Consider the following 144179-nt stretch of genomic DNA (forward strand, 5'->3'; position numbering starts at 1 on the left):
TTGTCACCGAAATTTTGAATACCGGTGGTATACGATAGACGTGTGTAATAATTTGCAGTAGTCCTCTGCCGGATTCAATCGGTTGTTACTACATGTGGATTACGGGACAATGAACGATAGTGAAATGGCTTGCGTCAGTAACCATTTGAAACGTGATCCTTTATCGCTGTTGCTCGTATAACTCTCGAGCTCGGTCGAATGTTGCTCGTGCAACTGTCGAATTGGGACTGACGCTTGTGCGTGTTCCCGTGAGCAAATTATATAGTAACCCCAACAACAATGGCAGTAATTAATTTTGTTAATAAAAATGATATTTTAATTTATTCTTGTATCAACAACCTGGAAACTTGTGAACCATAGTCTCGGTTCATAAATTAATATCAATATTCTAAAACTTACATGAAGTGGTAACGTATATGGAAGAGACCCCGTGTGTTGAGGCGTGGGGTCATAGAACCCCCGATGGAGGCGCGAGAGTCTTCGTGTAGTGAGAACGCGGGGTCACAAAACCCCCGGTGGAGGCGCCAGGGACCACGTGTGGTGGATCGTGGGGTCACAGAGCCCCCGGTGCCGGTGCAAAAGACCCTGTGGTGTGAGGAAGTGGGGTCATAGTCTATATATAAGAATAGACCGTCTATTCTTCTATCTCGTCTGTGATCGAATGCAGCAGTACGCAGAGGAGATATAAAGACAATAGACTGCGCGGCCCGCTTATGCGTGCATTGTAATTGTAGGGATGAAGTGAGACCGAAGTGGAGCACGGACGACCGTTCTTAAAACACTTAAAATGAAAACAATTTTGTTAACATAAATGCAAGTGTTCACTTTGTTAGAGTACAAAAGTCACAAAAAATGTATGACATTTGTCATCCAAGTGTAAGTGAAATCGTATACATATGAAACAACTAACTTCTGATAATAAATAACAAATTATTTCAGTATTATCATATTGGAAAATTAGGTTGCACTGATCCTGTAAAAATAAGTACCACGTTTCATGTTTATATTGAACTATGTGAAGGTAAGTTAAATATTGTGAGAAGACAATTTAATAGAATTTGCAATATGACAAATATTATTTATAATTAGCGAGACGATACTGGGATGTCAATTACAAGTACAATGAAAGATTGGATGTACTATACTTGGAAGTTAAAAGAAAAAAGAATTCGGAGGCAGAAATCTACATACCGTGGCCAACATTATACAACATATCCTTGAACAAAATAGAAGAAATACAAGAAGGTTTGAACAGTGATAGGTAAAGGCAAAAATTATTTAGATAATTTAAGACATAAAGTCCACTTTATTGTTTATAAATGAATATGCTTGTACTGTAACAGGATCACATTTGCTTTTAAATCAGAAGATAGTACCAGTATTATTTACAAAGTAAGTAAAGGGTTACTAAAACCTATGTCCCCAGAAGTTACTAAATTGATGAAGGAGAAAGAGGAGAAAAAGTCAGAATTGGAAAAAGAAATTAGAAAGAACACTTCAAACTTATATGAATTGGCGAAATCTTTAAATTCTGAAGATAGTAATAAAGATACAGAAACTGATGTAAGTAAAACAAATGAAGAGACAAAAGAACAATAAGAAAACTCTTGTTTTGTATATACCTAAGCATCCCTCAATAAAGGGCCTAACTGAATAAAAACATATTGACAATACTGTATTATGCTTTTTTCATAATAAGTTCGATTTATTAAACATAATCAGCTCCTCTTTGATAATATCCATTATTCATTACTGTTCAGATGTAGCTTCTCATACATCACTTGATAATTTCAATTTTTAATTCTTCAAGGTTCTGGAAAAATTAAACACAGAATAATTGTACATTGCTTTTAGATATTTATTACTCAAAGTAAGTATTGCTTATATGTATGAAGTATTGTAAATTTGGGAAGTACTGCTAAAAGTTACTTAACTAATCAGAGTGATATGTATTAAGCTGCCACTGCAAATGTATACATTAAATAAATTATTTCTTAATGATATTCTGTAGGCATCCTTTACCTAGGGATATTAACTGTTCACATGATTTAGTAAACGCTACGAGGCACATGCTGTTTCATTACTATCAAATAAAGATAAATATAGTGAACATTTTACCTATGGTTAGAACTTACGTGTTCTACATTATTTCCTATTTATATAAAAATAAGTAACGAAAGTATATTCTATGAAGGTTTCTACGTTTGAGTGTTAAAAATATATCTATCTACAAAAAAATGTACGACACTTCTATTATATGTATGTATATACATTCAATTATGTACTATGTTTCAAACGTTTTTTTTTCACTTCTTAAAATTGCAGTATACCAGAAGAATTTCAATCTTATAAAAAGCTACATGTATACGTGATGTTAATACAGTATCTTTTTTAGTCATGAGTGTATACAATATGTTTTAGATGTAATAATGTAGTATACAATTAACACGTTGACAAGAAAATATTTTTTTCTACAGAATATTTCGTTTTTATAAACACATGGATTTTGGCAGTTAAACGTGTGAAAGTAATGTAACTTGTTATCTATACACTATAAAAATAAATGTTTTTTTAACTTTTCAGATGTTTTGTTATACTTTAAGAATTTATTAATGCATTGTAATTTAATGATTTCAAGAATCCCAATGTTACATATTTTCTTGTCCATTACATAACGAGATGTCGTTACACAGATTTTAACGCCCTTTTACGTTATAACTAAAGTTATATTATAGTTACTTAGCTAAATTGGAGAACCTATACAGGAGAATTGTAAAAAACAGGCACATTATAAGTAATGTGTTACATGAGCACCTCTACATAAGTAGGCTTCCTCTTCAACATACATGGTCTCGGTAGAAAATAGTTACCAAACGATTATTAATTTGTTGATGCATTAAGGCAACTAGAATTCGAGGTATACCCGAAATTATCACAAACGGCTTTCTGTTTTATATTTTTAAATACTGTCCTCTTTTTTTCCTTCAAATCATATTTTCAAGTTTGTCTGAAGATTATTGTAAGAAAGTTCCAAATGAAACCCTTTTATATTAGTATCACAGCACTACCATTTATAAACATTGTGATCAATTGTTTATCCTTTTTCATAAATTGTTTAGATAAATGTTTTTCATTAAAATGCAAGTCAAATTTACATGAAGACCATTTATCTGTTTCAGGGAGCTTCATTTAAAAAATTCTTTGTTATAACCAATTAAAAAATGTTTGACATAGAAGATGATATGAGAAATAAATTTGATGAGTTAATAAAATGAATTGAGAGTTAGAGAAAGATTGTACCTCTTCAACATTAATTTCTTTATTGTATTACTAGTGACATTTTTAGAAGTTGATTAAAGCAGTGAAACTGCTTCAGATAAATTTATATGGTGCAGAAGAGTTCTAAAAGGAATTAAAATGATATTAGTACAAAACTCTTTCAGTAACTAAGATGTAACGCATATATTTGTGATGATTGTACAAGGTAGTTGTAATTGTCCACAAAACCAGAGTACAAAAAGAAACGTAAGTAAGGGAATTGTAGAGTGATGTTTATAATAAAAGGTGAATATGAGTGCGAACAATGTGCTACTACGAGATTGTGTTACCCTTGTGATATAAAGTTGTAATAACATATCAAGCTGAACTATTGTACTTATGGATCTTATAGATTATTACTAGTCGACGTTTGGTTACATATTTACAATGTATAGTACTAGAATACCCACAAGTATTCTATCACATATTGGAAACGCGGAAATATGTAACTAAATGATGGAGTACAATTAACAAGTAGGTTAAATAGAGATCAAACCTTTAGAAACCTGTTTGTTACAAGCACTTAAGTTGAAGTTGTCAAGTTTTTTTGGGTTTACTATAAAAGAATGATTTTAACTGCTGATTGCGTTGATAAGGTAGGTATACGTGATTGATATATTGTAATAATATTTAAAGTGCCCGATGCTAACTGCAATTACCATGATTAACGCAAGTGCCGTCTCTTTTATTCAATTCCCTATCACATGAGCCTGAGCAAATATAATTACATTTTGATTTATTTACTGCACTCTATGAATGATATTATGCTTATACAGTTAATATCCTTTTACGATACACGGAGAATATAAACCTGGAGTAGCTGAAAAATGGTTATTACACATAAAGGTGATAAGTGTACGACGAAAAATTGTAAAATAATACTTGGATCTACAAGTAAATAATTTCAGACAATTGATCAGCATTTAGAATTGTGATTATGAGATCTGATAAACATTCTATGAAGCGATAGAAATCTTTATAAATTTAGGTACCAAACGGCAATAGCTTCGTATCAAAATATGATCATGTTACAAAAGTACATGTATAATTTATGTTTCATTTTCTGTCATTCAGTTGATAAATTGTGAATATTATTTTCAAACATTTCAAATGACTACAACTATTACCTTACATTGTATATTGAAATTAATCGGTAATCGTGATAAATGTAAATCTGAAAATGTATAACTATGAGTTAAAAGCCTGAAATTCATATATTAATTAAAAACCTGAGATTCAACGGTAGAACATACTTCTTTTTTTTTTAATTCTCTATGTCCGATTATACCATGACACTAAAAAATAAAACATCTGTACAATACATAACATTATGAAGTGTGGAACACACTATTCTGACAATTAAACAAATAGATATATAATTACCGGTATTATTAATTGCGATGCGATTGCCCCTAAAATGATCTCTGAAAAGATAATAATAGAACGCTAGACGATTTTGCGTATCAAATTTAACAAAAAAGACGATCAACATTATCATTATGGCTAGCACCAGTCAGCCATATACGTAAAATCTTTAAACAGACTTTGTTCTAAATCGTTAAGTGGTCTAGGATCTTTAGGCGGCGTTAACTGGGGCTTCTCCGATGTGAATTCTTCATCAAAATTACTGACATCTTCCACCGAATGCTGGAATGGAAATGCAAACGCAATGCACCAATCCGTACATATGTTTTTTTGTCAAATCATTATGAAAAAGAGATAATACATCACACTTACAATTACGGGAACAAACGGTGGTTTCACGCGTCTCAAGAGTAAATCATCCCAAACTATATGCCTAAAGAATGCTTGTTTTTTAACATCTTCAGCATCTCTCTCGCTACTACCCAATCTTCTATCGGGATTTTTCCTTAGCAACTGTAGCGAATGAAACAGAAAATATTTATTATATCGCTAGCAGTAGGAGATGAACTATTAACCTAATAACAAAGAGTCAATGCACTTACCCTTCGCATTATTGCTATTGCTTCCAAAGAAACAAACCGTGGATAACGAACTTCGTCGTTTACAATAGAGTCAAATACTTCTTCTTCATCGTCACCAGGGAATGGCGACTAGAAAAAACATACAGGAATTAGCCCCAATAAACGATCCTGAATGGTTACAGTTACAACTGAGCTTACCTCGCCAACTAGCATTTCAAATATTAATACACCAAGGCCCCACCAATCTACAGCTCTGGTATACGAGGTTTCAGTGAGAACTTCAGGTGCCAAGAATTCTGGTGTCCCACAGAAAGTTCCTGTTCTATCGCCATAACCCATTCCCTCTTTACACAAACCGAAATCTGCGATCTTCACATAACCCTCTGTATCCAATAACAAATTGTCTAGTTTCAAATCTCTGAAAGATTAAACGGTACATTGATCTCTGTATGCGCGGCTGCGAAAATATTGTATGTATGCGCACATAAAATTCATCAGAACGTACCTGTAAATGATTCGGCTTTCATGCAAATATTGCAATCCTAAAACAACGCAAGCTGAATAAAAAACTGCTCTCGGCTCTCCAAAGACATCTGCATGTATATGCATCATGAGGTCTCCCCCAGCTGCATACTCCATCACAAAACACACGTGTGCCTACGAGGAAGAAAACATTTTTTTATTTTTCGAAGTTTCAAATGTGGTACGCGCTCCCAGTGCAACCGATGTAATTTGTACCTCAGTTTGGAAACAGGCAAACAGGTTCACTAGGAAGGGATGGCGCGTAGCATTGGCCACTTCAAATATTCTCTTCTCTGAAAGTAGCGACTCCACTTCATCTCTTGCTATGATATCTCCTTTCTTCAGCGCTTTAATCGCAAAGTATTCGCCTGTGTTTCTGTATTGCGACAGAATTACTTTTCCAAAATGACCACGGCCGAGAACCGAAAGTAGTCTAAAGTTGTCTATGTTCATTCCAGTTAGCTGCGAGTGTCTTCTAGATTCATAGGCACTGTCTCTGTATTGAGTAGGCTTAGAGGGTATTTCATACACGACCTACAATTGTTAAACGATTCATCTTAGAACGACATATTTACCACACAACCGTAATAAAAACATACACATTAATCACTATAGATTAATAATTGGTAGTACTGCTCCAGACATGTTAACACAGTTTTATAAATTGTAAAATGTAAGGTACTAAGACTAAGGTTTTAACACAATGCACATGTTTATTAGTAGTCTACGGCTGCTTATGCACATAAAATTGTCATGAAATCTGAAATTAAACAGGTATTTAATTCTTCCGTATAGGGTTTATTGAATTGAATGTGTAAAGTCTGCAATGTGAAGTATTAGTATATTATACACACAACAGTTATGTATTATATTTCATTAATATAAAAGTGTTCTTAGTAATTGTTAAAGAAGTACCTATAACTATAGTATCATAATATATTTCTTGTATTGTATGAAGCAAAGGTAAATGGAGCACTAAAAAGGAATCACATACACAAATACAGTGTTAAAAGCTTTTGTACAAAATGCAGACATAGGTACATGCAAAACTTTCAATGGCATGCTCTCTGCGAACGATTTGTTCACACACATAAATTAAACCAAAGCGATTTTATATTGAATACGTCAGTAAGATAGGAATAGAATTAGAAAAACAATAAAGCTGCGTGTAAACGAGGAATGTACCTCATCTTCAGGAAACTCGACGACAGGTTGGGGCGAGGGTGTGCGTGGAGAGGGTGGTGCAATCAGCACGGGACGAGGCTCTGTAACAAGAGGCCTCAAGTTTGCGGCCTGAGGGCCCCCCTTTTCCTCGTTGTGCAGGAAATCAAACTCCCTTAATGCACTCTGCAACTACATTACTATATGCTTAACTCTGGGAACTATCTTAAATCGCTAATTTTTTTTTAATGGTAACGTAACAAATTCCAAACGATAAGTATCATAAACATAGTACTTTAGCGACGTACGTTTTTAGAATACATATTAATGACTAAGAAATTCAACTATCAAAGGGAGTTTGTTGTGATTTTGCCAAAGGAGTACTGCACATTGCACCCACCAATGTACTCGATTACATTGGTGCTAAACTTTGCGGGAACGGCTAATGCATGAAAGCTAGCATATAAAACAAAATTAAACATTGTGAAAAAATATGAATAAGTATATAAAATGTAAATAAAAATTTATACGCTAGAAGCATCTAACAGTTTTTTGTGCTTTATGCTTCAGTGCTATAGCATTCTGTTTTCGTGTATAAAAATATTATATTCATTGTATTCTTAAAGCAGCATGTGTAAAAAAAATTATAAATACTGGTATACCTTGCACAGGTGAAAGTATATAATATACGCTAACATGCCTTGTAAAGATATATATTACTATGTACAAACGTTAGGAAGTATACGAAGTGAACTGAATACATTGTATGCACGTGTTCTACATGGTTTTACCCATAACCAGTGTACCAAACCCTGAACCTTTCAAATAACAGAAAATACTAGGAAACTTTCGCATACTTTAATAAAATAATAAATTCTTAATATACACTACATCTTGGTCCAAATATACTTTTTTCTATCTAATCGTTTTAACGGTGATTATAAATTCTTTGAAGGTGAAAAATATAAGAAAACTAATATGTATTTGTCGTGACTTACTTCTTGATCTAGTTTCGGTGGCGGTGGTGGAGCTGGCATTGAGGGTTTCTTAGTGATTGTAGGTGGAGGTGGTGGAGGATGTTCCGGAGGACGTGGCAATGTAGGACTACTGCTCGAAGCTGATAATCCTAAAGGCCTTGCTCCTCCCAAACCTCCTTTATCCGGATCAGGCAATTCTCCAGGTGTTTCGGATTTATCTTCCAGTGACGTATCAAAAACTAGCTGCAACGGTTGTGGTCCTAAAGGAGCAAAATAGTATCATTACGCCTTCTAACAATCCATCGATAATGTAACAGTTAATGTATACTAACCTGACGGCGGACTTTCCGAGTTTCTCGTATTGTGTAACGAAGGGGCTGATCGTTTCAAAAGTCTACCCCAAGTAGCTACGTTAATGTTCATCTGATTGGCTCGCGGGAAGTTCTTCACTTGTTGCTTAAAAATTTTGCGCTGACGTTGCAGTTTAGGCTTTCTCGAAATCATAGGGTTCAGGAATTTAATCTCGGCAAAAAGAAGACCCTGCGGCTCTAACTGAAGAGCCATTCCGTGTCTCACGTCATCGATAAATTCTTCTAAACGTAGAAACTTTACAGCGCAAAGAGATCTCCAATCCTTCCAGTAAATGCCTATCTCAAGCTCCCTTGATTTGTCTAGTTCGATGGAAAACCTAAAGAGAAATGCTACATTTCTACTATCTGATACATTCAAGGACGCTCTATCGTACGACAGAGTATAATCACGTACCTGTGACAGAACTATATATGTATTAAAAATTGTACCTTTGATCCCAAGCCTGCTGAGAACACGGTCGCCAACTAGTCTGTGCTACCGTTTGGTTGTCCAGTTTAATAACCGCCATAATATCATCTGCAACAAACGCAACCATCAGTACTCAGGTATTATTGCAACAACGAAAAATTCCTGCAAGTAACACTTACTACTTGTTTCGTCTTTAACGCTGTACGATTTGCTCGAACTACGTCCAGTGACACCTTTCACAAAACTACGCAAATCTGGACTCGCTGGGTGCTCTCTTCTGGTACGTCCAGGCACTTCTTCTGCCAAGTCTTGACACCCCATCAGCCTCACCTAAAATTAGAACCATGTATCTGTAGTGGATGCACAATTACAAACAAACTCATTAAAATTTCACGGTAACTGTTCTCACCTCTAACTGTCCAGTAACAGCTGCGCATCTTGATACAGAAGCAGGCACAGTGGCTCTGCCCTCCAGAGGACCACGAAACGGTTGCAAGGAAGTGTATGTCACAGGGACAGGACTGGCTGACTGCACGCTAGCCAATTCCCTCTTCAATTGAGCAGCGGTACCACTGTCGGGTGGTAACTCTTGCCTTCTAAGTTCAAGGGATAATCTCAATAGGTCCAGCTTTCTACTCGATTCTGCGAGACTCGCCTGAGCCTGAAGTAATTCAAAAGGGGGGATACAGAAACGATACTTAAAAAAAAAATAAGAGTAGACAGAAAGGACACGCGCAATAAACTGGCATTACTAATGTAATCAATATTTATTAACAACATGAACAGCATAGATAGTCATGTATACCGATAGGCTTACATAAATGCTCGATACCCAGCAGAATGTTTTGGCGATTATTTGTAACAGTCATAAATACAAAAAGGACTATGAGTATGGAATATCATATAGTAATCAATAAATATAATTTAAGCACACGCGTTATATGTAACACAATCTTACATTACACGATTTCCGTTTGAAACCGGAAGTTCTAGTATATAATTTAAAAAAAAAAGCGATGGAAATACATCAGCGAGACATTAAATTCTCACGAGTTACAGTTCTGCGGGACCGGACAAATGATTTTCCATTCGTTCTACAACCGGAAGCCCGTCCATCGCGCGAACTCGCTTATGGAACTCGAATGTTCCCGCGAGTTCAGCTCTTCGAAGTGTCTCCTGCAATGTTCGCAGGAGCAAGAAGGATTCTTGGAGGGACCAATATGGTGGCCAGGCTTCCGGAAAGCGTTCACCACCGTACCGAATACAGAGGCCTTTATACTATGATCGGTTCTTTCGCCTTTAGGAGTCGTGAAAGGTGAGGTGACCCTGGAAGATACTTTCGACGGATGTGGGGAAGGGCTTTTGGAGCCGAACGGTCCTATCTGATCGCGTAGACTATGAGGCTGTGGAATAGAGTCGCTTCTGGTCGTCGATTCCGACCGATCGGTCTGCGAATACTTAATAGGTTCATTCTTTGTCGCGACGACAGTCGTATCTTTCTCAGCGGCCTTCCCTTTACCGTTCCGTTTAATGGTCGATTTTTTCTTAACGATCCTCTGGCTGTCCTCGCTGGAGACGAAACTCCAGCCAACCGTGCCACTCTCGTCTGTGTCCTCCCCGCTATCGGCGGATGACCATCCAACCTCGTGCTTCTCTAGATACTCCTTCATCTTTCGATTCTGTAACAAATATTTCCGCTCGATTTGTGGCGATCGCCAGTTCTTGTTCCTCTCCCCCGACTTCGCCCAAATTTCCTCCATTCGACGGATTCTCTCGCGCTCGCTGGAACTGGCGTACTCGAAGCTGTCGCACGGGGTCAGGTCCGATCTGGAAACCAACGATTCGATGTCGGAGAACGTATCCTTGCAGGATGTCGCCGCGGCGGAATCATAATCGAATGGCATCCCGGCGTTTGAGGACGCTGCTGACCACGGTACAGAGTCCAGATCCCTGAGGGCGCTGTAAGAGCTAAACTGGGAGGGATACAACGAGCTCATCACGTCGTCGCTATCGTAACCCTTCGAGCTGGCGATGGATGGCATCCTCATTGGCGCGTGTTTGAAGCTGTCGCATCGTCTTTCCGTGGCCCGTTTCAGAAACGCTTTGTCGTCCTGGAATCCTCTCGGCAGAACATCCTCCGGCGCCAGGTTATGGGTCACTCTCACGTTTGGATCCTCGAACACGGTCAACGGTGTGTCGCACTCGTTCTCGGTCGACGTGTCGGAGTTTTCGTCGTCGTCTGTCCCGGTACAGTAGACATCTATATGTACCGTACGCGACTTCCGTTTCGCGCTGTCGTCTTTCGTCGATGAGTCAGACCTCTCCGATTCCGCTGAGGGACCGATGCTTGTGGTCTCGGACGCTGGGGTGGGCGATTCGCTCTCTGGCTAAAAGGAAATCGAGAGTGAAATACGACCGTGATATTCTTTGGTATATAGAAAGAGACATTGGAGAGGACGAATGTTTTGGGGTGTGGACTTCTAGAGGTAAGAGGATTAGGCTGTTCTCCACTAGGGTACAACGATATCCCCATTTTTCCTTGCTTCATGTGACTTAAGATCGAACTTCGAACTCTCTGTATTATTGATATTAACAGGAACATAATACTTTTATCTCTGATGTCTTGGAAAGTACAAAGGATTCAACGACCAGAAGGTTGCAGGAACAAGATAAAATCGCTCCACACGAACGCAACTCACCTTCTTCTTCTTCTGCTCGTCAAACGAACGTACACCAGTGGCCGCTTTCCTCCGAACTCTGCTCTTGCTGACAATCGTCGACGATGATTCCCGCGACTCGATATCCGTGGTCTGCGAGGCGGCGTCCTTGCTGACGGTGGTCGTCTTGCTGCTGACTTTATCCTTGCTGCAAAAGTGCGTGGTGAACGCGCTGGACGTGGTGTTCTCGTCCGTGCAATCCTCGCATACTTCCGGCACGGTGCTGAACTGATGCCTGGCGAACACGTGCTGGCTCGAATGGTGGCGCCAGGAGTGATCGTACGTGTGTTTGGTGGATTCGCTGGTCGCCAGTTTGCTCGAGGTCTCTTTTCGCAGGTTGTCGGTCACGTCGACGGCGGACAGAACGATGCTGCAGGTGCTTTTGCATCGACGGTTGTACTGTTGGGCTGGACGACGCGAGGGTAGACTCGAGTAGGACTGCGGCGAGTATTGTTCGCTGTTGTAGCCCGAGTCGGAAACACCTCTGCCACGTGACGACAATGATTCATCGTTTCCAGACGATCCTGATCGCGGTATCGTGTAGAATCCTGGGCTCGGTCGGGGTGGCGGTGTCGAAGTGAACAGAATGTTGCCACGTTGAAAACCGAACGAACCGGAGGACGCGGATGGGATCGACTGGGCGGAGGTAGACGTCGAAATCGTCGGCGATGACGATTGATTGGTGCTCAAACGGTACACCATACGAACACCGCCGGAATCGGTGACGGTGGACGACACAGCCACAGGTGGAGCTTCTTCAGATCCCGAGGTTGTCGGCGTGCTATGACGAATCGTAACTTCCGCACGCACCAGCCACGGCGGCGGCGGTCGCGTGTTGCTCGGCTGTTCGCCCTCACGTCTGTACATTTCGTCCGCCCCTGGTGCTTCTTCTTCAGTCGCCTCCAGGCTGTTATCCACCGCAAAACATCGTCGAGGCGACCGTTTAATCGGTTACGCGGCAAGAACACGCGCGACGACCGTTTCGTTACGTTCGCTGCGAATACAACCCGACGAACTCCCGTGGATACCTTGCACATCGATTCGATGTCGATGGATTCGAGGGGAGTGGAACGGTTTGTAACCCTTCTGGCTTGTTATTTCTTGGCAGATGTTGGCAATATTTTTTCTTTAAGTGATAGTAGGTAGACACGAGTGAATAATAAAGGAGGTTAGTATCTTGAGGCTCTTCGAGTTATTGGTAGCAATTTTCGAACTTTGGATGATCTTTAGACAATACGTTTGGTATATGGACTGTATAATTTCCCGATTAGATTTTAGTTTTTGTGGATACTTCAAGAAGCTTTACTTTCGATTGCTTGGTCGCGTATAGCGAATTTCAAGTCGTCATAGTTCGACTTTGAAAGAAATGGAACCCACGAAGTTATTTGTCTTTTTTTACTTCTTATCCCCCTGTGTCTGAGAGGTGTAACATGTGTGGAAATATTATATTTGTCACGAGTGTTTCACAACTTACAATTCTTCAAGGAAAAAATGGCAACTTGTGGATATCTTGTACGATGGAATCATTGTAGCGATTCGTCACGTTGATTTCTTTATAGAAATCCTTCTCATTATTCTTATCAATATTCTACAGTCGTGTACTATTTTTAAAGGCTACCTTCGCAAGATCGTCAAATATATTCGTATATATATTTCGTCATGGAAAAAACGACGAGTACGATATATTCTTGCGTCAGTTTTCACACCGATCGTGTCTACCTGTGAAATGGAATCCACCATTGGTGATTCGCCTGTTTCACTTTTCTTATCCCTCAATGTACGACACCGAGGAAGTTCTATCTCGAGATATTGATTATAACAGAACTATTCTGTAATTTCGTAGGATATCTCGTAGATTTACGTCACACACAGTTCGTTCACACAAGAACACCGTGAGTACATTGCCGACCAATTTTCGGTGCAATATCGACAGCACATAAATCGACGTCTTATCCCTCGATGTTTTCGGCAATTTTCAACCTCCATCCGAACATCGTGCAATATTCAACCGTGGAACATTATTTTCAGAATGTATTTCACAAATCCGTACGTACGTTACACCAGTTCTTCGCGGAAAGATCGCGGCGATTCAGCGATACTGCGCCTCCACACGGTCTATTTTCAGAACGGGACGGCCACCAACGGTACACACCGGGACCGTTTTCGTGGATCGTTCTCTGTCGTTTCGACATTACGTATCGAAATTGTAAAACAATCTTCGGACACGCGACACCGTTGTTGTAGAAAACGAACCGTGAATCCTTCCACTCCGACCGGCACTCGATCCGTACTTTGACACCGGCCACGGAAAAGTTGCGCGTCTAAGCGTCGAGCGAACCGATTCCACGCTGCTCATAATATTTACGTTCAATTCCGCTTGCACCAGCAAATTTTCGAGGTTCAGGTCAAGCCGTTTTCCCCCCTCCTGGTTAGGTTACAAACCGGTACGTATCGAGCCGCGGGGTGTATAATTAGAGCGACCGTAAATTTGGAGCAACACCCCGCCGTACCGAATATACCTGGAACCAGATGACACTCTTGATCCCTGCGTCTTGATACGTCAGCGTCAACCACCCAATCCCGCTCTGTACTCGTTAAATACTATGTCCTCGTGGGCCACCAGTCTAAATTAAATGCACGTTGCCGAAGAAATCGTGTTCTACATCCTCACGTATATGTACGATCCCCTATTTCCGTCAGAGGGTATCCAACGAGGTCCCCTAACGTCTCTGGATAGGCTCCAAACTAAAAATTGGAGGATCTTTTCCTGTATAGATTCCAAACTCAACCTCGAGATTCTAGCCGCAAGATATTCCAAATTGAAGATCGAAGGATTCTTGCCTGCAGATACTCCAAACTCAAGATCAAAGAATTCTTGCCTCGACAGCCTTTGGCCACTTCGAGTGTACACAGGTATTCCTCTCTCGATCTGTCGTCGACTTGGTTCGAGGTGACGAGTCAGTCTTCGTGGTATGTTGGGGTCGAGTGGAGGCCTCTGGCCCGGATTCAGGAGGTCAGCCTTGATTGGGGGACTTGATCAGGTCATAGTTCCAGGTGAATTTATCCACGGGCTGGGCCGACGACACTCGGTCCAGGTGTCTCGTCCGATCGGGGCACACACGCGTATCCCGTGATCTCTGCCCGTGGTTGATTGGCGCACATGTCGTTGGTTTATCGCGCGTTGCTCACGACTGGGTCGCGGCAGCTCGCCCGCCCCGAGAGGTGGTAACTAAGCGCGACCCGAAAAGGCGTCATAGACGAGAGTGACGAGACGGGGTAGCGGGGATTAGGCGGCGCTATTTCGGGACCGGTGTATAGGGCTGGAAGTTCGTGTCGAATTTTTCTGTATACGAATATTCGAATACTTCAGTTGTTCAATTTTTTACGAATATGATTCGAATATCGGAGCATCCGAATACCATTCGAATATCGAAATATCCGAATACCATTCGAATAGTATATAAACTTAAAGAACTTGATTTACAATTCACATTATACCATTCAAATGCATACTAAAAATATCTAAATACATACTCGATCACTGTACAATATATTCGAATAATCTCAGTCCTAATTTGAATATGGTCCTCAAGTCGGTCTCGACTCCGTGGATCCAAGGTGTTGAAATTAAGTAACGATCGACTATGTACTCTAAAGGTACGTTTTCAGAACGTTTAATACACTTCATTAAGTATCTATGGTCTCCATTGTTAAATGGTTAGCTACTAGAGGCGACTGTGGTCCTCAAGTAGCCTATCGAAGTTTCTTATACCGATCAGTGTAGCAGCAATTCTTGATGTCTTTAATCCTAACCAATAACCAACAGTAGAAATCTCATCATTTAAACGTACTATGATCGTTTCCCTCACTATCGCCAAAACACATTGCACACGACATATCTATGCTTTCCCGCCATATGTCTGCAAGGAATTCTGTTCCTCTCGGTATACACAATAAGTAACAGTGAACCAAGTGACTATAAATCATCAGGGTCGATTATGTTTCCTTCTATCTTTTCAAGCATTTTAAAACTTCCACCGCGGAGGATGCACGCGATAAAGGAATGATTTTCCGCGACCAGAGCGAATCGTATATTATTAGAGCCTCTAAATGAGATTTCATAGACAGAAAACGTCAACGGCGAATATTCTGTCCATGAAAGGCTCGCCGGCTGAATAGATTGTCCAATAATATCGCGGAAATAATACACGCGTTTGTTAATGGCACGTCGATGGTAGAGGGCCTTTTGACGTCGTGTATCCGATCAGCGGGACGGGACAAAAGCTTTTCATTATCGAAACGTCATCCCTCGAACGCGTCCAATATCGTCACGCGTGTTAAACAGGAAATGATACGTACCTCCGTTAAGGCCTTCTTATCAGCGACTTTGGCACTCTGCAGAAGACGTATAACGTTCTTCGCCCCTTCCACCACCGCGGCTTCGATTCGTAAACGGTGTCGCAGCTCCTCCACCCTCTCCTCTAACGCTAGCTCCAGGCTGGGCTCGTACTTATCTGCAATCACATAATTCGACATCGTTATTCGTGGTATTTGTAACGTCACCTTTTCGCATATCGATCTTTCCACTGTGAGAAGAAAAAAAGGAACGGTCTCGCTTGGTCCAAGAATCTGATTTTATCGAACCTGTTTATAAATATTGCAGTGGGTCTAAACGGTGAGAGCACTTAGGCAAATTCGAATTTTTTTCTGATAGTGGAAGAGAAGAACGAGTCTAGTACTGGACTGGACCCGAAGTGGAGCAAATCTGGCGGTCACCAGTGTCAGCTAGACATTCTGAACACACTTTTGTAGAGACGAGAAATAAATGAAAATTTCTGTCTAGAATCTATATTATTAGATGAAGTTTAATAAATGAAAGTTTCTTTCAGTCCCTATATCTTTCTCTCAGTTTTTCTATTCGAAAAAAAAAAAAAAGGAAACCACAAAACACCAACTTAGATTCGAGAGGTATTACTGTTGTATAAATCCAATATCAGGCAGAATGTAATCAAATTATTTTATTAAACACTAATGTCGTTTTCTATTGCATTCTATCCATCGAAATATGCTATAAACAATCGTTAACGCTGTGTTCGCAGTATACTAATCGAAAAAAATCTTACAAAGGAACGTTGGCTCATGATTGTCCGAGCACGTTCTCGCAAAAAGCGATCGAAAGCACATAGAGACGCGTGTGGGAGGATCTGACCGGGAACGACGATGCACCAGAGGACGACTGTGATCTGTTTGATGTCGAGACCGATGGCGGGATTGATTTTACGTCACGCGAGACTGACGGTGTCCTCTGAATCGTGGCTTGGTTAATACAGGCACATTCGCCCCTTTTCGAATACACGTCTCGCGGCTGGATCGAACGGCGATGAAAAGGATAATGGTGGATTTTCGAGGCGGAAGGCGCGTGATCGATAGTCCACAGAGTCTGCATACCTGCACGGGACGAGTCTCGTGACTTAATAAACGATGCACTATAATTAGACCGGACAGATCGAAGAGGAATTCTGGTGAACTCGATTCGAGAGAATTCAATTTGCAATATTTCAGTCATTGAACAGGTGAATTCTGAAGTACGAATACTTTGGCAGAAGTTATCGAAAATGTTCGGCTCGAGAAATAATTCGTCGAATGAAGATATTGACTGTTTCTTCTTTTTTTAAACCCTTTAACGTCCAGTGTTACAGCGGTGCAATTACTCATTTTAAAGTGTGTCAAATTCTGTGAAAAATTACATGTTCCATTCAAAAATAGAAAAAGATAAAAATGAAAAAAGGGCCTGTTTAATATTGATATTTTCGACTTACAATTAATTAAATATAAGTTTGAAATAATTATTTAAGGGCCTGGGCGTTAAAGGGTTAATGTAACATACGAACAATAAGCTCTGGATATGTTTTCGATACATTAACACGTGTACTACCAAGCAAGTGAAAAATGAAATGTCGATACATTCTCGTAACGATAATTAAAATGTTACATAATAATAAATTTCCTCAGATCTTTTGCAATTTGTATCACGATACAAAAGTGGAGATATTACCTAATTTATAAATTTTTAAGTTCGTCGTGTTTATCGTCCGATTGAAATAGATATGCGTTTATCGTCGGTAATTCTAGTGTTAAATACGAAAATAACCTCGGTACGATTGAAAATTATCTTCCAAGAATATACCGAGAGCTCGAATCACGACAATTATTTTGCACGTGGTTTCGAATAAAATACCGTACACCAAAGTCTCGGGCATCCCTATTAACATCGATTACTTTGAGACATTGATACTGGGCGCAACGACGGCCATAGATATCCCCAGCGAACACAAGATCCGTGCGGGTGCAATGTAATTATTTAGTCCCAAGGTGTGTACACCTTATCGGCCCCCGATAACGTTCAACTGGCCTCATTAGACGAAAATTATTAACGCATAACGAGTTACTGAGTATGTACCGCGAACGAAAATCCTCTCCGCCGTTCTACGAACGTCCTTCGTAACTTCCACCGAATTACTATCACATTTCATGGACAGGCTCGGGAATATAATTTCAGCGGTCAGCATCGTGTGCAACGTACACGAATATGTACGTGTGTTACGGTATGAATCACAATGTGTGAGAAGAAAATATCGACACGATCGGTGGGCGACGAAGAAGAAGGTGGATTTTAATTGCGAATAATTACGTTCTCCAGGTGACTAATTACTTATTCATTCCACGAACAGTTTCTGCAATTGCTCGAGTGTTTTGTGTGATCCATTTTTCACTTTTCATGCCCCCACCCCTGGATTCTAAGAGTCAGCCTTCGTTCATAGATAATCGTGGTTAACCCTTTACTGGTGCAACAATGATTTTAAAATCTGAGTCAAATTTATTTTACTGATGTGAAGTAGTTCTCCACGTTTTCTGTTGAGAAATTCGAGTATTCCCTCCAGAAATACATTAAAAAGGGGGGTGGGGAAATGAAAAAGATAATAGGTTTGTTTAATATCGATATGTTTGACTTTGAAATAACAAAATATAACATAAATATCAGTGTCATAATTTTGAAAGAACAATTTAAAGGGCTGGGTGTTAAAGGGTTAATATTGGGAAACTAAGATTTTCGTGAAGGGAGAACTTACGAAGAATGACGACGATTGGGACCAGAGTGAGTTTGGACGGAACGGAGGAAGAATATTATTGAAGATGTCACTAAATGAATTTTTAAACAAACATTGAATGAAACACAGTAATGAGCAATTGGAATGGCCCAGAGTATCACTGGTTCAGTCGCGGTTATCTCGACCTTACGGTACCACGTTCACCCTCCTCACTGAACTCAGATAAATGCAATTCAATGCAATATGATTAGTCTTCACTAGATTACTGATTGTATACATTTATGCATTTACAGTAAATACAAGCAATCTGAAATATTAGGTTGGTGCAAAGCTCCTCTTTACATCGAAAATACAGGGGTTCCATTTCTACTAACAGATGTAGCATATCAGACTAACAAATACTCTAGCGAGAATTACTCAAATTGTCTTATCTCCTTGTACCTCAGTTTTCTGTGAAATTGACATGAAAATCTGCATAAAGCTTCTCAACCAAATGCTCACCCAACAGCACACCGACCTCTGAACATTTACCCGTGGATTATCATGAACGGTAGATTTCACCGACAACAAAAGGTTGTGAGAGAGATCCGTACCTTTATTGCTAGTTGTCTCGCCATTCGGCGGTGGTGCGTCCCCACGTTGCTGCTGCTGACGCGCCTGACGCACCTTCATTATCCGCATACGTAGGAACTCGATTTTCGCGCGGGAATCGTCGAGCATCTGCTGAGCTTCCTGCAGCAGCTTCTTATCCCTGCCGCTCGTCAAACTCTGGATCATGTTCTCCGCCCCTTGTTTCACCTTGAACAACCGACAGAAAGAATATTATTCATGCGACAAATAAATATACGTTCAATACACGGCCATTTAATTCGGCTGACTTTTCCGTTCACGCAAATTACATTATTTCGTGATTAAATCTCCGTTATATTGGTCATTCTGGTCTGTTGTACTATTCCCCATTGTATTACTTCCCATTTGAATTCCTACTAAATGTCACTGACACGAACAGAAAGTTCTTGGGTAGGACACACAGTGGTCAAGACTCTGTTAAAATACCAAGAATAACGATTTGCACAAACTTGTCGGAAGATCGTTCGATGGTTATTCGAGGTTCACCTTTTTCAAGCAAAATTTCGGCATTTTCACTGTTTTCCTGACGAGGACCGTTAGGAGACTACCCGTATTCTAAAACATTGTAAGTATTCACCAGCTCGATAACTAAACCTATTACGGGGCTGGAACGGATCGCGTAATATGTCGTAAAGATACGATTTCGCCGTGGCGTGGATCACCGCTGGGAGGATTGGAAATTTCGTTGACATTGGCGGACCGCCAAAACCGCCAATCCTGTCATACTTGGGATCGATAGTTCGAGAGACGTCGATTTTTCCATCAGGATATCGGGTCGAGTGTGATACATTAATCATCGGTATCGATGGAAATTTACTGATTAATTGTAATTGTTTGAGAATTAATAGAGAATTTTACAAAAATTAATACAATTTCATTGTTCGAATTTTTTGCTTTACTCCAGTCCCTTTTAATTAGCCCATAAAAATCTATTTCTGCATAAACATCGACGGTCACACCGTAGCATTCGGTGCAACGAAGAAGAAGAAACGAGGAAACTTAAAAGAAGAATTAGTATTCTCATTAAATTCAATTCGGCCGTATAGATCCTGCGAACGAACGCATAAAAGCAAGTTCAAAGCTCGGCGCGTACTCCGATTAGTTTAAATCATCGTGTGACGAAATGGGACGCTATCTTTAGTTGGAGACGAGCAAAAATGCCGACGATTCACTGCTGACTCACGTATATAGCGAGAAACCGAGGAGAACTGTTATACCGCGTCTCCCCCACCGGGGTAATCAGTTGCGAATTGCAGACCGATTGTTACAGCGTATTCCGCGCGATCGTCATTACTCGTATCATTATACACAGCCACACACCGTATTGGGCACGATATCGAGCGAAATAATAACGAATCCTTCCACCATTTATGCATAAACAATATAACCATAATTACTCTCGGACAAGATAATATAACAGAACAAGACAACGATCGCGATTTCTACGACTTAAAAAAAGATAAGGTTGCAGACTTATTCTACGTCGAAGCACGATAATCAGCGTTTACTAGTTAACGCTCATCCGTCTCTAAGTTTCCCAATTTAATTTGGCCCCCGGACAGAATGGTGAAAAATTAATATACGGAAGTGATAAATAGCGAAATTTGGAAATTCTTTGAAATAGAATCGACGGAGCATCAGCTAAATTTACCTACACAAAACGGAATAACATAGTTTCTTAGAAGGATGAGGGTTAACATATATTTGTTCAAATAAATTCGAACAAGATAGTTCTTGCACTATGTTATGTTCGTTTTTTTTTTCATCGTTACTTTACTTGTTCTTAACAAACGACGTTCTACCTTGAGTTCGATATTGAGCTGCTTCTCCAAGGACAAAAGACGAAGATCCGTGAATAGACCCTCCTGACTCGGCGACGACGGCCCCATTGGTGACAGAGGCGTGTCTGAAACGAAAATAGGCGTTGAAAATAAAAAGCCGCTTCTTGATACGATCCAGCGTGGGCTCCGATCGAAAAAGTACAACTTTCCATCGGAAAAATATCCCCGATTTCTTATTCGATTACGAAACAACAAGAGTGATGGAAAATTGGCAAGTGAACTTTAAAAGATTATTTTCCAGATGTTTGTGATTTTACAAAATTCAGGGGCTACGTATCACTCTCATCGTATACGAACAAGGAACTTGTACTTTTACATTGCAATATTTTTCACATAGAATTTGCATTTTACAATATTTATACATTATGAACATAATATTAATTCAACATCTCTGTCATTTAAAAATATAGTTTTACACATGGGAAATTAACATTAATTTTTAAGTACCTAGTATATGCAAGTACATACATGTATTTTTTTGTTTCTATGTAAATTGAAGTTTCGGTTTAATAATAAAATTGTTTGTACATAACGTTTTTATGAAGTTAAATAAATAAAGTGGCAGTATTAGAGACACTGTCAGTAATTGGGTCATTTACCCTAGCTCTGTTTAGATCCCTACTCGGTCCAATCAGTCGTGGGCGTTATAGTTCGTATAAGCGCGTCTCAGGTGTCCAACATGTGAAATCGTAAAGTGCTCGAGTCTCACTTCCTGTAACCCACTGGGAGAGAGAGATATCTCTCAGAGCTGGGGCCCCGCCGAAGACTCCCACGTGTTTAATCCGCCGCCAGGTACGATGCTCGCGTATACCACAGCAAACAAAAACGCTGACTCCACTCTTTGTTTCCGCGCGCGAGCACCGTTACCCGCGAATTTTCCCATCGTCTCTCTTTTCGCCGGACTCGGTGAACACACATCAACGGTCTGCTACGATAGAGTCCCACACTCCTCGCGGTGACTGTGAAACGCGAACTTACGAGGCTGTCGTTGCGCAATCGTTGCGTCGATTCACGTCAAAATCGAGAAATCGACCTATTTAAACCCCCTCGTGTTCCCATAGCTTGGTGTAGCTGGTGATTGATTGATGAACACATACAGGTAATCACTTAACTCGTGTGTACATGCGTCTGTGAGATATTGTGGGTCATGATTGACCCATCTGCGGGACACTGGTCCCCATATCCGACCGATGGTCAAGGAGAAACCTTTTAATTTTGTTTACTGAGAGAATTTTCACTGCCAACGAATACGTAATATTATCGATCGATTAGACTTATATTTAATATATTCACCCCTGAGTCGGTATATCGATACACAATTCAGATGTATCGCCTTCACTAGACCACAGGTGAAAATTACATAAACGTGCCACGTAGAGAAGTGAAGAAAATAGCCTCCACGTTTTCACACACAATTTCAAGAAACAAACCGCCGTCGGAAAAAGATTGAGAAACACTGATGTAATATGTCTGATGTGCGTGAACAGAAAGTTAGTGGAAATTGGGACCACGATGAACGTGTTAATTATTTGCTTTTGTTATTGTAGAGCACTTGGTATATATTGTTATTCTTAATTAATATATTTGATATTTCCGATATTCCCAAGACTATACTGTGCACAATACGAATGTTGAACATCTACGCTAAATGTCTCGAAAAAATCGGAAGGGGAGGGGCTGCAGATGAAACCGCGATTAAGACTGATCAACGTTCGTAAATTCTGCCTTCGAAGCGTACGATTTAACGTTCGTCTTTTATGGCGTAATTAAGCGGGCGTAAATTAAGGCGGTGCGTTATAAAATCACGGTATCGTTTGATTTGCATAAAAAGGCAACGCCGGCGTTACAATATATAAATCGCGAACGGGCGAATAAATTGAATCGATTTATTGCCGAGCGCGTCGCCGTGGATTTATATTGATGTTTCAGGTTTTTATCGTACAGGGCGATTCAGGTTCGAGGATAAACGATAAACAGAGATCGGTCCACTTGAATACCGAAACTTTAAACATTATCGTACACCGCATCGGTGGATCCACTAGAACACAATAGCGTTTCCACCAAGGAGACACCGAATTTACCGTAACGCTTACGTCTCCAAGAATTCGAATCGTTCGCAATCATGTTCACAGTTTTAAATCACCCTATACATAAATAAAGAGACCGTTCTCGATCGAGCTCGAACCGACTACCAAGCCGTCTATTTGCATAAACAACCAACGGGAGAGAAAAGTAGACCGCGGAGCTCGCGGGAACCTTCTGAAAACCCGAGTGTCGGAGTTATAAGTACGGCTTCCGGGCGGGCCGGAACACCGAACAATTACAGTAATCAATTCCACTTACGTAATTATATCGGCGGCGTGTTTGCGAAACAAGCTTATACGGCTCCTGTCCTGATACAGACCTGGCACCGCCCAGAAACGGTTTTCCCTTCGTGTCTTTTTCTTTTCGCCTTCATTTCGAGCGTTGGATACCCGGGATACGAGTGTCCGGCGCTTGGCGTACACACGGATTTCCTCTGCATCGACGCACAAACGAACGTTTGATCCCATCGCTCACGCGGTCATGAAAATCTCTCGTGAGACTCAAAAGTCGGGGATTTGACAAATCACAAGTTGACGTCTTACGATTCGGAAGTTGGCGTTTCGTGGCTTAAAGTTGCCGACCCGTGGATCAAAAGTGTACGTCTAGCGGCTCAGAAGTTGGTACCCCGTGGATCAAACGTCGAGATCTCGCGACTCAGATGTTCTGGGGTTTAAAAGTCAGGGTACCTTGACTCAACAGTTGATGTTCTGTGACTCAAAAGTCGACGTCTCATGATTCGGAAGTTCGTGATCCGCGTCTCAAAAGCTGGAGTGTAAAAGTGAGGGTACCGTGGCCCAACAGTTGGCGTTCTGTGACTCAAAAGTAGACGTCTCGCGACTCGGAAGTTCGTGCTTCGCGACTCAAAAGTTGGCGTTCTGAGGCCTAAAGGTCGGCGTCCTGTGACTCAAAGGTCAACGTTTCACGGCTCAAAAACGTGGACGTCTCACGGCTCAAAAGTCAGCGTTCCGCGAACCAAAAGTCGTCGTTCACGACCGAGCGCCGGCCGAAGGTTCCACGGCGTCGAACAATAGTCGAAAGCGCGTGAATTTCCCAGTTTCACGCGCGAGCTGACGAAATAACGTTTGCGGCGAACGGACCGTGAACGTCTCGAAGAAACACGATTTATCATTGGGAACCTAAGGATTTATCCAGCCGCGCGGAAAACAACGGTAATGACGAGTGCGCGCGCGCCCCCGATCGTCGCCGCCCGACAAAGAGTCGCGTGAACGTGGCCCTGCAAGCGGAGAGAGAGAGAAACTTGCGCGCACAACGCACTTGCACAGGACACACACAAACACGTTCTATCGGCGTTGCACACACGCGGTCCGCGGCTGGCATGTCCGAATAAGGCGAGCGAGACACGGAGCGGGACAGAGAGGAAAACAGGAGAGGATATCGGGCATGGGAATGCATACGGGATGAAACCGCGTCTCGGGGATCGACTTCGGCTTCGGAGCTCCGAGGCGGGTCTCCGAGTTGCAGCGCGGACAGGTTCTCCAGGAAACGAGGAAAAAGAACAACGGAAGGAAGAGCCGGTTGGCGAACGGAAAAGGGTAATGACGTTCAAGTAAAAGGGAAGTAAATAAGAAGAGGACAATGAGGAGGATATCGCCTGCGGCTGAGCAGTCCGCGGTAGCCATTAAGGGGCAATAGCCTTCGATAGAACGGCGCCACTTCGATTCCTTTGTGTGTTATTTTTACGAATCCGAGAAGATCTGCTCTCACCATCGAGGCTTCCATTCGCGGAAAGTGTAGCTTTTCGGTTTTTCGTTTTTTTTTGTAACTAATCGACCGACGGGTAGATCGCAACCCATACCTATTGGAAGATCTTCAGATGTCTTTAGACTAGTTCTACAAAGTACTGAATAAACAATATTTATTTCAAACTTAGATTCTTAAATTCTTTGGTAGCGCCTCAACAAAAATAAGGTAAATTTCATTAAGAGTCACCGATTGAATCACGTAATGAAGACCAAGATGCAAACAATATCTAAGGGGGAATCAGACAAAAAGGAATATCCCCGAATCCAGCCATAGAGGGAACCAACCATTCGCGAAAGGAGAATCAGGACGCCCGACCGCGAGTACACAATGGCGGCCCATGGGGAACCCGCGAAACCATGTCATTAGCGCAGCACCAGAACACGTGCTCCATTATATTCCGTTTTCTGCGAGCCTAGGGGCGGCGACAAAGGCTTTCCTTGTTTCCACCAGCCTGCGAAACTCTCCCTTCTGCTTCCGTTTTTTCTCCTGCCCCCGTCGGCGCGGATCCGCTCGCGCGCGAAACAATGAATGAATTATCGGTGCACGCGCTTTCGAAAAAGAAACACAACGGAGCCTTTTCCTTTGACCACCGACTCGTTATCTTCATCATCGGTCCGACGATCCACGAGTGCAACGCACGCAACCACCATCCCCCCATGTCGAAGTCCCTTCGAGTGTGGATAATTTCCTCGGATCGCGTGAAACTTCGTGCTCAAAGCACACGGAAGATACAGTTCTTCTCGGGTGATGCAGACACGATGCTTCCTCTGCGCCCTGTTGGCGATGAATATTCACGTTTGAGACCCTTGGAAGTTGATCACTTGTTCTTACGGGGTTCTGCATTTCAATAGCTTTAGGATAATGTAGCGTTCCATTATGTAATTATTGCTTTATCATTGACTCTTCTGCGTTGCAGTTCGTTCAGTTTTAATTGTACCGGTTCTCATTTATTTTTCATGTTTATATCCTTTCGAATAGTTTGCATTACTTACACACGTGCGCGCACCCCTCTTTGTCGCCTTCTGCACTCAATAATTGGTCGGAAGACGTTTACTATCTAACGAGCTTACGAGGGAAATCCCGTATACTATTGGCTCTCGATAATTTCCCGTTCCTATGACTGCTCGACTCTAGAATCTCAAACACAGGTAATTATCGCTAGTCTACTATATTTACATACTAATTCCTAGTCTTGTATAGAACGAATTCACATAACAAGGCAATTTTTCCGACCCTAAAACTGTTATACAGAAATTACCTGTCTCCCCCCGTCTTTTGTAGCTGGAACACAATGAGTTGGGTAACGTTTACGTCAATTAATAATCGATTCCATCGCGAAATCTGACCGAGATTAGAGGAACGGGGCTGGCGTGTCTGTAACGCAGGTAACCGAACCTCTTCCCGGCCACGTTAATTATTTTAATCAGTCCCGTAATAAGGATGTTGCAGGGCGCACACGCTCGATCCCCCCCGTTCACGACGCCCAGGCAACAATTACTTCTTACGTGTATTTAATGCAACGTTGGTCGGAAGTCTAGCCCTCCCGGTTCCGCTCCGTGGAACTCGTGTCTGTGTGAATCGCGCAGCGGACACACACACACGGATAAAATCCATGAATGGACGAGGGAAAATCCATAAGAGTCGCCGCCGCGTGTTCGCGCGTGCAACAGGCTCGAACCGTGATCGCGGCCTACGAAGATTAGAATTTTTAATTCGCCAGGAATACGATCCTTCACGGCCTCTGTGAATCCTTTAATTGCCCGTGCGGACGCGCTCATTAATCTCCGACGTTTTAATATTGTTTTACGTACGGGTAACTGTGAATCGTTTCTTTATGTACAGGGTGATCTGAAACGGTACGAGGTACACTCGTAAGTATGAGACGACAATGCCCTCTTCTATTCGTAAGCCCTACAAGGGAACATACCGAACCCACACATGCCGATTTTAATGATACTTATATGGGAGATAGTTCTTCTGACAAATATTTGACACGTGTTTCTTTTATCGGCCATGATAAGGGGTGATAACAGACCCTAAAGTTGAGGGGTGACAATATAGTTTTTGAAATATCTCGGAAACTGGACGGAAAAAAAAAATACGTGTCAAATATTTTGCGGAGACCTGTCTCCCATCTAAGTTTCATGAAAATCGGCGGATGCAGGTTCGGTATTTTCCCTTGTAAGTTCACTGGGTATGAAATAAATTTCTTATTTAACGAAGATCAGGCTTTCATTACCTCTAATACAAGTATTTCCTACTGAATTATTGATTTATCTTTGATGGTATTTATTTATATTGTGTAGACTGGTTTGTAAACATGGGAAACAAACGGGGATATACTTCCTGTATTAACAGCTATATCGATATGATTATTCTATTGTGGTCTGCGAATTTGGATTCACTATAAGTTTGTAGTCTGGATATCAGTAAATCGCGTTTTCCTTTTTAGTTTCAAATTTATTCTTGTCCACTGCTATAAACAGAATTCCAAAGAATAGAGAATTAGAATTAAGAAGAATATTTTGTTCTCTGATTTCGGTTTTTAATGTATCCTCAGTACTTCTATATTCCATAATACTAAATATATATACATATATACAAATTCTGTAGTGCATATTTAGTTACATGACACTATCGAAACCCAGAATTTTTGAATTTCAGACTATTCGTAGTACCCACTTCATGTTATCGATACGACCAGGCCTACTTCTCTCGAACTACTCGAAACATATCTTTAATATATCTACAAAATTTGTCACACTGATCAGTACAATCATCGAATACATTACACCTTACATTATCATCTCGTACATTTCCCCCCTGAACCGCACCGTGCAAAGTAACTGCGAACATTCAGCCACACGTTGTACCATATTAAATTATTGCCCAGCATCGACCGAGCAAAATCGCACAAGACCGGTTTTTTTTCATGAAAAACCGTCGTCGTTTAACAGCTTCCCGATCGTGGATCTACTAAAATTCAATGCAGGTCGTCGATTAACCAATACAAATCGGTAACGCAATCGCCTCCCGCGACCAGTAACGATTCCCCATCGATAAGCTCGCGATTACTGGAAAATGCGGTCCGATCGTACGAGATACGTGCCACCTGGTTGGCCAGGTGAGCCGAGAAAAGCGTGGCGTAAAACAATTTCTTCAACGGTCAGTGATAAGGTTGATGGAACGGTTGGTGAGACCGTATCGGAGTCGAATCTGTAACCGATTTTCTCTCATTGGACCAACCTGTGGGCGTCAGACCGAGCGCAGAAGCGGCACACACGTTTACCGAGGAGAGACTTTTCTAATTCCGTGACTCAGACCTTATCGATCACCGATTTTTATTGTCCCGGGCACGATGACGACAACGAGCATACCAGGAATATACGGGAACCTTTAAATCACTGCCTTGCCGCGAGGATATAAATCGTTTGTGGAAAGAAAAGACGATTTCGAAATCGGATTGGATCGCGGGGGACGTGAAGGATTTTCCGATGAAACGACTCCAGTGAAAGGTGAAAATCGCGTGTGCGTGGATGCAAGGGCTATTTTCGCATCATGTTTTAATAGCTGGTCTGTCATCGTTATTCCCATAGTATCGTGTTCATCTTTCGTGCATTACTATCTCCTCCCTTTGTATTCGTTGTGAAGAGACACCAGGTACAAGTAGAGAACCGTAGCCTCTGTTGTTTATAATAGCGTTACGTGAACCAGACGGCGTGATTATACAGGGGGGAATTATTGTACCTCATGACAGACCGTGTGCAACTCTAACAAATACACCGCTCGTAACAATTAGAGGATCTATATGAACAGTTTATTTCGAAACTTGGTGCAACTACGAGTATACGTTCCTTGTTCGCTTATCTGTAATTTATTTCTAATTGTTCGTAACCATAGCAAAAGAAATTTTTTGTGGAATAATTGAAAATTAGTGAAACAAGGAACGAACGAAAAAAAATTTCTTACACCTACTACGGAGTGTCTTAGTAAAAGTATAATATTTAGTATATTGTATATGTTTCATTTTATTTTATTCCATAAAAGTATATTATTTATCTTTACTTTCATGCATGTGGGACTTCTTAGCACTTTCGCTTAGACTGTTTGAAGAATCACGACCAAATAATCATATTCAACATTAACATACGAAACATAATAAACAAAAGAGTTTAAATTAAGAATGTTTTAACACCACCGAATAAAAACGGAACTGAGCTTCATTCAAAAATTATTTCAAATGTATAAATACAGTGTTTTTAATTCATAGAAATACAGTTAACACTCCGTAAAACGAACATTATCTGTAATTGAGTCACCTATCCTATGCTTAGTGTCATAAAAATGATTAAACCGATAAAGATGTCAACTCGTCAAAACCTATACATCTTTTGCCTAATTGCCGTGGCAGGACCGCCCACAATAACGATCCTCTAATGACAACAGCAAGACCTTTAATTACAGCGCCAAGAACAGATTATTAATTCAAATCGAAATTACAGTCCTCGCGAGAAAAGTGTTCTTCAGGGCAGTTACTTCACCGAAAGAGTAAAAAAAAAAACGATTATATAACATCGTTCATGGCGCGCGCGCGCGCGCGCGAGTAAGCACGATACGAAAATAGGACGATGTTACGCGGGTGAACGGAAACGTGTACGCGAGCGAACGCGCGTAAAACGCTTGTCCATGTGTGCAATAAACGTTCGCGCCGATCTCGGTTTACGGGCCACCCGGTGAAAGGATAACACAAGAGACCGCGTGTGTGTTCCCCACGGAGGGAAGGTTTCCCGCGACAAAATTTCGCTCCGTGGATCGGAACGGGATGTATTTCGCGTGCGATCATTGATAAAGAAACTTGGATCCTACCCCGAATATTCCGATTTTTTTAAAACTCCGCAGGTTTGTAGGGGACCTCGATAGAAGCATCGAACAATTTTTCGTTTTTACTAATATTCGATTCTGGGGGGTGAAACCACCCCTTAAAGGTTAACGTGTCTGTTCCTATATATCTTGGAAACTATAGTAGATATAAAAAAACTGTCACAGCGAAAATTTAATGGGTTCTTACGCTCTATAAAAGTGTGCAATGATATTGTTAAAAATTTATTTGTTTGTTTATTTATTTATTTAAAAAATAAACTTTGCCCAATTTCATTGCATGGTTGTATAGAGTATAAGAATTCCTTAAATTTTCATTTCAACAGTTCTTTAATATCTACTATAGTTTTCAAAATATATAGGAAAATAGGGAAGAACATATTAACATTTAAGGGGTGGTTTCACCCTGAAGTACCGAATTTCAGGATAAACGAAAAATTGCCCGATGCTTCTATCGAGGTCTCCCACGAATCTGCGGAGTTTAAAGAAAATCGGAATTTTCAGGGTACCGCAATTCCCGATGAGAGATCGTCAGGCCTCAACGGTGAGTAACGCGCCGCCAGCAACGTGATTCGCGATCGAAAACACGGGGAATTATGTAACGCGGTTGCGTTTATCTGGAAGCAGTCCGGCCACTTAAACGAACGCCCCGTACGGAACGATAACGCGGGGGAAAGAAAGGGGCCGTACGCGATCGACGGTAATAAAGTATCGTTTAAAGTTTTACCGGATCGTCGTCGTTTCGCGCGCTGATACCGGTATTTCTCGATTTTAATCTGGGGGGAACAAGGATTTGCACGCAGGGCCCGGGACTCGCAGGCCGCGTGCCGGTTCGAAATTTACGACGTTACGGCGATTTGGTCGCGAACGGTGTTATCAGTACTCTGTGACAATCGCTTTGCTCGTTACAAATTGGAATTTGTGTTTAGATTGGGCTTGAACGGACCTTGCTCGATACAAATTGGAATTTGTGTTTAGATTGGGTTTGAACGGACCTTGCTCGCCATATTTCCGTGACTTGTGACTCTATTCAGTGGAACTACGATTACGGATCATTTGGTGGACTGTGTCTTTCCAATCGCTAGAAAAGTCTTTGACTTTTGAAAATATAGAGACACTTTTACAAACTAGTCGTCGTCGTATTGTTCATCTCCGAGACGATTGGTCAGTGAAGTTAAGGGCTAAACTTCTAAAATTTTAAATCCTCGCGATCTATCACGAGGTCCCTCAGCATGGAATCGCAAGATCGCGCGCCAGGACCAAGTTAGAGGAAGCAGGTAGCCCCCTCCGAAGAAGGACGGACGGAGGATGGGGTCTCGATACACCTCGACAGCGTGGAATGCGAAAGCGTGGGTTCGGTTCGGGCTGAAACGCGATCTCGATCCGTGTCGGAGCAGCCTGGGCCGCAAGGGCCCCCGGGGCTAAATGAGCGCGAGCGCAACGGTACTGGGCCCCTCGTTCGACTATTCTCTTGGTACAAACGCGCTCTTGATCGTGTATTATGGACGCGTGTTGTGGTACGTGGATCGAGCGTTTTCACTGTTCCCTCGCGGTGGAACAACGCGTATTACACGCACGTACTACAGCTCTCGGGGGAACTGGAAAGTGAACCTTGTGCGCAGGCCCCCCTCGTGGGACGGCGTTCGTTATTCGTTGACTCTCTGTGTCCCGACAACAGGAGGGAATCTACTTTCTCCCTGGATCCCGTGTTACGATCCTATCCGCCGATGCGTTGATTCTAAATCGACCGAAGTTCTTGGTAACGATGAGAAAATAGGGGACGAGACCGTGGACAGATCGAATTGATTGGTAAATTAAGGACACTTCTCTCGATCTGGTAAATGGAAGAGAGGATGGAAGCTGCAACACGGTTTAATACGACGTTCAATGGTATTTTTTGCTGATGGATTTTTCGATCTAGGTCTGATATCTGATTCGAAGTACAGAAGGACGGAACAAAGGGCGCTGGATGGGTACGTTGAATTGGATGACTGATCAGGGACACGTGAAACGGGGAATAAAAGAGAAACCATCGTAAAGTTTATAGTTTCCATTATAGATGTTCAGATTAACACAACCCCTTGATACAAGAACATCGAACCGCGATCAAACACATTTCTGCACGCATACGAATAACGGACTTCGATTCAATTCCTGGACCGTTCTTTTTTCTTCTGGTTTGGTTATCGAGTTATAAAACTGACCACTGTACCTTCCACCAACGCTTCAGCGCGTCCCTTACAAATCAAAAGAAAAAAACTATATAGCCAGAAGTATCTACACTAATTCGACGCACACCCTCCCCCGCGTCTCGTGCTCCAGATTTACGTACCGGCCCCGCCTGGCGAACGAGGATCGCCGCTCTCGGCCCGTTTATGAGACGTTTAATAATAATCGCAGAAGGGTGCACACACGATTTCGCTCTACATACGAACAAGACATTATTATCGTTTTAAATAGACGCTCGGATTCGCGCTCCGCCACCTGACCCACATTCCGACCACCGTACCATATGATACAACATACGTTTTTCCGTTCCCGTGGTTAACGAGTCGACCAAGCCAGGTTACGGAAAATTAAACGCTATCGAGTCGTCGTATGCAAATGTCCGCCGAACTGCTCTGTGCAACCAGAAGAGTTTCGATATTCGAACCGATTCGTCCCACCCCCAAAGGATCAGCAATGTGTTCCTCGTTGGCGGTGGTCGCATTGTTAACTGGGTTGAATGGCGCGCAAAACCGTCGGGCTAGGTTGAATGAGGTGGCCCGAAGGCAGGTTAACCAGTCCCCCTCGAGAGAATGCACGATGACTGACTTAACTGGAGTGGATAGAGCGCGTCTGGGTCCACGGGTATAAATAGACGCTACCACTTACCCGTCAATTCAAAGGGAACATAAGACTGTAAGCTTCTAGTCGCGAGCGAATAACGCGGCTCAAAGCCTCCGGCAGGTCACGAAGCGGCACCGATAGCGAACCGCCACCATCCAGTGGCGTAACTAGTCTCTCAAGGTCGACGGAACGGGAGAGACACAGGCGAGTTTCCGATGGCAGTCAACCAGTGAATTGATGTAACGACTGTACAGACGCTGGGAGATTAGACTTATAGATTTAGCAGCTGATTTTTAATGACACGAACCGTTTTACGTTGGATTGAAGGCTGAATGTGACGGGGTCTCGTTAAGTGCGCGCTGCTACTGCGAGAGATTTCTCTTTAGTGTACATTCGTTATTTAAGATAGATACTTGGGAAGGATAATCGTAAGTCTAAGGGGAAAGACGACCTATTCGTTTATCCGGAATTACCTTTTCCAATTTTCCCTGATTATTGTGATATTTACTGCGAAAATAAAGGAGTTTCGTTAGGTATGGAGAAATTTGATGGTAGAGGAGTTAAGCAGGCGATTCATTTGGAGGAAGGGTAGTGAGATATTATGCAGGGACTTTATGAGGTCGATCACGTGAGGAACCGGACCGCCATTGTTAATGCGACAGAATCTACCCCTACGATCTAGAAACAGTAGACGGTTTTACGCTTATCAAAAGAATCACCAGTTCGTGCTACGATCTCTAAATTTACGAGAATTGCTGCTCGAGTAATTACACTTAGCCCCCCTATGATCCGATTGTATTCCTTTCTGAGCAGTCTTTCGTAACAAAACAGGTTTCATGAATTAACGTTCAAGCATTAACGTGTTACTTGGCGAACGTGAGTTAACTCGTCATTTTTGCCTGACTAGACGCAATAAATCTTGTACATACAGACGAGAGTTCAAAGTCCCGCAGCAAGAAGACTAAGAGAAAGAACGTCACAGTTTATAGTTACATTCTACACTTGCACGCCTCGGTATGTATGTACATATCCGCGCAATAGGCTGATCCTAACAGTTCCGAGAATCGACTTGAGTCATCAGATCGCGATGTTAGATAAACCGATCGCGAGAAATCGAAATTCTACGCCCCTGGGCTGCCCAGAGTGCCATGAACTCCGATTACGAGGATCGGAGTTAATCATTCCTAATTTATGCCCAGTAACTGCACAGCTAGCCGCGCTTGAAACGGAGAGGGAGGGGGGCAGGCCCCGCCGAGTTGCCTGGAAATGCCATTAGAGCACCGTTTCCGGATGACAATGTTCCGTTGACTGGAAACGCGTGTCCCCGTGCAACCGCCTAAGTGTACAAAATGACGTTTCCAATGCGTTCGTCGTCGCTAGAACGCCAGACACCCGAACGATTTATATATTTACATGTACAATCGAGCACGGTGATTCAGTGCAGGGATTTTTCGGAGACGCTGACGGCCCTCAAGCCACTAATCCAAGAAGGGCAGAGTTAATGGCCTAATTAACCCCGACCGATACTGGGTCAAACGATTTTTTTATTGCTTTAAAGCGATAGAAACTTATTTGTGATGAAGGCTATGCTTTAGAAAGCCTCTCAACGAGACGAGTAATATCGTGAGCTATGTAAATGGACCCTAATCCGGGGAAGAAGGGTCTTCTGTTCGAATCGACTCGATATATGAGCCATTCACAGGCCAAGATTGGTGCTTAACTTTTCATATATATTATTTATTATATATCTCGCAAATGAATTCAGGGAAAGACGAACAAGACAAATTAACAACACGAGATCAGTACACTAAACCGAGGCGAGGGGCTTTCTCTAATCCGTGAGACGAACTACACACGAGAATCCTGAAGATGAATTTTCTACAAGAATTTACTAAATTTCTCTCGAAGTTAAACAACTGTAATTCTTATAAAGATTGCACGGAATCAGTGCAATAATCCAAGGTGAGAGGCTATCCCTAATCCGTGGAGGTGTGTACCGAAGGATTTACGGCGGCGCGTTCTCCAAGAAATTATACCCTAGTAATCGAAACACCCCGAGGCGGGGAGGAATATACAGCGCACGCCAGAAGCATAAACGATTTTTCAACTGGCAGTTTATCAAAGCCACGCATCGGTGAATCGTCGACGGGGACGATCGTTCAGGCACACCGTGTGCGTTCGTTCGTTGCCTTCATAGGCTGGGGACATGCTCGATTTGCCAGGGTCCCTATGGCGGGGACACACGAAGCCGGTGGTGTGTAACCTCGCATGCACGGCCGCCGGAGCTTTATAAACCGAAGACATCGTCGTCTCGACGGCTCGTTAGCGGGTGGAGTTATTAAGTGGTCGCTCGTTAACGACACAGGGCGGTCGTTAGCCGTGGGTAGGAACGGAACGTAGACCGGAACGTACTCTCGACCATTACTCGGACGTTATCGATAAGTTGCCCGTGAATAGGCAGAAACATTAATGGATATGTCGAAATGGAGGGTGGTGGGGGGCAACGGTCGACTTCACGAGGGAAGGTAAAAAGAAAAATAATAAATTGGCGGTGGAACTAGATCGAGCTACTTCACAGTAGTCCAGAATAAAAACTTAGCAGTTCATACAATAGGTATACAGCTCGGGGAGTTAAAAATATTGGAACTTATAAACTTTACTCGAATAGAAGTAAATCAACATATTTTTACCAATTTTATATTTGGTTTTTTACCAATTATGCGTTCCCAACATCTTCGTGAAAATTTGTACTTTTAGAGAATTTTGTCTATTGTTTTTTACTGAGATTAGCAATACTCCCGTGGTTAATAATAAATTAATATGAGTTTCTTGGGAGGTTAAAGAAATTTGTTTAACCACTTGAACTGCTGAATTTTGATTCTGGACCATTGTGTACCCCGGAGAGCACTTACGTAATTAACACGATCTAATGGTAAATTAAATCAGTTACACACAGCTCTACCCGAGGTGACAATAATTCTTCAGGAAACATAAACAGTTAAGGCATACACCTCGCCAACAGAAACAATAACACGAATTATCGTTATTTCCCCTAGCGGAAGCAGAGTTTGCTCGTGAGGGTACATCGATCTCCCGATTTCGCGCGATCGCTGAAAGAATCCTTGAACTCGTTTAACGGTCAAACGTGGTCCTCGGTCAGGGCACGGTCACAAGCATAGTATAATTGATCGGTACGAAAGTGTCTAACACCGCGGCGGCTACGGCGGCATTACATAAAACCCGTTCAGGCAGGAGGAGGGGGGCAACAAGTGTGTACGTGTGTATATGTAATGTGTGTACGTATGTGTCTGGTCTTATCCTCTCGGTCAATGGCATGCAGCGTTAACGCGACTACAAAGATGGTATCTCTCTGTCGGCCGTGCGACTTCTCGCCTCCTTACCTTGACCGTTCGAGTGATTTTGCTGGGGCGACTGGGGCTGGCCCTGCGTCAATATAATTTGACTCTCGAGCTGCTGAAGCTCCGCCTGGAGCTCGTTCAGCTTGCTGTTCGCCTTTTTCACGATCGTCGCCACGTCCGAGAGCGCTTTACGATCGGTCGCGACTTCCCTCAGCTTCTCGGCGCCTGCCTTTATTTTCAACTCCTGCAACACAGAGTGAACAACGGGTTCGGTTCGTTTTCACGGCTGCAAATAGTTTTCTCTACTAGCTACTAACCGTTCCCTCCCCACCCCCAACACCACCCACCCAGCGTGTTTTATTCGGCCACCGGTCGAATCTGCATATACACGCGCGTCCTTCAAGCATGGCCGCTTGGATGATCCATTTACAGGCTACTGGAAGTGTTTTTCTCTTTCAGATTCCAGGAAAGAAATTGCTTGGAAAATTGGTTCGTCAGTTTGGTCATTTACGTTGAATAAGGGGGGGGGGGGGAATTCTTGAAGGGGGAATACGGGAACGATTTAACCCTTTAACGCCGAGTGTTACAACGGTACAATTCTGTCGCCAGATGATAAATAACTTTTGTTAGCAGAGATCCGTAGTTTCCCTGATGTGAAGTAGATCTTCACGTTTTTAGAAATTCAAGTATTCCTTCGAAAAATAAATGCAAGGAAAAAAATGAAAAAAAAAAAAAAATAGGTTTGTTTAATATCGATATTTTCGACTTCAAAATAATGATACGATATATACGATCCACCAATCAGACCTTTTTGTCCATTGTCTCATCAATGTATCATAAAAACGGAAGAGGAATCGTTTTCGCCAGTCATCGAGAACGAATGTGTATTTACGTACCTGCGTCGACTGGCCCGAATCAGAAGCGGAATCTCGCTTCACGGAATTTCAGACGCAACACAATTATTATCACATCGGATCTATCGATCGTTTAAGCGCGTCCGTCTCGCCATACGTCGTGAACCACTCCTCTCTCCCGAGGCAAATGAGACGTAAAATTATACCAACGCTCCTCTCTCTTTCTCTCTGCCTATCCTTTACGTCCTATATTATCCTCTATTAGATTTGCCATAACTTCTCCCCGCGAAATCACACCTGACGGGGGCCCCACGGTTGCACCTTCTAATCACGGCTGCGAAGCCGTGAATAATATTTGCGGGCTACGTTTAATGAAACGATGACCTGCTTCGGGGACTGTTTCGTCTACAATATATTTTTCGAGGCGGTTCGTTACTTCTGGTACACCGTCTGATATACCTGGTGATCTAGATGGAGGATCCAAGAGTTCGAGAATACTGACTCGAGTCATAAATACAGGGTGAGAAAAAATAAATGCGTTGAAATTTGAAATGTCCAGGATGCAAAATTTTGTCAATGTATTTCAGTTGTTATTTTTTTTTATTGATTAGTCCATACTTTAATCTTCATTAGAGCCTAACTTCTAGGGTTTCAATCCTGTGTCATCTGTTTTTAACGAGATTTCGAACAAACGTGCTCAGATTATTGCATTCTATAATGCCGGAAGGCGTCAGGGCAGAATGGCCTTTATACCAGAGTAGGGCATTATTTAGAAAAAAAAAATTATGTAAATAACGATTCGAATAAAAGATACTTTATCTTTATTTGACAGTTTGAATATAAAATTTGTTTATCTCTTATTCGTTATTTGAAATTTTTGTTTAGATGAAAATTTTGCTCTCGAAATTTTTTCCTCGAACGAGAGGAAAGGAAAGGGGAACCTGGAACTTGTTTCTACGCTAATAATATCTGGGACCACCCTCGAGACTTTCTGTCTACACATCAATCGCGTATCCTTCACTTCGTTTCTGGCATTGTGATACCCGAAAATTATTAGATATACCAATAAGTAACCCATTATTTCTTATCAATAAACTGATAGTACGATTTAATACAATTTTCTACCCCTTTCTTCTTTCAAACTGCCGATGGACATTGAAGAACCAGGAGAAATATCACTGAAACAGCCATAAGCTTCTGATCCGTTCGAAAATAAGTATTGCATCTGACGAAATATCAGACGTTCATTTGCCAAAGTGATCCAGTCCACAAAAATGATCAAAGAAATTTCATGTTAAACATACAAAGTTAAGGACGAATCAAGTGTTCCGGTAACAATAAACAACTTCAAAAGGTGGAGTTAGTCACTTTGACCTCAGAACGGCTCATACAGTGGATTACTTACCGGTACGTCTAATATTAAAAAAAAAAACGATTAAAATTATCATTTCGCGCAAGGGGTGAAATTTAAATACTTCTGACAGCTTAATCAATTTTCACAGCCTACCAATCACCAGATCAAATCAATGAACCGTAAGGTTAGCCTCGGGAGGCCAAGCTTTATCTCATTTCGGCAAGGGTTCTAACGAGTTTTCTTTTCCTCCCTCGGAAATGACCATAAATTCTGTCCTGGATCCATTAGTCACGTGGATCGTGTCGCTGTTGGTTTTCAACGGGCACGCCACGGATCTACGGTGGTCTGTGACACATAGCTGGGGTATATTGGATTCCACCTCCGTCTTTTCCGTCCACGAAAGAGGATAGGACACACTGTGAAGCACAAGAGGACACGAAGGAAACGAGGGGAGGGTTGTTCCTTCCTTCTCTCCTCCCTCCGGTTCGTTTCTTTCGTACGCTCGCGAGGGATCGTGTACTGGTGCGATCGGTGCTACCGTGTATATAAGATGGCTCGACGAAACAGAGAGAAAGAGTAGGAGAGAGAAAAAAGGAGAGCTTCGGAGAAGAGGCGTACGGCTGAGAAGGATAAGCGAAACTCGACATACCTTGCGTATTTCTCGGCGTATGTGCTCCCGGAGCTCGTCGAGACGAGCCGGCAAGGGCACCTGGTCACTGCCAGCCACTCCATACTTGCTCGACAGTTCGTAAAGAACCGGGTGCCTGATGTAATCGCCCTGAAACAGATCCCGAATTCGATTATTCGACGCCAATTTCGGCTCGACTTTATCCCTGCGAAGTGTACATAAAGCTTCTGATAATAATAACCGGACTGCTGATTTTTGTACGTATTTATAGGTTTTATTAAGGGGTTACACACATTTGATCTGTTAAATAAGAGAGGGAATTAGAAAATTCTTCTGTGTATGCAAAATTATTGTTTATTAAAAATCTTCTCATGTTATTTCCTTAGATTGGTTCAGTAGTCGTTTAAATATTTCTGGTACCCATTTTGAAGACAGCATTTCGAGCAAAACGCTTTTAAATGGCAGCCATTTGCTTCTGTTTATATACATAATACCTAAATTTTTCAGAAATTACTAAGGGAATAACATACGATAAGATATATATTATTTTTGTACAAGATACCAGAAAGATACAGTGAGAGGATTAAAAGTAACGTATATGTTTCGAAACTGCATTTGAACAGCTCAACCTGAAACCTCCTCTAATTTTGAAACCCTCGAATGAAAATATACAAAGCATTGTTCATTTTTCTTTTGTCACTGAACAACAGAATTAGAACTTCTGCAATAAAAAAAAACGGTAAAAAAAAAAGCAAATGATCGAACACATCGGAAATCGTTCCCTGACCAACTATATGTACCAATCAATTACACGGTCACACCCTCTATAACAACCGGTGACATTTAAATGAACTGTTAATGGGTTCGAACCACCCCCAGTAAATTCTTAATCCGTGTCATCGTCCCACGCATTCGACACTATTTCCAACCGCGGCGGCCGGTCGAAATTAGCATCGACGTTTGCATTTTTCCGCGAACCACGGGGAAGAACCGATACCTTGTAAATTTGCGAAGGAAAACACACCGGTGAACGTGGCAGCGGTAGCTAGCGCGCCGCCGGAAATTGTCTGGCGCGTAGCACGGATGTACACACAGACACACACAAACACAGACACCAGGGTCGCGTCTCCTACACGTTTCGCAGGCAACAATTGTGTAAAATATATATAAAAAAAACTTTCCGAGTTACACGGTTTTAAATGTGTACATAAAAAAAATTAAATAGAAAATAAAATATGTACAAAAGAATGCACTAAAAAGTAAAATAATTTTTACTATTTAGTATACTTTTTTGTATGTCTGTTTTTATTTTCTATGTCATTTTTTTTATATACATATTTAAAACCGTGCGACTTAAAAGGCTTTTTTTTATATAAATTTTATTTTACACTTTTTAGTGTTTTGCGGTTTTGTAACAAATGTTTCGTGAGATATGTATTGAAACGAATGCGTTGACAACATTATTATTACCGGCAAAAATAGATTTCTTGGGTTCAGAAATTATAATTTTATTTAATCTATCGACTCAAATTTCTGAAATATTGTTCGGTAAATCGATGAAAATCGGTTCGGTAGAAGTGGGTCAAAAATTGATTTCAAGATTTGACGAAGACAAACAGAGGACCCAACCTAAATAAAACCGTGTAATAATAATTAAAGAAAACTCTGCAGAAAATATTGATATTTTAGAACGTTCCACTGAGGGTATCGTCTCGCTGCACACTTTTTATCAGGGCTAGTAATACCGTTAATCGATCGATATTTCGAATCGTTCTCGCTCCTAGTTAACCTTGATAAAAAATTATGCGATCAATTAAGATCGGACGATCGGTTACCTTAATCATCCCACCTTTTATTGTGACTTATATCCTGTAAATACTGAATTTTTAACCCTTAATGGGATTCAACTGCATATTAATTATCCAGGGTCGTTTAGTGTGGAAATATCGAGCTCCCTTAACACACGGAGCGATTGCAGACCTTTTGGGCGGCAGCATATATAGGAAATTAAGTTTCATTCGAGGCATATACGGTGACTTTTATATCTACATTAATATATTTAACTCGAATGAAATTTAATTTCGTGTGTACACTAACGAACAAGGTACTCGAATTATTTTGAAACGAATACAGACTTTCGCAAAAAACAATAGACTACCTATTAATCCACCTACTGTTTTCGATAGTATGCATGAATCGAACGATATCATTCTGACCGAAAAAGGAAAGCGTTTTCAAGCACATTCCCTTCGTTCTTTTTAATGTTAATTATGATTAAGTTTAATTCTATTATAATACGTTCTATCCGTTACAATAAATTATTATTATTATAACATACCACGCACGGTGAAATGCAGGTCCACACACGCCTGGGTTTGCAGCCCGTGATGGCGGGCAAGTGACCACACGATTTCGACTTCTTTTTCATCTGGTGCACCGAAATAAACGACATTGTTCAACTTCGCGGCACGACGATGTTATAAATAACAACCACGGAATTCCAACTTTATCCCTCCGTTCCTTACCGGTTACCGGGGGCACAAGAATTTACATTTTCCAGCGCGAAAATCCGACCACCATTCCCATTGGCATCGAAATCACCGCCGATAACGAACCCGCGCAATTTGCGTTCCCTCGTAAATCGATCGTTTCACTAATTTAAGAACAATCACATGGACGTCTCGATCGCTCGTTGGAATCGTTGGATCGAAACGAACGAGCGCGATTCAGATCCAACTAGTGTATCCTTCAGCACTTCGATAGAATATGGCGTTCTAGTGATGGAACCAAGTTCAATATTGCGTACCCGAATATTAAATAATCTATCCAAGATTTATTTCACTTCGTTCAATTAATACAGGTAAAAAAACGAATGAGGTAAATCAACCGGTAATTAACTGCACACCAATAAATGACCATTAGGTAAGAAATGTACAAAACAAACGATATCGAATTTGTTCGAATCATTCGAACAATCTTTAATACTAACTGCACAGATTACTGAATGCAATAACAACCCAATGATAAGTACATCAATGAATACGACACTATCACCATTTAAATTTAGCTCACTACAATATTTAATTTGTAGCTCATACAAGCCTATGCAATAGCAACTCGATCGTTAATGACTACATTTATCTAATTCGTGGAATTCGAATTACATGCAGTCGTTAAGGTTCGATAACGCCCGCGATCGTACTCGGTGCTCATCACTAGGGCGCCGTTCCTCGACCACCTGTTGCAGCAAAACTACGATTTTACGAATGCTTTTTATCCTCCCAATGATATCCACGAATGCACACCACTGCTTTTCTTTCTCAACTGTGCCACCTTTTTTTTATCGACACTTGTTGAACATCCATAGAACGACTAGATTCTAATTATATGTATACGCGGTACACGCGTCACTCGAATTCGACCATTCATGCAAGACTGAAAACGGCTTCGCCGATGCTCTTTATCTCTTATCGCGAGCTACGATAACAACGACTCTCAACGACTTCCTTCAGGTGAGAAAGCTTCACCTTTGGGTGAATTCCAACGATTATTCAGATCGATGAATATAGCAGCGCCGCGGAGCTGTTAATTATTACCGGTTGGAACTTGGAAATGCTGTTATATAAGTGGCATGAATCATTGGCACGACGTGTACGGAACAACAGTGCAGTGATTCGCGCGACTGATACGTAAATACACGATGCTTATAAGTAGATCGTCGATCCTTAACAACGATTGATACGTTAGCCATGGATGGTGGTCATCGATGACTAATACATCCAGCTCTCTGGTTGTACGCCTTATCGATCACAGGTGAACAATCATCTATTTCTATTTGGATCGATAAACATGAAGAACTTTCGAAAATATTCATATTTATGAATTAACGAATTTCTTCACCTTCGATATTGCAGTAAACATTGTGACCGATCTGAGAAAATGTTCATTCCTGTATCATTTTAATCATGGTTATGACGAAATACTAATGAGTTATTTTGACTGCTTTGATAGTTCCTGGTATTAATTGTACAATAATCCAATGGGTGATCGGAAAGTCAGGTGAAATACACTTGATATTATCGAAATTAATTTGTCTTATATTCTTACTTTCCTGAACAACCTCTATAAAAATTCGATTCTTCCCTTGCGATAACGGTGTTAAGTCCCATTCCCATGAAAACCACTAATCTTCTATTCGTCAGTTCCAATATCAAAGTCAAGGCGTTATAATATCCTCATGAATTAGTCAACAGTCGTCTGGTCGTTAAACGGTCTTGTGTAACACGTGCAAACCGTTAAATATCACGAAGCAAGGAAAATGCATATTTCAGAAATGAGTGTGATCCTTCGAGGCACACCTCGGAAGAGAAAGTACGTAGCTACGTATTTTTTTTATCCTTTAAAACCGTCAATTTTCCAAATTCTTCGTCTCCCCGAAACTCAATATCCCATTCACCCACCGTTCCGAATACCTCGGCAAAATCCGTGCCGCTCGGTATAATTATCGTTATTTTCCTTGGCAGAGAGTTGCATATGGGCCCGCGTCTGTGCTTCGGAACAACCGTTCACCCGAAAAACCGATCGACCCAGGCTCCTCCATATCCTAAGGTATCGCATATACATACACACCCAAGAACGTCGCTGCGTCGGGCGTAGAAGTTTTCGTAACAGGCAATAAAACGTCCCCCTTGTGGTGGGTGGAACGATTTAAAGAAGCAACGAACCCCGAGCGAACGCGTGCACGCCCGATCTCCATGATCGTGTGTGTAAATACGTCCATGTGTGCGCGTGCGTTTGACATACTGACGCATAAGCTATTTCCATGCATTCCGTAATATGTGTGCCACGCATAACAATCCGGAGAGGTCAACACTCGTTACATTACTATTAAACAAAGCCATCGAAATTCCCCATGGGCCGGAAGTGTTCCGTGGTCCCGGTCGATAATGTCGGGTGTTACCGTCGAGTCATTCAAACGACCTTTTTTTCTTTATACATACTTCCAATGCAAAATGGATCGGTAGGACTGCGAGCAGTTCTGCAAAGTCACATTTTTTATTGGTCGATTTAGAAGACCCGTGTTCGCTTTTATTAAGAACAAACTTTCGTGAAATATATTTTTGTAATATCGCGATAGTTACGGAAAGCACGAGGCAATTGAATGGACTCTATCGCGTGACTGTATATTACAGTATAAAAGGTTACGTTCGTTGTTAAAACACGCGATCTTCTAATGACGTACTCCCGTTTCATTTGCACGAACGGGATACCGTCGATGGAAACTTTACGCTCCCCAAAAACCTCTAATCATAGGAGCCCGACTATGGCCGTTATGATTAATCGCCGTAAGAAAATAGAACTTGGGATTAGTAGCGCGCTGTGCGCGCGCGGGGGGGCCACCAGACGACGTGGTACAATTTTATTTTTGGGTTACGCACAGTGCAAAGCATCCGCTGGCGAATTGCGAAAGTCTCCGCGCGTGTATGTCCCTCTCCACGAAGTCGGGACAATCAGGCGCGGTACGATGACGATCGTGGAACTGCGCTAACCAGCGGTATCCGTCGAAATTTTTACTTCGGATCGAAAACTTGAAACGTCTGTTTCAAGGCTTTGCTAAATATACAAACTTGTACAAACGTTATTTGAATCGCTACTCGGCTACGGAATATGTGTCCATGATTGTAAATGTACTGTTCAGATACCGAAGGATTTTTTAATGACGTCGGTCACCGGTGACCATCTGTGGCAATTAACGCGATCCGTGAACAGAGCCATTTTGTGTGTCATATTATCGTGTGACGGTAAATACGTCAGAATCTATTGGAAATCAGACACAAAAATTATACCTCTAGTATTTAATGAATATGAAATAATGGAAATGGCCCGAAACCTCGACTGATAAACGATTTTTTTCTGTTTAAACATGAAAGTATAAGATATAAACCGGTGATCATCGATGCATTGATGTAATCGCAGCGATGCGTTAACTTTTAAAGTCTGGACGAATCTCGTCAAAGACGAAGAGAGGAACTCCTTGAATCCACCAAAGTTCTATATATTTTTGTTTGGAAAACATTCTCTAAAAACAAATATACCAAGAATAACGAATTTTTTTCGCTATTTTATTGCCGACGTAATGAGTCCTCTGCCCAAGTTGGCAGTAAAAATGTTTTTATTATATTTCTGATTATTTTCACTCCTGAGTATTCCAAACAACAATCTTCGTCTGACACTACTATCGCTAATTCGAAAAATATCATTATTCTTTGCTACCATCCTCACTGCTACTTTCTATTACCACTTTTTCAATGTCACAGCTATGACTGTGTAATTGCCAGTGATTTCACTCATAACCACTGTTGCCGATTTTCGTAACATCCTCACTCAGTCAAGACCAAAAGTGATTCGTAGATACCAAACTTAAAGACATACGCGGCAGTATATAATATCTTCGAAAGATATTCGTCAAATACTATATTTTTATTATTTCCTAACCGGTGGATTCGCCGAGTCCCCCTCTCCAAGCTTAAGGTTAAGTCAGCGCTGTGTAATGGAACTACACACGGTCAGGCTCCTGTCAGAATGATTCTCAGCCCGTTGCTCGGCTATGCTTCTGACAAACGCTGCCGTGCGACTATTCCCGTAACGTCATGAAATACCACTTGCCGACAGAAACAGGTGCTACCGGGGGGCTGTTTGGAAAGTTCTCAGGAGTACATTAAACGAATCTAGACAGACGTCAGGTGCACGGAACCCGTCGCGCCTCGTTTAACGTAGACCGGGGGGCTCGGAGCGTTGGAGTCAGGATCACACTTAAGGAATCACCCGAACGTCTTTGAGAGAACACCGTCCCGGAGATCGGGGGAAGGACAAGTGCGAGACGCGTCGTCGAGGAAAGGAACGGCCGAGAAAGAATGGAAGGAAGGAGATAGATCGGTTGAATCACGACCGCGGTGATCTTTTATTATGGCGGCTGGAATGATCGGTCGGGCGGCGACCAACGCGCGCACCAGTTCGTAAAGAGAGCGTGGATGGACCTGCGACTCACCTGATAATAGCTTGATTCCGCCATCTTGGACACTATACTCCACTCACTCACTCACTGCTTTCTATCCGTCCTTTGTGCATGGGACGACGACCATGTCCATTGTGTGTTTACACGCGTATAGTACGCTCCACCGACCGATCGGCTACCAGTGTCCACATTTCATGTATCTCTGCGATCGTCCGGTTCCAAGAGACGTTCCCCCCGTGAAAATCTCTTTGGATACGATACAACACTGAGGTTACTACTACAGAGTATGAATGAAAGACGCGCGGCTCGCGAACCAAACGACAGACACGAGCGCATTCCACCGCACCAGACTGAAGACTGACGGCGAATGCCGACTGCCCGGCCAATCGTGGCCCAAACGCGCGCGCACTCTGTCTGCACCGCACGCCGCTGAAGGTGCGTGTTCACGGTGTCGCTCGTGTCGCTTTTACGACCCTCGATGAATCGGCCATCGTTGATTGGCCGGTTCCGATGGGGCCAGAAAACGGGCAGCTTTCGCGCGGCAACACTCATACCTTGCGAAAATAACAAAGAATGCTCCCAAATGGGAAGGTGACATTACCTTGTCGAATTAGCCTTACGGTGGGCGCAATTTATTGCATCCTCGTTGCGAAATCATCGGTTGCTATACGCACCGATGAATCCGCAGTCATTCAAGGAAATTCGAATCGGTACGAACCCAGAAGAACTTGCGAGCTCTTCTAAAGTTCGAATTTGTGCGGGAGTTGAACGCTTGGAATTGTTGAAATATTTCATGAGAGTTACCTAATGTGCTTTGATGCTCGCGAGCCACTCGATACGGGAGATCAAAATTACGAATTTATTAAAAATTATTTTACAATTATCTATTTACATGTCTGATTTTATACATTAATACATTGCTAGCTTTTTTATTGTACATTCATTCGGAAAGTAGTATTCGTAAAAGATCTTCTGGTGTCCTTGAGAAGAGTCCATTTGGATTCTGATATAAATTTTTTGGATTATGACAGGCTTCATACAGTTGCTTGTAAGTAGCACCAATTACTTCGAAAGATCGTTTCTGTGTTATTAAACGATGATTGTTGCTTTGTAACAGACTTATTTGTGGTAGTAATAGTACATCTGGCATCACTAAGAAAGTTTCCAGCTTGTTCTACAAAATATTAGAATGTGTTGAAAACATTTATCAATATTTCTTATTTAGTATTTAGACAGTAGAAACTGACTGTAAATTCTTTTACACTCAAGGGATCCATGCCAGGAACAGAAGATAATGGGCCTTGATCATGGCCTTGTAAAATTGTGTAGATTGAACCAAGATTCAAATGTGCTACTAAAGAACTAGCTTGTTCTGATGCGAGAGTGTCAATTTGTGCGTCAGATTGGGCCTGAAATGTACAATAATTTATTATACATGAAATTTTCACTTTAAAATGTATCCATTACCTGTAATCTTTCTAGTCTTTGGTCCATGTATTCGTACAATGCTAAAGTAGACTGTATTTGATGCATACAATTCAGTAGATACACAGCCATGTCTACTGTAGGTAATCTTGATGCAGTTTCATTCACTTCTTGCAGAAGTGGATCAATAATACATGATACTATCTGTAAATAATTTTAAGCATGATTTAATCCACACTGGACATCATAATGTAATTCAATGCTTTCATAATACAAACTTGTAACATGTCCTTCTCTCTATCTTCTGCAATGCTTGCTACAGAGAGTATTTCATTAAGAAGAGCTAATAATCTCGAAACGGATGGAGCCGGTACTAAATCAGTTCCCGGGGGCTCTGCACGTTCACCAAGTGCAATCCGTGTTTCTCTCTGCAGTCTACTAAGAAAACTTTTCTCACTGAGTATTAACAAGTCTGCTAATGTTGAATCCAAGGTACTATCTGGTATTACTTGCTGAATTATGGCACGGTAAAATCTGAGAAGAGTTGTAACTGAATATAATACTGTGGCTGGTCCATCCATAGCGACAACATGTTCTATTCTTGACTTTAAAGGATGACAAAGACCCTCTGTGATATTACTTAAAGATTGTTTAATCTGATCAGATACATCTAAAACGTCAATGTAGAATAAATTAGGACAAATAAAGAGAAAATTACAGTTGTTTGATTCTTACCTGTTTTATCACAGCCTTTTACCAAAGTTAAAATATTTTCCTTTTCAACAGGGATAGCCTGATGCAACCAAGCAAGCATATCACCAACATATCTCTTAGGATCATTTGCATGCATTTCAATAGGATTTGGTGTCCCACCATACCCCTCTCCCAATGTTAATGCATCTATGAAAGATCCTACTAATGCTGTTCTTCTTGCTGCACAATATTCATCTAAGATATATCTAAAAAAAAGTACAAGGAGAAGATGATTCACAAACATAGGTTTACAGTGTGTTGAACTATATTACTATATTAGAGACATACTTAAATAAAACTGGCCTGTCTTGCAATTTATTCATTGCTTTAACTAGCAGTGGTGCTAAGCGCTCATTTTCAATATTTTTACACTGATTCTGTGTCCACCTATACAATCTTTCAAGGGCTGCTTCCTGTAATAGTGTCATTCTTTGCATAATATCCAAACCCAATGTTTGGTACCCTGACTGCATTAGTATTCTGCAACTACTATGGATCTCCTGTAATTTAAAAAATGTATAAAGAGTTTTGAAAATAATTATAGATACATTGTACTCATTCTTGTTGCTTACCTGAACACGATTAACTACAGAAAAAAAATCTTCTGTAATAGGTGATTCCCTGGTGGATCCATGTAAAATGGCTAATTCAGACTGGTTCAATTGAAAATTTTTACTAAATGCATTTGCAACTTCTTGTTGCATAGACAGAGTTTGACTGAAAGCAATAGTATAATATTTTACAATACTTGTTCCATACGAAGATTAATTTGGAGCAGACAATTCAATTCACTACTTAAATATACCTTTTACTTTGAAGTTTTGTTGTTTCTTCAATGAGCTGGGATGTTTGGGTTTTAGTAGTTTGTAAACGGTTTGTCATACATTGTACAGTTGTGTTCATAGCTAAAACGTCTTGATATATATCGTCCAAAGAAGCTTTAACTTCTCTAAAAGCAGAGAGAAATTCTTCGTTTATAGCTAGACTTCGCCTTTCTATTTTGCTGCGTAAATTTCGGCGAGCATTTAACGTGTTCTCCGTAAAGAACGTGGACAATTCCTTTAAAGCCTCAAGTGTATCCTAAAATAAATTAATATTTTAAACCAAAATGTCTAATCACCCCATCTTTTGTATTCAACTACTATACTGGCAAAACACAAATACCTTATCATGTTCAACTCTTGATTCGAGTAACTTATTTACTCGTCGAACCAAGGCGGTGTTAGTACTTTTTTCATTCATTTTATATACGTGGCTTTCTCACCGTCCGTCATTCGGGAACATAACCTATTTATTATAGAAACTGTCACGTATCAGACACTAATGACCAGCAATGACAAACTATAGTTGACTATAGTATATCTTGGTATATGACATGATGTAGCGAGACCGAAGGACAGAAGTAGTGCAGGAGTAACTCCTCTCTTACTCGCCCATCGCAGAGGAATGCTGCACGCATGTAAAATGTCTCCACTACAGCCGTAGTAGAACCCCCACCAACAGCCCCATTAGAAAGAGAAGAAAGTTACTCCAGTGACTGTCCTCTCTTTCTAGTGCCGAATTCATCTCTACCATAAGCCCGCGCAGGTTATTATATATGCACAGAACACATATATACGGACAGCTGTCATCTTCACCAAGCACAAGATTTGAAGTTTAAAAAACGTAGCTTAATCAAATTTATTGCTCGAGAAACAGTAGTCAGAAGAACATTGTTAAAATCATACATAAATGTTTGCAACTGCTGTCACTGGGTCCCGTCAACTACTCCTCGTTTACTTCATATTTGAACAGATCTCACAGTGTGATATGGTCAGCATTCGTCTTGACCAAGCACTCGACGTGTAGCTTAAAGAACGTAGATTAATCCACTGGCATTAATAATAACAATAAACGACCCGAACATTGTTAAAATCGCATTTAATCGCGGAATACCACTATTTTTTTGACCGGTGGAGCCACCCGCGGCAATTCGCTCAAACTGTTAGCCAAATCATACCGACAAGTGAGTGAAAATTCCTAATGATAGAAAAATGCGAATATCTCAGTAATTAAGCACTCAAAATGAACACCGCTAGTTCCAAATTATTTCTGAGTACTTAATGCATGGATTCAATACTGCAAAACCTCAGAATTAGTAAAATTATTTATGACTGTGTTAACGTTGACCCTCACGGAACGACAACCCTCATTGCCAGGTCTCGATCGCCTTTGCAACACTGAATGGGCATCAGTTTTCCTCGTCACGCATTAAACTCGATGTTTAAAGAACGTAGATTAGTACTTTCTAACGGCTAGGAACCAGTAATTACAAGAACATTGATAAAATCACAATTGTTTGTAACGATCGCCACTGTATCTCGTCATGCGTACCCCGCTTAGTTCACTTTGGACAACTCTTCCAACGTTATGCTGACAGGTACCGTCTTGACCAAGCATTCAGTTTGAAGCTAAAAGAACGTAGATTAATCCCCTCTCATTAATAATTACAATAAATGACCCGAACATTGTTAAAATCGCATTTAATTGCGGAATACCACTATTTTTTTGACCGGTGGCGCCACCCGCGGCAATTCGCTCAAACTATTAGCTAAATTATACCGACAGGTGAGTGAAAACTCCTAATGATGGAAAAATGCAAATATCTCAGTAATTAAACGCTCAAAATGAACGCCGTTGGTCTCAAAGTACTCCTGACGATCCCGTGCATCGACTCAATACCTCGGAATTCCATAATCGCAAGAATTATTTCCGTCAATGAGGTATTGTACATACCAACACTAGTAGAAACAATTTGTCTAATTATAAGGTTCTGCTGCATTCGGTCGACGCATTGAATTGTGAGGAATAATTTAAGACTAGGAACCTTAACTTTGAGTGCTTAATTACTGAGATATTTGCATTTTTCCATCAGTAGGAATTTTCACTCACCTGTCGGTATAATTTAGCTAACAGTTTGAGCGAATTGCCGCGGGTGGCGCCACCGGTAAAAAAAATAGTGGTATTCCGCAATTAAATGCGATTTTAACAATGTTCTGGTCGTTTATTGTAATTATTAATGACAGGGGATTAATCTACGTTCTTTTAGCTTCAAACTGAATGCTTGGTCAAGACGGTGCCTGTCAGCATAACGTTGGAAGAGTTGTCCAAAGTGAACTAAGCGGGGTACGCATGACGAGATACAGTGGCGATCGTTACAAACAATTGTGATTTTATCAATGTTCTTGTAATTACTGGTTCCCATCCGTTAGAAAGTACTAATCTACGTTGTTTAAATTTCGAATCTAATGCTTGACCAAGAAAAATGATGCCCATTCAGCGATGCAAAGGTGATCGAGACCTGGCAAGGACGGTTGCCGCTCCACAAGGGCAGCGTTAATACAGTCATAAATAATGTTACTAATTCTGGGGTTTTGCAGTATTGGGTCGATGCATTAAGTCCTCAGGAGTGTTTTGAGACTAACGGCGTTCATGTTGAGTGTTTAATCACTGAGATATTCGCATTTTTTCATCACTAGGAATTTTCACTCACCTGTCGGTATAATTTAGTTAACAGTTTGAGCGTATTGCCACGGGTGGCGCCACCAGTCAAAAAAATAGTGGTATTCCGCGATTAAATGCGATTTTAACAATGTTCTGGTTGTTTATTTTAATTATTAATGACAGGGGATTAATCTACGTTCTTTTAGCTACAAATTGAATGCTCTGTCAAGACGAAAGCTGTCAGCATAGCATTGAAAGAGTTGTCCAAAGTGAACTGAACGGGGTACGCATGACGAGATACAGTGGCAATCGTTGCAAACAAATGTGATTTTATCAATGTTCTTGTAATTATGTCTTTACGTAAATTGTTCACTGAAGTCTCCTGTATTGATACCATTGAAGAGAAATTACTGCTTGTTACGTTATTAAATTAATATTTGTAATGGTGTGCTCGAAAGTGACAGTTGTGTCATCCAACGACAGAAATTAGGTATTAATTAGCTAGTGGCCTGGAGATTTTGTCGCGACGTACTATTCTTTTTTTGATTTATTAAAACCACTGTCATTAATATAGTTATTTACTAAAATTGTAATTTTCCAAACCATAACGTAATCATAGACCTGATACAGGATCGGCTGGGATACTGGAATTTCAATCATAGAACATTAAATGAAATAACTAATAGTTTCTTATAATTATTAATGCATGATCGTTGTTCAATTATCTATAATAAAATAAAATTTATTTCGTCTGTATTCTATTTTATTAATTCAGCAACAAATCTGTTCGTATTTCAAATAAATTAATCTATTAAGTCATATTCCTTGTACTTTCAAATCACAATATTGCCAAGAACTCTTATCTCACGTTCACATCATTCACAAATGTTTTTTCGCCGCAAACTCTAGAAGAGACCGAGTAGTTTTGACTAAAGGAGGAAAAAAAAAATACTCGACTATCTTATACGATTTCTATGTACAAAAGTATTTACAATTCTTCTTACTCACATTAACATAATGCGACACGACGAATGAAAACAAATAATGGTGAACAATAATCAGATTACGAATATTTATGCAAATTCATATTTTTGTAGACTAATTAATGAAAGCATAAATTACCCAAGAATGTACTTTTTTTCCATTAATAACTTCCTGTGTGTCATATTGTTAAATAAAAGTTTTAAATGCATAAAATCCACAGTCCAACGATAACAATCACGCTGAAACACGAGACAATTGAATTCAAGACACGATCAACGTGCGAGATTCTATTCACTACACTCTACACGATGTCATGACACAATGCTTTTTAGATCAATAAATTAACTTATTGATATATCGTCCCTACGTCGTATTATAACGTGGACACTACGTCTAATTCAACTGTTATGATAGACCAGGACAAATCGCGGCCACGAACGTCGCACACGGCTAATGCTTCCGGTATGTTTCAATGAGCATTAGTTGATCATTTTCAACGAGCAAATTGCCAGTTGACTGTCCGGTGCTTTTCCAAAGGGTTTCGTGCCATCGGGGGCGTTATATTTATTCACTTGATATGTTAGCATCGTTTCATACCCAAACACATCCATCCCGAGTTGCTGCGACATACAGAAAACAATGTTAACGATCAAATTCATCTTTTCCCTCGAAGATGAAATAGAGAAGTTACAGAAATAAAATTACCTTATCCGCAATGCAATAAAAAATGCATTTTTTTATAAATTAATGTTTATAATTATATATACGATAAAATATTAGAAAGAACATTTCTGTACGTTGAATTTTCGATGTAAAGAAGGAGAATCACTATGCATGCAACATTCTGCGACAGGAATTTCAAAGAGGATTTTGAAGTTAGATTGCTACACCAACAATCTCCGACATTTTACTTAAGAAGTTTATGTTAGCAATTGCTGGGCTAGATTGGAAGGTTCGAGGATGCCTGACATAACACTAAGAATAACCAGAGCGGTTACAGGTAAGCGTTGCTCTAGCGGTTTATTCAGGAAGAGATATAGCGAAAGGGGCGGCGATTATCTTTATAACCTTGTTGCGAGAGATTTCATAGTGAAAAATGTATCCAAGTAACTTTCTACTATTTTAAACGCGGTTTAATAAATAAAAAGTATTATCCAAGATATTAAGATACCCTAGAAAATATTGTGTAACCTCGAACTACTTCTCCTTTAGAATTTTCTTTGATAATTACTTAATGCTTAATATTTTTGAAACCTGACATTCTTTTTCGTTCTATTGATGAGTTAATAAATCAGATCATTAAAGTACACGATATTCTCTGAAACATTTAAATAAATCAAAAAGAAAATTATGAAGGAATATTACCTGCGTCAGAGGACTGGTGTTTGTGGTGAAGATCCCAGCGTATTCTTTTCTTTTGGCCAGCTGTAAGCAATACTCCTCCATTTCCTTCATTATGATCACATTTTCGGCCGGATTTAGGTCGCCGTTCGTGGACATCATAAAGTTATGGATGATCTGACCCTTTCCTTTTGGCAATTTCCGTTCACGTATCGGCGCCTCCAAGTATTCCAGGAAATCGAATACGATCGTTAACTTCGAGTCGAGTATTAACTCGGGCTCGTCCCATAGATCGAAGTTCAGACCCACACCGATCGTTTTGCCGTCCAACGACGATTTTACAACGAAACTGAGATTTTTCTCGACTAATGGCTCCCAGAGGAGTTCCATCATTATACGATAATCGTTCCTCGATATGTCCGGCATCAGCCATTGTTCCAGGTCCGCCTTACTGTAGAAACTTTCCGTGATGATTCTATTACAGAAAACAGAATGGTACGTTATGCTCGAGATTCTAAAAAGCTTACAATCTAAGAATTTAGCCTATTTAGTTGGTGCTACTTTCAGACTTTAAGGGAGAAACCACCCTTTTTACTCGAAACGTTCCTTCTACTTCTTCGCTTTTAACTCGTAAACTATAAAAGACATCGCAAAACAGTCTAGATAAATTTTAAATCGTTGTCCATATATCGATAGGAAAGAATTTAAAAAAAGAATTATTTTCAAAGAAATTCTTTTCTGAAAATTTTATCTTTACCGATATATGGAGAATTAAAAACGATTTAATATTTTTCTGGTTTTCTGGTTACAAGCGAATAAGTAGAACGTTGTTAGTCTTGTTACATATTTTGAGGTATAGAAACTATTTCCCACTTTTCATCAAAAACGGGTCAAATACGTGGCCCATGACATAAAAAAAAAAACCCTTAAAAGAAAATTACGCTCGATGCACTGTAAAATCGACGTGTACACGGTCCAAGTGAAAAATCCACACGTACTCGATCGCATCCTCTTTGTGGGAGTTGTTCAGCATCTCGTAGTAGTGCTCATCCTCGTTCAGATTCTTCTCGATCGGCGGCTCCTCCGAGCTGGTCCTCATCCGGTCGAGCACCACCGCGAGACTCGCCGCCGTGAGGAACTCCGTGATCCCTATCTCGTAACCCTGATCCCTCAGCTTCGTGACCGTGTAGATCGAGTTCAAGGAGTTGCCTCCCAGCTCGTAGAAATTCGCACCTATCGTCACGTTCGCTCGTCCACCGCGGCCAATCACCGACGCCACTGTGGGAAACAGGACTCTCGCTTTTTCGAGATCCTTCTCCGCCACGCCTGTATAGTCGCAGTTCATGCACACGTCGCTTTCTGTGTAGGATCGGACATCGAAACGATCATTAGACTAATTTCACTTGACTGGGAGTTTCCTTTTTCAGCGAGAAATATGGCAAGTAAAAAATTAAATTCAGAGTGTTGGGTTAACAATTAACGTTTAAACTATGAGAAAGCTTTTAATTAGTAGAGTTTAAATATTAACCCTTCCAGACCTAGTGGTTACATTTGTGTACGTGAGATTTTTTACAATTTCATACAAAGCCTTAGGTACACTGACGTGCAAGCTCGGCTTCCGCTGGGGGAAAATGTGGTGTACTGGAAAGGCCTCCTCCCTTTATTTTATGTCAAATGAACATTCAATTTTACTTTTATTTCAGTACTTGAAATAATTTTACCAAGTGGTAAGAGGCCCAACAAAATATCATCTGAACAGTCTACTGAGTTAAGATGTGTAATTAAATATTGTTTTATTCAGGTCTAAAAGGGTTAAGAAACTTCTAACATTAGTGTAAAAATGCTCGATACATTCTTGCTTAGTTTTCCTGTTTGTAAAACATCATTCATATACTGTCTGAATACCGAGTATGCGACAACAATATACTGACCACCGTTCAGGCTGGAAGATTCATATTGCTTCAGCAATGTCTGCCGATCCGTCTTTCCGTTAGTCAGGAGTGGTATCTTGTCCACTATGAATATTTGTGGTAACATGTACAGAGGTAATGTAGCTTGTAGGAATGACTCAATTTTCTCCGCGCAAGTGGATGAACCGTTCACAGTGGTGACGAATGCGATCAATGCCTAAAAAATCAATTTACCAAAGTCTTCATTAATTTCTATTTTGAATTTATAGATAAATTTAGTATTGAAAATGGGCACACTAGTTAACAGTAATGACATAATGAGGCAATAAATTCAATGGCACCAAAAATGGAACCTCATTATGATGGGACTTCTAATGATTGAAAATTCTAAATTGTCCTAAATGAATTTAGTTTTTTAAGTCGCCAATTCGTACGTTCATTATTTAACCCTAAACGCATTAGAATAAATCCACTTAATACGTTCGTACCTGAGACAGTTCTCCAGGTTTATAACAAAGAACGACCACACTGTCGACATCCGGCGTTTTGACGACCGCCTTCTCCACTTCCGCAAGATCGACACGGTGTCCTCGGACCTTTATCTGCGAATCCACGCGTCCCTCGTACACGACCACACCTTTCGATATCCTGGCGTAATCGCCCGTACGGTAAATCCTCGAGTATCCTGCTCGTGGAACAAGTAACGAACGATCAGTCGATCTTTTTCCCAAATTGTCACGGTTACAGAAACCGATTTAATCGTTTTAAGCAAACTTTTCCAGGTTGCTTTGACATCGTCCAATTGAAATTCAGGATACTTTTATCATCGAATTTATCGTCAGTGGTACAATATTATACAATTAATGTACAATAAATATATACCATTTAATGCAATATTTCTGTAAATTAATGGGCTTTGTCCCGTGAAAATAAATATTATTATTATTATTATAATGTTCAGACGAATTAGGTCTCCGATTTAATTGGATACGTAGCTTCAGTTGCACCGCGAATTTCGAGTATCGAGCGATTTGGAATAAACGGTTGCTTTTTTTATTTAAACGTTAAAATTGTTGTTTGAAGGCAACGTCGGTACCTGGATCGATGGCGTGGGGATTGTCCAGGAATTTTCGGGAGTCGTTGTCGCGAATGTATCCCGCCGCGAGATTCCTTCCAGCTACCATTAGTTCCCCGACTTCACCTTGCGGGACCAGTCGCATTTCCTTGTTCACGATGTAGATGATACAGTTATCTAACGGTTTTCCTATAATTAACACGCTTAACGTTAGATCTGTGGAACGTGTAACACGACAAATTATCTGATTCGAGTGCAAGGAATTTCTAACTCAACTTTCAAGTCAACAATCACGATTTTCCTTCACAATTTTAGATTGTTTCACAGTCTCGTACAGAAACTAGAAGCTATATCATCTACTCTAAATTAACAAATTTTAAAACAAGGTTTAACTCCATTTTATTTTAATTTTACCAGTGATCCTTCAGATTCAAACCTGGAAATTCTCGATCAATAATTTCATCGAACGGAGGAATAATATAAATGTATTATTAATTATTTCGTTATATTTTTCACGTATAAAATCCATAATCTATTGCCGATAGTGTTCCAAAGTACTGAATTTAATTCACCTATGGGAACTTTCTCCGTCGCCTGGAGTTGGTTACGATTGTCCAGAAGATAATACGTGACGTCGCCCATGATCTCTGTGCTCCCATAAAAGTTCGCCAGGATCTTGGCACCATCACCGAAAGTGGTGAAAAATTGTTCGGCCAACGCAACCGGCAACGTTTCACCGGAGCATACCCAAAGCCTCAGGGATTGCAGCACATTTTCCTTGTCCTGAGGCATGACGATAAGTCAAAGTGAATTTTCAATTCTAATAGGATCTTTTATCTATGAAGTGTAATTAATAACCTACTCTTAAACTCAAGTACATAAGCATAGAGTGTAATAGGGAGGGCACCAGCACCAGTCGCTGTATCTGAAACGACAAAAACACGTTTACATGGTTCTCAAAATAGAGAAATTCAAATAAAAAATCTATTAGGTGTACAATTTTATTTGTAGCCCCCACAATTAATTGTTGACTCAAAACTGCCATCATTTTCTCAAGAGAAGTTGAACAAAATATTGTTCATTCGCCAACTGCCCGAGAAATGATGTAAATGTGTAGAAAATGATGGGGAATATTTTCAAAACTAGACTGTAGTTTGGTAATTTTTTTGTAAATAAATAAAAAATCTATAGACAGAAAGTCACGAATGAATTTGTACATCTAATATTTCGTGCTTTTAGGTCCAACCTTGTGCTTGTCCAACACTTGCACGAATTTCTCCGGGTCCTTGGTAACGTGTTTGGGTATAACAACTATGGTACGTCCTTGCAAAAGAGGTCCCCAAATTTCGGACACACTGTCGACGAACGTCAGTGACGTTTTAAACACACAGTGCCTTTCGTCAGCCGCGTAAGGCAACTCCCGCCACTGCCACTGCAGTCGATTCAACACTGTCGCGTGTGGCAGAAGCACTCCTTCAAGTGATAAAAACTGTCATTACTTAAAGAGAATTCTAATAACAAAAGAAGTTCTTTTAGTACTGATCATTAAAGTAGTTTTAAAATTTTCTTCTACATTTCCATCCATTAAGAAGGGTCTCAGAACAAACTGTCCTCCTTAAGTCTTTCAGAGATAGTGACGCCATTTTTTAACCGGTGGAGCACGGCGGCCATCTTTGTTTCGGTTATAGGAATTAGGAAACGAAGTAAATCGTATTAGTTTAATTGGTCAGAACAGTTTCTAAGAAGAATTAATCTCTGTTTCTCCCACAAGAATGAATTTTAGATGAAGCCACCATGTATAAAAGAGTTGAAGATGATTGTAGAGGAGCAAGGGTATATAAAATCGATAAAAAGTACCGAGACTATTTTTTTACCGACCTTTCGGTGTGCCCGTGCTGCCGGAAGTGTACAGAACGATCGCAAGCTGCTCGGGGCTCTCCTGCCGCTCGAGATCGTCCTTCTTCTCGTGCATAGCTCTCTCCACCAGCTGCTCGTAAGTGGTTGTCGCAGTTCCATCGTAAATCGAGGGATCAGCTGGAACATATCGATTCGAATAGAGAACGCTGAGAGCTCACTTTCTACTCGGTGATTCAAACGGTATTGATTAACCCTTTAACGTCCAGACCCTTAAATCGTTATTTAAAAAATTACGAGACTGATACATATGTTGCATTTTGCTATTTTGAAGTCGAAAATATCGATATTGGAAATATCGAACACTGGGCGTTAAAGGATTAAAGATTCCGAAACTTCGATTCGTCCCTCACAAAATCACGAATTTTCAACGTCGGAGTTTCACGGGCTACACGACCGGCTAGCTGTCGATTGAGCGATCGTCGCCAAGCATTCAGGAAGTTATTCCGGGAAAATCACGAGCCGTTGAGGTTCTTTGGTCGACCTTAAACGACGCCCATTTGCATGACCGTCAAGGACCTTCCGTTTACTCCTGGAATCGTTACGAGAACCCAGCGAATCTGGCTCACCTGTGCGCGCAGTTAGTTTACTTTCTTGCGGATCGGCCTTAATATTTTTACGACTCGAATGGTATTTTTTTTCGATTCCCGTCCGAGTAGCGCGTCATAAAACTGAATAGAATGGATACGCCAGTGAATAAACATTATATATAAGAACGAGAAAATGAAATTATTGAAATAAACAAAAATGATTGAATATTGTCTACCATTGTCAAAACAAAAAACTTCACACTCCTATGTTATCTACTTTGTATAGCTCTAGAAATGAAAGTATCGCCCTTCGAAACAAAATAACAATACATCAAGGTACAAATAAAATTACTTTAAATCACTACTTAACCACATAAGGGTATATCACCTTCTCAACAAGTATTCCAACGTCCACAGTAGAATGATACCATCGTACACCAGACAAGGCCAAGAAACGAAACTGTCTTAATAAAATGAAATGGTCTTCCGTAAAAGTGAACCTCTGCTCGACCATACAGAACTGATTCATTTAATGAATGAATTATGAAATACCTCCCGTTTATCCATGCATCACTGACTATATAAATATTGACAGCGAGCTCGTCAAACGCCTGGGAAATCAACCGTTCCGACAAGCAGCAACCAACATGGAAACCGGTTCATGAATCGCCGAATAAACGAGTGGCGTAAAAAACGAAAAGAAAGAAAAAGAGAGAGAATGAGTATGTATCGTTTTACCTCCTTCTTCCGTCACCACCACGAAAGGCCTGGCCTCTTGTAAAACGTGTTTGATTCTCGTCATGGGGAATTCCGCGTCCAGGGGCAAGTACGCCATGCCAGCTTTGACGATCGCCAGCAACACAATCGGAAGTCGATGAGACGGTTTCATGCATACTGCGACAATAGACCCGGACGAGTTCTCAGGTTTCTGTAATTTTCTCAGCACCCTCGCGATCCCATCGGTCAGATCGTTTAGTTCGCCGTAAGACAACGTGTACTCTTCCCCGTGATCGTCTGCAATGATCGAATCGGTAACAGACGAACGGTAAAAAATGGAATACAGTGAATCCTTGATAAATGCTCGAAGGCTCCTCGGCACTGAACATTTATCCTTTAACGCCCAGACCCTTAAATCGTTATTACAAAATTATGAGACTCATATACAGGGAGTCCCAATATTGATTGTATAACTGCGGAGGGGGTGATTCTACATGAGAAAATAAGTTGAAAATGTAGAATAAAATTTTCGCATCTGAGGCTTAGTTTTCGGGTAAATCGAATTTGAAGATTCATTTGTCTCGCGTGTATTCGTCGTGATAGTAAGTAGAAACGGAATGCAGTGAATACTGAACAGACGTGTTAGTCAATTTTCTTGGAGAACGAAGTCTGAAATGGAACAATTTTATTCCATATTTTCGACTTATTTTCTCATGTAGAATCACCCCCTCCCCGGGTGTACTATCAATAATTGGGATACCCTGTATATATTGTATCTTGTTACAAAAATTTTTTTTCCTTTTTTATTTATTTTCAGAGAGAATACTTGAATTTCTCAACCAAAACCATAGAGATCTACGTCACATCAGTGAAACAACAGATTCTTTACGGACAAAAGTTAGATATTAAACGTAGACAGTATTTGTCGGAATTTTAATTTTATTTAATTTTAATTGCCTTCTAAATTTCAAGATCTATTATTGTGCTGAACCTCATTAAAACGTCAGCGTTACATCTGAGGACCACCCAGTGCCGATAAGCCTTCGGACATTCATCGATGATTTGCTGTAACGTGTGTCGAGATATGAAAAAAAAGAGGAAACGTAACTGTGCTAGCCGTTATTAATAGAGTGTCTAACAGAGAATTAAATGTTAATTGACTTCTTCGCGTTCCAACGTTTTTTTCGCGGCAGGAATCCATTCCTTTTGCTCTTTTTTTGCCCTCGCACTGATCGCACCAATGACAGTACCTTTATAGTAGATCGCCAGCTGATTGGTATAATTGGCCGCCGCCTCTCTGAATAATGTATGAAGCAGATCCTTCTTGTTTCCATCGATCAGTCGGCCTTTTAAGACCGACTGCTGCAGAATGCTGCCCATCTCTGCAAGAATTTTCAACGTCACTCGACAGAGTTGCCTTCCCGAGCAACCCTTACACAATACCCCGCGCTTTCGCTCTCGTTCGATCGATCAAGGATCAGTAAAAAATCGATTTTTGGTTTTCAATAAAAGTGGTAGCCTCCCTGAACATTTCAAGGGCGATTGCAACGATTTCTGATGAGTGGAAGACAGTAAATTTCAATTTTCAAAAGCCTGACGACGTATGAAGAGGTAAATACACGTCAACTTCGGAACGCTGTCCTGTAAAACTATGTTTTCTGTAAATTTGTCAGTTTCTCCTCTACAAATTAATTTATCTTATTTAGGAGGATCTGATTATTTTTGGTATCAGAGCAGTTTACAAGAAATAAAAGTTGGAGAAATTACCATAATTATAATAGGGTGTATATTTTTTTATTTTTATCATTCAAGGTCATTTGAAGGTCATAATGTTGCAGGTCGTTGAAATCGTTTTGATATGTACTACAACGTTGTATTACAAAAAGCAGATGTTAATGTGCAAAAAGTATCCATAACCTTGAAAACTCGAAAAAAGAATGACCTTGAGAAGCAAGTCATGAACCATAACATTCGATTATAGCAATCGGAAGTTCAAAGAATAAATATACTTTTTCTAGGGAATGGTAGCAAACTTCTTTGAAAACGTTGCACGTGCTGGTCTGCTAATGATGACTTGAGTTCATCGGCGCAACCTTGTTGCAGCAGGTGCAACCGCGTTCGTAATTACAACCTTGCCGTAATTGCAAGATTATTGCTATCTAATCTTTCCGGCGTGTTTGAAAAATTGGGGCACAGGACGGTGTGACGTGCGCCACTCACCGATTTCATAACAATACAGAAACAAAGCATTATCTGTTTAATGAAGAATGCAATTTCGTGGTAAAGGGATGTGACCTTCGTGTGACGGAAAAGGAATACCTGTAGGGTAATCTGGTTCCATACTGGATGACAAAGGGTTGACCGATCTTCGTGAACGATTTGATAGGGAACCTATCAGTTTCGACGGATAGAAGGCAAAGTGTTAATGACAAAAGAATGAAAATTATTTAGATTTTTATATCCAGTCATTAATTTTTATTGTATCGTTATAAAATAATAAGTTGCTGTGGGCATCAATCGTGAACTCTAGTCTCACACTTTTGATTGATAGTGTAGATTGAAGAGAATTGATATGGAAAGTTTTATACTAAAATATAAGAACCTAGAATTTTCTACCTAGACATCTAGCATCTAGTGAAGTTCTATGCTTGGAATTTGTAAAACGTTGTTTAACAAATGGTATTACACTTTCTACGAAATATTTTTGGTGCATCTGCAACATATTCCGACGTACAACAGTGTAACGAAGATTATATACAGGAATCTTGAACTTAATCCTTTCTCGTGAAATATCGATTGATACCTTTGAAGATCGAAGGAAAACAGGATCGATGAAAATCCTCGTATTATCACGAAGAATATTTATTATTCATGTTACAACTTTCTCCCGTTTGCATCGCCGCTAGAAATCGGCCAGAAGTTTAGCAACCCACTGACGGAATCGTTGGAACACGATTATCTCTAACGCAATCTACTTTGTGAATACTTTAACTTCATGCAAGAAAGACTGTTTACATGTACTAGACATTGAACAAAGTAGATAGATTCTGTCAGATTTTACGCTTCTTGCTTGATTTCAATTAAACAAAATAGATAAATAATCACGAGACAAAAAACGACATTCAACTTTTTACGACAATCTGTTTAAGACGAACGTGTACAATTCCGCAGGTTGCACCATTGTACCGTTCACATTCGATCTTTCTGATAGATCGATACAATTTTCCGCCAGACTGAACATGATTAACGACTTAGCTGTCCGTACATGTAAAAAGAACTCTACAGAAGGGGAGCAGAAACGTCTAACAAAATTGATAACTTTCACTTTTATTATTGATCAAATTTACCGAACATGTTTCGACCATCTTTACCATTGTATCGCATCAAGTTTTCGTATTACTTTTTTAGCAAATTCTACCCAACTTTTGTTCTACATTTGGCAGAAAACTTATCAAGCAGTTGCAAAACGATAAAGATAAGCGACGCTGAAGAAATCGGCGAAAAAGTCGCGGAGAATGCGCCTTTCGACTTGGAAAACGGGGCCGTGCACTCAAACGGAAATCGGCAGTACGAAACACACAAATGCGTGAGGTGCTTATATAACACACCGTCTATTATGCAAGCGTCACAAAGAAATCTACATACGCGTCCCGTTAGATGAAAGTGTTTGTCGAGCCGTCGCAGTGCGTTTACGCGGTATTACAGAAAATTCTTACGAAACGCACGAAAGAATTATTCGATACTGAATGGTGTATTGCGACAGTATGGATATCGTAAAATCATTGAATGATAGAAAAGATAATAAAAAGAGTCGTTAACCCGTTTTTTATCGTACTCAATTTCGATTGCGTACGACAGTCCGTTAATCTGTTGACGCTGTGAAACTACTCGCGTATCGATCATAACGGCAATAATCATTCGTGTAATGCAGAATGAACGTCTATTTAAAGTTTATAGAATTTCCATTTGAACATAAGTTACCTGACCGAGTGACGTTAAGCACGCTATAAACGATATCTGCTGGCATAGATATCGAATTCATGGAATTGTTCATCGATCGAATAGGGTGTTCGTAAAGGTGTCTTCCGATTAAGTGACGGTATACCATAAAAGTGAAAGGAAAATCTACTGACGTAGGTATGTTTCACCGGTCAAAACGATTTCGATGATCGATCGAATAATGATAACGATCGGTTAAACGAGAATCGCCAATAGGCAAGTAAAGTAGTTTTAATAACGAGGAAAATACTTTTTTAAAAGTCGCAAATATTTTCCGTGAAATTCTTGAAATTCTTTTAAATAAATTAACGATAGTTAGTATGGAGAATTGATTGGTAGATCAGTCAGAAGATTATCATCAGAAAAAACTTAAGATATTCGAAAGACAAATGAGCCGTTCATTTACCAGACAGATTAAGTCCACTAAAATTATCAAAGAAATTTATTTTAAATATACAAAGTTAAGCACCGATCGAGTGTTTCGGCACTAAAATTTGAAAAAATTCAAAAAGTGTAATTATTCATTTTGGCCTCTGAACGGCTCAGATATTACAATTGGATTCTACCGAAATCTGATCGAACAATAAGTACTCAGATGAGAAATATTTTAAACTGTATTGGCAATACTAACACCTGTTTCCCTTTCACCTGTACTTATTCACCTTACGAATACACGAAAGAAATTCAATGCTCCGCGAGTTCAATGTACTCACAAACACGTTTTCGAAGTAATGTGCCAATTACACTGTTCGATAAGTGCCAAAATAATGAAAGTAAACCTGGTTTTTTGTGTTAATTAAAGATTGTTAAACACAATGCTGTTTTTCCCCTTGCAAGCTACACAGTCTAGTTTTTTAAATATAATGTTTTCTGCTGGATACGCGTACAATTGAATAGGACTTGGCTGGCGCGTCTGTTCATTGAATTCCGTTTCTACTTATTACACACCACAGACAATCTTGAAAGTCGATTTTTTCGAAAACGAAATCTCAAATGAAAGAATTTTATTCTATATTTTCGACTTACTTTGTTTGCGTTAAGTTACATGACACAATATATACCATGTTCACAATTCAATTTTAAAAAATCCTTAATGCAGGGCGAAAAGTGAGATTACCATTGTATTCAGAAATTCAAAATCAAGTAAATAAAACCAGTTTCATTCCAACAGCGTTATTTCCTACTTTGATGAATATTTAACCCTTTAAATCCCAATTATTTATAAATTACCAAAGAAATATTTTGTTGTATTTTTTAACATTTAACATTTTGAAACCGTCTAGTCCCATTTTCATTCGTCGCCATTTCACAAATTGTTTACTTTTATCACATCTTTACATATGATAATTCCCATTATAGTGTTATTGCGCATAATAAAACCCTGTTTTTCGTATCTTTGATCAATAAATCCTCTCGAATTATTGGAAAGGAATCAGAGTATTGTAAATTTCTATTGTATTTGTAACGATGCTAGACACTTGAGTTCCACCAAAATTGAAACAAACAAAGGACCAATAGTGTGTGTATGTTAGTACTCACAGATATGAAAAAATGCATGATACTAACATTTTATTTCGTAATTCAGAGTACGTAGCCATATGGCAACAGTGGGAATGAAAGGGTTAAAAGTTAAGCAAGAAAATTCCATTTGTGGTTTCACGCATACTACATGAATTCCATCGAACCGAACCAAATATATATCACACAAATTGCTATCCATGAGTATACATAGTATACTGCACTGGGTATACCAAAGCTGGCAGCAACCGAACAATTTCGTCGTTCACCAAGCACACATTCGAACGAACAGGGAAACAAAACCGTTTACGAAATTCACGTCGACTCTATATTAAAACGACCACGGTTGTCACGTCACCGATGTCGTTTCGTCACGATCGGACGATTTCTTCGTTCACTCACCTCAGAAACGGTATATATCCCACGGTTCCCTAATCCTTCGACTCGACGTCTACCTGGTCCTGAGGATCCAACGAGAAATGATCCACGATCAACGTCACCGTATTATACACTCGCCTAGGAAACCGTTGAATTCAGGGAGTAACTTTCACTCGTCCGCACGTGTTTTTCCCGTGAGCACAACCGAATCGATCTCTTCTTTTTCCTTCTTCCTCCTTGTCCACTATTCCTCCAACTGTTCCCAGAATCGTGAAATTTTCACGATATTCTCCACTTCGCGAAACTTCGATCCTTTCGCGTTCTATCGTTGATAGATCAACGACACTTCCACCTTTACGAGCGTGTTATCAGCTTTTATTTTGTTGCTGTAGTTTTGTTGTTTCGTTAGAGTTTCTTTGGTTATCCGTATTGGGTGATCGTAGGCTTAGCTACGAATAGTCCAGGCTACGTTCAAGGGCAGCAAAACACTATGGTCGTCCGGGACGCAATTCGATGACCTTACGGGTTGGTCATCACCGGCCCGATTACTCGGTGAGAATGTCTCCTCCCGTTGACCGAGCACGTGCTTTTATATGGAACCGGTTACGAGGACCCTGAATTGTTCGTTGTCCCCCATCCTGCCACCACCACCGGTCTCTCTGCATCTTTTGTCCCGCTTCTGTTGCTGCACTGTCTGGCCCCTATGATCGTTCTATCCATCCTTTTTTCCTCTATATATTGTTCTATCTCTGTTTCTTTTCGAGTTCGTTTTTCGAGTGTGGTCTTTGCCTATGAAACGTCTCGATACACTTGGATATCTCTATGGTGGAAAAAACTCTTAACTTGACTGCTGCTCCAGACGCCATATTGGGTTTTATTTGATACCAGTGAACGTACTGTTTGTTACATATTGTGCACTAACTTTTTAACTTCTTTGTGTTTTTTTAGTGTTTTTAGTTTTTTGGTATTCTTTTTAGCGCAATATCATCGAAATAAAAACAGGCTTATATAGTCGAGTCAACGACGGTGTTCTAGCTGATTGCATAGGGCAAACCAATTTATTCGACCGTAAGAACCACCGAATCCGTTGCCCACGGTTATCCTTGAGTCATACCCGATTGCATGGCCTTAAAAAAAGTCAAATTTCACGGGAATCAAACGTACGCTGATAACGACCTTCGCGAAATCAGTGGATCGTGAAAATTCTTTCGTTTTGCCGGTCTCATTGCATTTCTGCCTTGTCCACGTTTGAGTGTTGTATTAGAAAATATGATCTGCGCGGTTACCACTTGTTACGGTAAATCGCGATTCTCCGCGTATATTGAATACCCATGGTGATCCAAGGCGGATTATTTAATAAATATCGCTTCTTACGTAAACCTCAAGGCAACTAGAAGCGACCAGCGCAACATTTTTAACGTTCTGCAATCCAATATTTCTCTGATTCGTTATTTAATCAGGATCTGTATAATCGCACATTCACCTATCTTAATATTGGTGCAGTCGATCTGGAAGGGAACGTCTTTGAAGAAACTCGTTTCAAGGATTCTTAATTTAGTCATTTCTGAGGGGATGAAAATAGTATTCGTTAAAGTACGATAATAACTACACTGTTAAAGTAGAAACTACGAATTTTACTATGACAGTATATTGTTTTAATTTGCATGTGTCTATCCGTATCACTGCATATGCATTTATGTTCATAGGTATTAGGACATTTACTGTATATGAAGTAAATAAAATAAGGCATTACGAAATTGTTGTAGGTCCGAAATAAATATACTCTGGGGAATTTTGAAGCTCGATGGATAACAGTCGCGTTAATATAAACTATATTGTGGAAATATATGGAACATCACATTTTCTCCATACAGGTCAGATGTCCAGAATATTTAGGGATGGCAGTGAGTATCATGAAACGTAATGAAAATGCACTGTTATTATTTACGTATGTTCTATGGAAGAGGAAGAGGAAATTTGTAATAAATATACTCCGAGTTAATCAAAGCAGACACTGAAAATGGAATTGGATTTCGATACTTTCGATTACACGATCGATATTTACATTTCGTTGCAGAAGAAACAGAAACAGTAAATTCAACCGCAAGCCTTCAATGTTGTATTACAGTGTGCTTCATTTCCATATAAAAACACTTCAATTATATGCAGCCTGCGAACAGGATCAAGCATTGTTACGTACAGAAGAAAAAAGGTTTACATAAGCTCGATCATCAATAATAACGTTTACCCTTCTCAATGCGATGTACAATTTGTTGAGCCTTCTAAATACGTTGACGCAATCAATCGACCGATTGAGTCTCCTTCGAATGTATTCAAATCTGCGAGCACATTCGAGTTCGATTAATCGGAAACGTGACGCGTTGATCGACTGGTCACCTGGAAGTTCCAGATTCGATGGGGGATCACCTGTATTCGTTGTCTGCCGCGTAACACCGGGATCGCGAGCCTCGGTTCATGAAACTTTCATGACATGTCACCTCTTTTAATTGTATCACCACACTTCGCGCCTAGTTTTTCCGTCTAACTAGCTGCCGCGTCAGCCCCGGGAATGACAGGGGGGAAAGAAAAAGTTGGAATCACGATCCCAGGTGTTCGGAAAACGCGTGTCGACGTTCCATGAAACCGCCCACCGTCCGGAAAGGTATCGTTCTCGACTTTCCTCCATCGATTAATCAACGACTTCTTGGAGCGATCTTTTGATACGAAAAATTCAAACATACATATTGATTTTATTTCACTATTGCTTGTAAGTATTAAAACACCTGGTCTGTATGAAGGAAATACAGAATCCTCTCGATTATCGTCTGGGTTATTCTACTCGGTTATTGTCCAGTGTTATTCCCACCAAGGGGGCTGGGGGGGTTGTAAAATCTGTCAAGTAACCATTTCTCCTTATGAGACGAGACTGTATAATGTTTTGTAAGAATTCTAGGTTTAATGTCCCCTAAACAATATCTTCTTTTTTTCGTAGTATAACACGACAACAAATATGTCACCTTTCTAACTCGAAAATTATAAAAAGTCATGGAAAAACTTGCCCCGTTCTCTAAAAGTAAAAAAAACATTCGTATCATTTTGTCTCTCGTGTTCAGGATGAAGAAAATCAATCTAACAAACATTCGGCTACAATACAGACGAATATCACGTAGTTTATACTAACGCAGATATTAGAAGTCAACAATTCAAAGCATACCATTCTAATTTAGTTTGTCAAACAAAATCACTTTCACTTCCACGGTTTTTGTAATCGAAACCCATTCAGTTCGAATCCTTATAGGTTGATCCGTGTCCGTAAGCTACCATGACACTCGCGAGTCCAAATTTCGCAAGTTGCGTCGGTTCTTTCCTAATCTCGAATTATCCAGCATTCGAAGTCGTAACAAATGATGTCATTCGAAGTCGAAATCAATGTCAACCTGTCGTTTGCGTCGTAAAAAGCAGCAGTATGTAAAAAGCCTGACCTTCGAACGGTTAATGAGATTAGTTAATCTAGTAATTACTAGATCTATTCATTCAAGAAAAATCAGTATGACAAAAATTCGAATTTACCACGTTCAATCGATTACAAAAAACGAAGCACATTTTTATTATCTTTTATTCATTACTCGAAACTCTTGATCCACAATTTGCCCATCTACAAAGTAACGCGGAAATATATGAAAAAAAAAAAAAGAAACAGAACAGAATGAAACAACGACGGAAAAACTTCATCGATACCCGATGGTCCGTGGAAAACCGCCGCTACGATACGCGTAATGGGAGGTCTCACGGACGATCGTTCATGAATTCAAGGTTAACGAGCGTATGCTTGATCGAGCTTCGCCTCGACAATTAGTCCGGCTAAAATTTTCTACCAGGACAATTAACGGTTAGCCGCGTGCCGAGGTTGATTTATGTGTTTCCACGCGTAACAATCGGTTCCTTAAAGCATTCCCCTGGGTGACGCGGTCGATATAATTGGTTAATCACCCGATCGAGGGGAATTGTTGTTTGCAGACGGGGCGGATATACCAGTCGTTAACAGACAAATATGAACAAGCAGGCGTGTCAAGAGTTTATGCAAATACACACGGAGCATAATAGACGTATACTGAAAAATCTTGGATCGGTACGAAACCTCGAACCGTTATGGAAACACTTATGACGGGAATTTTGAAATTTCGGGGGAAGAAATTTCTGTATTAGGGGGTACAAATGTGAAACATCTAGCGATTATATTTTTCGAAGAATTTCTACGGTGGGACGAAATTTTACAGAACTTCGTACATGTGGTTGGTCGAACTTATGTGAACGCTCATTTACTTTCAAGCGAAATTTTATTTGGAAATGACTGTTTCTTCCATAAGAATATTGGCGTAATTTTTTATTAATTCTGGATTGTCAAGTTTCTTATGTGCGTCTTGCCATTTTACTCTAGTAACTTGTACGAACGAAAGATGCTCGAAAATTTTGAGGGTGGTAGCATGTTTAATAAAGAAGTGCGACTACACAGGTAAGTTAGTAATTTTTCTGTTAATTTTTGCTTCTCTTTGTGGTTCCGTTAAAAGTGAGAACAGTTTCGTCATGCATCGTGGATGAGCTTGGATCGTTTATAGGTACTGTTATTCCACTTTGGTACGTCATCGTTATCGTGCCGCAACAACCAAGACAATGACTGATGCGACGGGCAATTGTTCCCTCTGTGCGTTCTCGTTTCCAACGAAGCTCGACGTGTGTCGTATACCCGGAACAACGAACATTTGTCTCAACATTCCTCCATACATCGAATGATTTTCCTATGTTTTCGGAAGGTAATAAAGTTTAACTCGTGCCTCATCATTGTAAATGTTTCTTAGATATCCCGTTCCGTTATATGGCATTTGCATATTCCATTGCGTAGGCCATTAATTGCATACGATACTGTATAATTTCCTTATCTACCGAGAAATCGGTATGTTTTTGAATCTTCTCTACGTATTCATGAATATAAACTCGATTGTGCTGGTTGGTATTTTTTGAGTATTAAATGAGTTCAGATTAACAAAAAAAAACAATCTCAATAATGTGCATTTTTCTGACGTACTTGAATTGCACCGACTCTCAATCACAGACGGAATCGAATTATCTCAAGGTTGACGGAACTGAAGTAAACGACTCTGGCAGTCGGGCGATCGAAACCAGAAGGACCCAAGGCAATCGATGTTTAGGAAGTCAACTCGGGGAACGGCTGGATCTGCAAGCTCTAAGGGTCAGAGGATCTTCGGAACTCAATTCATAACTTCGAGGGACCTCAAGTTTGGACTAAAAGTATTTCGAATAATGATTTCGTTAATCCAAGTCAGGAGATCTTTTGGACCCAGAAACCCAAATCTGATGGCCCCCAAAGCTTCTAGGTCCTAAATCTTTCTGGATTCGATCACCACCTACGGATCTACATTTAGAAAATCACGCCAAGCGCACAGTACCGTTTTTGATGATCTAGCGGCACAAGTCCTGTCATCTAAGCATCATGGTAAAGTATATTTGAACAATTATGATTTGCATAACCGGAATATTTCAACGACTTTTACCTTTCAGCAACTATACCGATCTAGATTGGTTGATGTGATTAACATATCCACATTAGCTTAACTGCTCTGACAGAACACGACAGGTCATATATAATTAATTTACTTTGCTTATCGGAACCTGAATATTACATTGCCAATTTGTAACATTGACACAAATTAATATCACATTTAATTTCGTTTCTAATTACTGTTTTCCCACGATTTCATTTCGGTCGATCTTTTCGCAAGCCGCACGCGTGGGAATTTATGGTTAACTGTTCGAAGAAAGTGGATTTTCCCAGTCAACGCTTTCCTGTTACAGTCACTAGGACGTATTCTCCATTGACGTCACGGTTACTCCTAGAATTTCGTAGACGGTCGCCTGAGCTAACTGAATAAATGATTGAATTAGATGACGGTGATCCTTCGAGTTTCTGGAAAACTAGAGGAACGATCTACTGAATGCAATATATTAACATATATCTGCAAATGAATACACAAGGTGATTCTATAATTCCTACCACTTTCTATATAAACTCTTTACGAGCACAACGTGTAACTAAAAATATAAACATTTGGAATATCGTTCAATTTTGATATTTCGATAGTGGACCTTTCATCTTAAACGCTGCTCCAGACGCCATGTTGAATTACATTCCATACCTGTAAAGGTGCTTGCACAATAATTGGCAAGTATACTAAAATAATATGAAAACGCTACAAAAATAACATACACATTTTTATAAAGAATAGTGAAACGAACGTGCCACAGTCTATCGGAATATTCTACGACCACTTCTGTCGATCCGAAATAACGTTCCTTCCCTGTCTGGGCATCGTCGAACGAGTATTTTGCGTGTTACGTAACCTTGATTGAACGTCTGATTGGGTCAAGTGGCGAGAACAATAGTTGGTGTCTGTTCGTCTCTCCGCGCCGTGCATAACCCTATTTTACAATCTTAATTTATCACATCCGCGGCAACATCGCTGCCCCGCGCGCCGGCTTCCTCGTTGCCGGAAGTGTCACTTTGACGTCTCGTTTCGCGGCCGATAATCTCGAAATTGAAAAGAAACACCCAAGGCCGATTCTATAAACTGCATCCTACCGCGTGACGTACACGCTAATACCTTTATTCTCCCTAATTCTGCATCCTTGCTTGCAAATGCAATTTTATTACCTTTTCCCCCCTCTCCACTCTTACTGGGAAAAATTGCAGGCTATATTGACGGAGGTAATTGTTTGACCCTTGTGTACTCTTCGGGTCAATTTGAACCAAACTCACGAATTTAATTTTAGATTATATTCTTTACCACAGAAACTTTTAAACTAATTCGACACCGGTAGTTTACACATAGAACGATCGAGCGATATGTGAGTACCCTAATTCAATTTTGGCTTAGACCAAGCTTAATTCAAGGAATAGTAATACAATATTGATAGTAGAATAATTCCTACACTAATTTTTCTTCGTAGAATTATTACTATAACACGTGGTATTTATAATCTGCAGTTTAATTGCTTCCTGAATGCCATTCAGATAAAATAGAGTTGTTGTCCTCTTCTTAGCGACGCATACGCCTATTTACATGCATAAATTATGCAGGCTCGCTAAACGCAAACGCTTCTACAAGTTGTCACGGTTTATCGTCGGCTGATTCGATGCAGATCATTTGTGCATCGTCGATCACCGATTCCTACGGAAATCATCAGATTGCTTCTCCGTTCATTGAGCGCCATTTACACGGGGAGTCTGTTCTGCCTGGATAGCCTTTATTGAATTTATTACTGAGTAGCTGGTGATGTACAGTTGTATCCCATCGTATATATTTTTCGCGCGCATAAATAGTTAACACACAGAGCAACGTATATACACGAACACCGTAATTTCTGGCCACTAACGAGCCAGAGAGAGAGAGAGAGAGAGAGAGAGAGAGAGAGAGAATTAATTACACATTAATCAACGTTGGACAATTTAACGTGTCCTTTATACAAATTCTCCTATGCAATCGAAAGTGTCGCTTCTTTATAGTCAATAGGAAGATGATTCGGGTTTGTATCGCTCTAAATATAACGATTCTTCCTTATAACAATAAGTTGCAGTTCATTTATAATTAAAGATATACACCTACTTATGTACAGAACTGTATATATCGTGTTGGAACGGAATGTATTTTGGTTTTTATTTACGAAATGTCGAGAATCGACAGGAATTTGCAATTCCTTAGAAATTCTCGCAATTCCTTGACTAGATGTACTCGCGTAAAAGATGGCGGATCCGTTGCACGAATCCTTTCGTATGAGACATTCTATGCCTGGAGGCTTATTTATAGAAGATATTCACATATTCTCCATCTTGAGGTCTTTATTATTCATTGGTTATTTTAAGAATCGAGAATGTGTGATTATTTTTTGGTATCTTTACTCGTTCTTGTTTGAAAGCAGGATGGTACTACGCTTGTTTAAACTGAACCAAATCAATGAATAAATAAATAAATTAAATAAGTTCCAAAGTTTGACGACCGAAATAGATTCAATCGAGAACGACGTAATCTCACCGAATCGAAAGAATTTAACTCAAACCGAATTAAATCAAAGTGATTGACGTTAAACTAAATCGGATTATGAATTAGTTCAAACTAAACTGACTCTGACTAATTCGGATCGATATTCGAATAAGCGAAAATAATTACAGTTCAATCGAACTGAACTAGAACACTCAAAATTCAAACATGAAACTGAATCAATTTGGACTAAAACTGATACGAACTGCCTTCGAATCGAATTAAATTATTCCGAACCGATTCAAACACAATTTGGGGCGAATCGAACATTACCTGACCGTTTCAGACCAATTCGAATCGAAGCAAGTCAACCTAAAAATATGTTCAAACACAATCACGATCGGACTAATTTGGAATCGAACAATATCGAATCGCTACGGATCAATTCAAATTGCAAATATTCGTCAACCTAAACCGATCCCCAACGAATTCGTGTTTCTATACCGACCACACTAATTCGAATCGTTACCAAATCGGGAGCAATTCGAAATGAAATCTAACGTGTCCGTCTTCCAGACGCGATTCAGATTCAATCGAGTCGGTCGTCGAGTCAGCCCCCAATCCTGTTATAGAGTGGCGATACTCGGGCTTGGAGAATCGTGGATGTTGTTCACGTTTGAATTGCTTCAAACGCTTTTCTCGGATATGGTACTCCTGATGCTCCTGTTGCTGTCCCGCCTCTGCAAGGTACGGGCGTGCCTCGGTGCACGAACAGGTGTCTCCCTGTCGCTGCCCACTCGTCTAAGGCTGGTGTCCCTTTCGACGCGAGCGTTCTTCGGCACAACCGGGCCACGAATGTTCGTGTAGACCACGTACACCGCTAAAATACCAACCACGAACATGGCGACCCCAACGCCGCTCACTGTGCCCACCTGAAATTAATTATTCCTCAACGTACCCGAAGGGATAATCCACTTTAAGACTTTAAGAGTCTACGGTAGCAGTGAAATTCGACTCGTTAAAGCTCTCGTTTCGGTTACTTCGACAGGTTGAAAGGGACCGACGAAAAGATTCCATGGAAAATCATTTTAAAAAAACATTTTAAATTGTTAATGCAAGTTCATAGCATTAAACTTTCATTTGAAATTTTCTTTTCTATCTCTTGGTACTATAAGAGTTATCATACCTATATATTTCATGCCTTAAAGGGCGATCGGGCACGAATCAAACATACTGTTATGCTTGTCTCGAATCAAATTATAAACCTACAAAGTTTTCATTCCACTTCCCGAATCAGCGTTCGCGGTGTTCACTTTTGAGTATAAAGATCAACAGTCTACTGGTATAACTTCGCTTTCGACATACATACATTCTTCGGCTATATAAATCTATCGATCCTAAACGATTTATCCTTATCCGTGTTTTCTCGTACTATTAGAATCCGACATTTCGACGAAAGGTTTACTTGGAGTCGTTTCGAAATCAACCAACGATCTACGAACTAACCATGGTCCACCATTCGCTGTTGTCCATCTCGGAGACCAGAACCTGGGCCGCATCTTCGTCTTCTTCGTGCATCAGCTTTATCTCCTTGGCCGTCGTCGCGCAGCCCGTTCGTGTGCCTTTTTCTTTGGCAATCAACTTCTTGAAAATATTCGGCATTTCTTCCCCGTTGTGATCGTCATCGTCGTCGTCGTCATCATCGTCGTCGTTGGAGTCCTCGTCGCCCCAGTGTAACGTCGCCTTGTTCTTTTCGACGGCCACGGTGCCGAGGGACTGCAGGTCAGCGGCCTTCACTTTCATCGACAGATCGATGGACATGGCTGTTGTGTGCGATTCCTTCGCGTACCCGGTTAGAACATTCGACAGCACGTTGTTCCAGTCGACTGGGTTCACCTGGCTCTTGCACTTCTTCTTCTTACTGAGAAGAAGGTGAACGAGAATCGCATGAAACCAAAAGTGTGCTCTTGCGAATGTTACCAGACTTTAAGGATCGAACGTTCCCAAAGTCGTATAACAGCCGCCATTATGACACTGTTACGAGGAAATACACGATAAACATTTTAGCTGGTAGATGATCAGAAATATCGTGGTCCAAAGGTGTAAAAGTAATTTTGATTTTCTGCTGAATTAATGAAACAAGGTAATAGGACATGAATTGATTAAACCTGTATTCGACGTGTTACCAATTACCAGCGTATTCAAATACTAGAAAAATTGAACTTGTACCCGGCATCTTGGAAATGTCACTAACCCTCCTTCCCCATTGACCAAAACTATTTATACTCGCTGTAACAGGAGAACGGATAGTTTACGTGTGTGTGTGTGTGTGTGTGTTGCATGCAATAGGACAAGGAAAAGGTAAGCATAATTTAGAGTTTAATACAAGCTTAGCCATTAGTTAGTCAATTTTGAGTTACAACCGAGAGCTGTGTTTCATAACGTCGCGCCGTACAGATGCCTCCTTGGCTGCAACGTAAATTCATTACAATGAAATGTGGTCGATCAAAATGAAAAATCGTTTATCCTTCGGTTTAATCGCCAACTCAGGCTACGAATACCTTGCGACCGTATGATTCTTATGAAACGTAGAATTCTAATGAAACGGCTATTCTTTCACCCACTATACATGCCGCGTATCATACAAATGCTGGGGATTCGATTGAAAGATCGACCAAAACAACGATAATTTACGTAGGCAATATTATACGAACACTAATTGCCCGAAGATAATTATTAACGTGGACAAAGGCGATTCACCCGCGGGGCTTTATGTATCGAGCAAATCGTTTACAATATCGCCCAATTAATTGGATCGTATGGTTTCTGGCTTTGCTACACACCCATCAGAGTATACACACACGACAGAATCGTTCTGCAATCGAACCGTTCCGAAAGGTTACACAGTGTATATTACTCGAAAGTTGCAGGAGTGTCGGCCTCGATTCGCGAAATCTATACACGAACGGCCATTACCGAGATAATCGACAAATTAATTTCTCGGTTGCTTAATTAGCTGTTACGTGACGTACACGGCTTCGAGTCCGCGATTTGTGTCGATTACCCACGGACGCTACCGGAAGAAACCACCGCGTCTCTTTCTTTCATTCGACACGATTGTTACTTTCTACGCGAGTCACCGATTAATAGGCAATCAAATCATCATGCTCACCACAGCGCGTCTAATGCTTTCGCGTAGACCGTTATCGCGTCCTCGAGCCATCTGACTTCCCTCAGCTCCTCCGCGTCGTACTTTCCAGTGTCCTTGCTGGACCACCATTTTGATTTCAAGACTCTCGTCTCCAGTCCGGCGAATTCGTTTCTGAAACGATTCAAAATCAACGGACTCGGTTCGATAAACAATCCTACGACAATGGCTTCACTGAAAGAGATATGTTAACAGATATTATATGTAAAGTGAAAGTCGAAACTAAGTATAAAGCTGAGGTTCGCGTAATACAGACTCCTCTCGATTGTTGTCCCGAACTTGGGTCCGCGCAGGGACAATAATTTTATAGTAATTCCTATATTTTCAAAGCGTATACTCATTTTTGACTATCACTGTATGTATAGGCATCTACGAGATATAGTTAGATCTGTAATAATCTAAGTGTACATAAATGACCTTTAGAATATTTTTCGTTTTTTTCCTCTAATAGACGCGAGCGTATCGTTTCAATCTACACATGTAATGCCCGATTGTTCAACGATCAGAATCTACATCCACGGATCCGCACTCGTCATTGGGATTTTCAATTGTAACGGTTGCTAATACATACGTTAACGGCACGACCGGTATGTACTAATGAACTCGGTAATCGCGTATATCGTTCGCATGCATAGGCAACGTTATTTCTATTACGAGTCACATTATACGCAAGGAGCTAATAATTACACGATCTGAACGTGTTTCCATGAATAATAATCGTAGTGTTTAATAGCAGATTGAATGTAAACGTTTCAGGTAGATGCATCCGGTGTCGTGCGAATATAAATGTCACTGGCATAACGACACGAGAATGACAGAGGGATAGAGAGAGAAAAAGAGTGAATATTAATTCTTCTTGGTGATTGTCCATCTTATAACGACGGGACATGTTATCCGTAAAATGGAAAATTAAATTGTGTCTCTCGCGTAGTATTACGTTTAAAAAACATTAATTAGATTCTGGCAAATTTTTTCGATGAACGTGATTTACCGTTTTTTCGGTAACGTGTGGTCATCAAATAGCTTCCCAAAGTATTGCGATAATTTTTGTCCTACCCTACAAGAAAAAAATTGGATTTTGCCCCCTCTCCTCCTTTCCCAGAGTTACAAAATTTTTGCGTAATATTTAATATTGCAGTATAATTTGAAACACGACCAACAGCCTCTATTAACAAAACGCATACATTTTCAACGATTTATGACTTGAAAAACAAAATATAGCGTGTCTGACTACGTACAGCCTTCTTCACTTCATTTTTGCCCCTCCTGACTGATAACTTGGCTACGCCCATGAACGTAGGGTAACATAGTAACAGGTTCCTACTGAATTTTCATGAGTATACTGCTTATATTAAAGGTGTAACAACTGATTTCAAAGGTAATTATAATGTAGAATTACCTTTCCTTTTTTAAACCCTCGTTGTCATTGAGTCAGCTGTTAACTCTACCAGAGCAAATTAAATACGTTATTAACGGAACCTTCGCGTTCTAGCCAACAAGAGACATAAACCGTGTTTCCCTGTCTTCGTGCTGATCCCAATACATAATACAACTTCTTTGCATAATGAACAGAACAAATGTTAGGTACCGTTCCGAGTCACTTTTCGAAGTGACGTGTGCGGTTAGTCGGTTATATTTCTTCTCGACCGCGTTTCAACTGGTTATGAACAATTGTTTCGCTGGAAATTATAAAACACGGTAGAAGAAGTTCTTTAAACGGTGTAATTAAGACGTGCTCGGAAGATTCAATTAATGCGCGAAAATTATACAGATTCGTAAAACGAAAGCAATTAATGGAAGCTAGGATCGTTATGCGGACTATGATTACTGCTGTAATCGATGGGACACTAATTCATGACGCACAGATCATTTTTTTTGTGCGTTACACTCGTTCAATTCACTGTTCATCGGTGTTCCAAAATACTCTAATATTAGGAAAATTCGAAGAGAAGATAGACAACGGGTTGTGGAAGAGGAGCGAAATGTTTAATCGTTATCGTTGAGCATCGATCATTTTTCAATTGCTTCCGATTGTTGGCGAAGAAAAAACGAAATTGTGAAATTAATGTGCCGCTCGGTGCCGCAATTCTTTGTTTTACAATTTCACGCCGTTACGCTCTCATTAGCTTTTATACCGCGAAGGACGACAGTGTTTATGTAGGTGCTAAGCTGAAATAAAGATTATATTGTCTTATGCAAAACTTCAGATGTTCTGAAAATATTTAGAAACTACCACTTAACTTTTATTTGTCAAACTTTAGATTATAGGAAAAGCGAAATTCAAATTATAAATCGCGTCTACTTGTCGATTTTCATACAAATGGATCGGTTTCTAGAACGTGTTCACAGGAAATCTGTGGTGAGTCATCGTTCGGTTTCGATTTGTCCGCGATCGATGCTTTTTTTCCCTCTCCGTCTCTCGCCCTTTTTCTTCTGTGCAGACGTTTCCTGAAACGCCGCTGGAGACTGAAACAATTACGTGTCGATATTTATGGTAGCGGTACGATGTCTGCGCAACACGCGAGAAATATTTCTGTTTTGCATGCGTAGTGAGTCACCCGTTAATTGAACGGACTGCGTCCATTGTCGCGGGGAGGATGATGGTATAAACAGTCGATTGTTACGTAACCGATCCGATCTGATGGACGAGACGACTGGAGACATAGCTACCGATCGGCTACCGGTTCCAAGATCGATAGACGAAGCTTTCAAATGATCGATTTGATCGGCTATTCTCAACCTAGGTCAGTAATGATCTAGCTTATAGGATAATTGACGTAAAACGGTCGATTAAGTTCAGAATTTTCGCACTTAACTAACTGACAACAAGATTTCACCAGATGTAACACTACTTTTTAATGAGATTCTGTCTAGAGTCTCTACTTCCGTTTCGAAGAGGATGACTACCTTTTTCGTTTTATATTTTCACGTTGTGTACAATAAATCTCTGATACCAGTGTACACCCTGCAATTTAGGATCTAAACCTTGATAACAATCTCGAATATATTTTTCGATTCGTATGGAAGTAATTGAATTAAATTAGGAATCCATTAACATTGGCGTAAGCGTTACCTGGAGTCTTCCAGAAGCAGTATACTGTTCGTCGAATTCACGTGGTTCAGGTGGTCGTCGAGGTGTCCCTCGCTGAGGACAATGACAGTCGCGTTCACGGGCTTGCTGAAGAATCCCTCTTCTGGTTTACCGATGTGCACGATGTGTGTCGTTAAATCTGAATTCAAATTCAAAATACAACAGTGCATCACGATCAAAAAGCAACGAATAATTAATATTTCGCAACGAATATTCCATTCTAAGTATACATTTCTTTATCCAGAAATGACAGTTATAAGTGAAAATGTCAGTGAATATATAGAAAAAATAATTTTCGAATGGAGTTAGAAAGTACCTCTAAAAATCAATTTCCAATTCTACATTTCAAGATTAAACGTTGTTAAAACGAAACTTTTAGGGGCTGGTGATTGATTGTCGCCACAAAACGGGAAACAAAGAATGAAAGGTAAACGAAAAGCTTAGTAAAACTGATGGGCACAAGATTAACCGATTCTAAGGATCCTTGGGGGGTGACGATGTAAAACAACAACATCATTAATTATCGCGACATTAAGGCAGCAGTTTAAGTACCGTCATCGTCGCCATCGTGGATCAAGACACAGAGACCCTTCTCAATGGCGGCCATTGTCAGCTTTTTGGCGATGTTTTGCGTGTCGTCCTCGCCGTCCTCGTCAGCGTTCACCACTAGCGAGAATGACTTCCACTTGAGTTGCTCCACGACCTTTAGCGTTCCCTGAAACGATGCGAACCGACGATGTGCAAACGTGGCTAATTTCAAACGAACGTCACGAGCCAAGTCGGTTTTTTTTTATAAAGATGATTACATAAAGAAGATAGACAAACTCGTCCTGAATATTTTCTAGTGACATTTGATAACAACTGGGGACGGTCTCACCTGAATCAGATAAGAATCGGATTCCTTGGCGAGATAATGAAGAAACGGGGAATTCGATTCCCGCCTGACGATATGCGGCACTTTCAGCACCGACGTTATTTTATGTACGGCTTCCGCATTTGTCGCAGTGTCTGGCCCAATAATTCCTACGGAACAAAGCCGGTTTGACGTGCAGTGAAAAACTATCCGCACGTAATACATCGTAACGAAGCAAAATCGTTTTGTTCGTTAACTGTTTCGAATAGGAGACAGTAATAAATGTTTTTCAGCGATACGTAATTTCCGATCCGTAAATCTTGACAATGGGAAAAACATTTATTAGGAGAAATAACGGAATAATTCTGGAGATTGTTGGTGGTTTTATGGAAGATATTTCGATTGTTCGAATAGATGAAATAATTCATCGTTTACTTAAGATAATATTCAGGTATTGTTAAAGGTTACCCAAAGCGAACGTTTACCTAAGTAATGAGGGGGTTGCAAACAGTTAGTGTCCGCCCCGACGAGAGCCTTCATCCCCGCTTTCAGAGAGCCCGCGATGCTACCACACGTGTCCAAAACGGTCAATTCTACAAAAAACAAACGTCACGATTAATCCTCAATCTAGCACAAAAAAACCTTCTAAAATCCAAGACCAAGTAAAATAACATCCCTTTGCTCTCGAGACGTTCCAAGAAGAATCGCTTTAAACTTTAGCTTCTGACTTGAATCGAGTACCACTTATAGTCACCTAACACGTGATATATTAACTAACAGTAATTTACGCCTAATGAAATTACCCAACAATACATTCGACGCCAGAATACTATCTAAACAACGCGAAGCGTGTGACACCTCGACCAAGCATCGAGACACCTGTGTATTCCCTTGGCACCGATTTCATTAATTCCATCAAGGCAGAAACAGAAAAAAATCAGCCAATGGATTGAAAAAAAAAATCCCCCCCGGGTTCGTTACCGATATCGTATCCGGTAGACTTGTTGTTGTGAATCTCGGCGAGCAGCTTCGCGGCTTCGTAAAGGAGCACGCCTTTGGGCGACAGTTTCCTGCAGGACGGATCATCGTGGACGCTGGTCAGCAACGAGATCTGCGCGTGATTTCCGCATTCCGTGCGTCCGCCGCAGGTACAAGCGCAGACAATTCCGATAATTACCAGCGTAGCTCGCCAGATGGCCATGGTGTATTCGATTTTTCTCCGGGATCCTCGACGGAATTTCCCTTAATTTCCCTCCGTGTAATTCTTCTTTCACTTTCAAAATTCTTGGTTGACTCCGTTGCCTCGTTGTTTATTCTTCCACGATAATTACCGCAGAATATTCCACTCCACCGGAGTTCTCAGCCGGGTCTCTGCAACGATGTCGCAACAAACGGTCTTTCTTGGCGGCACGTAGAGACAAGAACGCTAATAACAGCGCAACGAGCGTTGTACGTGCGATTTTTCCCAGTCGTTAGGCTTTTGAAATCTTACGGTAAGTACATTACAACGTTCCTTCCATGGACTTTTTCTTTGTTTTTTTTTCTTCGTCTTGTTTTCCTCGTTTCGTTTGGGTTCACTGAACTGTGTTACACACTGGACGGACGCGACGACGAGAGGGGTGGTGCACGGAGCGCGAAAAGTACCCCCCGATTGTGGGCCAGACCGTGTTGGACGAAGAAGTCGGGGGAAACGCGAAAGGAGCCCCGTATGAGGTGTTGTCTTTCCCTCGAAGCTTCTTCTCCAACTGCGGACCTTGGTATTGAAAACAAGAAGCTATATAAGGAAGCCAATGCGACATGTATTAGGCGAATTTCTAGGGTTTTAGGCTTCATCGACCGGACGCCCAGGCGTTCTCAAGGCGACCTTGTTCCGCGTGTTTTCCTCGCGATTTCTCTGTCGCACGTTCGCTCCTTCATTCTGTCGTACGCTATACTGACAATTAAGCCGCGAATGTTTTATGTAAATTTACGTTCCTTTCGATTATTGGCTTTAGGCATAAAAATCAATACCGTCATGGTCTCGATAAGTATTACTATAATAATGATAAGGGTCACTTTGGTATAGAAATAGGTAGGTAAAGTGGTTAAGTGTATATGTTTATTGTATTAATTTTATTAATTTTTCCTTATGAAATTGTATGTCAATGCAGTATAGAAGGCTTCTTTGTACCACCAAAGAAGAGGCCTTGGAAAGTAAGAGTGAATAGACGAGTGACACCATAAAAATATTTTAAATATTTGATATAATCAAGTTACTTAAACAAATGTTTAAGTTGTTACATAGATTAAATTGAAAAGAAAATATTCGCTTTCAAATAACAATATTTCTATAAAAGCGTAATATCAATAATCATAGCAACTTTATGTTTGTGGAAATAAACAATTAGTTTCACATTTTTTATTGCGATATAATGACGCAGTGTATAATACATCTGTAGTAATAGGTGTTGTACAACACAGAGGGTTCAATACTTTTTCCTGTTAAAACTCAGTAGTCTGTGCCCCGAAACACTTTCCGTTGTTTTAAAAACCAAGGGAAATACTTTTAAGGTGTAAAGATTTGAAGATCATCCTCTGAATAAACTATTGCAAGGCAAATATGAAGAACGTAAGACACGACCTGCTGCTAACAAACTATTGTTAAGGCTTAATATAATACCTTCTAATTTTCCAATTGTCACCGTCGTTTCACACCAGGTGTTTAGAGTCGTGGTACTTGAATGAAATGATCCGGATTACCTTCATACAACCTTGAAGGCAGGTTCTAAAAATCACATTTAGATACTTGTATTTATAACATTAGTATAAACCGCCTACCGCCTACACCGCCCGATTGGCGGAATACGAGTCGTTGCATTATTCCACCAATCCGTAGACGCAGTGAGCAGCTAGACGCCTTCGTTTATCTGTAGTGGGGGGCGAACATTTCTCCCGTTTACTTCATTATCATTTTACATTCATCGCAACTGTAAACCTTTCTAACACATCAATCTAAGTAATTAACATTATTTCTTTCTTCAATGATTTCTTACCACTAATAATAGTGATTATAAGAAATATGCTCTAAATACAGGGTAAATTGGATTAGTAGCCAAAGTATCTCGAAAGATGAATAAACAACTGGTAAGCTTTTGTTTACCCAGGAGGGAGTGACAAAAGATTATCGTTAACACGATTGATGAACAAGTTTCCAGAGGGACCCATGGCATGCATTTTCGTAGCGTGAGCACCCCTCTTAATCGAGCGTAAGCTCGTTAGCATAGTATGGACTACAAGACTGTAAATCCTTGTTGCACAACCTCACCCTTGCATAACTCCTTGATGACTGATTAAAATGCAACATAGTCGCGAAACGTGCGCGGTTAGAAAACTTCGTTACACATATGTGGATATCGCATCGATTTGGCCTTACGTTATCCTGAAGTCATTCGGATCAGACTTGCAAACGCGTAGAGGAAATCGTAAATCTTCGATATGCACAGGATCACGATACGACGGAGATAATATTGATGTGCCAGAAAAACCACGTTTGACAATGCGTGGCAATCATACACGCATGCTACACTGTATCGCAATTGATCGCAACAATTTCATCAGATTCTACTGCGTGCAACCGATATTCATATCTACAGGTAGGGTCCCGTTTTTGCCCAGCGTTTTCCTCTTCCGGGTTTCGTTGTTGCTCGGTTGCTTCGAATCACTTATTAATGTATTGCATCCAGACTCGAAAGAAGAGATTTTTCAACAGTTGTTGTAAAATGATTAATTTTTAAGTGTTCAGTTTATTGCATTCCGTCATTCCTGGAAATGATCGGTGGTATTGATTAAGGGCTTTAACCACAAGACAAGATTCCGTGTGTTTCACCTTGAATTCCATCCACATCCGCATTCTATAATGCATGCTTACGAAGTGTATTTCTTAAATGAAATCCCTCAGAAATAAGAGATTTATTTATTTACGTAAGTCGTCGTCACAACGTCGCTGTTTTAGAATATCTCCTTATACACGGCAACCCGTACACTTTCGCTTTGTACGTGACAAACAATTCGACGAACATTTTGTTCTAAAGGAATTATTTTTTAATTCCCGTCCATATTACTTATAGAAGAATATTTTTACTATAAAGAGAAAATGAATGTTATTTCTTTTGCATTTAAACAACCGAAATGATCGCTGCTTTTACGGAACTAAATAAAGCAGGTGGCAGTAGACACCAATATTAAACTATGCGCTCGATCCAGAAGCTGCCGTTAGCTGGCGCCACTGGTTAGAACGCAACTTTCGTTTACTGTACTAGGGTACTTAATCAATCTCCACAATTACCAGTAAAAATATACATTCTATAAAATGGAGATTAAAATAACATTCAATACATGTTGGTCATTCAATAAATTATTATCACAAGGGACAAAGAAATAATGCATATTACCCTGAGGGATCCAAAACAATCTCATCCATAACAATATGTTCCTTGGATATTCTACAAACTCCAGAAACAACCTTCATCAATATGTTCTCCAATTCAAACGAACCTTCCTATTCAACGTGTCTCTCGGCAAATTAGGGAGATACTTAATCTACTTTAAATTAGACGTACTTGTTCAGAGCAAAGGAAGACAGTGATACAAAACGACACTGCTGCGTCATCCCCGTCTGACTCTTCCGAGAAGTTTCTTCGAACGATGACGTTTCATGGGGAGGGAGGGTACGTAGTCAATCATCGTGATCGCACGAAATAGACTCGGTTACAAGACGAATAATTCCATCACCGCTGGTGGGACCCGTTTCGCCCTCGACGATGAATGGAGTAAAGAAGAGAAAAAGCCTAAGAAGAATCGAAAGGAGCGATAAAAATGGCGGCGAACGTCGGGGCGGGGATGATGTATTTGCGTCGTGGCGAGCATTACTTTGGTTGGCCCGGGACCAACAATAACAGTGAAACTTTTAAAAGAGAGACCCGAGTATTCCTCGAACCTCAAACATCCTCACGGTGTTCACGAGGCGCGGACGAACGTTGTCTGTTTATCCATACGTCTGTCCGACGTTCTGTAAATCCTTCGACGATCCCGGGACTATATATCCCGGGACCATATCCCCTGCTGTACGTTACGCGATGCCGCCAAATTTACGAGGTTCCGTTGAATCGCCGTAATAACCAGCTCCTCCACCACCGATTTCGTTTCTTCTTCCGGAGAACTCATTGGGTTCATAATTTTTCTTTTTTTGGATTTTATGGGGAGAGGCCCAAGACCTCTTCTTCGTGGTACACACTTCGGTGACAGACTTTCTAGAAACGATCACGCGTTCTCCATCTTTGGAACTGCTAACTAGACTGTGGATTTTTATTCTTGGTGCATTAGATACCACTTATTGAAACACAATAGTCTGATTCCAAATACAGGAACACATGGGGATAGCGTCCTTTGAGTTGATTAAACGGATGTTGCAATTAAGCGAAGTATCATATACAGGTAAATACACTGCATTCGATTCAATTTTGTTCTTTGGGTTTGTCCCAAATAAACGGCTACCCTCGATTAATCAATGGCTCACATAAGCGAAATCCACTGCATCTAGGAAAGACACTCAAGTACTAATAACGATTGTTGACAAGGTTCAAGAGTCAATGAGGGAAGTCAAGGTCGTTCAAGGTCGAGAAGAAACTTAACTTCATTGAAGAAAAGTAGAATGAGTAAGTTCTGGTCCAACAAGTTTCAAAAGTTCCAAATGTCCAAGGAAGTTTAAAGACGTTGACTAAAGACACTCAAAAGGGTCCATGGAAGATACACAAAAATGGCAGACTGATGAAACGTTAGGTTATAGGTCAGTACAGAATTACATGGACATTACTGTAACATTAAAATTCTTCTTTGTAATTTTACGATAAGGTATTTTTAGGAAATACCTTCCCCTTCCTTTATCTCCATAGACAATTAACCGTTGTTAATGAAACCCAGTAATACAAATGTCTCCGGACCCTCGCTGTTTTTCCTTTTCCGAAAAATCGCTCGTGTCCACCCCTCCAAATAAACATGTTTACAGGAAACACCATTCGGTACACTTGATTTTCGAAGTTGATTGCTTCGCGGAAGCCGTAAAGATTGTGTCATGTGACGAACGGATCGTAATTCGATATAGAACATGGCCTAATCATGGCCTAGCGTTAATCGAATTCGCGCTTACCGGTCAATCTTTACGAAAAAAAGGGGAACGATCGATCGACCAACGCTATGCGTCAGATGATCCACGAAAATATTTTGTTCTCACCGTAGGCAAATGTTTGTTGCGCTTGATGGCTATTAATCCATTTTCACAAATAGCTTCCGGGCGAATTCTAATTAAATACCTCGACGCGGAACGAAACTACGGTGTATATTGAATTTCGATAAAATTTCCCCTGCCCTTTGGAATTCATAATCTACGATGAAAAAAAAGAAAGTCAAATTATTGGAAATCAGAAGAGGCTTGTGAATTCGATTTTTAAATACTTGGAATTTATGGACTCCACTGATGTTCGGGAACAGGCGTCACTGGCGCTGGTGTCGTTGAACTCTGAAAGCTTTTACGAAGTTGTAATAATTTCTTTCCCTCCCAGTATTTGTCGTTTCGCGGCGGCCAAGATAAATAATATTCACGGTTTCGTTTCTAGATAAAAAAGATAAAAAGAAATACCGACGATATGGGAATTGGGATAAATCATAGGATACGGTGTTCGCGTTGGAGGCCGCTCGTAAATCAAGCCGTCGATTTTTAGGAACATAGTCTAGAAAAACACGGGCCAACGTGATAGCCACGGGGTGATGAATCCTGACAGTGAACGGCAGGTCTGTGTCAGGTGTGATGTCTGTGGCTGGTCTAAAAAAATTTTTTTTTAGCCGAAAACGAATATTATAGTTAACCCAGCTCGGATTTGCGCGAAACATAGCGCCAACCATTGCGACTCTACGACGACAACGTATACAAGGGAAATTATTTATAAATTTTCTACGACAGCTGAACTTCATATTTGTAAACAGATCACTGATTTTCTCGCAAATATTCTGTTATTGGATGTTATGTGACGAGGACAGATGATTGACAGTAAATCATTGGTGTTCGAAGACTCCTCGGCGTTGAACATTGAATATTTCATAAACTAATGGCCATATGCGGCTGAAACAAATATCATTGGCTTCAGAATTCTAAGCTCTACCACTGTGCTATACCTCATTGAACCGCAATCATTTACGAGAATGTCAAGAAATTTTTCAAAGCGTAACATGTTCCTACGGTTTTTCTAGTATTCCCCAAATTCTCTCTAACAGTTCCATGAAAGAAGGATTGAGGTCACGAGGGTTCTTATCTTCTGGTCGGTTTCGCTCGACAAAATTCTCCGTGTTGCGTCACCATACTTACAATGTTCGAGCTGTCAGTTGGACAAGTTCAAGCTGTCCGAAGCTAGACCTACCGCAGTCTGAAAACCCTCTACTTGTCTTCGATGAATGAATCCTGTTAATTCTCGAACCTAGCTGGTGTCACGTGGAACATTAACGTGAGACAAATCGTTCTTCGAAATCCAGGAAGCAATTGACTCGTTTTCGTTCGATTAAAAAACGCAATTTTTGCAGCCAGATGGGTTATAGTAAAAAAAAGTCCCATTATAGTTCCATTCCTGACACCTCGGCTCGTTTATATTAAGCAGCATCGATATCCTGTTCAAGGGTTTCAACGGGACAGTCGACGTCCTGACGCGATATTAAAAAGAAGTTTGAACGACGTTTCAGCGGGAGATATTATTCTGGATTCAGTGAAGTAGCAATTGTAAGATCGATCGAGTCGACATTCGGTTTAACGAAGCTCTTAACTTCTGACTTTTTTATTCCATTTACGTGTAAATCCTGTTCAGCAGTCGATACCGATAATAGTGACGTGAGCCTGATGAAAAGCGGCGAAGACGATCATGACTGTCTTTTATCTGAAACTGACATTATTTATACGGGAGCAATTTGAGTGGTGACCTATAGCCTAAAAGCCATCCTTTTGCTCAATGAAATTTTGATTTTGCAACTTTATCGGCTGACGATGGACAAATTCTTCGATACAGGGTGAAATGGAAGAACAATTGGGATCAGTGTCCAAGAGGAAACTTGTCCTCAAAAAGGGTCACTTATGCTCTCAAAATACCATAAATTGTTTCCATGAATATCATTGGCTTTCTTTCGAAGCTGATAGATGGAACCCACGTTATTATATTATTCCTTGATTGATAAGAAACCTGGAAGAACGAAATTGCTTCGTTCTTACGAAACTCACGGCACAAATGAAGGGGCAGGGGTGTCCCATTCAACTACCGCACACTGTCGATTCGACGATCGAAATTTCTCCCGGGAATTCGGGGGCGACCGTTCCCCTATTGCGCAACCTAGTTAGCAACAATTCGCCATCGGCACATTTTCTTCCCGTACGTATCAACAAACAATTTTCTCGCGGTATGATGTATATTCCACTGGAGCAATCCACTTTTGTCCCGATAAAACTTGTCAAGAATTCGTGCGAACTTCTCGAAACTGCTAAGAGTTGCAATACGTATTCACGCTTCTCTCTTGCCCACCCGTATCATTTTGTCCGTGTCACCTTAAATTGTTCTCCAGGAATAAGTCGGTTCTACTATGCTTTCGACTAACGTTACCACTGTCCCAGTTTTCGTGGTCCTCAATTCTTTCCGAATCCGTTGCGTGCAGCATGTCACGGCGATACGTGATATCCTCTTTCGCGATCGGATCAGAAGACTGAAAATAAAGTTAGACCCAGAATTTCTTCACGAAGAAAGACTGAAAATTTATAAAATATTTGTCACAGCTTTTTACTGTTCACTCTATCTTCGTAACGTATTTCATATACCCAAAATATCGGATTCAGCCGCGCAAACGAGGATGGTCCCGCGTGCGATCACCATCACGGAATATCGAAACGATCGTTCTAAGACGTGACAGTCGAGTAAACTTTACTCGAACGTTATTCATATCCGTTCGAAAGTCGTAAACCCCGGGGATCTAAGACCGCAACCGATAGCGTTGGTAATAAACTCACCCCGTTTTCCACGAACGTATCCCGATCACACACGAAGATCAAAGTGTTAATCCGTTCCGATTGAGTCCTTCCGATCTGAGCCACGAAGTGTGTAAATAATATTTCAGCGGCTCGTTGCGCGTGTGACGTTCAGCTTAACGAACACGTCCGAAGATACGATTCCAGTATCGTGGGATAATGGGATGCAAATCGATACCGATTACGAATAATAGAGGAGAGAAGGGTCGATACACAAAAGGAGACGCCGTTAAACGATGCCCCACCGTAAATGACGGTCACGGAAGTCTCTGGGAATTATCGTCCAGCTGAATCGGTGCCAAGTGTCGTTTTTACTTAACTGCATAAATCTTGGACGAGCCTGCGTGCAGTTTCAACGCGGCATTAGCCGGCGTTCATGCTCCGTCGCTGCCTGTTGACAGAGTCATTTATATCTCGAGACGGACAAACGAATCGAAGCCTCGACTAATGTGAATGTGGATTATCGATGACAGATCCGTGCAAACGAACCTGGCCAGGAAAGGGAGTGGAGGGAGCAATGATGAATTAATATAGCATAGGCTGTACAGTCGGCCGCGCGGCTTCAAAGGATTCAGACCCAACGGGGACGCGCATTTAATTCAGGGAATACCCCGGTTTCTTCGTATACTACGGCGCAATGTCAGTCAATTGAATGACGTTCGTCGTAATACGTGTTAGACTCTCTGTCGACGTGCACGGAAAGCAGGATGCACACCGAATGGATTATTATAAGTGTTTGTAGCAGACGGTGTATAGAGCTAATGAAGCCGATTCGGGGAATTTAAAAGACCATTAGTGCACCAGGTGATTCTGGAACGCTTCCTTTGAACAGCGAAACGAGAGCATCGGGCGATTGTGCTGGAATTAATGGAAAACGGTTTTACAATTTCTTTTTTTTTGTAATGCAGATTCTGTGGGCACCGCGCGTTTAATTATGTAATGCTCTGTTAATAATCGTTACCCTGCGACGTGGGCTGACGGGCATGAGATATTGAAGTGACCTACATACTTCGAAAGCGAAGACGAAACGCTCGAATGAGACTGCTTTTGGTTTTGTCTTTTGTTCGTCGTGGGTACAGTGTGTGGATGTTGGTTGCTGTTCTGTGGAAGCTTGGTCTGTCCGTACTGTACACAGCCATGAATGAAATCTATGTCTGTATAATATATAAACACTTTCTTTAGTAAATAAAGTTTTATAAAAAATTAATGTCACAGTATAGTGACGGTGAACAAATTTCACAATCTAAAACCACTAAATCTTGGATGATATAAGTGAAATTTATTTTGTAAACACAACGTATCTTTTACGGAGGACTCCACGGATTAATGAACGAATTTTGCCTCTGGTTAGCGAACGCGTTACCATTTGAACTACGTTATTTAATCGATTTTGAGATAACTTATTGTTAGAGTAACTTCTGCCCCTCAAATTCATGATTTCCAGGAAAAATTTCAGGCTCGTCTGACGACATTGTTGCAAACGAATCTTCTTGTCCGGTGAACATGAAACCTGGGCGGTAAACTTCCTAGTAAAAGCACGGTCCCTGTGTCAAGGAATTTAATTTCACGCTACACATCACGATGACATCGTTCATATTCCAACGTCTTGCGCCTGTTTGACTTTCCGTGTAGGATGGTGTTTTTATTGAGTGATAGGCTTCCCTTTCAATAAAAAGGGATGAGAAGAACTTTTTATTATACGTGCGAAGTGTATCGTAGAATAAAAGGTTGCAATATAGTGATCCACTATAGCTTGTTCCAGAACTGCGAACAGTTATCGAGACCTCCATTACATCTTTCATTTCTCATTTAATTTTAAGTTGTATCATGACTTTCGGTATACCTTGTACACTTAAATTATGGAATTTACTCCTTATTCCACGCAGAACACTTGAGCTGCGCCAAGGAGGAAGAGAATATGTTATTCCGTTACGATCCTGATTGCATTAAATTCCCGAATCACCAGGCCTTATTAGTTGAAAGAGTCTAAATTGATGGGGGAACGTTCTGACCCGGAAGATCTCTCTCTCTCTCTCTCTCTCTCTCTCTCTCTTTCTCGATAAAGTCCGATTACGTCTGGGATGTGCGTGGACAATGGATGGGTTCCATTATGGCCAAAGTCGGCATCGAGCGTCCGTGGCGAACGTTTAGAGTGGAACCAGCGTCCTTTCGCGTGTAACCCAATATTCCTGAAGCTTCTTTGGCTCGTTCGCCCACGAAACCGACATTTTAAACTCACGGTAAATTAAAAATTTCCGACTTGGAACGTTATCCGCAAATGGTTGGTCCGGTGGAATACATATGTGTATATATCGAAAATGTAGGACGCCGTGCCGAAATGGGAAATAAAACGTGGAAACCCCCGGGAATGTATTGCTTCCACTTCGGATCGAAAATGTTTTCGGATGAAAAAATAAAAAATGACAAATGTTTCCCCGTTGAAATGATAAAACAGCCCCGAAGAAGCACAACAGTGGACAAGTAATTCAGGATCGGCAAATTATGAAATATATGGCGAGGAAATAGCGTTGCGATGTATTCGAGACATGCGGCTAGCTCAAAACGGCTAGCCTGGGCAATACGTTTCGCTGTCCGGTTGCCTGAATAGCAGTGAATAGAGAGGATTGTGAGAGCAGAATGGAATGTGCTTGGATTCCTAATACGGGATTCCGTTTAACGCGTGCTCCCTTCTTTTGTACCCCCCCTGGCCACTTCGTGATGGAGGTAAAATCTACATGAACAACGAGGAGAAGATCGTTTCGAAATGCTTGGAGGATCGAGGCTACAGGATTCGTCTTTCTCACGCTGCGAATTTTAACCGATTGCCGATACTGTTCACATTCGCCGCGTAGGAGTGGGAGAATTGTAAACATTCTTGATTACGTCAAGGACATTTAAGCTGTAGAAATCTACTAATTACTAGACTATGAATTTTACACATTTATTCCGTTTGGTTCTGATTTCTATAAATTAATCCATTAGAAATCTATATTTACGTAAGTGTATAGCAGCCTAGTTGGTTCTCGAAATTCGATTAAAACGATGAAAAGAATGGCTTCGTATAGAGGCCTATCGATAAGACAGAATGAAACTGTAAATTGTCGAGAAACGGTTATTTCCTCTACGGAGATAAGAATGATTGAAATTTTAAACAAAATCCGCTCTTTTTCTCCACCCACCCCATTGCATTAGGGATTTATCAAAGCTCTGCCTAGAGTCAAACTTTCAACGTCCAATCTTTTCCGCCATTTCCGTATAATTCGACGAAACTTTTTCAATTGTGCCCACGCGGCAGTCGGTGTATGCACATAAACATCGTGAATAAAATACACTCTTTTCTATCCGGTACCCGGTCCCGTGTCGCATCCGGAATATGGAAACAATCTTTGTGGAGCACTAGAGCGACGAAAATGAATCCGACTTTTCTCTTTGAGTCGACCAAGTGACATGGACAAATAGCGAATGGGAATTTCTACTTCGTAAGTAATCGACGATATTTCCACGAACTTTCTATACAGTTTTTCCATTTCTTTACAGTTCCAGTAATTTTGCGCATGGTTTTGTTGTTTAAAATTAAAACGAACGGGAAACCGATTCAGTCATTTAACTTCCTTTGTAGAAAATTATATCCTAATTTCTTTAGACACAAATGCATCATCAGTCTGTGAATTTTATTAATTTGTAGCATACACAAAGGTGCAGAATACAATTTTCTTTACTTTCTAATAGTCGAATTTTTATATTTTTTACTTTGTAGTCTTTCATACTATTTTAGTGGCTTATTATGGCGACGTTCCTCCGCAACGGTCGAATGACAAAAATTAACATTAAAAGAAAAAAATAACGAAAAAAGAAAAAAGAAGAGGAAGTAAGCAAACAGTGAAAATTACGTTTTTCAATTAGGACCACATGTAACCTTTCGGGCAAGGCTAACATCGTAACAGAAACGAAATTAACGTTGTTATCAGAGCGCGCGTGCAAAGGGATCGAAGAAAGAAAAAAGTAAAGGAGCACGCATGCGTACCTGGGGGCGCACGGCGCGTTCGAGAATCGTGGCGGGCCGGGCGATCTTCATTCAGTTCACCGGCACTATTTGCTCGTCGCGGTTGTCGATCTTCCGGGAAACCCGGGACAATTCGAACGGTCACGTGTCGCACGTAACTGTCAAAATTTGCAAAATTTTACACGCGTCGACCAAAATCAATTGTTTATGTGAACAGTGGGGTCATTTACGATGGGACGATCTAACTTCTTTTCGTCTCAGTGATCTCTAAAAGAAAGTTCGTAGAAACTCTTCAGTGTGAACAATTAATCGCGACGTGTTTGTGAAATTTCGACAGCAGGCCAGACACTTGGTCTAAAAAGAATCGTGAATGATTATGTTAGAGAAGGTTTCCTTTTCACGGGTCGCGAAAACTGCACAGTTTGTGGCCATTGTTGGCGGAACAATGCTGCACCGGGGGATATGAATGAAAGGGGACCGGCGTTAAATTTTCCCGCGACTACTCGAGGGCACAATGAAGGAAACGCGCAATCGGTATTTCTTTGATATCGTTCTGCAAATAGGAAAGGGTAGGCGTTACTACAACGTTCCCATGGTAGATCAGGGTAAAATGAAGTTCTGTATACGACACGAGGCGTTCAATACAAACGGATATTTTTATTTGTTTTCCCTATTGAAAAGAAGTAGGATTCAAACGGTATTTTGGCTAGGGAATTAATTGATATGTCGGTTAAACTATTGATAGTTCTCTTGCTTTTTATAATAAAAAGGTTAAGAATCGTGGAATGTTTTCTGATACCGAATTATTTCTGTTAAATAATTGGGAGAATACTGTGCAGGTGTCGTATGATGTATTTAATTATCTTTGTATAATTAACGAGTGATAACGTTTCGAGGTAAGCTTCCCGTTCACCTTTCCCGAAGCGTGGACCATCAGTGGCGCTTAATAAACGAAAAACGAATTTCGGACTCCATTCGGGTTGTATTGTTCCTTTTCATACACGACAGACAATATCTGGATGCTTCAACGTATAATATTACCATCGGAAATTAAGATTTATATCAATTACCTGAACTTAATAATTCATTTTAATGTTTGCCCGTCATCTCTTACGGAAGAGACTTCGCGAAAAAAAAAGTATATTAAAAGTCTAGAATAATTTTTGTTAAATGTGGTTTTTGGTTTCGAGAAAAGTTACTTCGAAAATTTATCGGATACACGTGCTATTGAATAGAATGCGCCTGACGTGTCTGTCCATTACCACTTGTTCTACTTATGTACTGTAAACACGCGGGTATACGCACCCGCCTTTAAGTCACCGAGCACTTTGTTGCTTCGAGGAAACTGAAAACTGAAACAAATATTACAATTTTTTGACACAATTTCCTTAATTTTCCTTAATTTCCACCTAGAACATAGAACACTAGAAGAAAGTGTCCGATGACTTATGCACGTGAGCGTGCTTGTCCACTTATTTTTCAAATTACATTTTTTCAGAAATAAAATCCTATCAAAAGAAATTTACTCTCCTTCGACAGACTTTGTACCGATTAATTAACTCCCACCGAAATGTACCACAAATGTTCCCACTTCCACTGTATACATCCGAGCAATTTAATACGCGCGTCAACACTCGTCGAAAGTGGAAGTCAAACGCGGCGATCTATTTCCAGAAGTGAAAATTGGTAAAGTTAAAGCGGTTAGGGCAGGTCGTTCCATGAGCGCAATTCATAACTCGTTGACGCGCTGGGTACGATCGGCCGGGAACGAGGCAGAATTAGGTTCCGAATAGATTTCGATAACACAGGAGTTAATTGGTGTTAACCGACTGTGCCAAGGTAAATACATACTTGAGGTGCCGCGACCCACATACGGCGTTTATGAGTGATAGACAGGATAGCCGTACAAAGGAGACAGGATAAAAATATTTATTCCCCGGCCTACTGGCTGTAATAAGACACGATTCGCCGGCGAATTGAATGAACGGCTATTTTTACCGTTATATAGGTTACGTTTCGATTTTCATTAGTAAACACATGGTTCCCGATAAAATAACAGAACATTGCCTTCTGCAAATTTCAACGCCGGAAGAAAGGGTCGATCAATTAGGGAAACTTATCATCTTACATGTATATCGTATGCTTTTTCAACGGTTAATCAAAATGCACTGTCAAGTGGTAGATGGTTAGTTTTCATCAAATTAAAATGCACTCTCACCGAGTACCATTTACTGAATAAGAATGTGTTTGGTGACGTGTAACGGATTGCATGGTACAATGAATGAGACCCTATTCCAGTCAACACAAGTGAATGATTTATAGACGGCGGTTCATCTCAATCAGAAAGATCGTATAGGGAGGTTGTCGTGTACGGAGGATCGTCTAGGATGATGCTACTATATTCTGACGGACGTTATTTTAAAATGTCGGAAGTGTTCTAATAAATAGTTATCTACTTAGTAGAATATGGAGCGAATCTGCTCAAGTACACATAAAATTGAATCTACTTATACGATTTCTTTGATTGATTTTGATTCTAATACTATATAAATTCAAAATCAATATAAAAAGAGTAATTAAAATTGCTGAACGGTCTAAAATGATATATTTCCTTAGAAACTTGATATATTTGTCTATTAGATTGGTAGGGAAACAGTTCGTACCACTTTTTGTACCTCTAACGAGCAAACTCTGCTTCCACTAGAGGGTAAAGCAGCATAGAGCCTCCTACCACTTGGTGAATTTATTTCAAGTACTGAAATAAATGTTAAACTGAATGTTAATTCGGTATAAATTCCAGTAACTCCCGAGACGAAATGGTAAGAGGTTCTTCCTCTCGCCGCTTGTTTCCCCCCAGCAGAAGCTGAGTTTGCTCGTGAGGATACCATGCATATATGACCCATAATCATCATAATCATAAAGTACACAAATTACGAAGTAATCAACTAACCTTCGTACAACGTAGTCTTATCGTTTCAATCGAGTCGTTAGCAACTCAAACCTTCGCCAAAAACAAAAAAAAAACACTAACCGCCACGGGGAGGATAACGAACCTATTGTAATTCGCTCGACACGACGACAGGGGGGCAGATTGATTAAGTTCGAATTGGCTGGTTTGAAAAGATTGACGAGTGCTCCGGTCGAGGGCCACGGGATCTGTGTGTGGGTGGAACGAGTGATTACCGGTTCGGATGTGTAACGAACACCCCCGGCGAAGTGTCACCCCTGAGGAAGCGAGAGCCCAGCAGTCACCAAGAAGCACTTTATAATGTCACTGAACACCACGCCGTTAACGATAACCACGGTCGCCTGTGAGTCGAAGAAGGAAACCACCGTGTCCAACGTTCGTTCCACGGGTTTCGATACGCGATTCCCGATGGATTTTCATCGCGATTCCCCGCTGGTACACGAATTCGCCGCTGTCCAGAAAATCTCGTCGCGGGTACGCGTCGTTGGGCTGAACGTGAAACTGCCGACGTAAGGGGGCGACCGGTCACCGTCCGTTGTTAACGACCCACATATACACTCGATGCTCGTGATCCGTGAATATGTAAGTTCGTCGCCGGTGGTGCGCGATCGTGTGTGAAAATCAACACCACGTGACTGGTTGGTTGCGCGATCGTGGACACAAAGTGGAATTCCAGAGGGATAAAGTGAACACAGGACGATGGACTGTTGATGAGGCGAAGGATCGTGGGCGACACACAGAGACGGCTGGGATACACGCGAACTGTGAACGTTCCTGATTGGCCACCAACCGGACGAAAATGTTGTCCACGGTGTCCAGTGTCGCGCTCGAATTGAATTCTTCCTACTACGCAACGATCATTGGAAACGACAGCAACGACAGTTTCTCCGGTACGCTAACCGCCACGGGAATAAACAATAACAAATCACATTTGAAATTAATTGGGCTGTGAATTGCTCGAAATATATATATTCTGGACCCATAGAGCCCAGAGTGTCGTAAGTCACACTTTTCAAAAATCAATGGCGTGTAAACCTTGTAACTTTGAAACCGTTCGGTATGAATTGAGCAGGAAACAATCGCTAGCTTCGAACTGTTGAATGGATTTAAGACAAGTCTCTATGTGTAGAAATGTAAACGAAAGTATGTACTTAATATAATTTTTAGAGTATTATGTACCTGTATTAAAAACTAGACGACTTAGAACGAAATAATTTTTACCATCGGAAAGAGAATATTTGATACAGGAAACATGTGAAATGTTATTTTTTTTTTTTTTAAATAGACTTAATGCACTCGTGCTCTGGGGTCGAGATATAGTATATCATTCGCTTTCAGATTGTTGGTGATTTATTGAATTACATTGCCTGTTATCGGAAAATTAATCGGAGCTATTGGAATTCATAATCGAAGTAATCATCTTAAAATTATTCGTATAACGGCGTGCTTGACACGCAAGGTTCCAAATAACTTCGAATCGACGTTCATACGGAGCAGTATGTTATTTCTAAGCTAAGAATGTTAGATAAATGCGATCATTCCGTTCTTGGTCGAAGAAAAATAATTCGTTACTGTCCAGTAGTTAATTTTATATAGTAAATTTTTTGTTTTGTCCCGGGATAGTTGGATAAATAGAAATGATAGATGTTAACATTGTGAATGGAAAATACCTTAGTGCTAACATTCGAAAAAATGTTACTGTTTCAGTGATCGAGTCTGAAAATGCCACGGATGTTCTATACATGCTGCCTGCTTACATTCGCACGACGTCCATGGTTGTCTGCATAGTAGTGATGGTCCTCGGCATAATAGGAAACCTTATGGCGAGTCTTATATAGCTGATATTTATTGGTCTGAACTTTCTCCAAGTAGATAACGATGATTAATAGAATTCATAAAAAACCTGGTATTATGCCTGATAACCTTACACGAAAACCATGTGGTATGTACATAGAATCGTCAAAGCATATTGGGACCAACATAGAAAATCTACTGTCTATTAGGCAACCTACTAGTATATGGTCCGATATCGCTAATACAAGTTCTAAACACTTCTGTAAAGTTTACTTCCCAGTTTTCTACGAATTCATCATTTCTAAAAGCATTCTTAACCATTTTCTGCCATCTGTACCGGATTTCTTAACAGGACAACTGAGAATTCGGGGTCACGCGGTCTCTTGAAATTTCGACCTGCTAACCAAGGTCGACCACTGTTACAAAAACAATTTGTCCCGTTCTTCAGGTACCGTTGGTCGTGTTCCGGGGTAAGGACATGCGAAACAGCACGAACATCTTTCTGGTGAATCTGAGCGTGGCCGATCTCTTCGTCCTTCTGATATGCACCCCCTCCGTTCTCGTTGAGGTCAACTCCGGACCGCAAGTGTGGCCACTCGGGGAACACATGTGTGAGTCATGATCGCAAATCATATTACGTATATCTTGTTTAGGGTGTCCCAGTAATCACGGTACAACCAGGGAAGAGGGTGATTCCTGCGCGAGTATAAGCCAAAAATGTCGAAGAAAACCTTTTTCGTAGGAGGCTATACTGTGGACGTTTATACAAATTTTGATTTTAATAAATCATTTTTATAAGAATAAGTTACAGAAACGAGAACCAAAGGATTGTGTTTTAATAGTATTATTATTTATTCTTCTCATTTATTAAAATAACGACATTTGTAGCCTACAGGCAGAAGATTCTCCATGAAAGGCAAGGTACAGTCGCAGGACTGATTATATTCAACCTTACCTTTAGATACTCAAATGTGAAATAATCATATGGAATAAGATTTTCAAACTGAATTTTCTGAACTATGGCTTCCTATAAGATCAAATTTTGTTGTACATCTTCGACTTAGTTTTCTACAAGGAATCATCTAGTTTCTGGACGATGATACGATTATTGGAACACCCTGTATACGCACGGTTCACTTTGTATAGACTGTTTTTTTTCACGTGAATGCAAATGGAGGGGACTTTGAATAAGCTGCTACGTTTGATTGATAAGTTGCAGTATCACGTCTTGAACCACCCATAAGAATTCGCAGTTCAGTTTTAGAGACTCACCTCGTCATAAGAGTGATGCGAATCGAATGAGCCATGTGTCTCTCTTGTTCAATGCTATAATTCCGTAACACGTTGGTCGGTAATTCGATTCCCACGAATCGACCAGCAACGAATAGCAATTTTTACCGAGACGCGCTGTCATCGATAGGCTGGTCTATAATCGATATTTCAACCGAGCCGATATAGATTGTTTGTCGGAACGACCCGTTTGGCACGGACAAACAACGCCGCTTGTTTATTTGAGAAGCGTTGCGAATATCGATCGTTCGAGATTCAAACGATCGGTCAAATGATTCCTAGTGCTTCTGGTTTTTGCTTTTTTACTAAGAATAGGAACTGACGATATTGTATGGAGTTCGTGGAAAATATCGGGAAAACCGTATCATTTCACGGATAGATTTGACATTGCTAAGAAAATAGTTCGAAAGAACGGTAGATAATTTATTGTAGTATAATGCAAAAATCCAACCATTTACCTATATTTCATCATGTAATTTATTTTTTTAATAACATATATATATTATTGTTAGACCGCAGATTTTATGCATTTGCCACGTACACGACTGTATAAAACTCCCGATACAATCTTTAATAAGATAGATATAATTCTATTTAACCCGATTTATCCATAAATTACTTCATAAAAATCTCTATTTTCATAAGCTTCATTTTTTTCGTGAGCTATATCACACAAGCACTGTGTTTCTCATTACTGCACATTTTTCGTTCCCTTCAGTGCATTTAATAGAAGAGGCTCGATCGTGCAAATACTTTTTGTATTCGTTGCAAGTACAAAGAGCCGTGTTCAGCACGCGACATCAGGCTGTGCCGTTATTAATTCTCGCCCAAAGGATCCGCGCGGTTTAATAATCTGACTAAAAAAAAAACACTCTAATCCAATAGATGAACCCTTATTAGGATCAGGTTCATTGCGCACAGACCAATCGATATTCACTTTGTCCTCGATTTAATTTCGCGATCGTTCTGCTCGTTCCTCGCGGTGCCTCGGTGGTATCCGTCATCGGACGAGTAACCGATACACCTGTAATCCGTTTAATATTTACGATTCATAATGTCGGTCGAGATGGCCCGAGCGGGATGATCACTGAGAGATAAATCGGCACGATTTTATATCCTCTGCTAGAAATCCCAACGGAATCGCGAAACGGTCGAGAGGAGGGTGAAGTCGGTTGAGTGGGTCCGGTTCGTCAATTAATTTCCATCGAGCGCCGAATGCCGTTCCGGCGTCTATTAACCAGGTTCAGCTCGAATTCGTATTCCAAGTAGCGGCGGTGAGAATCCCACGCTGGTTTTAATTTCAATCAGACCGCCGCCGCCACCGCGCCGGTATGCCTCGGTGTCGTTTCTCGTTGTTTGGACAGTGTCCAAGAAAGTGTAACCGCTCGAAAGCGTTTCACCGTTTCAAGGAAAATAACGGGGAGAAAGAGAGAGGTTCTGCGATCTTACGCCGAAAAGTACGGCGAGACAGAGAGCACAATCGAATTTCTTATTTCTGCTACACGGAACCGGATACTGGAGAGGAAATACAGCAAATTGTGTTACTCGTTGAGTAATAACGCGTGAGAATTTCTTCGAACGTTCTTATTTATTATACGTGGTCTCGTGCAGGATGTTTCTTTTGGAAAAGATTGTCTTCTTAGGAGAAATGGCAGAGGGAAGATAAAATGCAGTAAAAAGTATTCTGTCAACTTGGTATGCAAAACATACAGTTAATCAAGTAAGTGTTAGAGAATCTATAAACAGTGTCGGTGGCTCAACGGTTTCTAAGATGGCCGTCATCTTTTTGCGCGCGAAACCCAGTTTGCTGTGAAAAATGATACATAGATGCTTCTCTACGTGGTATATATACCTTACATTAAATCTCTGATACAGAAATTAATATGACACTATCTTTATCTTCCTTTTTTTTTAAAATAACTCGTTATCTGTTGATTGTATCAGAAAACGTTGTAATCAATTATTGTATTGTGTATCAACTCCAGCGCTATACAAATCCGCAAACGATTAACTGCTAAATCGCCTACACCCTCGCACTGTCAATCGCATTCCCATTGTATTTTCGTATTAACTTTACGCGAAATATCCCGTTCCCTGGGACAGTTAAAGTCGAACCGCATTAGGTTCGCGACTAAATGCAACCTTTTATCTAAAGTGCACGCCCGTTCCCAAAAGTACCGAGGTGTTTCTTCTAACGTAGGAAAATCGTCTGACCTCGTTTCCGTACGGACGTACGAACGGAGAAAACCGAAACTTCGGAAGAGAATCACGAGGTGTCTTTTTATTTTTTTAATTTTTGTCATACCTAGAGGATGCAGAAACAATTGCAGTGGCTTCAAAAATGTTTTCCACTTATATTCACGGTTTGCAATCCTCCTGTACGGGGGTATCAAATTCTCCGATGGAAATTCATTTCATCGAATATCAAAGAGAGCTTTAATTCGATTTTGTTTAAAAACGTTCATCTGTTTGTTTGCGATGCGTTACAAAAAACAGAACGTTATCCATAACCCCATCGAAAAATATTAATCCGACGCAAGCATTTATAGAAGGGCTTCCCTGTTGAGTTATTAACACGCGTGATTACGCGAGGAGTTGCAGTTTGTGTATGTAATTAATTACGTTCTTGCTTATTCCGTTCTCCATGAGAATTTCCGTTCTCATTAGCCAGCGTAAAATTTCAACTTTCAAAGCTTCCATCGGAAGCCGGAGGCTCCGTGAAATTCATTAAACTTATCTCGACAGATGGCTGCGTAGGAAAATATCATTTAATGCGACACTTGACAATGATGAAGGTTTTACGCTGTCCGGATTAGAAACTTCATAGCAGCATTAAATAATTAAGATGAATAAATTCTGCAGTAATTCGAATGGTAGCGTGAGAATGTCTTGAAATGCTGCCAACAGAAAATACAAAGTCGCTGGAACGAGCCTCGTGAAATTTTTCAAAGCTATCAAGTTCAGTCGTAAAGAGTGTTCGGACAGTCCCTAATTATACAAATCAATATCAGGGGTGTCTATTTCTGTTTAGTCAGTCAGTTCAACGCGTGAAACATCCGCAGTTTATTTATAGTTTCAGGATTAGAAAAAGCTGAATCCTATGCATTCATGATCAATGTAAGTTATTCGAATAATAATAATAGTAGGAGGGAAAGTCGAAGTATTCTGTGCAGAAGAAATATCATTTTTCAGTGTGCTTCACTTCAGCTATCTAAGCAAAATCATGAAAAAATTCAAAACTGAAAATTCTGCCCACAAAGGGTTAACCCCTCGTTACTGGTGACCGACACAGAAATTTTAATTCGTTCTTTTTTTCTTCACGATACACGTATTAACCAACCCGCTTCGTAAGTCCATGTAACATCACACCCTTCGTAAATTCCACGATCACGTGAGATCCGTTCACCGGTGAAAGACAAGCCACGTCGACTCGAGAACGTCTCCCTGGGGAGTGTCGACGAGCTTTAAGAAGATTTCCAAGGAACGTACGTCGGCAATCCGGCGTGGTCTTTATCGTACGCGAACTTCATGATCTCCTTACACCCCCCGAACACTCTCCCCAGCGAGCAACAACACTCTTGGCGGTGAGTTATGTCGACAAGAGGAGGAATCTTCAGCGATCGAGGATTAACGCTCGCGAGGAACAGGCCCCAGTTACCTCTCGACGAGCAGATGCTCGCGTATCTTCCGAAGAACTTGAAGCATCTTGACATTTATCGAACAGAAAATACCGGGGTAATATAGCATTTAACAGTTTAGAGGTGTGCAATTGTGTTCGTCTTCGCGCAAGTTACTTCTTAAGTACCCAAATCATCTTCTGAAAACCTAAATCATCCGATATTGTGTTGAACAAAAAATGAGAGAACTGTATAATTTAACAATTCGAAGGAGTGTAATTATGTTTGTCTTCGCCTAAGTCACTTCTCAAGTACCCAAATCATCTGCTGAAGACCCAAATCATCCGATATTGTGTTGGACAAAAAATAAGAGAACTGTATAATTTAACAATTCGAAGGAGTGTAATTATATTTGTCTTCGCATAAGTCACTTATCTCTATTTTTTGACTAAAGAGTAGGAGACACGGATATTTCAGAACTTAAAGGAATGCAATTGTGTTGATCTTTGCATAAATCACTTGTGAAGAATCCAAATACGAGTAACGTATAATTGAAGAGTTCAAAAGTGTTTACGTTCACCATATCTAGAAATTCCAAGCTGGACACAAGTGAAAGACGAACTTCATTATTGGTTTAGAAGAATCTATAAAATTCGATCTAAAGTTCCGTGTAACTAATTAAACTCTGAGGGCCATAAGTTGACACCGTACTCGTAGATCGCATATCTTCTCGAATCTTCTGAGTGGAAGATAAAATTTAATCAGTTCCAAAGGGACGGTCTCGTAATCTTAAATGAATCCTTAAGGTTACCCCGATCTACGGTCTAAGGACGATCCATATATTGTATCCCGCTACGTTTGCTACATGTTCCGAGGAAATGAAGGTTGAACTGTAATGTTTCACCCGGAAGAAGTTTAAGTCTAAACCAGCTCCTCCTTCGCGTGAAAAATCTTAGATTTATTCGTCGCCGTTAGTCTCACACAGCTCGCAATTGCTTTTCGTATCGTGTTGGAGAATTTTCGGGTTGATTTATCCTCGCTGCACTCCGTGTTCACCTTTTTACACACTACCTGGATATTCTCTACCTTCGTTCTTTCTCAACGAGACGTGTTTCTTCCAACAAACACGAAGTTTGATAAATATATATACACCACAAGGTTTCATCGTATATCCACGATTTTGTTTCTTTTCTTTCCGGCTTCTTCACCCGCTTGTTCCCTCGCCCAGTTTCACGAACTTCCCGATACTTTCTAGAAAACAAACGAAACAAAACCGCGCCCCCGATGCTCGAACATTATATTCTGCGATCCAATATTCTACAACCACACACGAAAGTATTGTTCAAAGTAGAATTACTATTTTCTTCTGTTTATACGTGAACTTCACTGGAGAGTGTAAGTGAAACTTGCGCGTTCTGCAGGGAATTAAAGTCCATCGGATGAGTTTCCGTGGTTCTCTTATAGCTGAAGATTTTTTGTTTTACTTTTAACCGACCGAAAGAAATAAACTCCTCACTTTTTAATATCTCTCCACCGAACAAAATCTGTCGACTCAGTTTCCTGTAATTTATTGGTCATTCGTAAATATATGTAGAAATCAACATTTCACAATTTGACGCTTTGAAAATTTTTTCTTACCGATGTATAGACAACAACAACTTATATAAAATTAGTCTAAACTTTTTTTCGATTTCTTCCGTAGTTCACAAGTTACAAGCAAATAAGTAAAAAGATACATCATTAGCTAGAAATGATGGTTTCTTCCTTAAACTCTAAAAATAGCACTAATTAACGGGTTTTCAATTTTACAACATCACAATAGTGTCGACTTCTCGTCACCATAAGTTCATTTTGTCCCCATGTGCAATATGAGCATGGACCAATGCAGAGTCGAAGCAGTCTCTCGTTCCAAAACGAGCACCCCCTATCCAACATCGAATCTCCTGTTTCGAGTAGTCACCCCCCGGTCGATCGTCCCGAAACACGGTATTATACTCTTCTTTTTTTGATCAATGACGAGGCATCGGTGCTCGTAGTGGCACTTTCTGAGCCAAGGAACGATTTGATCCAATGCAAGAATTAGGGGTGGGGGCGGAATCATGCAGCGAACGTTTCGTGGAGAGGGTGTTCTGCGTGTGCTTATGTATATGTTTGGCGATAGGTGCATTTTGGGGGATGGGCAATGAGAATAGCATTTAGGTGTCCGAGCTTTATTAGACGCGAACACTGTTCCCCTTAAGGAGTACTCCCATTCGGAGGGGTCAAAAAATCGTTTTTTTTTATCGTATGAATTTCACAAAAATTTTACTGTTTCCTTGAAATGTGATCAACCATGTGCGAAAGACTACAAGTTCTTTGGTCCATTAATTCTTCGTTCGAAAAATAGCTTAAAAATATTTCCACTCCGAATGGAAATACCCCTTTAAGTTGACGTCATCACTGTCATTTTAACTACGGGTCATTTCCCTTGCATTCCTCGGGTTCCTCTTGCTCATCGAGAGCTTGCTTACCGGGGAGCCACGTTCCGTTAATAAAGTCGTCTGTATTCTAACGTCCACTGGTTTCGCTGCTTTTTTTCGCCTTTTCGCGACTTTATTCGTTTTCCTATTAGACTCGCCTCTCAATCGTGAGGGACTAATTGGAGAACGTGACTGGGAGGAGCACTTTGGACAGTCGATCCATAATGTTTTAACGTTAACCTGGGGAGAGATAACGAATCGCTTATAGAATCGTAACGGAAGATCATGGGTATCGTGGTGGATTCGTTAGTGGTGAGATATAATTGATAACGAAGTGATCCCTCATGATTAAGTAAGTTGGAAGCTCAAAATAAAATTTTTTCCCATATTTGAAAAGAACGGAATATTGAATATTTAGAGTGATTCAGAAATTTGTTCACGGAAGGCAATCGCATTTATTTAAGCAAATTGGTAATTTTACTTCAAAGTTGAGAAAAATTACTTATCTTGCAATTTAACGATTGAAATTATCACGTGTTTGTTACTTAATAAAGTAACGTTCAAAGTTTTCAAATATCTTCTGGAACACCCTAATATTTCAACGGATTTGGGGAAATTATATAGTTACCAGTGATTAATATTATCTTCTAAAATAACCTTCGACCGGGCCAACAGGTCCATTCAGCGAATAAACTGGTTTTCAATCGACATGTAATTCAATTACAAACAGATAGTATTAGCGGCGCGACATCATCGGAAAACAGTTCGACCAGGCCAATTTCATTCTGTTAACACGCCCGTCGGGTCGTTAAATAGCACCGCGCTCGCCGTTTCCCGTGCAACCGCGATTATTGACGTCGTAAAATTTCGATTTTATCGCCCTGGCTTTCACGCCTGTTCCCCGTGCTCGAAGTGTCCCGCGAAAAAGCCTTGTAACGACCGACAATGCGTGTTACCGCTAACAATCCCTCGTTTTCTGTGAAATGTTCATTCGTATAGCACCTATGTTAAGCCTTATTGAACAGTTTGTGACCTGAAACCGTGTGCAGAGCTTTCTACAGAGTAAAATCCATCGAAGATTATTTGATTATTGGGTCCCGACGAGGCATTGTCTCCATTTGGTGTCGAGTATACAATAGACACTACCGCGATATTTGCATAAATAATAGAATCCACGTTTTCTGGAATTTCCTTTGGGGGTCTTGTTGCACCCTGAACAGCACGAAAGGATTAAGGTAGGATAGAGAAACGACGAAATACGTACAACTTCGAGAGATATAGAGGGAAGAAACTGGGATTCGATCCTCGTCGAGTGCCTGAATGCTTCCTAATTGTTCCTCATTGATGCTCCTCGCACGTAACACCATCGCCGTTCCGCAAGTTCCCGCGCGAATAAGACGACGAAACTTGTAGTCGAGTATAGAGCACCATTGAACGGCTATGATTTTTCAACTCGAACCGGAAACGAAACGAAAAGGGGTATATATTCGGAATTGAATTGGCGTGTTTCACGAATTGCGTTGGAACTTAAGAAAATACTTTTGAAAACAGGTAAGGTAAACCAAGCAGTGAATGACCGAATTGTTGAATTTATGGACGTTTTGAGATTACAGTAATGTCTCGATGAGTGCGACGTACTCGGGTCCGCTTCGGAACATTCATCATGGAGAAGTATTATTCTCAGCTTTCAACGTAATCCCAAAGGATCTTCTTCGCGATTGTACCTGGAACAGTGGACTGCTCTCTAGAATCTCTGTACAATTGTTATACATTTCTCTTCGACAAAGTCGTGTAAGTGGGTGGTTAAACCGGTGTAAAATACGATGTCCCCCCGGTTCGAATCAAGCTTTTACGACTTCGGATAGTGCAACTGGAGCACGAGATTCTGTTTTCGTGAGTTTGACCGCTAAATCGAGACAGAAGGGTCGCAGAAGTTCTCATTTCACGCGAGACGAGCTTCCAATGAGATATACGAGCTCCATGAAGATCTTGGAAAACGTCTGGATAGCGTTTGAAGCCAGATAAGCTTGAGCTTGAACGCTGTATTTCATTGGGAATTTCACGTAATCGATACCCTTTGACGCCAGTCTGAAAACGTTGACCATATGAGAACGTGATAGCTTCGATTCGGAGCTACAACTCATCAATACACGGGTATATGAAAAAAATAATATCATAATTCAAATTCCGTGCCATTTTAATTTTTACATATACAGGTTGGCCCAAAAGTCACTAGACCATTTAAAAATAAAATAACTTTTTAGAAAGAGCCACCACCCACTGTCAAAAAATAATTTCCCAGAAATATATTTATTGTTTATAAAAGCATAAACGTGAATGTTTAATACATAAAAGAATTATTCTATTTTTAAATGGTCCAGTGACTTTTAGGGCACCCTGTACTTGATCTGAAATTGTGAATTTGCAGACACTTTCGAAATCTAATCATAACCATTTGTACACAATCATCTTCCAAGACTGAAATTCATATGCAAGACATTTTACCAATACGTGTTACCAATACGTTCGTCTGTTTAACCTGTGAAGGTGTAATTTCCAGACCGACAATAAAGAGTCGCGTTTCTCAAGGGGAACAGGTCCTACACTACACAGACATCGCACGTTCAGGAGGGACCGGGCGGCGTTTCACCTGAAATAAGAGTTGATTCTGATCGAGTTAGCGAAACCATGTTCCACGGACGAAACCGTAAATCATAGAGGGTTCGATCGACGAACATCCCCGTCGTTGGCCGGTTGAAATTTATTGTTCGCGACTGCGCGGCTCGCCCGACGGGAAATACGTATATTTTCGGCGGCCACGGTGATTTATGCTCGCAATGAAACGCGATGACGAACTCGCGCTAGTTTTACTACCGGTCCCGAAGGAGAAAAAAAAGTCTGCCCTGGGGGTTGTAAAGTTAAAATAGACGATCTAGTAACGCGTCCACTTTTTGCTGAAACGTCTTCTTACGTGAAAACTAGAAAATCCTGTGTATCCATGTGTACTCTGTCGGTAATAATTTAATTCACTTATTGTCCCCATTTTTTAGAAGGTACAAACGAGTTCTAAAATAACCTGAAATATTAAACGTCTTTGTACCGATCCAAATTGCAGGGATATACACTCCCGTCTTTTCATTTCTGAGGTGACAGTTTTTCAATTTTTGAGGTGACAGTTATAGGGATACCGGGATTACGCTCAGATTTTAATTAATTAATACTACATATTTAACGTGGAAAACTATTTTCTTAATGAATGAGATATTAAATAATTTTATGTTCCAAACTGAGCCGATTATCAACACGGTTATCAATACGTAAAATGATTAAACAAAGTTACTCTACTAATCTTAAGGCAATAATTGGGGCACCTGTCCAATGCTAATATGAACTAATAAAACTGGCCTGAAATGTATCATTTTAATGAAGCTTCACATATTTTTCATACAGACCACGTATCCTAATACTTACGAACAGTAATATTCCCCCATTAAATTGAAATATCATAGTATTGCCATCTCGAGGCAAACAATAGATTAGTACTGCATCCACTGTATTTTACCATGATCTGTCCAATTTGGAAGTTCGTGGGCGACGAAGGGCGACAAAGAGGCCGTCTATCGATCCTAATCCAGTAGGAGGAATGATTTTATTTTCGTACTGTCTAACAGCAGTCACCCTGGATATCCCGATTTACGATCGGTTAAGGCTAAATTGGTGGCCTCGAGTTACACGTCGTCGGCGAGTAGAACTTAGGATCGTATTTTTAAAAATAAAACCGAACCCCGCGGGTGAAACGCGAGGACGTCCCTCGATCGACGTCTCATCCCTCCTCCACATCCCCCATCTCTTTACTCGAGGATCCCCGATAAAATGCCAACGTCAGTCATTACGGCCCCGTTTATTTCTTCTCGTGGATGTTTCGCGCCTTGTTAGCGGCATCTGCTGTTTGTTTCTTTTACGAGGAACTCCGCTAACGACCGTCGTCGCGATCGTGTCGTCGGGTTGCTGGCCCCGTCGAGGGAAGGAAAGCCTCGTCGGGAACAACAGCTGCGACCCCTGCGCGATCGAAACCATAATTTCGGGTCGACTGTCGGAACCTCTCTGCCTCCCCTTGCTGTCTAAACGTCGCAGCGTCGGTCCCTTCGTGCAATTGAATTGTAGATCGTTGAAAATGAAACGGTTCGACGCGAAAAGGCAATTCGGTCAGCGATGATATTACAGTGATTCTTGTGAGCCAATATTTTGGTAGGCCATTTCACAGAGACTGGAATTACAGAGGCGTTTATTCAGGGGATGGTTGAGATACAATTAATTGTAAATATTTAAACAATAGTAATAAAGTGGGAGTTGTAGAAATGAAAATTTGGAGGTATCTGCAACTAGCCCATTTATGTACCTTATCGCGTTGACTGCCACAGTGAAAAAGGCCGTACGTACCCAGACACAATTTACCTCGTTTTTTAAGTCATAAATAGTGGAATATACAGGGTGTCCCGAATTTAAATCACTAGGCCTTGTTCACTGGTTTTATGTTCAAATAGAAAACAAATGTTATAATATTCTCTAGAAATATGAATACGTCTAAACACCAGCAGTTTACTGACCAGTACAATTTCTAACAGTTTGAAATGTTTACAATTTCAACAAAATTCCACTAAATGTTAATATTGTTATGCTACAGCTTTATATAAGAAAGTTTGATTCCTAAACTCGTGGACACCTTGAACGGTCAATCACGTGCTTCTTAACGAGCCTTATTTATCGTCGTTCTCCATACTCAGAGTCTGTCATTAATTTCCTTAATAAAAATCGTCGATTCCTTTTTTAATGAGTCATTCGATCCACCCAGCTAATAGCAATTACCGTCAGCTATTTACGTTCCATTATCATCGTCCTAGTTTACCAATCGGTGGAGAGGAAACAATTGTTGCAGCTTATAATAGAAAGACCTCTTCTATTCCTGCTTTTGGACAACCGTCCGACAATATTCCGCCGTAGTGCAAACAGACCCGCAGGGGGAAATGTCTCTGAAACGCGAGAAAAGAAAACGTGACTACTCTGAGAGCTGTGTTTGCGCTGCAAACAACTCCTTGGCTTTGACGGTATAGACGGTTTACCTTAAAGTCGTTTGTCACTTTAATAAACTTCTGCCTCGTTGCCTAATGCGTCGCCATTACACTTTGTCTGCACGATTTTGATAGACCGGTATTTACAGTAATAGCAATAATAGCCTGTTTATACGAAGATAAATAAACGTGTCAATTTAGTTCACTCAAGTTACAGTTCATTGGTTAATAGAATTAGTAGTTAACAGAAGAATAAGGTACTGTTACTCCTATTTCAGAAAATCGGAAATTAACACTATATTGTCAGGTAGCTTATTAATGCGTTTTTAAATTTCAGTGCTTATATATGAGAAACCAATTCTATTATTTGGAACATCATATGTTTTTCGCTTTTTAAAAACAGCCTAATTTATTATTTATCCTAACTGGTTTTCAAATGGTTTTACTAGTTTATATTGTTCTCTTCTTAGTGAAACGTATCATATTTTTCATTATATTTTTTAACATAAAAAAAAGTGGAAACATCCTGTATATCTAAGGATCCAACTATATCCGGGTTCAAAGTAACCGAGGAATTTCGTAAAGAAAGAAGAAACCTAGTAACCGATCCACAGGTTCTCCCCGGGGTTATTCAGTGAAGATCCATCTAATTTTTCATCCTGCCCTATATCGAACCATCCTGATATCCGTGACGAGGCGGGACACCCTCCCAGAATTTCAATCCTTCCGTAAGGACCAGATATACCAATGGGTGCACGTGGCTCAACTGGGAAAAGCTAAAGGAAATTTACGAGCCCCTAAAGGGGCTGATTCCGTTAGGGTGGTGGCGTGACGTGGGATGTTGCTACCCTTCAAATGAAATCTGGTCCCGGACACCCTGAAGATTATTAAACTTTCCTTATTTTTCTTTCAACTGAGAATAAACTCTTCTGCAAAGAATAATTTAATCTAATTAACTGTTTAAAGCTCAGGATGACGCCCTTAGATACATTTCACTATATATTATTCGAATAAAATTGCATTCAACTCTGCTGTGCAATGACTTACAAACAATGGACAATCACAATCTTCTAGAACTCACAGATAAACCCTAGAAATTCAGAAACCAGTGCAGTTCACCAGAAAGAAAACATTTAAAAAAAAAAAAACACTGTACATTAAAAACGAATCAGGAATTAATATTAAGATCGAAAACCTCTCATCTGAATTCCCATCGATATTTCCGTTTCGTCTCGTCGTTTGACCTCCCTCTCTCTTTTGAACGAGCAATCAACGGTAGTTCGAATTGCTCAAAGATCGTTACGAAACATTCCACTGAAACGGAATATCGCGTGGCCGGCGAGGGAATGGCAATTAGTTGCCTCCTCCTACGCGGTGAACTCTCGCGATGTGTAGCGAAAATCCAAGGAAAAAATCTGTCCCGTATTCGCGGACACACCCCTGTTGATTCCATCGAGAGATTCGACGTTTCGAGGGGTGATGAAGATCCCACGAAGAACTACTCGCGTTTCTCTCCGTTGAATGGCCTGTGATCACGGCCAACCGTGATCAATGAATCACATTTTTTTTATCTTCTCTGCCCTACCGTTCAGACACCGAGTTAACATAATATTTCTCGCCGCGTCAGTCAGTCCATTCATTATTTCCACGTTTCTTGTTCGAGTCAGAGTTGGGAAAAATGTAATCTTACAAAATCCAAGTCACAGTTACAATGTAATTGCAATGTAATTGCGGGACAATTACAATTAACATTACATTGTAATTAACTATACTAAATTTACAATAAAAATTAGTTTTATTTTTTTCCAAAATGGCAGAATATTTATGTTAGGATAGTATGTTTATGACTCATTTATCCAAAAAAGTTATTTGAAAAAAAAACATTCGGAGGTACCTAAAAACTAATTCTTAATTTCTTAAATGAATTTTCATTGTTTCGTACCTGAATGTGCATAATTATCATTATATTATATAAATTCATTATGTTACAAGAATTTTTTTATTTTCAAATAAATAATTAAACAAGCTCACTTTTCCCAGTCTCCCCTACGTCACTTTTCGTATGGTTACCAAAAAATGGTCCCATTGTTTAAGTTTATACCGGGCAGTAAAAGACTAGAAAAAAATAATGGTTTACGATTGATTGAAGGAAAATAAAGTCCAGTTGAATCGAGGGTAAACGATATTTTTCTGGTCGATGGGATTGACGTGTTCACAACCGGCAAAATGGACCGTGTCGTCCGCTGATCCCTCTGTTTTTTATTTAGTCACGTATACGCTGACGCGTCGCGACAACGGGTAATTTTTCAAAAGAAATTGTCACTGGGTACGCGCGAAAATAGCTGGCTTAACGGCACGATTCCGTTGCGCTGTTTTCTAGAAAGATGGCACAGTTAACATTTTCTGGATACATAAATGTCACATTTGCTTTCTATTAATACAACGGAACTTTTCGTAAGTTTTAGAACTTTTTTTAGTAATACACATATATTCTTTCTGAATAATATAATCTTGTATACATAATCCTGTAACGTTTATCCAGGTGCATTCTCTCTGTGATAAACACATGAAACCATAATCTGATTAGATCCATGTTCTTTCACCATTCTACCAGTTATTATTATTTTAATGCAAGTAATAAATAATTCACTTCGAGTCCCATTCTCTGCTGCACCCAGCGACAAAGCCTTTCGCTCGGAATAGAACACCTGTCTGCACGCGTTACGATCATACGTCCGACACATTATGACCGTATTGACAAACGAGTCGCGATAAATTCATGAAACGTCGACGCACTTTTGTCGATACTGTCGCACACCCCAGGTATTTCTTGTCACATTCGGTCGAAAAGATCAGTGGACAGGTGTCGAATGATATTAATAACAGATTATATTGGTAATTAGACTGAGAATTATAATCATATTGGTAATTAATGACGTAAAATGGAACGAAAGTGCACATGATATATATTGTCTGCAGGATGTTTCAATTGAAATAGCCGTAAAAAGAAGAACATTGATCTTCTTCCTTTTCTTCTGAAGTAATTTTCTCGGTTTTTTCACCTGGATTCAATTGCACGTCGGATTTCTCTGTATCTAGTCAAAGTCAACGAACATTACTTCCCTACAGCAGCCATGTTTAATGTTAGTTAATGGGATCCTTTCTATCATTTCATCGTTTGTTTTTCATTCTTTGAAAAAACTAACGTCAAGTGTTAAATGGAATATTATAGTACCAAAGGAGGAAACTCAGATTATAAATCAAGTTTTGCTAGAAAATTGCTTTCTCCCTTCGGGCCATGGAACTAGTATTACCGATATTGGATTTCGTTGTGTTCATTGATAATATGGTTTTATTGCTTCCTTCGAACGTAAACAAGTTCGACCCTTATTGTACTCGAGGGTCAACCTCGGTTCGTGAGGTCCTTTAAACGGAAGCTTCAATCACCTTTACCTCGACCAACGTGTAATTACTCGATACTGTCTTGTGAAGATAGAAAAATTATCTACAGCAAGTGGAGATTACGAATAAGGATTAGTTTCTGGATAATCCCTCAATGTGAACTGTTACCATTTATGAAATATGCAGAATTCAGGATCGTTTATTGAGAATTTCCACAGTGCAATGTAAAACGGACAATATATAAATTTATAAATTCACGATTTTCGATAGGAATATTTAAAAATTAAAATGAGACAGACTTTTAAATTCTCCGCTGCAGGTTCTTCTGTGTTAACAATAAATAGAATGAAACTTTATCGAAACCTTTGTTCGTTTGAATTTTCCATGCTAAGGGGCGTTATAAATTCATAAACATCCGCAACCTACTTATCAGCATTTGGGACGAGTGAATTCATTATCCGGATTCAAGTTCGAGTCGGAGACCAAGTTGAAGTGGAATTCGATAGCAATGTTATTCTGCAGGTTTAATTGCGTAAGTCCATTTGCAAATGAAAGTCGATAAAGTAGATTCAAAGTCAGAGTCGAAGTAGGAATCGAAGTCACGGTTAAAATTGAAACTTGAATCGCGTACAGAATTTTGCATGACAATACCAATGCCTCACGTAGGTATTTCAAGTGAATCCTGTAAGTTGCCATTCAATTCGTCGGATGTCGAGTTCGAAATCGTTCGAATCTACATAAAGTGGGGTTCACAAGGATCCACGTCCACGACGAGCTAACCCAAATAGATAATGAAGAAGTCAAGCGGGCTCTATCAGTTTCTCTAGCTCGAACGATGGTGTTCCTGCAAACCCCCTGTCGCGTTGATAACCAGCCGGAATTTAATGAAAATGACGCAATCGGTGTGTGCATAGAACTCGTTTTCACAGGGGCCACTTGTCCCGCTTATCACCCCGAGTCGTCCGTTTACTGCCTTTGAAATAGCCTCGATCGGCAAACAAGTTGCTCGTTTAAACATCAAACCGAAGTAGAACGGATTTAGGGATTCGACGAAATCATAATCCTTCGATGATTCTTCGAAACGTCTATGTTTGTTGATCCAAAACTGTTGCGCTAATTCGTGAAAACTACAGATAAACGACAATATGATCGACACCAATTAGATACATATGTATATTTTTTATAGAAAAATACTCTTAATGTTTTCTGCTGAACTTTATCAGATCCCCCACTAATGGGTTTTAATGTATGTTATATAAAAATATACGTCCAGTCGATATTAAGTAATACTTTCAACCGTGTAATCATACGTCGAATCATTATAATCGTAAAAAGAAGACCACAGTACATTTAAGCATATCAGCTTCTCGTATCTCTGCTACCAATTTCGATATCCGATTTGCTTAACCATACGGCCCCAGGCTACGTGGAAATCCGGTTTTGTATTTTTTGTCAATTTCCGCGGGACATGTTACTATCGGGTTTCATCTACCGAACGACGAACCAAATAAATCGCCCACGGTCAAAAGGTTAACAGATGTAGCTTGATAAGATCTATCTATCAATCTTTTATTGTAACATTTATCCATGCACAAAATAACGGCCATTATTCTGTAGAGCCTTATTTCATCTGTCCAACGTGAATCAATGCGTCCGATCGTATATCACTGGTACATAGAAATTCCCCATATTGTCGTCGAAAAATGGACAAGAAGAATACCAGAATGTTTCGAAGGAACTAATATTTGTTACTGAAATTGAATACCGATGGTAACGGGACGATATCGACCTTCATGGTACATAGAAACACCCTTAAGGAACTTGCACCGAGATTTCGTATCACCGAGAACTCTGTGAAACTTTCGGGCGCTCCCGTATGATCAGGGCTCACCCGCATGAACGGAATTTGTCCGCGTGTAATTTACTTGCGGGGAAACTGACGAACGCTCGGAAGTTGCCAAGATATCGAACATCGATGCTCCATACCTGGCGGGCTTGTCGCCGCTTGTTTACCATATTTATCGTTCCAGTGGCCGTTGAATATATTAAGATAATCAGAATCCGGGTATATATGTATACACGAAAGTTCCGGGGGGATTTCCTGGTGTTGCAATCGAAAAAACGAATTTTTTGCAATTGAACTTAGCTTTCTTGGTACCGTTTTCATGTGGGACCATCATGAGACATTAAAGGGTATTCTTATACATTACGTGTGAATTTGAACTATTTTATAAAGAAATAATAGTACTATGACCGCCTAAAATATTATAGGAAACATAATATCCATCTGTGGTCTTACTTCGCATAAAATATACCTAAGTACAGTATTTATAGAATAGTAGACATGATCCGAGAATTTTGTTTATATTACAATTTTTGATGAGGATTATTTATGTAGATGAATTATTGCAATCTGAATTTGTCGTCCCTCTACAGTAATTTAATTAAATTGTGGAGTGGTAAAAAAATGGTACTATTCCCCCAACGTTAAAGGCTCTAGACAATGTTGTATTATTTAACGCTCTACCTCTCTGCGTGATTCATTACAATGAACGACTGTCGCCACATAACACACGAAACATTCCGTTAAATTATATGGACTCAAACCTTCGTGGATAATCCTACGTTATTCAAAGAAAAAAGGGAACACAAAGCGAAGGCTGTTCTTATCCGGTACTTTCAGCGGAATTATATTCCACGGAGTGCACACGGATTGCAAATGCGCTGACTAATTAAGAGAAACGGGACAGCGTACATCGTACTGAGACATTCCTTTTATTTAATTTCTCTCGTGCTTCGGTGCTATTGGCGATCGAACGTTTTTGGGTCAGTTTTGAATCGGAGCAGACATGACTGGCTCGGTGACCCCTTACTTCAAACTGTCTATGCAGTGGTTACTGGACGGTGGAAAAGTGGTTGTCGTTTCTTCTTTGTTTGGAGTACGCGCATCGAGTAAATGTAAAAGAACCCTCGTAAATATGAAAGTTAATTTTACATCGAAAGGATTTATTTTAGGACCTATATCGATTAGACATTTTTTACTCCACTCGATGAGTACCTAAAGTCTTAGACCCTTTTTCCTATGATTCCTCCATCACATTCTCCTTACATAGTCGCATTTTTGATATTCAAATTTCATTTTTCAACATTCATTTTTAATTATCAGACAAATACACATGCTTCTTTATTTTCATCTAAATTAAAGACGCAATTTAACGATAAAATATTTCATACACATTTCTTTATACGTTACGTTTCTCAGTAAGCAAAATAAGGAAAACAGCAGTATTAGGGACAGTGGCATAAATCGGGACATTTACCCTACATCACAAATTCCTGAAATCCACTGTCGACAGATCTGTCAAAAAAATAAAATCCAACAGCCAGTATTCCCGTTTCACGTTGCTCGATACATTGGTCCAAATGCACTATAGCTTCTGCGTCCAAAACGGAACCAAACTCAAGTACCAAAATGGCGGCTCGTGGGGCAAATCACTTAATGGACATCATGTATCCATTCGTAAGTTAAACGTTTCGATCCTCTGTATTATCGTTGGCAGAGGTTCCCTGTGCCGGTTCCACTTGGCGATTTACGATCGAACCAGGGCTCGCCTCGTATATTCCGGTGTGGCGTGTTCACTCGATTCCCGCGTAATCGACGGCTGCGGCCGAAGGGGAACCACGAAATATCGTCACGGTACCAGCCAGTCGGCCGACTTCCGAATTTACGACACAGAGGCCGACTTAGCTCCGCGCGATATGCTAACACCGATACATTATCCCCCCTGTGACGATGTCAGAACTGAGAATCTTTCCGCGATTAAATGCTCACTATCCCCGATAAATATTAATCGCTAGCCATAGCCTGTCGAAACAACAATCCGTTGGGTTAAACGGAATTTATGGGGTGCTAGCTTTACCGCGATCATGACAGAACAGCTTGCAAAATTTGAATTTAGGTCTCCAGGATCGATTAACGATCTTGTGGTACTTCGAATTTTGATGAAAATGTTAGGATTTGTTTTGTCGTCTGGTTGAGGAATGAAGTTCGATCGTAAGTCCTTTCGTATTTATAAGGAATCATTGGATATAGTTTATTTGGGCTAGTTTATGTTATAGTCTCTAGTGATATATAGACGTATCTCTAAGGATTTCTGAAAATTTTAAAAATTGTTTTAAAAATTCTCGAATGTTCAAACTGGTCTCAAACAACTTGCAAGTTGAAAGGTTTTACAATTTTTCTGAAGCACAAAATGGAACCACTTTATACTTTTTCCGTTTCCAGTATGATCGTCACTCCTGTCGTAGACGACTTTTCGCCAATTTGTAAACAGAGGAGAATCCATGGAAGGGAGACAAAAAAAATGTGCAAAGACACTCTCCATGGGGGATGCTCTCGCCATGGAATTTCCATTTGAATGCAAAGCACAAAGGGGTAGACAGTTTTTCGCGCCGAGGGTTGCCGCGATCCGAAGAAAATTGTTTTTCCGTGTCAGCCCCGCGCGAAATACAATTTGTTAGCCTTGTTTCACGGTCCACTCCGCGTTCGGGAGATATTTACTGGCGGCCCGTTCGAAGCCTCGGTCCCCGTGAAACACGTCCGTCTTCATCGATCATTCGTGAATGATCGAGGAGCTACAGAATCTGTTTTTCCACGTTATAGCAATACCCTCGAGGCGAGAATCGGGGAAATTGCGACGATGCACAGTGGTCGTCTCTCCCGAAAAGCTGGCAAAAACTCATAACTTCATTGGATTTTCATATAAATGGGTATTCTTGTGGTTTTGGGCTTGCTGAATTTGAATATCTTGACAAAAATGCAAAAGTCACAAGGAAGACTTAACACCACTGGCATAAATGTTGTTATTAAATTAATTTTTGTGGAAATTCATAATTTTCTGATGTTTGCCTAAATTTATATAATTAAAATGCCGAATTTAATATGGTAGTCTTAATTTTAAAACATTTTTGAAATTTAGTATTGTAAAAATTTTTTTTTTCGATTTTTATAAAAATTCAGCATTTTTATGTTTAGCAGATCATATATGTAGTTCAAATATGTTGTTGCGAAATTGTATCATTCGAATGCACTGTGCGACAAGATTTTCCTTTTGTCGTGTAGTGTTAGTTAAAAGAAAGTTTAAAATTCACGTACTAATTGCATTCTATTGACTCAGAAATTTTAACTTTTAAACCTATTGGTGGCTACCACTGTATTTTCCGACATTCTGCCCTCGTCAGCTCAAAATAAAATAATGTATATTTACATTTCCAGACTGGAAGAAAAAACTCGCAATAACGAAACGAGATTAGGAAACTTTTAACAAATCCCTGGAATTACAAAAATTTGAATAATTCGAACAAAATATTCGGAATGAAGATAATGTATTATAACTAGACAATGGAAGTTTATGCAACTTCACGATTTCAAATGGGCTGACGAAACAGTTGTTTCTTTCCCACATTCAGGTTTCTTTATGGTATAAGAAATTTTTCGTATAAGCTGACCAATCCACGTCTTTAATCTATTTCTTGTGTGAATTAATGCAATTTATTTCCATAGTCCAATTTGCTTTTGCGTTTACACGGGCGAGAAAAACCGTAATGTAATATAAACTTTTAACGAGTTCGATTCGCGTTACGATGGCGCGTTAACAGGCAGTTTAGCAACAATGACGGAGCTCTATAACGTGGAAGACACTAATTTGTGTTTGTGCGTGGAAAATTATATTTCGTGGGGAATTATGAGATAATGTACAATTATTAAAATTATATCAATGAAGTTTAATAATAATAAGTTCAAAATTATGTATATCACGATGTTTAATACAGTAGCTCCTGCACAAAGAGAACTAGAAATATTAACAATTAAACAGGAAATTAAGAATAAATAAATATTATACAGTGTGGTAAAGACAACAATATAGTGCAAAAATAGTTTAGGAAGTCGAAAATGTAGAATGTAATATTTTTCATAGGTTATTTCATTTTAAAAATAATCGTTGTTGAAACTTTATAGCGTTGCTTCTATTTGTGTCAATGTTTACAGATCATCGAAATGTTGTGTTATTCCTCTATACACCGCTATGATTCGATGGGAACGGTCAGTTAAACTATAACAAGATCAAACAGAAAACCAATAATACCGCGCCATCGGTATGTTTACGACAAGTGGAAACAGTGAGTAATGGACAGACACGTTAGCGAAATCCTATTCAGTATCTCCATTATTCGACGAATACATTTCTATTTGATTTTCCTGGAAACGAACTGACATAGAAGAAAATGTTATTCTACATTTTCCATCTAGCTTTGCACGAAATATCTTCTCCTCCTAATTTGTATGTCGATTTCCTAATTCCTAGTTGATTCTTTACGAGGACTTTCGATAATTTAATAATATAATAATGAATTAAAGGGCCAAGTCAGAGATACAAAATTAAGATTGAATGTAATGGGGTTCAGAAGGGTTTCGAAGAAATTTCATTCATAATTCAGGTGAAACACGTCCATGAATCTACTCAGCATTCTGTTGGCACAATAGACAATCGGACAGGTTCGTGGAATCACTGACCCACTCGACGAAAGCGAAAACTGTGACCGGAAGCGGATATGTTTGTCCCGTGCAAACACGTAAATCTCGTAACAGAGCTTCGTGGGCATATATATACATACCTGGATCGTACAATCCTCGGCTGTTCCCGTAGATAAAAAGAATAAGGTTAAAAAATGAAATATGACGTGTAAAGTGTACGACGCGGATAAATAGGGCCGTAGATAATACTAATAAATGATACTCGTGATATAGGAAGGTACGGAAAATTGATGAGCGTAAAAGCAACATGTTCCAAACATTTGAACGAAGATAAAATTTTGACTTACAAAAAGTACATCTTGCAACAAAAATTAGGTCGTTGAAAGTTATCTGCACTCACAAGTAGCCTGGTATACATATATCGCACCTGTGCACCACCTCCAAAGCTACCTCTCAATTTCCAAGACTTTTCCATGGATCTTAACAATCATTTTTTTTTATAGTTTCCATTCCATTGAAATCGTCGACACTGTTCAACAATCGGCATTGAGTTCGCTTGCAATCGGTAACCGTTTCGTTACGGGAACGATGAACGCAGGCTAAAGTGAATTCCCGAATGATCGCAGAAATATCCACGGTGAAACGGAACGAAACGTCTGAACCATATTCGTTTTACGCTTTGATAAAAATGTTCCCCCCTCCTCCCTTGTCCGCTGTTCCCAATTCGGGGAATTGGGAATTGAGTTATTCACGTAAATGTGAACACATTTCATCTGAATTAACTGTCTGTCAATGATTATTACTAGTGAATTGCGTATTTTATATTTTCAATGGCAATGGGAAATAGTATTAGAAGCAGAATTTTAATTTGTCAGAAATTAAATTAATCAGAATTTGCGCCCTTTTTGCAACGACGGCCTCAATTATTTATTATAGGTTAACGAACTCTCTTATTTTCTGTAAAATACATAATGAATGTGACCTGAAATGCTGAATGACTAATTGGTACATCTGGTAGATAAAACATAAGACCTGTATCGAATTTTCGATACAATTTAATTGAACAAGTGAACGACACCGTAATAATTTTTATATTAAATTCTGAAGAGCACAAGAAAGACTTGTCGATAATTTTTTAGAACGTTCGAGTGGTTGCAGACTTACAGTAGAGATGTTATGAAAACGGGACGGAAAAGCGATCCGCCATGGAACGCATGAACAGACCAGAAAAGATTCCATAGACATGGAAAAATGTTTAAAAAAAAGTCGCTATCGGTTTTCCAATCACCGCCTGAAACCATCCGGCGACGATTCGTTTTTTTTTCCAGACAACAGTCCCCTGGACGCGGACAAATTTCCTTCGACAATTGCCGGACCCGCGAAATTTAAAAGCAAATCTCGAGCTGTCGTCGCTTATTTTCAGCTCGATCCAGTCAGATTTACCGATTCCTTTGTACCGTCACATCGCTAACCAACGCTGCACACTGATATAATTCCAATTCTAAACGAGTGTGAGGCATCTGGAGAGTTCCATCACGTTTTCCAAACTGTTTTGAAGAAAATTTGTCTTTGTACCCGTGATTTTATTATAATGAAGAGGATATACTATATGAATTTACGTACCGAAATCCTTTTACGTGGTATTCTCTTGACCTAGAATAATGCATTATAGAGGTTAACGATACCCTCAATATAATTGAACAAAAAATTCAGTAGATAGATGAATAGGAAACTGTAAAATGATTGGAAAATATAGTCAAATACAAATAATGAGTTAACTAATCTCCCCCGGTAAGCCCTTAAGAATACGGACCATGAATTCACCGATTCTTCTTTCGTAAATTTGAAAGACAGTAGTAGGTTCTATCTTTTAATTCAATAACTTTCTGTGCTAAACCTCATTACAAAGCCAGCGTTAAGCCACGTCTACACTATATAGCATAACAAGTTGTATAGCAAAGTGATAAAACTCGTTAGAAGAACAGAAAGAGAAATATTATGTAACATTTTTCGTCTTATATACCAAGTTACATGTCATTCATCAGGTGTAACGCCATTATTAACACCATATTAAACAAGTTATAAAAACATATTGTGTATCAAAGTTGTATAACAGTATCTTATATAACACTCTTTTATTATACAATAATATAGACACAGCTTTACACCTCTCCTGCTTAGATCTCTCCTGCTCAATGCCGAGGAGCTATCGAACACTCATCAAACATTTACTGTACACCCAATATTCCTGCCAAGAATCACAACCTTCAAAAACCGCCACATTCTCTTCCCACGACCAACACCAAATCCATACGAAACAGACCGTCCACTGCCCCCCGAAATGCTCTGCGATCAGCACGAAAATCCCAGCTAGAGGGTAGTCCGCTTAGGTGGGGATGAGCCCCTAATTTGATAAATCCCAGCGTCCCATGGCCCGGGAGCCTTTTATTCGTCTCGGGGAGTCCTTGAAGGTACACACCACGCTAGGGCAAGGTGGAGAGCAGAAGGGCACACACGACGTTCAGACGGCGCGCAAGGTGCTCCTCTACTGGTGAACAAGGTTGAGTGGGAAGGGGGAAGGGAAAGGGGCGGAACAAGTGGCCTGAACTTCTACCACCCGCTACGAATTACCGTTGCTCTTAGGAGGCACTGGCTACCGAGGAGCCCCCGGAGCATTAAATGCTACTGGGCCGTCGTAACGCGTTCTTGTCCTGCCGGCCTTTCCATCTCTCCAATTCTCTTTAACCTCCGCGGGCAGGAAATACAATGGGGAAAAGGCGCCGCGCGGCTTCGTCCATGGGATCTCGTCGGAGCTTTCCGCGGTGCCTGGAGACCAGGATCCACGGCGACCCCGGCGATCTTGACACCGTTGGCCCTACCCCTGTTGAACGTGACACCGATCGCCACAGTGTGACGAGTGTATTGGGCGTACGGGGCGAAATTCGTAACTTCTAAACTAGTCTATATTCGACCTAAGAATCCTATTACTTTCTTAAAGAGTATACACGGATGAATCGATTGATGGGGAAGAAATGTAATTTCATTTAAAAACAATTGAGCTGACCTTTATTTTTTATTAGATAAAGAAAGTTTTCTTGCGCAGTTTTTCGATTGCGATTTGTTGTCACGTGATTGCTGAGTAATTTTTGTTTGAAAAACTCTAATACTTTCTTAAAGAAGATACACAGATAGATGGATAAAAAATGTAATTTCATTTTAAAAAATTGAGGTGATAGAAGTTTGTATTACAAATGTGATTATTAGACGGCGGATTTCATGCATCTACACTGTATACGATCGTTTAGATCTCGTATACTGATCAAATTAACGAAGTTTAATCAGCTTTCCATGTTATCTCGAGCTAAAAGGAACCCCTTCCCAGATCGAATGAAACGTCCGTTTGATTTCAGTCCCCGTAACTGAATACAGAAAAATTTATATTTGCATAAACATCCCCGCAGCTCTCGTGATTACGTATGCTATTTACAACTGGGAAAACAAGCAACGGTTGGGGGGTGGGGAGGATAACAACAGGTACGGTGGTGGAACGTAATTCCGAACGAACGCCGCGAGCCTTTATCCTGTCTTCTCCGCAACAAGGACGCGGAATTGGACGCAAACGTTATCGGCTTGTATGCAAATACGTGCTCGCGTAAAATGCGTTTTCGTAGGCGGAGTTGTTTTGCGTCTTTGCTTTCCACCCTAGACTAAAAATGACTCCGCCGTGCAAGCTAGATACGAAGGAAGATAAAACTGTCGACGAAGAATCGTCGGAATCGCTGAAACCTTGGCAAAGCCAAGAATTTTTACTTATCATTTCCTTAATCCACGTAATAGATATTCCCACCAAATTATTCCAAAGTTCGAATCTCCCGCCATAAGAAGAGTCTTATAACATAGAGCACGATCGACCACACACGTCTTTTTGTCCCCTAACTTTGGACGTATCTCGCTCTATCTACCGGCCCATAACACCCACGAAATTCATCGAAATTTGCGTAGTACCCTGGATCCTTGCCGCAACCTCTGCAATGAAGTTCTTATCGATTCTCGTTAACGAGAAGAACGCTATTCGGTCGGACCTAAAAGTTGCGTCTTCCCAAGCGAGCCCGATAAGGCCTGGCTCAGCTTAGAAGGACCGTCGTATTTTTCGCTATCGGCCTCCTGATCTGAACAGTATTTTCGGCGATCCGGTTGTTTGTCAGGGTGATCTCGTTGGATTTATAGCCTTAGTTGACCAGACGAACGCGTAGGCATAAAACGGCGCAGAAATGAATTAATGCTTCCCTGGACATTGTTCCCAGAATTCGAACAATAATCGACTGGCTTGTAACAAAAACAGCCTCTGTTTATTTTGTCAAACCAACAGTTTCTTGTGAAAACGAAAACTTTGACAAACGGTGTTTTTGAATGGTCGATAAATTTTCCTTTTGTATTAAATCAGGAGTAGGTTAACTTTCGATCAGTAATGTATACTCGTTATTGAAGAATAATATAAAATTTGCTTGTGTAAGGCTCTTTAGATGAAGACATTAATTCAATTCTAGACTTGAAGTTCATCAAACATACGTGAGCCCAATAAACTCTGAATTACGTGGCTGCGATACACGTGTTTGCTCAGATAGTGTATACGTTGAACATACAAACTTTATCTCATCCCGTAGTAACATAATTTCACTGTTTACGATCTATTGTAGCTGTACATGTTAAACAAAGCTATGTAAATGTCTCGACCCGCAGATACCCTCATTTTCCCTGTCTAAATTCAGTTTAAACGATCTTCGACTAATTTCCATTGTTAAAAGAAACAAGTCACTTTCAAAGATAAACTCCGTAAAATGTTATTTACGATTTTGGCGGAGATTATTTTTTACCAGAAAAAAGCATTAATTAAGAAGGCTGCAGTGAATAACATTTACTAAAAATTGGTTTCAGATTAAAAACATACTCCCAAGAACTAAGGTTTCCAAAAACAATTATATGAACATCCGTGTATTTAATGGCGAAACGTAAATATTTACAGTGTAACTAATAAAATTCAATGAATCAATAACAAATAATAAACAACAAAATAATTAATAAAACAAATTTCATATGCAATGGTCCAATTATTATCAACAGTTGCGTATTCTAAGAATGAAATATCACTAGTCAACCGATGTTATACTTGTAGAATTTCATATCCCCGATGGGAAGGGATGCTTTTACCATCCAGTAATGTACGACGCTCGTGGCAACGAACCACGCCAGATACGGGAGATGAGTTAAGGTATGATTTCCGGTTCAGGGGCCTCCTATGGAAAATCCAACGCGCCCGATCCCGCGTTTCATTGATAAAACCGTGGATGTTCGCCGAGGATAATGTACATAAATTCCGAATCGCGGGTGCTGGCGCCGTTGATAATCGATCGCTTGAAATAATCATCCGGCTCGGTGGACATCAAGAGGCGTCTATTCCTCCGGGTGTGTGTATCTTCCGATGTGTGCGTCGTACATGTCGGGAATATCATTCATAGACTGAGGATTTTATGCATTTATAAAATATCCAATCACCGAAAATTCAGTATAGTAAAAAGTTTCAGAAGTCTCATTCAAGTTTTCCATCGATTCCTACTTCAACTATAGAATTACTAAACGATAAAATCACTAAACTAAAGTTTCAAGACGACAGAATGGAGATTTTATGCAGATCTTGCTAAGAAAGTACTTATACTTTTCTTGATATTTACCTAGAAAGCAATTACTTTTCTTCGTATTTACGTAACTAGCAAGTACTTTTAGTAGACCTCATGTAATTTCAATCTCAATCCCAGAGGATACGAGACGAAAACGAAGATAAAAGAAGACGGAAGCATATTTCATAGTCCCATAGCAATCGTCATGGAGTAGAATACATATGTTACGGAGCCTTATCGACAGGGCTTATTCCGCTCGACTCGGTTCGATGGTCTCAGTTCTAAGGTATTCTTCCCTTAAAGGAACTCGAATATTGTTTGGGATTATCGTTATTACCGGTTCCCTTACGAGACGCTCTCTTTACTGCCGCGCGCGCAGATTTGTTTCATCGAGAAAAGTGGCGCACCAGTCAGGCCCTCCGAAATGTGTCGCCTCCCTTTTATATTCTTTGGCACCATTCAGGGACTCCCACAACCTTTTACATAATTTCACTATATCGACTATCCCCTCGATGGTGGCGAAACGAGGGTTGGATCCACCCGATTTCATCCCTTCCGCCCCCATTCCCGTATCCTCCCGCAGGATCTAAAATTTTTGCCGAGTTTCCGTAACCATCGTGCAGCCACTCGTTGGCCTCTAGACGGAAATGGGTTGAGGGAAAACCCGGATGGACTCGACCAGAACACAAAGTTAACTTGAATTTTTATAGATGAAGATACTGTATTAATTCGAGGATGACTGTTGTTCTCTATCTCTTTCTGATTAAAATGTTAAAATTCCAGAGAAGTTTTTTGTTCCTAGAAATCCTAAGAATTCTGAAAATCCTAAAAATCCTAAGAATCCTAAATTTCCCTGGGTACAAACGTACAATTTCAAAACCATAGGTTACGGCTGCGAAAAATCATCAGAAGCATAGAGTAAATTTCGATCGTTTGATTTTCACGAACGGGTACGTTGTTGAAATTTTCCGCCACGAGAGGATCGAGGTGGGAAAGGCAGAGGGGGCAGTTCTGTGGCTTCGCCCGAGCGGAAGTTATCCAAGCCCCCGGAGGGGACGTTTCCTGTTGCGCGCGACCCGCGAAAACGACGGGCGCGTTATTGTTATTGCTACGTTCCATCGAGAGTGGCTCGAACCAATACGAGAAAAACGAAATAGGGAGTACGAAAGAATAAGAAACGTTCAGCATTTTCTCGATACAAGGCCCTGGATAGAACCGAATTCGCCTCATGAACGCTATTCCTGGCAGGCCACGTAAAGGAATTCTGGCCACTTGTCGAAAATCTGACCACGTTTCAAGCAAAAAAAGGAGACACGACTTTCTTTTGTTTTCGTTTTTTTTTTGTTCATTGCGCGACACGTGATCCGCCAAGGACTAGTTAACTAGCCACACATACACTGGCTGAATACTTAATGGGAAATGGCAAAAGAGTAAAACGTTGAATTAACTATACACTCGTTGGAATGTCGTGGAATTCCGGGATATCGTCGATCTACGGCTGTATACAACACTTTTTTCTACGCGATTTTCATGGCTGACGAGTCGTCTAGTTGTAAAACGGGACCTTACGCGGTCAATACTGATTCGTTGATGCTGAGAACACGTGTGAACGTTTCACGTCAGCATTACACACTATCAGATTACCAGGAGAGTTCGGTCTATTCCTGAATTTCTGATGGAAAAAAATGAGAGACTTATCATTCGTGGGTGGGATTAAAGTGAAATTCCCTGTTGTATTAGTTATGTTTACAGGTCCCACGAAATCCCCGTGTTCCGAGAAACATATGTTTGGAACACCGGGGAGGATTAATACTCCATAATGCTCGATAATTCATCGCGGCTTAGCGATCCCCCACCAAAATACTTTGTAGATCTATTATTAGGTACTTTCTTCTAAATCCTTTTTTCTATACTTAGAACGAGCCGGGAATACGGCCAATGAATTTCGAGAAATGTATAAACGACGAATAATGTCGCATGAAACATTTCTATTGTAATAAAAGTACGAATTGGAGCGGGGGTGAGCTGTGTTTACCAAGATGTAAGAAGATGTAATTGTATCCATTCGATGCATCCCTTAAAATGCTATAAAATTCATAAAAACGTTTTTTGGTGCAACTAATAGGTAGTGAGTTATTTTATATAGTATTTCTTATTGACTCATTCTGTATGTACAGAAATTGTAAAAAAAGGAAGGCTATTCTTAAAGGATACTGTACAGCAGTGGTTCCCAAACTTTTTGAAACCACGACCCCCTTTTGAATCAGCTTTTTCCTCGCGTCTCCCCGGGGAACCGCGACCCATATATATCTTCTTTCCCAAATACAATATAAATATATGTTAATACGAATTTTTTATTTTATTCTGTAACTCTTCTGGTCGCTACACTTTGGGAACCACTGATGTACAGTATAATGCGCGATTAAACCAGATTCCATCTATCTCCGTCTGAGTCTGATCGTAGAGGGAATGGAGAGACTCTAATAAAAACACGAGACCACCAGCTGTAGAAGGAATAAACCGAGGTGAATTTAGGGAATCAAGATCCCTGAGGGTCCTTGCCCTCATTCAAGTAAGTGTACGTTGGTTCCCGTTGCGCTCGCGAAAGGCATATGGGCGAAAGAACGGCGGCTTCCTAGAGAAAAAGAAAACGGAAAGGCACGGAAAGGAATTAATTAAACGGCGGATACGTCGAGTAAACGCAGGCTAGGTACAACGGAAAAATAATAGCGTCCAGGGCGTCGTGCCAGTTTATCGCGACACCGCTGATCGTCGGACGTGAGCTTCCTTTCGTAAATCTCTTCCTCCCTCTGTGGGAGGGTGACTTAACCCTTGGAACGTCGAAAGAGATATCAGGAATCAGGAATTCATTGAAAATAATAGTTTTAGACTTTTCAAGCATCTCGGGAAAGTGCAGTCCAGTGAACGAGTAAAAATTATTTAAAACCTGGTTTGTCATTTGTCATGTACAGTATCATATCACTTCTAATAGTACAATAATTATAGAAGAAGTTGTAGAAAAGGTATTTTCAATAGAACTGGAAATATCGCCGAATGAATGGAAACAGAAGTGAATGTTTAACTAACCTTTGTAGTAACGACTGTTCGATCGTAATATTTGTAATATTTGAACACTCTCGTACACGGCTCGTGGAACGTACCGAAAGTCAATCGGTCGATCGCGTTGCAGAGAATTATTTAGTTTTCCTCTTTCGTCGGTAAATATCCTGGAACAAACAGTGATCTATTAAAAGCATGGAATATATTCAGGAATCATTTCACTTGCAAAAGTAAATACAATACGGTAGAAAACATTCCCGGTGAATGAATTATCGACCCTGGTATTCATTACTGAAATATCTGTTCTTGTACGAGAAGTTCTGCCCGGTGATTACGAAGAGATATGTGTATTAACAGTGGAACGGGTCTCAACGATTCATTTTTAGTAGTCAGTTAATCTGGGACATTGCAGGATCCTCTGGTGCGGTGATTACTGCGACGACTTCATTTGTAAAATATGTCACGAGATCCATTTCCGGTTGATGCGATGCAACCCATTGGTTTAATTAATCCATTCTTTTTTTATCAATCTCTACGTTTGTTTATTTATTTTCTCGCTGTAGAATATAGAATATAGGATAAAGAATTATTGATTTATCCTAATGTTCACAATAATATCGCTTCTTTCGGATGATTTTTAACTGACAATAATTTCTCTTCTTCTTGTTTCAGGTAAAGCAGTGCCATTCGTGGAGTTGACCGTGGCCCATGCATCGGTTCTCACGATTCTGGCGATCAGTTTCGAGCGATATTACGCCATTTGCGAGCCACTGCGAGCGGGGTATGTCTCACGATGCAAGTTTAAAAAACAGAGATTCTTAAATACTTCTGCGTACCACATACAGGGTGAAATATTTTTTCTGAAATCTGTAGACACTTGGCAAATAATTATTTAATCTCATTAACTGTTTAACAGTCAGGGTGATGATCTCAGATATTGCTATGTACGTATATAACTCTGCTGGACGGTAGTGTACGATCGATATGAATCGCGACTGACGCACAGCAGAGTTGGGTAAAATGTAATCTAATTACAAAATCCAATGTAATTGCCATGTAATTGTGGGACAATTGCAATTAAAATTACTTCGTGATTAACTCTACTAAATTTATAATAAAAATTACAATGTCATTCTAATGGTAATTGTCCCGCAATTACCTTGCAATTACATTGTAATTGCAATTTAAATTTCGTAATTAGATTACATGTTGCCCAACTCTGACGCACAGTGTCGATCCCCGATGTCAGTCACGCCACTCGATTTGTGTCTCCTCCGGATCCGCCACTGATTTCTCTACAGTTACCAACGTCACCTCTCTCTATTGTCGCCGCTTTCCCAGGTTACGATTGGTATTAGATCCGTGTATCACGGCAACGATCCCGGATGACAGTCACGCATTCGCGAAACGTTACACCGCTACATACGCTGCGCTAAGAACCACTAATTTTTCGCGTACGATTTCTATTTTCTAATACATTTTTTTTTACTTTTATTCTTCTCCTTCAGATACGTGTGCACTAAGGCCAGGGCGATGTATCTCTGTCTGCTGGCGTGGGTGGTGGCGGCTCTGTTCACGAGGTGAGAAAAATTCATTAAAAAAAAAAAGAAAGAAAATAAGCGAGTCGTACCGCGTCGACTCATTACACCGACACTTTTCACACACGCTTTCTTTCAAGCTGACGCTCGGCCAAGCTTTTCTTCCCACGGCCGCTTTTCCATTCTACGACCACCTTGTGCCCCCTTTCTTCGAACTGTATGTACGTCATTCCCGGTTGTAACGTAGAACGTGAATACTCGAAAGAGCTCTCCGTTTCATTGAACGAAGAAAGGGTGTATGTACATATTGTATAGTTCCCCTTTTCTTTTCGAGTATACTGCAGATTCAAAATTGCGTCAGGGATTCGTAATATCTCGTGCCTCATTCGTTGGATACCCTGTGTTTGCTTCTGTTTTTTAGGGTGCACGGTTTTCTGTTCGAAGGTTCGTTGAGCAAAGAGTTACAGTGAGCCTGTTTGCAACGTAATTATGTACTGTTTCCGTTCTGTTAAGTAATTAATTAAACGGAAAATTATTTTGTTTATTCTGGCCGTGTATGAAACGCTTTGTTAGTTTCGTTTGGGCGATAGTGGTACGACAGAATCTCCCTGCCCCGTCCGCCATTTTGAAACAGTTGGCTCGCAGAGCCAATCAGAATTAATTTTCGTTATTTATACATATATAAGCTGTAATAATAGTTTATATTATTCATCGTCGGTAGAATGCATGTCTTGATGATAATCTTTGCTTTGACTATTTAAGACCACTGTTTTTCTTTTGATGCGTATAACGGCCACGCAACTGGATCTTTCTCCGTGATCCGCCATTTTATTCATGAGAACCGAGATTTTTACAATTGAGAGTCATCAGTTGTGAAAATCGTCAGAATCACTCGAGAATATTAAACGTAGTGTGTCGGGATGTGAAAAAAGAAAACAGGCTTGAAGCCGTGTGGAACACGGAGGAGTGAAACTCCGAGTTGCAGTGAATCACGCCCATTAACGCGCGCAATAACGTTTGTCCCGTTAAACTGGAGTCGCTAGCCGACATTTTTACCGGATTTTATATCCAACCATTGTTCCTACGCCGACGCGTTCGTCCCATCCTCTGTATACCGTGTGTCTTTGAAAAATAACAGTTTTGGATGAGGGGACCGTGACAAAGCGGTTTTCAATGAACACATTTTATATTTAATCATAAGATACATTTACCGTGAAAATTTCCAAATAATAGATTGAACATTTAAAGAGACGTGAAACATGAAAGTTATTTTATTTTACACATACATCACCTAAGGAAGAATACTGTCTTTGCAACGAAAGTGTTTAATTTCAATGAATTTAATATAATATAACGTTGTTATTTCTGGCAAATTAAGTAAAAATACTAGTCATTGTTTTTAATTATTTCTTAATGTCGTTCGAGTAATGTATTTCTAAGGATACCTTTTTTTCTGTGACACACCGTGTATGTGTCGAGATATGTAAATAAAATTCGTCCGATATTATTTCTGAATGAGAGCGTTCCCAAATCGTATCTTATAACGCGATGCACCATTTCGATGTGAAATAACTGTATATTCACGTATGAATGTACAGCAATTTTCATTTTCATAACCATTCGAGCAATGTTTTTATACCATTAACCGCTTCTGTTTATGCATCGTCCTTGTTTTTCTTTTATTAGATATCCGACCGAGTGCATCACGTTAAGGAAATTATATTCTTTAGTGTCTCGTTGAATGAAACTCAGTAAGTGGAAATCAAGGAAAACGTTAAGGAAATTTTCACAAACTGTTACATATTAAACCAACAATCCATTGTTCGAATATATAAGCCATTTTTCATTAACGGATATAATAGAATCAAAATCTTTGGATCTTTCGATAGAGAGTAAATTTGAAAGTAATTCAAGGATTTCGATCCCTCCACAGTCACAAAAGGATCTCCTCGAACAGAAATCAAAATCAACAGAATCTTTACCATCTACTGTAACAAAATCAGTATCTCAATCTCTAAACATCAAATTCTTCGTCTTTAATCTAATTTCCAATCTGCTCCTTATTAGTAAAAGACCAGAGGATTATGGTATCCGTTCGCAGACTTGAGAGGGTTCCCCGTTGAATAGGAATCAAGAGTAAATAGGACCTTGAAGGCAGCTGTTCCTCGCGATTACCGTATATAGCGAGGGTTTCGCCGATCTCGCAAGACGGTTCAGCCATCTACGGCCATGTGTTGCCATCGTGTTCGTTGCACGCGCAACAGAATACCTCCCTTGGCGGCAATCGCGAGGAAAACCAGCCCCCTATAAAAATCGATAAGGGGGGCGAAGGGTGCCAATGATAAGGGGGAATCACGGTGCCCCGCAAAACCTTAATGGTCTGTGAGACATTTTCACGGAATTTTCGATCCTCCACCGAGGAAAATGAAGGGGATTATATAAACGGGAGGGCAAACGGGAATCGGATAATGGCCCGATAAAAATTGAATGAAAAGTTACAAAAGTTTGTAACACGCCTCCAGACAGCTTTATGATTCCGCCCCCTTCGTGTATACGAGTATTTACTATACTGCAGGTTCAGCGAAATTTTCGAAAACTAGAACGTCGAATGAATCTCATTTGTTTGTCGCTATCGTCAGCAGTATGGTTTTAAGCAATTTTTGTCACTAGAAAGTTTTCAGTGGGACAGTCTTGCGTTTGTATTTCTTGCGAAAAAAGAAAACCGAAAATCGACGGAAAACTGGCAGAGATTGTACCTTGAAATCATACCTCGAAGACGTGTTCATCTGATGGATTTTTATTCTGATAATTCTTTGGGTGAATTTTTATGAATGGTTAAGGTAGTAATTTAGTAGTCTATTTAATAGATAATCAGAATTATTAGCTATTTAAACAGCAGGATAGTGTTCTTAGATACTGTTGCTTTTCACTGTTTATTATTCGAATAAAATTGTGCTCAACATTGACAGGCACTAATCCCAAAACGCTACAAAATTTTCGATCACCAAGTTCCCCAAAAAATGGGTTTAACTTGAAAGACACATGGCATTTACTTCAGTTGTATTTGGTTGTTGTTACTAAAGGGACATTCATCATTAAGAGCTTATATCGACGGTAGAAGAATGGCCCCAATGAATCGGATGCTCTTCCGGAATTACATCAGTATTCTCATGAATAAGCCTATCTCTGATGCAACTATCTTTTCTGGGGCATTAAATAGAAACGCGGAGGACGAGCACTTTGTGTAATTAAACGTATCGACAGAGAACAAACGGGACCGAATAGAACGTGAAATCTTATGGGATACCGTACAAACACGAATGCACGCAATTTCACCTACCTTGGTTCTACCACATAGATTGCGTTCGAAAATGCAACTGTTGCTTTCACCTGTGACACGAAGTCGTATTATGGAACAGGAATATGTCGTGTCGTACGAATGTAAAGGGTCAGGCTTCACCCAAAGATATGTATCACCCAATAGATTTCCCAATTTAGCATTTAATTACCATCCTCGTAGACTATTTCATCGGAACCAGAGTGACAGAGAAATTTATGTCATCTATTAATGGAGATACTACATTGCAGCTGAAACTAACGTTAAGGGGTTACATACCTTTGAGCTATTAAATAAGAGGAAAAATTAATATGAAATAAAATGCTTCTGCTTTTTAAGGAAATTTGGGGAGTTAGCGATCTAGTATATACAGCAATCTAGTAATATAGCTCCCACTGCAAAACAATAAAATTGAAGTCTGTAGTGTATCTAAAATCACACTTATTCCACTCAGAATAGGTACCTAAGCACTGATGGACGACAATCTATAGCAAAGAAACCACTGTCCTCCCGATTTTATCCAGGAAAATTACTCCTTTATTCCCACGGTAAACACAACCCTGTCTCTTCCCCTTCCGCCAGTTTCCTCCCACGAGAAAGCAATCCAACTTCCCTCCGAAGCGTCCATCATGTCCAGCCACGTTGTTGCTCGAGTGTTCCCTCCAAGAAACTTTTCTCCGTCCCCATCCTAGATCTTCAAACAAAAGAGACCTGAGATACCTGTTTCATCTTTTTCTTCAGTGAAATTGTTCCTTCTTGTTCACCGAATCGGCCATAAATCGGTCGTCGTCTTTGAACTTGACAGCCTGCGGTTCAAACCACCAGACGAAATAGCATAACCGACGCGTGTATAGCTTTTTCCCTCCCGAGAAGTGGTTCACGGGTAATATTCCTTTTACGACGTTGGCCCGACCCTCAAGACAATGTACACATATATATATACAGGGTGTTCCACCTAACGTGAGCACCTTACATATCTTACTAGCTTTTGATTTGCAATAAATTTATTTTAACTAAATGCTCAAATTTGATGTCCATCAACTTCGATACATTTTTGCACTGATCCCTTTATGTAGTTCCATTAAAAAAAACATCGATGACATTGAAATTTTGAAAAATATGACCTTGAGAGAAATGTTTGCTTATCATCAGTGTTTGTTCCTTCTAAACAAATAATGCTTTGCCCCAACATTTTTTTGTATGTTCAAAAACAAGTGAGATATTGTAGGTGTTCACGTTAGGTGGGACACCCTCTATATATGGTCGAGACTCGAGCGTGAAGGAGAGACCGCCAGCCGCGTGGACTTTACGACCTAAAAATCGAATCCTTTTGTCCCACCCCCTATCTAAGTCCCCTGTACTTCAAGGGAATCGCTGATGGACGTTAATCGACCCGACGAATTTGATTTCGCAAAAACGAGGACACCCACGATTCTTCGATTCGTGGTGAAATAATATTTTTTACGTTTGAATGCAGAAGATTTCGAATCACCTAAGGCGGACAACATAACAGAAGCTTTGACACAGCTCTCGTTTCACACTATATTGTGACTTTGAAAATTTGGAGTAAAAAACATTTGAAAGAAACAACCCCGACAGGATACTGACCACTTAATACCATTCAAATTACGTATAAAATATCTTTTACGTTTTCACAAAAAAGATATTCGGGGAATCACACTTAGATACCCTGCATATTATTTCATACAGTTGGCATGCAAATTGGAAATTCAGGGTTGCGTTACATTTGTATCACCCTGTGATATTCCACTCCATTCAAAAATCTTTCCCCGGCACATATTGACAAACTGTAGATTATGTATACACAGATTCAGTAGATAACTCAATCTATTAAACACAGAAATTAATCACAATCGTGTAAATATACCAAATCGCATGGTTAAACCTGGTTACAGTTTGCACTCGATAAATATCGAATATTTATTCGACTTCTCGGTTCCCCACGAGTGAGTCGTGTAATAACACTGGAAACGATGGAAACACCATTTTTGTATCGTTACGTAAACACCGAAAGTGCCGCGGGAACAGGAAAGCTTCGACGTGTATATTTCGAGACGAGCTTGTTAATGGGAACCCGGAAAATTTCAACGTTTATACTTTCACGATAGTAGTATATATACATGTTTCTAACAGTTTGTCGAGATCACCCTTCGGAATCGTAATCTTGGATCTTCGGGCGGAACGGTCTTATTGATGGGGACAAAACACATAATCCATAACCCACGAGAGATCCATGGATTAAGGGATTAAAGAAGGATCACGGGAGTGGAAAAATTTTGCTGTGTCGTTGCCACGAGGACACTTACCATAAGAATCTGTAATTTCTTGATGGAAACGTGAAAAAGGTTAAAAAGCTAGTTCGTTTAAAAATTCGAAAATTATAGTGCTTAATTAAATATTTTCACGATACAGGAATTTACAGTGTCATTAGACAGGATCGTTTAAAATATGTATAGGTGTGTATATCGAAGATAATGCTCATGAAGCTTTGAGTACATTCATTTGTTCCAATTAGCGATTTTAATTGCGTCGTTAATGATATCGAAACAGATCATATGAAAGATACTAAATTACCCATGAAATTGTTCGGAAATTTATTAGATACATGAAAATTAGTGACACGTGTTCCCAGTTCTAGTTGTTAACCGGACGTTACTTTATAATCTCAAAGAATTTCAATTATCGAATTACCATTACGGCTTGGATCTATATTTGGGGGCTGCAAATCGTCGAATTATTTTTTTTTTTCGAAACTAAGAAATTTTTAAAAATCATAGTGCTTGTTAAGTAATGAATCACAATGTCCAAAAAATTTCAGAGAAATCAAGCTTCTTCAGTGAAATATATTAGAAATTTCCTAACAAAAATTGTAAAACTACAAGCTTACGCGTCCTTACAGAATCAGGAAGAAGCTTCAACAGGTCCTCTAGATCCCTCTGTCTTTTGTGCATTATTACAATATGTTCCCGGAAAAGTCAACTGCAACTATATGAAATTTCCTTTGTAACATAGTTAGAAGGAGTTTGATCAATAGGAAAATCCTCCTTTGAGATCCTTTAACCGCTCTGTTTGTTGTAAGAGGAAGTGCACACTTAAATTCTTCGCAACCACGGTTACAGCCAAGAGATAAAGCCCTCTCTTGCCGGTCGTTCGGTTGATTAATCGTCGGAAATTCCCTTAAACTTTATTCGGTGAGAAAGGCACGAGGAAATTCTAGTTACGAAACACCAAAATTTCACTAGTATATTCTAGTATATACCGATTTGTTCACTTCAGAGTTAAATAATGTGGAATTATAGAGGAATAAATCAGACGTTTTCAACCTAGAACATTTCGGCCCAGTCGACAGAATATAATTAATTCACAAAATATAATAAAACATTTCTGCATGAACAGCAACATAGAACATTTTAAATAATTCTCTGCACAATAACCGTCCAAGAGCTGCAAGATAATATTCCTCTCGCGGGTAACCAGCAGACGTCAAATAAATCTTGTCAAGTCCAATAAAGAAAAGGGTCTGTGTAGATTCGCTTAAGTTTCATCTAAAAGTTACCGAAGAAATCGATAAAAGTTAACTTCAAACAAAAAAGCACAAGAAAAAAAAAAGAAGCGAACTTCAGAACTGTTGCTTCCGCGAGTAAGCTGAACAAGCAACCGTGTGGTTCCTGTTTATTATGCTTCAAAAGGAAGATAGATGTTCAAAGTCTTATTATCTGAATGGGCTTTTTCGAACCGTTTCGCCGATGCCATTCACAATACCATTGATGGATCACTGGCTTTGCCCGAAGTTTCGTCTGATCTACGAGGTAATTTTCCACGCGGCGCGTCGACAGAATGACGTGTGGCTCGTTTTAGTTCAGAGGATCGTGTCCTCCACCAATCTCGAGCAACTTCGAAGAGTGAAACGCAGGAAGTAGGACGCAGTTTCCTTAATTAGTCCCACCTCGAATTGTAAATCTGGATGAAGTTCTTGGTAGTTGGGCAACAAACCATCTAACATTTGATAAATCTTTTGGTCCTCGTGGCGAACCTGCTTTAGATACGACATTACACAGTGAAATTTCATTTAACCCATTCAGACTTGGTGTTTAAAGAAACTGTGGACCAGTTAACCCACTACACCTGGTTACAGGGAAGAGGTAAAAATTTGGTAATTTCGAAACTTTCGTCTGTTACCTAAACGGGGCTCGTCGAGATTAACAATTTTAACTTGAATCCAAAGGAATATCCACCACGTGGACACGATGGAATTCCAAGACGATCCTCGTGTCTCCTTGTCCCGGAAAAAGGGGGGTGAAAGATAAATCGACCGGTTGCAATTAACTGAAAATTGCGCCACCGTCGGCTCATCCGTGGGAAATTCAATATCACGGTGTCGCTTTTCCGCCCGCGAACTTTGGAACGGAGCCAAGAACGTGCGAAAGGAAGCAACAGGATACTCTGTTTCGTCCACCCGCGCGCGTGGGAGAACGACCGTGTGACGGGGAGAGAGCTATCCTAACAGCAATCTGGCTTTCGAGCCTGGAAAGAGAAAAGAAAAAGAAAACGCAGAGCCATTCCACCTCGAAGAGCGATTCCGGTGATTTACTGTAATTACCGTGCATTCTCGAATGGCACGTGGAAATCTTTGAGATCGGTGAATCTCGAAATTGTGAAGTATACAAAAGTGTCAATATTGAAACAATTATGTGAAACGCATAGGTATACAGGGTGAGTCAATAAGAACTACTATCTAAAATAACTAGTCACCTATTGGTTGTATCAAAAAACATTTTAATGAATTTTGTATCAGTCAGCAGTTGAGTTTTCTGTTATGCTTCGATCTCCACTAAACAACGAAGAATATCCTGACTTAATTTTTGTTTTTGAGCTTAACTTAGGTATTGCACCCGAAATTATTCTCTTCTGTTATTTCATAGAAAGCTTTATTAATTTCCAAAATATCTGATACAGTGAAAGGACAAATAATGCCTAAAGATCTATTGAATTATTACAACCTTAACAACGCCTCTAATTCTGAACACCAATTCAAGTAGAAATATCAAAATATGGTCAGACACATTATCTGATACGCTAAAGTTTCACCAGATCAATACCGAATACAATGGATAAAAGAGGAAATATCTAATACTGTGTATTAACAAAGAAACGATTATACTACAATCTGCAATTCTCCCCCTTAAATAAGACGATTGCCAAGGGAATTCCCTGAACGTCAAACCGAGAATTCCAGTTTACCCCTGTCAATCGGGAGCTCTGCGTCTCTCTGGGATCTCGAGGACTCTCTATTCAGAGATTATAGTACCGTAGTCGATCACCCATCGACCGTATAACCGCTAATAACCTGTTCACCGCTTCGCTAAACGGACCGCGAGGAATTCACCGACAGGGTCGGCGGATATCACGGAAAGCTTCGTGTCTTCGTTCGGGAGCACACCGAGTGTATACAACCCCATCGAGCGTAAGGCCACTCAAATCCCCCCAAGCTTCGTGCTTACGGAAGAAGTCTCGTCCGCGTTTCGGTTGGTTGAAGGGCTATGAAACTGCTTTTGCATTACGGTGTTCTCTCGTTCTCCGTCCCGATTTTTACCCTCGTATCGAGAATCGAAGGTTGGATTTTTTCCTCGAAATTGGAATTTTACATATTAATCAACTTTGAATGATCTTGAACTATATTCAATTTCGCTGTTGACTAGCTATAAAAACCGCCATTATTAATTCTCTCAAAATCAGTTATGTGCACTTGCATACTTTTTGCAGAACTGGCAGAATTAATTATAAAACGTTAAATATATTTATGCGAACCACGATAAAAGGGTACAGAAAATGGTACAGTTAAAAGAATAGGACAATAGGGACGTTCATTCCTTCTAAATGTCATAACAAATAATTGTTTTTCCTTTACACCAAAGAAACATTAAGAAAACACCATTTACCTTAATTAATACAATGTTAACACGATGCGAACATATTTCCAATTAAACAGCTAGCCATAGAATAATACAAGCTGATCACGTCGCGTGGTCCAACCTGTATAACGTAACATAACGATAGTATTCCCCGAGAGTTCACATCGAGCTACGTAACGAGACAACGCCGTGATTCGAAAAGCACCTCCTCGATCGGTCAGCAAAAAGCCTCTCTCCCCGCTTGAAAAAACCAAGGCCGACCTAGCTAGCACATCGGGTCCCCCACACGATCGTCCGTACTAATTTTCCACTGATTGCAGTCCCATAATCTGGGTCTCTCAGTACCGGGAGATGCGTCTGAGGGAGAGCAAGGTCGACCAGGACAAGAACATTGTTCCGGTGTGTCTGACCATGGCCGACACCACCGCAACCGTGATCTTCTTCCTGCTTCTGGTGCTTTTATTCTACCTGGTGCCGTTGGTGATCCTGTTGATCCTGTACGCGGTGATCATCAAGCATCTGATGCCCGATCCAACATCAACGAGCAACACCGGCAGCAGCGACTCGTACCATGCCCGCGCGAAGAAACACGTGATCACGTTGCTGATGTCGGTGGTCGCGAGCTTCTTCGTCTGCCTAACGCCTTACAGGATCCTTATATTCTTCATCATCGTCGCGCCACCCGAGCAGATCGCCGCCATCGATCGTGACGCGTTCTTCGCGTTGCTGAACTTCGGCCGGATCATGTTCTATCTGCACAGCGCCCTGGACCCTGTACTGTACAATCTGATGAGCAGCAAATTCCGAAAGGGTTTCGTAAAATTGTTCCGAATCGGTGCGTGCTGGGGCGACGGGTTCAAGAACGCCTTTGGTGGCGCAAGGAGGACGGATACCACGGAACAGGAGGAGAACTTCGTGTGACTGATCGGTTCGAATGGGATATAGATCATTGTGATCAAGGACACTTGCCTACTCTATCATCCCTTTCGGCCCATCGACATCGTACAGTTTTGCGCTTGGACGGGAAATTATTCGGTTGACGAGGATTCCACGGAGATAGAGTTGTCTTTATTAATGAAAGTTAAGCTGCGTCTACACTGTATAACATAACACGTTGTAAAGGGTTGTTTGTTCCATCAAACTTGTTACAGGCTTGTCCAAAAGGTATAATATTGTAAGAAGTTATGAAAACATGCTGTATAGCAAGGTACGTAACAATTTGTTGTATAACACTGTTTTGTTACATAGTGTAGACGCAGCTTTATTATACTCGAATTCAGGAGTTTTGGCTGATCAAGTATTCCCTGCTGTTCTAATATTTATATCGTTCGTTTACCATCTAAATCTCTGTTCTTAACGCCTCTAGGACGTGCACGAGCTACAAATTACGCACGAAGGATCTTGTATAAGGTGTACAACTAGAGGAGGTGGTCTGAATATGGGCTAGCACTTTTACTTCATAACTTATTGCTAAACTTGAAGCTTTTCAAGATGTAAGCGCCTGGTGTATCTAAAACATGTCTGCTTTATGATATGGAGTTTAAAAAACGCTACCTTTTTTCTTGAGTTGTAGTGTCACACTATTCCTACTAGGGTGAAGCACTTAACATAACCCTATACTTTCAACTAGCCCATATTTAAACAACATGTATAAGCAATAGCTAATCGAGTATCTTAAAAAACGATGTAATGGACCATCCTGTTTACTTCATAGCACCCTTGGATTCCCCGGCAATCGTTGCAACGGATGTCAACACCTAATTGGCCAAAACCCATGAATCGAACTACTGTTAGCGTCCATTAAGCCTTTCAAAGAGTAGTATTCAAAGAGATGTGTAGTCACTGATCGTTATTAATCACGTATATTACAAACGTAATTATATTCTGTACCCGCAGGCTGTTCAAAAGTATACGAATATACACAAGCGATGTTTTCAACGAAAGCCACGATTAACACCTGACCACCTAACCACAGGCCCAATCCCACACGGTTCCTCAAAAACACAATCACCCGATATCGAGCAATAATATGACACGTAATACTTTCGATTTCTCGCGAAAGTAGCTCAGTGGCCCGTTTCAATCGTCTGTTCGCAGCCCGATCCTCTTGATGGTCAGCTACGAGAAGGAGAGAAACACCGACGGTACGTACATCTCGACCTGCAACATCGTGGCGAACACGTACTGGACGATGGTCTTCTTCCTGATGACGATAATCATCTTCTTCGTGATCCCGTTGCTGATACTGGTCGTTTTGTACACGGTGATCGCCCGTCATCTGATGGCGAACCCGACGATAAGCCGTGGCTCGTCGAACAACTTGCTCAAGTACCGGAAACAGGTGATGCTGATGCTCGGAACGGTCGTTCTGTGCTTCTTCCTCTGCCTGCTGCCGTTCAAAGCGTTCACCCTGTGGATACTGGTCACACCGCCCCAGATGATCATCGATCTCGGCATAGAGGGCTACTACACGCTTCTGTACTTCTGCCGGGTGATGCTCTATCTGAACTCCGCGATCAATCCAATCCTGTACAATCTGATGTCCACGAAGTTCAGGGAGGGATTCCTCAGGCTCTGTGGCCTGGGCCCGAATAGACGGAAGAAGAAGAAAACCTCGGACCGAACAGGAACGTACACCACGGGCTCGACCAACTGCAGCAGCAATCAGTCCGACTTCTGGAGGCGGCACAGCAGCAACAAGAGCTGCAGCGTGAAGGTACCGTGCAACAACGCGTCCACGGAGAAACAGATTAAGCTTCAGACGACCATTGTTAGCGGGACTATTGGTAGAAAGAAGCAGGAGAGTTATGTGTGAATGGTCCTTGTAGGGGAGGGGGGAGGAGCAGGAGTTCGGAGACTGACTGTGATCACGAACCATTCCGTAGAAGCACCGTGTGTTCGTTCTTATTCGAATTTTGGCCTCGTGGAATAAGTACTGTCGGTTTTCTGTCCTTTGCCACACGTACACGTTTAATCTTCAATGCTATCTTAAGCACTAACTTCGTTTTCCGTAGACACATGTTTCGAAAAGTTCAAGTCCATTTTTTAAAAGTTAGTCCATCGTGTTCGAATTGGTATCATTCGATTTCTTCTGGTGTAAAGGATTTTGTGTATACCGGGTGAATCAAGGTCAACTCAAGGTCATCATGTTATAGGTCGCTTAATTTGTCCTTTCATCGATAGCAATGTGGTATTAAAGAAAAAAACGCATTGACCTCGAAAAAACTCAAGAATACTTCGATATCTCGAAAAAAAATAAGATATAACAAAGTCAAATTTGTATCCATTCGTGTGCGTCCCTTAATATGTTATATAATTCTGATTCAACCAATAGGTAACGAGTTTTTAATGAAAACAGTTTGCTATAAAAACCGACAATACTTTCCCATAATTCCAATATATAAACTGAATTCA

General features: G+C 40.3%; 7 protein-coding genes across 8 annotated transcripts; 2 read left to right on the forward strand and 5 right to left on the reverse strand.

The window, feature by feature from the left end:
• The first annotated feature begins 824 nt into the window (after positions 1–824).
• On the forward strand, positions 825–1639 carry LOC107186608. The gene is made up of 4 exons (XM_015574505.1): positions 825–876; positions 940–1021; positions 1090–1261; positions 1344–1639. The coding sequence occupies exons 1-4, from the start codon at positions 853–855 to the stop codon at positions 1597–1599; spliced, it is 534 nt and encodes a 177-aa protein (XP_015429991.1). The 5' UTR covers positions 825–852; the 3' UTR covers positions 1600–1639.
• A 3067-nt stretch (positions 1640–4706) lies between these two features.
• LOC107186637 (serine/threonine-protein kinase N) lies at positions 4707–46031 on the reverse strand. 2 transcript variants are annotated; one of them, XM_015574540.1, is made up of 18 exons: positions 45801–46031; positions 38774–38902; positions 35959–36160; positions 20963–21066; positions 19124–19328; positions 15781–15935; positions 9114–9365; positions 8884–9034; positions 8725–8812; positions 8257–8612; positions 7946–8184; positions 6972–7139; positions 6003–6320; positions 5770–5921; positions 5463–5682; positions 5286–5393; positions 5056–5196; positions 4707–4965 (listed from the first exon to the last, which is right to left on the reverse strand). In XM_015574540.1, the coding sequence occupies exons 1-18, from the start codon at positions 45822–45824 to the stop codon at positions 4822–4824; spliced, it is 3156 nt and encodes a 1051-aa protein (XP_015430026.1). In that variant the 5' UTR covers positions 45825–46031; the 3' UTR covers positions 4707–4821. The 2 variants fall into 2 exon arrangements, with proteins under 2 accessions (XP_015430026.1, XP_015430028.1); XM_015574542.1 differs by lacking the exon at positions 6972–7139.
• LOC107186638 lies at positions 9774–12488 on the reverse strand. The gene is made up of 2 exons (XM_015574543.1): positions 11404–12488; positions 9774–11091 (listed from the first exon to the last, which is right to left on the reverse strand). The coding sequence occupies exons 1-2, from the start codon at positions 12286–12288 to the stop codon at positions 9799–9801; spliced, it is 2178 nt and encodes a 725-aa protein (XP_015430029.1). The 5' UTR covers positions 12289–12488; the 3' UTR covers positions 9774–9798.
• A 657-nt stretch (positions 46032–46688) lies between the features above and the next one.
• LOC107186563 (conserved oligomeric Golgi complex subunit 6) lies at positions 46689–49253 on the reverse strand. Its single transcript, XM_015574458.1, has 9 exons — positions 49110–49253; positions 48751–49025; positions 48518–48662; positions 48234–48445; positions 47928–48151; positions 47471–47862; positions 47235–47396; positions 47015–47176; positions 46689–46941 (listed from the first exon to the last, which is right to left on the reverse strand). Exons 1-9 carry the CDS (start codon positions 49185–49187, stop codon positions 46708–46710), a joined length of 1884 nt encoding a protein of 627 aa, XP_015429944.1. The 5' UTR covers positions 49188–49253; the 3' UTR covers positions 46689–46707.
• Positions 49254–52857: 3604 nt separating this feature from the next.
• LOC107186539 (mycosubtilin synthase subunit C) lies at positions 52858–61279 on the reverse strand. The gene is made up of 12 exons (XM_015574432.1): positions 61150–61279; positions 59921–60196; positions 58617–58772; positions 57985–58211; positions 57601–57663; positions 57311–57521; positions 56760–56927; positions 56152–56348; positions 55685–55880; positions 54752–55112; positions 53778–54228; positions 52858–53032 (listed from the first exon to the last, which is right to left on the reverse strand). Exons 1-12 carry the CDS (start codon positions 61277–61279, stop codon positions 52892–52894), a joined length of 2577 nt encoding a protein of 858 aa, XP_015429918.1. The 3' UTR covers positions 52858–52891.
• A 13171-nt stretch (positions 61280–74450) lies between these two features.
• LOC107186556 lies at positions 74451–82737 on the reverse strand. The gene is made up of 8 exons (XM_015574450.1): positions 81979–82737; positions 81483–81590; positions 81022–81167; positions 80697–80859; positions 80127–80283; positions 77018–77167; positions 75352–75766; positions 74451–74777 (listed from the first exon to the last, which is right to left on the reverse strand). Exons 1-8 carry the CDS (start codon positions 82196–82198, stop codon positions 74532–74534), a joined length of 1605 nt encoding a protein of 534 aa, XP_015429936.1. The 5' UTR covers positions 82199–82737; the 3' UTR covers positions 74451–74531.
• A 15118-nt stretch (positions 82738–97855) lies between these two features.
• On the forward strand, positions 97856–143597 carry LOC107186533 (growth hormone secretagogue receptor type 1). The gene is made up of 6 exons (XM_015574425.1): positions 97856–97946; positions 98764–98879; positions 99299–99461; positions 130630–130738; positions 131466–131537; positions 142863–143597. The coding sequence occupies exons 1-6, from the start codon at positions 97856–97858 to the stop codon at positions 143578–143580; spliced, it is 1269 nt and encodes a 422-aa protein (XP_015429911.1). The 3' UTR covers positions 143581–143597.
• Positions 143598–144179: the final 582 nt, after the last annotated feature.

Source organism: Dufourea novaeangliae, unplaced genomic scaffold, assembly GCF_001272555.1.
Source record: "Dufourea novaeangliae isolate 0120121106 unplaced genomic scaffold, ASM127255v1 scaffold65, whole genome shotgun sequence".
Classification (NCBI taxonomy): domain Eukaryota; kingdom Metazoa; phylum Arthropoda; class Insecta; order Hymenoptera; family Halictidae; genus Dufourea; species Dufourea novaeangliae.

Bases quoted from the DNA above. Each gene is read 5' to 3' on its own strand.
- LOC107186608 (XM_015574505.1), top strand. From the start codon at position 853: ATGTATGACATTTGTCATCCAAGT. The intron at 877-939 runs GTAAGTGAAATC...AAATTATTTCAG, and splicing joins ATGACATTTGTCATCCAAGT to TATTATCATATTGGAAAATT. The intron at 1,262-1,343 runs GTAAAGGCAAAA...GTACTGTAACAG, and splicing joins GAAGGTTTGAACAGTGATAG to GATCACATTTGCTTTTAAAT.
- LOC107186638 (XM_015574543.1), bottom strand. From the start codon at position 12,288: ATGTACAGACGTGAGGGCGAACAGCCGAGCAACACGCGACCGCCGCCG. The intron at 11,092-11,403 runs GTGAGTTGCGTT...ATTTCCTTTTAG, and splicing joins ACGAGCAGAAGAAGAAGAAG to CCAGAGAGCGAATCGCCCAC.
- LOC107186637 (XM_015574540.1), bottom strand. From the start codon at position 45,824: ATGGCGGAATCAAGCTATTATCAG. The intron at 21,067-35,958 runs GTAAGGAGGCGA...TTTTCGTTTCAG, and splicing joins AAATCACTCGAACGGTCAAG to ACACGCCTCTGTCACCAATG. The intron at 5,197-5,285 runs GTAAGTGCATTG...CATTCGCTACAG, and splicing joins CAATAGCAATAATGCGAAGG to TTGCTAAGGAAAAATCCCGA.
- LOC107186563 (XM_015574458.1), bottom strand. From the start codon at position 49,187: ATGAATGAAAAAAGTACTAACACCGCCTTGGTTCGACGAGTAAATAAG. The intron at 49,026-49,109 runs GTATTTGTGTTT...AATTTATTTTAG, and splicing joins CAAGAGTTGAACATGATAAG to GATACACTTGAGGCTTTAAA. The intron at 46,942-47,014 runs GTCAGTTTCTAC...AATATTTTGTAG, and splicing joins TGAGTGTAAAAGAATTTACA to AACAAGCTGGAAACTTTCTT.
- LOC107186539 (XM_015574432.1), bottom strand. From the start codon at position 61,279: ATGGGCAGCATTCTGCAGCAGTCGGTCTTAAAAGGCCGACTGATCGAT. The intron at 57,522-57,600 runs GTAGGTTATTAA...GTCATGCCTCAG, and splicing joins TTATGTACTTGAGTTTAAGA to GACAAGGAAAATGTGCTGCA. The intron at 56,928-57,310 runs GTGAATTAAATT...TGTTAATTATAG, and splicing joins GACGGAGAAAGTTCCCATAG to GAAAACCGTTAGATAACTGT.
- LOC107186556 (XM_015574450.1), bottom strand. From the start codon at position 82,198: ATGGCCATCTGGCGAGCTACGCTGGTAATTATCGGAATTGTCTGCGCT. The intron at 81,591-81,978 runs GTAACGAACCCG...TGTTTTTTGTAG, and splicing joins GTCTACCGGATACGATATCG to AATTGACCGTTTTGGACACG. The intron at 74,778-75,351 runs GTTAGTTCGTAG...AATTAATTTCAG, and splicing joins ACAGCGAATGGTGGACCATG to GTGGGCACAGTGAGCGGCGT.
- LOC107186533 (XM_015574425.1), top strand. From the start codon at position 97,856: ATGTTGTCCACGGTGTCCAGTGTCGCGCTCGAATTGAATTCTTCCTAC. The intron at 99,462-130,629 runs GTGAGTCATGAT...TTCTTGTTTCAG, and splicing joins GCCACTCGGGGAACACATGT to GTAAAGCAGTGCCATTCGTG. The intron at 131,538-142,862 runs GTGAGAAAAATT...GTCTGTTCGCAG, and splicing joins GTGGCGGCTCTGTTCACGAG to CCCGATCCTCTTGATGGTCA.